The 144,179-nt window shown below is 46.0% G+C and overlaps 1 long non-coding RNA gene and 12 pseudogenes across 1 annotated transcript; all 13 read right to left on the bottom strand.

Moving 5' to 3' along the window:
- Positions 1 to 25,008: 25,008 nt before the first annotated feature.
- LOC130316321 (5S ribosomal RNA) lies at positions 25,009 to 25,128 on the bottom strand (annotated as a pseudogene).
- An 82-nt stretch (positions 25,129 to 25,210) lies between these two features.
- On the bottom strand, positions 25,211 to 25,330 carry LOC130317734 (5S ribosomal RNA; annotated as a pseudogene).
- A 22,256-nt stretch (positions 25,331 to 47,586) lies between these two features.
- Positions 47,587 to 47,706, bottom strand: LOC130318204 (5S ribosomal RNA; annotated as a pseudogene).
- A 379-nt stretch (positions 47,707 to 48,085) lies between these two features.
- Positions 48,086 to 48,205, bottom strand: LOC130328391 (5S ribosomal RNA; annotated as a pseudogene).
- A 6,681-nt stretch (positions 48,206 to 54,886) lies between these two features.
- On the bottom strand, positions 54,887 to 55,006 carry LOC130324748 (5S ribosomal RNA; annotated as a pseudogene).
- Positions 55,007 to 58,555: 3,549 nt separating this feature from the next.
- LOC130322873 (5S ribosomal RNA) lies at positions 58,556 to 58,675 on the bottom strand (annotated as a pseudogene).
- A 1,939-nt stretch (positions 58,676 to 60,614) lies between these two features.
- LOC130324737 (5S ribosomal RNA) lies at positions 60,615 to 60,734 on the bottom strand (annotated as a pseudogene).
- Positions 60,735 to 64,307: 3,573 nt separating this feature from the next.
- Positions 64,308 to 64,427, bottom strand: LOC130322862 (5S ribosomal RNA; annotated as a pseudogene).
- A 10,849-nt stretch (positions 64,428 to 75,276) lies between these two features.
- Positions 75,277 to 75,396, bottom strand: LOC130325936 (5S ribosomal RNA; annotated as a pseudogene).
- Positions 75,397 to 80,947: 5,551 nt separating this feature from the next.
- LOC130327286 (5S ribosomal RNA) lies at positions 80,948 to 81,067 on the bottom strand (annotated as a pseudogene).
- A 1,974-nt stretch (positions 81,068 to 83,041) lies between these two features.
- LOC130327276 (5S ribosomal RNA) lies at positions 83,042 to 83,161 on the bottom strand (annotated as a pseudogene).
- A 1,154-nt stretch (positions 83,162 to 84,315) lies between these two features.
- On the bottom strand, positions 84,316 to 84,435 carry LOC130352482 (5S ribosomal RNA; annotated as a pseudogene).
- A 16,101-nt stretch (positions 84,436 to 100,536) lies between these two features.
- On the bottom strand, positions 100,537 to 107,600 carry LOC130368804 (uncharacterized). Its single transcript, XR_008892573.1, has 4 exons — positions 107,406 to 107,600; positions 105,804 to 105,936; positions 105,390 to 105,516; positions 100,537 to 100,688 (listed from the first exon to the last, which is right to left on the bottom strand). It is a non-coding gene; the product is annotated as an uncharacterized LOC130368804 (long non-coding RNA).
- Between the last annotated feature and the right edge of the window lie 36,579 nt (positions 107,601 to 144,179).

Here is a 144,179-nt window from a genome sequence, read left to right as displayed (position 1 = left end):
TTTTTATATATATCAACCGGCTATGGAAAGTTAAACAGATTTGTAAATTACTTCTATTAAAAAATCTTAATCCTTCCAAAAGTTATTAGCTTCTGAAGTTGAGTTGTTGTTTTCTGTCTAACTGCTCTCTGATGACTCACGTCCCGGGAGCTGTGCAGTTCCTATGGGGATATTCTCCCATCATGCACAGCTCCTGGGACGTGACATCATCATTGAGCAGTTAGACAGAAAACTTCAGAAGCTAATAACTATTGGAAGGATTAAGATTTTTTAATAGAAGAAATTTACAAATCTGTTTAACTTTCTGGAGCCAGTTGATATATATAAAAAAAAAGGTTTTGCCTGGAATACCCCTTTAAGGACCCAGCCCATTTTCACCTTAAGGACCCGAGCATTTTTTGCATATGTGACCACTGTCACTTTAAGCATTAATAACTCTGGGATGCTTTTGCTTATGAATTTTATTCCAAGATTTTTTTGTCCACAAATCTCTTTTTATTGAAAGTCATAAGAAATCGAGTAAAACAATAACAATGCGGTGTAAGAATTCAGCAGTCATGTCTCCATACACAGCAGAATCTACACAGTATGGTCATCAGATAGAGGCATGCCAATACACATGTAGGTAGAAGCAGCATCGCCAACAAATTAAACATAACGTAGCTATCACATAACTAACGAACAATGAAGCCCAAACCTGTCTACATCAGCGAAAGTTTAGGTGTATAAGTGGCTACTAAGACAGGTGTGGAGATGCAAAAGGGTTTAACCATAGGGAGAGGAACTTGGTTAATAGGTACGGAGGAAGGGGTTGTGGAATAGGGTAATGTATCACCCAACCGGGCCCGAGATTTTTTTTTTGTGATTCTACTTTAATAGAGAGGTACATTTTTGTCGATACTTTGTCGCTTCACATCATTTCTTGGTGAAAAATTCCCAAAATGTCAATTTTACATTTTTCTAACTTTGAAGCTCTCTGCTTGTAAGGAAAATAGACATACAAAATAAATTATATATTGATTCACATATACAATACGTCTACTTTATGTTGGCATCATAAAGTTGACATGTTTTTACTTTTGGAAGACATCAGAGGGCTTCAAAATTCAGCAGCAATTTTCCAATTTTTCACAAAATTTTCAAAATCGGAATTTTTCAGGGACCAGTTCAGTTCTGAAGTGGATTTGAGGGGGCTTCATATTAGAAATACCCATAAATGACCCAATTATAAAAATGGCAACCCACAAAGTATACAAAATAACATTTAGAAAGTTTGTTAACCCTTTAGGTGTTTCACAGGAATAGCAGCAAAGTGAAGGGGAAAATTCTAAATCTCCATTTTTTACACTAACATGTTCTTGTAGACCGAGTGGGAAAAGAAGAAAAATCCCCCCAAAATGTGTAACCCAATTTCTCTCGAGTAAGGAAATACCTCATATGTGAATGTAAAGTGCTCTGTGGGTGCACTAGAGGGCTCAGAAGGGAAGGAGCGACAATGGGATTTTGGAGAGTGAATTTTGCTGAAATGGTTTTTGGGGGGCATGTCACATTTAGGAAGCCCCCATTTTGCCAGAAGAGAAAAAAAAAAAACACATGGCATACTATTTTGGAAACTACACCCCTCATGGCATGTAACAAGGGGTCCAGTGAGCCTTAACACCCACAGGTGTTTGACGACTTTTCGTTAAAGTTGGATTTGTAAACAAAAATTTTTTTTTCACTAAAATGAAGTTTTTTCCCCAAATTTACAATTTTTGCAAGAGGTAATATTAGAAAATGCCCCCCAAAAGTATGAAAATACCCCATGTGTGGACATCAAGTGCTCTGCGGGCACACTACAATGCTTAGAAGAGAGGGAGCCACATTTGGCTTTTTGAAAGCAAATTTTGCTGAAATGTTTTTTTGGGGGGCATGTCGTATTTAGGAAGACCCTGTTGTGCCATAACTGCAAAAAATGCCCCCCAAAAACCATTTCAGCAAAATTTTCTTTCAAAAAACCAAATGTGGCTCCTTCTCTTCTGAGCATTTTAGTGCACCCGCAGAGCACTTGATGTCCACACATGGGGTATTTCCATACTCAGAAGAAATGGGGTTACAACTTTTGGAGGGCATTTTCTCCTATTACCTCTTGTAAAAATTGTAAATTTTGGGAAAAAAATGCATTTTAGTGAAGAAAAAAAATATTAATTTACACATCCAATTTACCGAAAAGTTGCCAAACACCTGTGGGGTGTTAAGGCTCACTGTACCCCTTATTACATGCCATGAGGGGTTTAGTTTCCAAAATAGCATACCATGTGGGTTTTCTTTTCTGTTCTGGCACAATGGGGACTTTCCTAAATGCAACATGCCCCCCAAAACCAATTTCAGCAAAATTCACTCTCCAAAATCCCATTGTTGCTCCTTCCCTTCTGAGCCCTCTAGTGCACCTACAGAGCACTTTACGTTTAACCTAATTTCTTCCTTTTGGAAATACCCCATATGTGGCTGTAAAGTGCTCTGCGGGCGAACTACAATGCTAGAAAAAATGTGCCTCCAGCTGTTGCATAACTACAACTCCCAGCATGCCCTTTGGCTGTGCATGCTGGGAGTTATAATAATGAAACAGCAGGAGGCACACAGGCTCACCTCCTGCCGCTGCCTTTTCTGGGATGGCCACCTCCTGACCCGCCACTGCCTCCTCTGGACCCGCTGCTGCCACTGCCTCCTCTGGGACCCACCTCTGCCACCTCCAGACCCCGCCGACGGAAATGTGACCTTCACTGCTGCCGATCACCCGCCCAGCAGGACCCGTGATTAGTCGGCCGGTCTCGGACGATCAATCACAGAAATCATGAGGTGGCACCAGTGCCACCTCACTACTTCCAGGCAACGATGATTTGTGCTGTCTTAGATCACTCTTATTTTCTGGGTCACCGGGTTACCAGTGACCCCATTGGCTCAAAAAAGCCATGATTCGCCAGTCAGAATTGACCGGTGAATCACAGCGATCACCGAAAAGGGGGGTCTCAGGACCCCCCTGGGCAATATGCCAGGGTGACTGCTGTTAGATAACAGCAGCCATCCCGGCCCAATCACCGTGTCCCAGACGCGGTGATCCAGGAACGGAGTGATGTAAATGTACGGGTAAATGTACCTAAAAAGAAATATGGCTCTTAAAAGGCGAAGAGGAAAAAATGGAAATGCAAAAATAAAATGGTCTGTGTCCTTAAATGGGTTATCCACCATAGGTGATTGTAGTACGTACCTGGCAGGCAGTAATGGACATGCCTTAGGAAGGATCTGTGCTTGTCTTGGGGCTAAATGGCTATGTTGTGAGATTACCATAATACTGTGGCTAGCTTTTTGTGAACTGGTATTTCCTGTTTGACTTTTCTTTTTTTTACTACAAATCCCACAATTCCATTTTCCTCCCTCCCACACATCAGCCATCCCACCCTTTGAAACATAAATGAGCTGCATCCATCAAAAGACCTGTGGTTTTCAACCAGGGTGCCTACAGCTGTTGCATTAGTTGCAGTTGATCTCTCACCCACCAAGCGATCCCTCCACCCATTGAAGCAGACAGGCTCCCTGTCATCAGCTGACTAGTGAGTCAGGTCTCGGCCTCATTGCAACCTGGGAAAAATCTGAGACAGCAGTCATTTTGTATGCAGCTATAAATAAATATTGGCGTTAAAATCACATAAGAATTGTGAGAAAACTGTCACACACAGGTACAGTCACAATATTATGAACAACACTAACTTTACAGCCCCTGTAGCGTAGTCAAATAAAAAAAAAAAAATCCTGGAATACCCCTTTAACCCCTTAAGGACCACGGACGTATGAGTACGTCCCTTCGCCCTGGGTCTTAAGGACCAGGAACGTACTCATACGTCCCAGCGAATTTCGCCAGAGTCCACTTACCGATCTGCGGAGGCTGCGGGCAACGATCGGCGTTGGAGATCGGCGGGCGGCGATGACGTGCAGCAAGCTCCCTGGATCCGACGGAAGCCGGTAAGTTGCCTAGCAACATCTGGAGGGCTGCAATCCGAGACCACTATATAGTGGTCTCTATGCTGTAGCACTCCAGATGTTGCAAAACTACAACTCCCAGCATGCCCAGACAGCTGTTTGGGCATGCTGGGAGTTGTAGTTTTGCAACAGCTGGAGGGCTACAGTTTGAGTATGGTAGTCTCTGAACTATAGCCCTCCAGATCTTGCAAAACTACAACTCCTAGCATGCCCACACAACTGTTTGCTGTCTGGACATGCTGAGATTTGTAGTTTTGCAGCATCTGGAGGGCCAGTTTGAAGAGGTCTCTATACTGTAGCTCTCCAGATGTTGCAAAACTGAAAATCCCAGCATGCTGGGAGTTGTAGTTGCGATCCCTCCAGCTGTTGCGTAACTACATCTCCCAGCATGCCCTTCGGTGATCAGTACATGCTGGGAGTTGTAGTTTTGCAACAGATGGAGGCACACTGGTTGGAAATATTGAGTTAGATAACAGAACCAGTGTGCCTCCAGCTGTTGCAAAAGTACAACTCCCAGCATGCACAGTCTGTCAGTGCATGCTGGGAGTTGTAGTTTCGAAACAGCTGTAGATTTGCCCCCCCATGTGAACGTACAGGGTACATTCACACGGGCAGGCTTTACAGTAAGTTTTCTGCTTCAAGTATGAGCTGCGGCAAATTTTTCGCCGCAGCGCAAACTCCTAGCAGGGAACTCACTGTAAACCTCCGCCAGTGTGAATGTACTCTAAAAACACTACACTAAACTAACACATAATAAAGGGTAAAACACTACATATACACCCCCTTACATTTTCCCCCCAATAAAAAGTAAAAACTTATTTTACAGCAGTGTTTCCAAAACGGAGCCTCCAGCTGTTGCAAAACAACAACTCCCAGCATTTCTGGACAGCCACTGACTGTCCAGGCATGCTGGAAATTTAGCAACAGCTGGAGGCACCCTGTTTGGGAATCAATGGCGTAGAAAACCCTTATGTCCACCCCTATGCAATCCCTAATTTAGTCCTCAAATGTGCATGGCGCTCTCTCACTTCAGAGCCCTGTCGTATTTCAAGGAAACAGTTTAGGGCCACATATGGGGTATCTCCGTACTCGGGAGAAATTACACTACAAATTTTGGGGGGCTTTTTCTCCTTTTACCCCTTATGAAAAGGAAAAGTTGGGGTCTACACCAGCCTGTTAATGTAAAAAAGAAATTTTTTTACACTAACATGCTGGTGTTGCCCTTTACTTTTTATTTTCACAAGAGATAAAAGGAAAAAAAGACCCCCAAAATTTGTAACACAATTTCTCCTGAGTACAGAAATACCCCATATGTGGGCGTAAAAGCACAACAAGGCTTAGGAGTGAGAGCACACTATGTACATTTGAGGCCTAAATTGGTGATTTGCACAGGGGTGGCTAATTTTACAGCGGTTCTGACATAAACACAAAAAAATAAATACCAACATGTGACCCCATTTTGGAAACTACACCCCTCACGGAATGTAACAAGGGGTATAGTGAGCATTAACACCCCACAGGTGTTTGACAAATTTTCGTTAAAGTTGGATGGGAAAATGAAAAAAAATATTTTTTTTCACTAAAATGCTGGTGTTACTAAAATAGGAAAAAAGCCCTCCAAAATTTGTAACCCCATTTCTTCTGAGTAAGAAAATACCCCAAATGTGGATGTAAAGTGCTCGGCGGGCGAACTACAATGCTCAGAACAGAAGGAGCGCCATTGGGATTTTGAAGAGAAAATGTGTCCGGAATTGAAGGCCACGTGTGTTTACAAAGCCCCCATAGTGCCAGAACAATGGACCCCCCAACTTGTGACCCCATTTTGGAAACTACACCCCTCACGTAATGTAATAAGGGGTGCAGTGAGCATTTACACCCTATCGGTGTCTGACAGATTTTTGGAACAGTGGTCCGTGAAAATGAAAAATTTAATTTTTCATTTGCTCAGCCCACTGTTCCAAAGATCTGTCAAATGCCAGTGGGGTGAAAATACTCACTGCACCCCTTATTAAATTCTGTGAGGGGTATAGTTTCCAAAATGGGGTCACATGTGGGGGGGGGTCCACTGTTCTGGCACCACGGGGGGCTTTGTAAACGCACATGGCCCCTGACTACCATTCCAAACAAATTCCCTCTTCAAAAGCTCAATGGCGCTCCTCCTCTTCTGAGCATTTTAGTTCGACCGCGGGGCACTTGACATCCACATATGGGGTATTTCCATACTCAGAAGAAATGGGGTTACAAATTTTGGGGGGTACTTTCTGCTATTAACCCTTGCAAAAATGTGAAATTTGGGGGGAAACGCACATTTTTGTGAAAATGTTTTTTTTTTTTTTTTACATATGCAAAAGTTGTGAAACACCTGTGGGGTATTAAGGCTCACTTTATTGCTTGTTACATTCCTCAAGGGGTCTAGTTTCCAAAATGGTATGCCATGTGTTTTTTTTTTGCTGTTCTGGCACCATAGGGGCTTCCTAAATGCGACATGCCCCCCGACCAAAATTAGCTCTCAAAAAGCCAAATATGACTCCTTCTCTTCTGAGCATTGTAGTTCGCCCGTAGTGCACTTCAGGTCAATTTATGGGGTACCTCCATACTCAGAAGAGATGGGGTTACAAATTTTGGGGGGTATTTTCTGCTATTAACCCTTGCAAAAATGTGAAATTTGGGGGGAAACACACATTTTTGTGATTTTTTTTTTTTTTACATATGCAAAAGTCTCGAAACACCTGTGGGGTATTAAGGCTCACTTAATTCCTTGTTACGTTCCTCAAGGGGTCTAGTTTCCAAAATGGTATGCCATGTGTTTTTTTTTTGCTGTTCTGGCACCATAGGGGCTTCCTAAATGCAACATGCCCCCCAAAAAACATTTCAGAAAAACATACTCTACAAAATCCCCTTGTCACTCCTTCCCTTCTGAGCCCTCTACTGCGCCCGCCAAACACTTTACATTGACATATGAGGTATATGCTTACTCGAGAGAAATTGGGCTACAAATACAAGTATATTCTCCTTTTACCTCTTGAAAAATTTTCTCCTTTTACCCCTTGTGAAAAATTCAAAAATTGCGTCTACAAGAATATGCAAGTGTAAAAAATGAAGATTGTGAATTTTCTCCTTCACTTTGCTGCTATTCCTGTGAAACACCTAAAGGGTTAAAACACTTACTGAATGTCATTTTGAATACTTTGGGGGGGGGGGCAGTTTTTATAATGGGGGTCATTTGTGGGGTATTTCTAAAATGAAGACCCTTCAAATCCACTTCAAACCTGAACTGGTCCCTGAAAAATAGTGAGTTTGAAAATTTTGTGAAAAATTGGAAAATTGCTGCTGAACTTTGAAGCCCTCTGATGTCTTCCAAAAGTAAAAACTTGTCAATTTTATGATGCAAACATAAAGTAGACATATTGTATATGTGAATAAAAAAAAATGTATTTGGAATATCCATTTGCCTTACAAGCAGAGAGCTTCAAAGTTAGAAAAATGCAAAATTTTCAAATTTTTCATCAAATTTGGGGATTTTTAACCAAGAAAGGATGCAAGTTACCATAAAAATTTTCCACCATGTTAAAGTAGAATATGTCACGAAAAAACTATCTCGGAATCAGAATGATAACTAAAAGCATTCCAGAGTTATTAATGTTTAAAGTGACAGTGGTCAGATGTTCAAAAAACGCTCTGGTCCTAAGGTGTAAAATGGCCTGGTCCTTAAGGAGTTAAGGCTATGTTTCCACTAGTTTATTTTATTTTTTTGGGGAGTTTTGCCCCCAAACAAACGCCAAAACAGCCCCATGGCATTTTTTTTTCAGTGAAAGAACGCTGCAGCCAGATGTTAGCTGTAAATCAATGAGAAATTGCAAAATGCCTTTTCCACTTGGTGTTTTTCAGTTTGGTGTTTTTTAATCCTTTTGGCGTTTTTTCACTACTTCTTGGCGTTTTTCTGCTCCTTGGCAGTTTTTCCAATTCGCAGCATGTTGAGAGTATGGCATTTTTTCCCTGAAATTGTGCGTTTTTCTCCCATAGCAGTTTATGGGAGTGAAAAAATGCCAAGAAAAACGCCATGTGGGTTTTAACTTTGGCATTTTTGCAGGAGGTTTTTATTATTTTTTTTGGACTTTAGTGAACCAAAAAAGGGATGGAGATACCTTTTTTTTTATTAAAATTTCGTAGAGTACCATAAAAAAAAAAATTAAGATACAGTAGGGATGTAAAAAATTGTATTTAATGAAATGTATATTTTTTATATTGAAATTTTTTAAACAGAGACCAATTTATGTGGGCGGGCAGGGACCTAAAAATGTAGCCAACAATAATAAATATGTAGAAAGGGGCCATTTAAATGTAAAAAGAAAATATTTTTTATAATTCATTTTGTTAAACATTTTATTACTAATGTATTTTACCATTGTGTTTAATAAAGTGTGTGTTTTTAACTTTTTACAATTTTTTCTTTATTTTTTTTTTTTTTAGGTAGTACTACTACTCCGAGCATGGAACAGACTGTTCCATGATGGGAGTAGTAGTACCTGTTCTAATAAACAGATCACCCCGGGTGTCACTTCTGACACCCGTTGCGATCCTCCTATATAATATATAGAAGCAGGCGGCATGGCCACTCTTCTCCGCTCTCCTGCACTGTATTCTGCGATGTAAAGTTCTCTTCACATCAAAGATTCATATTTCCCACAGAGAGAGCTGTGATTGGCCAGATGGTTCCAGCCAATCACAACTCTCTGTGGGAAATATGAATAGGTATATATACGGCATATACTACAGTGCAAGGGAGCAGAGAAGAGCGGCAGTGCTGCTCGCATCTATACATTATGCAGGACGATCGCAGCGGGTGTCAGAAGTGACACCCGCTGTGATCTTTCCTTAAAGGGGTTGTTTAGTTAAGTAAAATATCATTTATTTACGTCCCTTATGTAATAATAAATATAAGTAATGCTCCATTGCAGAGCTATATGAAGCACAAAATGTGCGAAATGCAGGAAAATGATGCATCCTGCGTCCACTCTGTCTCGGCTTTCTTCCCATAACTGCCTCTGGCCCTCACCCTTGGAGACAGTCATGTGATTTTTATGCTGTCTCTGATTCCATGTAAGCCACGCCCCCAGAAGCAACTGCACAGAAGAAAGATCTGATGACTCTGAGGAAGTGAGGGGTTTACAGATGGACTTTAACTTTTTGGGAATGCTGGGAGTTTTAGTTTTGCAATATATGGAGGCACCCATTTTGTAAAGCATTGCTGTATAGTACAGAAGATGGAAGCAGGATGGGAATGGTTGCTTAGTAACACTCTGAGGGATGGGGCCAAGGGACTGGGGAAAAAATGGCAGTCAGGAGGAAGTGAGCACAGAGCTACAGCAAAGGATGCTGGGACCTGTAGTTCAAAGACAGCATGTGGGGAAGGGATCAAATAGGGGGCAGAAAGGTATATTAGAGCCACATACAGGAGATTTAATAGGCCACAGTAGAATAATAGATACAAGGTAAATGTCCTCAGCTGATCTGAGTTGTTATTTTTTAAATTCTGTTCATTGAATAACCCCTTTAACGGCAGGTACTACTGCTCCCAACATGGAGCACACTTTGCTCCATGCTAGGTGCTGTAGTACCTGCATTTATAGACCAATTGCAACAGGTGTCACTTCTGACACCTGTTGCAATCTGTATTATTTTAACCTAATGCAGTCTGTGATGCTATTATTAGAGATGAGCGAATCGAACTTGACGAACCCGAATTTGTTACGAATTTCATGAAAAATTCGATTCGCAACAAATATTGCGATATCGCCGCAATTCTATCGCACAAATCGCTTAATTAAACTCCATTTTACAGCGTTCCAGGCTATTGTAGAGCTAAGATGGCGGATCCACATGTGAGTACATGGGGCAGGGGATTATGGGAGGGCGGGAAACAGCGGCGGGAATGAAGGTAGGTGGGCTGACCCAGAACCACATGTGAGATGCAGCCTATCAGTGTTCACTGACCCCTGTGATGTCACAGCCCCTATATAATCGGCGGCCATCTTGCCTCACTTCATTTCATCTATGCACTCAGATGGAGAGGACGGGACTGTGTGTGTGTGAATAGCTCATACCACATAGTTACACTGCAACTGCTAGTCACATCAGCATTAGGGAAAGGCAGGAGTACAGAGTGCTGTGCTGTTACACTGAGAAGGATCATTGATAGCTAAACCTCCTATTCACGTTATTGAGCATTGCAGCAGAGAGGGGCAGATAGCTGTCAGCTGCCTCATACAGATCTCCAAGCTGCCTGGACTTTCTGAAGCATCTTATCTCCAAATTTTTCAGCTCTGTTGAGTTTTTTTTTTTCCACAAATCTTCTGCTGCTCAGAATTGTGTGACAGAGTGCAATTTAGGGTTTAATCCCTGGATTTTTTTTTGGGTGGTGCTGCACTGTTGGGTCCTGCTGCTGTTCAGAAATAAGTCATATTAGTGTGGACTTTAGTGCCTTTTTACCATTTTTCACCTGTTACTCTGTCTCTGTGCTAAATTCAGTGTTATACCACACGTTATACACCTGCCGGTGTATTAAAGAATTTTTTTTCCCTGGGTACAAATACGCTTAACAGTGGCCTTATCATTGCAAAGGGCTTAAATACAAGCAAATAGAGTACCATATACTACCTTTTTTTCTGTCTCTGTGCTAAATTAAGTGTTATACCACACGTTATAAACCTGCCGGTGTATTAAAGAAAAAAAAGTTTTTCCTGAGTACAAATACGCTTTTTCAGTGGCATTATCATTGCAAAGGGCCTACATACAAGCAAATAGCGTACCATGTACCACCTTTTTTTCTGTCTCTGTGCTAAATTCAGTGTTATACCACACGTTATAAACCTGCCGGTGTATTAAAGAAAAAAAAGTTTTTCCTGAGTACAAAAACGCTTTACAGTGGCCTTATCATTGCAACGGGCCTACATACAAGCAAATAGAGTGCCATATACTGCCTTTTTTCTGTCTCTGTGCTAAATTCAGTATTATACCACATGTTATACACCTGCCGGTGTATTAAAGAAAATAATTTTTTTCCTGAGTAAAAATACGCTTAACAGTGGCCTTCTCATTGCAAAGGGCCTAAATACAAGCAAATAGCATACCATATACTACCTTTTTTTTCTGTCTCTGTGCTAAATTAAGTGTTATACCACACGTTATATACCTGCCGGTGTATTAAAGAAAAAGAAGGTTTTCCTGCGTAAAAATACGCTTAACAGTGGCCTTATCATTGCAAAGGGCCTACATACAAGCAAATAGTGTACCATATACTACCTTTTTTTCTGTCTCTGTGCTAAATTCAGTGTTATACCACATGTTATACACCTGCCGGTGTATTAAAGAAAAAAACGTTTTTCCTGAGTACAAATACGCTTTTTCAGTGGCATTATCATTGCAAAGGGCTTACATACAAGCAAATAGCGTACCATATACTACCTTTTTTTCTGTCTCTGTGCTAAATTCAGTGTTATACCACACGTTATATACCTGCCAGTGTATTAAAGAAAAAAAAGTTTTTCCTGAGTACAAATACGCTTTTTCAGTGGCATTATCATTGCAAAGGGCCTACATACAAGCAAATAGCGTACCATATACCACCTTTTTTTCTGTCTCTGTGCTAAATTCAGTGTTATACCACACGTTATACACCTGCCGGTGTATTAAAGAAAAAAAAGTTTTTCCTGTGTACAAATATGCTTTTTCAGTGGCATTATCATTGCAAAGGGCCTACATACAAGCAAATAGCGTACCATATACCACCTTTTTTCTGTCTCTGTGCTAAATTCAGTGTTATACCACACGTTATACACCTGCTGGTGTATTAAAGAAAATAAATTTTTCCTGAGTAAAAATACGTTAAACAGTGGCCTTATCATTGCAAAGGGCCTAAATACAAGCAAATAGCGTACCATATACTACCTTTTTTTCTGTCTCTGTGCTAAGTTAAGTGTTATACCACACGTTATATACTTGCCGGTGTATTAAAGAAAAAAAAGGTTTTCCTGCGTAAAAAAACGCTTTTTCAGTTGCCTTATCATTGCAAAGGGCCTAAATTCAAGCAAATAGTGTACCATATACCACCTTTTTTTCTGTCTCTGTGCTAAATTAAGTGTTATACCACAAGTTATACACCTGCTGGTGTATTAAAAAGAAAAAAAGTTTTTCCTGCGTACAAATACGCTTAACAGTGCGCTCATCATTGCAAAGGGCATACATACAACCAAGTAGTGTGCTAGTTAGTATCTGTATTTCTGTCTCGGTGCTATATTCAGTGCTATTTCACACATTAGTATACACTGGCTGGTGTATACAACAAAAAAAGATTTTTTTTTCTGCGTATAAATACGCTTAGCAGTGCGCTCATCATTGCAAAGGGCATACATACAACAAAGGAGTGTACTATTTTATAACTGTTATTCTGTCTAGGGCATATATACTTTGAAAGGACAGCCGTAAGTAATCGCCTGCTGCTGTTCTATACCCTCATAAACGCACTAAGTATGTCAGGCAGGGAAGTGCCAGGACGTGCACAGAGAAGGGGCAGAGGCCTACATACGTCAGGCAGAGTTGGCAGCAGACTTGGGGCGAGTGGCAGCAGGAGTCACAGCAATAGGCCTGAGCTCCCGTTAACACCCAGCTGTCGTGTCGTTGACCCATCTCTCCTCGTCAATTGGTTTGCACACTCATCCCCATCATCACAAGCGACATCTGACAACCCCAGTCAAGAGTCGGTGGGTTCCTCAGACACAACCCTCAGTCGGCATGGCCCAGGAGCAGTCCCTGTAATCCCATTGCCTTTGTCCTATGCTTTTCCCTCTCCCAAAGAAGTATCTCATGCTTTGGGTTCAGCTCCACTATTTAGCGAGGACGATGTAATAGAGGACAGTCAGCATCTAATGGGCAGCCAAGAATGTGAGGAGACATGCGTCCCTTGCTCCGCAAGGCGGCCAAGTAGTGATGCGGAGAGTGACGTGGGAGGCGTCCTGAGGCAGACACTGTTGTGGAACACGAGGAGGACATCAGTGATTTGCACACATCTTTTGTTGATGATGAAGCCGATCGCAATTGGGAGCCGGGTGCAGAAGCCGGGGCTTCATCATCATCAGGAGAAGAGATTTGCTCTTTGTCTATGAGGCAGCAAGGCGGTAGCACGGTTGGCAATCAGCGTGGTGGTGGCAGTAGTGGAAATTCAGGAGCCAAACGTGCCAGGGGTAGACCACCTGCTTCGCGGCAAGCTACCATTCAGGGAGGTAGTGGAACAGGGGTTCCTGCAGACGGCGCCAATAGCAGTGAAATAGTGCGAACTACAGGTGGAAAAATCAGCTACTCTGCGGGGTGGTTGTTCTTAGTAAAGAAGAAGACCTTAGCGTAGTCACATGCAAAATCTGTGGGCAGAAAGTGAAGCGTGGCCAGGGTCCCAATCTCGGCACCACGGCCCTGCGTCAACACATGATTCGCCACCATAAAGCGGCCTGGGATAACCGTGGCTCCGAGGTAGTGGTCCAGCCTGCTGCATCACCCAGTGGCCATCCGCTCCCTCCGTCATCCAGCCAAGGCTCCACCACCTCAGCCGAAGGGAGCATTGTGTCAAACCATCCTTCTTGCGCTCCTGCTTCCTCCGCTCATAGTCAGCCATTCCGCCAACAATCGATCGGCGAAGCCATGTCCAAGAGACAACAGTATGCGCGCACTCATCCAACAGCGCAGAAGTTGAATGTGCTCCTGTCCAAGTTGCTGGTGTTGCAGTCCCTCCCTTTCCAACTGGTGGACTCTGCAGCTTTCAGGGAATTGATGGCTTGTGCCGAGCCGAGGTGGAGAGTCCCAAGCCGTCATTTCTTTGCGAAGAAGGCAGTACCAGCCCTGCATAAGTTTGTACAAGAGAAGGTGAGCCAGTCCTTGAGCCTGTCGGTGTGTTCAAAAGTGCACGGCAGCGCCGATGTGTGGAGCTGTAACTACGGGCAGGGACAATACATGTCTTTTACGGCCCACTGGGTAAATGTTGTTCCTGCACAGCCACAGCAGCAACTTGGACAGGTCACACCGCTTCCTCCTCCACGCTCTCGCTCCCAGGCAGTTGGTCCTTTTACAGTGTGTGCCGCCTCCTCCTCCTCCCCCGTGTCCTCGGCCTCCACTGCACATCCAAATCTCGGTGGCCCTTCATCGTACCACGTGTGTAGGGCACAGCGGTGTCAAGCCGTCCTTCACATAGTTTGCCTTGGCGAACGGAGTCACGCAGGGGAGGAACTGCTGAAGTTCATTAGGGAAGAAATCCGAGTATGGCTTACTCCATGAAATCTGGAAATGGGAACCATGGTGACCGACAATGGGAAGAACATTGTAGCCGCACTGCGACAAGGAAGTGTGAACCATTCGCCCTGCATGGCACACGTGTTGAATCTGGTTGTCAAGAAGTTCATCAAGTCTTCACCCCATTTGCAAGACGTCCTGACAATGTCAAGGAAACTGTGCATGCACTTCAGCCACTCGTACACCGCCAAGCACACTTTGCTTGAGCTGCAGCGTCAGAACGGTATCCCACAACATAGTCTCATTTGTGACGTTGCCACACGTTGGAATTCCACTCTCCATATGTTGGACAGACTATACGAACAAAGAAAAGCCATCACAGATTTTTTGATTATACAAGCAGATAGGAGTACTCCCCTGTGTAACTTCAATGTGAACGAGTGGCAGCTCATACGTGACACCTGCCGTTTGCTGAGGCCCTTTGAGGAAGCCACATTTTTTGTTAGTCGCTCAAATTACGCCATGAACGACGTAATTCCACTCCTACATTTACTCCAAAAAATGATTGAAAACATGGCTGGTCACGGCAATGGAGATGTTGCGCCTACATCAGAAGGCTACATGAGTCCTGTGGGGGATGAACTGGAGGAGGACGATGAGGGGCAGAGCGGAGCACAGTTTACGGTGGATGAGATGGCCGGTGTTTCTGGTCATTGGACAGGAGGGGAGGAGCAGGAGCAGGAGCAGCCAGAGGGTTATTACGAGGGAGGCGAGACAGAGGACCCAGACACACCGTGGCAGTATGCAGTGGAGATGGAGGCAGGTAGTCCCAGTGAGTCACTGTCACAAATGGCACGCTGCATGCTGAGTTGCTTGCGTAGTGACCCCCGAATTGTCAAAATTCGTCAGTGCGATGACTTCTGGATCTCCACCTTATTAGACCCTCGCTACCGGCCCAGAATGGGGGCCTTTTTTACACCCACTGAGAGGGAGGACAAACTGATCTACTTCAGGGAGCTTCTACGTAGTCGTTTGGCCTATCGGCCACATGGTCCATCCACTCGCAGGTCTGACTCTGGGGGCCCTCTGCGCTCACCTTCCACTGCCATGGCTGCTGGGGAGGGGAGGGGTGGCAGGAGCAGTACCGGCTCAATCAGCAGCAGCCTGAGTCTACAGTCGCTGATGAGTAGCTTCCTTCAGCCGCATAGTGAAGCTACTCATCAGCAGCAGGTGGACATGGAGCAGGACCTGAACCAGCAGGTGATGGCTTACCTCGACATGACCCTGTCAACAACCGTTGAAGATCCGCTGGACTTCTGGGCAGCCAAACTCGATTTATGGCCGCAACTAGTGGAGTTTGCCCTGGAAAAGCTGTCCTGCCCGGCCAGTAGTGTGCCATCAGAGCGGGTGTTTAGTGACCCCAAGGTGAACTCGTCTGTCCACTAAAAATGTGGAGAGACTGACATTTGTCAAGATTAATCAGGGATGGATCAGCCAGGATTTCCAGCCACCAATGACAGGCCGTTGACAGTTTCACACCCTGTATACTGTGGATTTAAGCATCAATAAATCCTTTTAGGAATCGGAGTGGAAAGCGGCAGCAGAGCAAAATGTCAACTGCACTCAGGATTACCAGAAGGTCTCCCATGCCGGTACTTGCCAGGCCCTAAGCTGGGTAGCAGTCTGCGATCTGACGAGAGCCTGCACTTTCAGCTTTGGATGGCTGTTGACTGCTTCACGCCCTTTATAGTGTGGATTTAAGCATCAAAAAATCCTTTTAGGAATTGGAGCAGAAGGCGGCAGCAGAGCAAAATGTCAACGGCACCCGGGATTCCCAGCCAGTCTCCCATGCCGGTACTTGCCAGGCCCTAAGATGGGTAGCAGTCTGTGATGTGACGAGAGCAGGCATGTTTAGCTTAGGATGGCCATTGCCAGGTTTTCATTCTCTATGCTGTGGATTTAAGCATCAAAAAAGTGGAAAGCGGCAACAGAACAAAATGTCAACAGCACTTGGGATTCCCAGACAGTCTCCCACACCGGTACTTGCTGGGCCTTAAGCTGGGCAGCAGACTGCGATCTGACAAGAGCAGGTGCATTCAGCTTAGGATGGCCGTTGACAGTTTCTCACATTGTATACTGTGGATTTAAGCATTAATAAATCTTTGAGGATTCGGAGCGAAAGGCGGCAACAGAGCAAAATGTCAATGGCACCTGGGATTCCCAGCCAGTCTCCCATGCCGGTACTTGCCGGGCTCTAAACTGGGTAGCAGTCTGCGATCTGATAAGAGCAGGCGCATTCAGCTTTGGATGGCTGTTGATAGCTGTTGATAGCTTCACACCCTTTATACTGTGGATTTAAGCATCAATAAATCCTTTTAGGAATCGGAGCAGAAGATGGCAACAGAGCTAAACGTCAACAGCAACTGGGATTCCCAGCCAGTCTCCCATGCCGGTACTTGTCGGGCCCTAAGCAGGTTAGCAGTCTGCAACCTTACGAGAGCAGGGGCATTCAGCTTAGAATGGCCGTTGAGAGCTTCACACCCTGTATACTGTGGATTTAAGCATCAATAAATCCTTTTAGTAATCAGAGCGGAAGGCGGCAACAGAGCAAAATGTCAACTGCACTCGGGATTCCCAGACAGTCTCCCATGCCGGTACTTGCTGGGCAGCAGTATGCGATCTGAAGAGAGCAGGTGAGTTCAGCTTTGGATGGCCGTTGACAGCTTCTCACTCTGTAAACTGTGGATTTAAGCATCAATAAATCCTTTTAGTAATTGGAGCGGAAGGCGGCAACAGAGCAAAATGTCAACGGCACCCGGGATTCCCAGCCAGTGTCCTATGCCGGTACTTGCCAGGCCCTAAGCTAGGTAGCAGACTGCAATCTGATGAGAGCAGGCATGTTCAGCTTAGGCTGGTCGTTGACAGTTTCTTACCCTGTATACTGTGGATTTAAGCATCAATAAATCCTTTTAGGAATCGGAGCGGAAAGCTGCAACAGAGCAAACCGTCAACGGCACCCAGGATTCCCAGCCAGTCTCCCATGCTGGTACTTACTGGTAGTTTCTGTGGAGTATACAGTAAGCTGGGTAGCAGTCTGCGATCAGACAAGAGCAGGCACGTTCAGCTTAAGATGGCCACTGACATCTTCACACATTGTATACTGTGGATTTAAGCATTAATAAATCCTTTTAGGATTTGGAGCGGAAGGCGGCAACAGAGCAAAATGTCAACAGCACCCAGTATTCTAAGCTGGGTAGCAGTCTGCGATCGGACGAGAGCAGGCACGTTCAGCCTAGGGTGGCCGTTGACAGCTACTCACCATGTATACTGTATACTGTGGGTTTAAGCATCAATAAATCCTTTTAGGAATTGGAGCAGAAGGCGGCAACAGAGCAAAAAGTCAACGGCACATGAGATTCCCAGCCAGTCTCCCATGCCGCTACTTGCTGCGTAGCTGTCTGCGATCTGACGAGCGCAGGCGAGTTGAGCTTTGGATGGCCGTTGACAGCTTCTCACTCTGTATTTAAACAGCAATAAACCCTTTTAGAAATCGGAGCGGAAGGCGGCAACAGAGCAAGATGTCAATGGCACCCGGGATTCCCAGCCAGTCTCTTATGCCGTTACTTGCCAGGCCCTAAGCTGGGTAGCAGTCTGCGATCTGACGAGAGCATGCACTTTCAGCTTTGGATGGCTGTTGACTGCTTCACACCCTTTATACTGTGGATTTAAGCATCAATAATTCCTTTTCGGAATCGGAGCGGAAGGCGGCAACAGAGCATAATGTCAACGGCACCTGGGATTCCTAGCCAGTCTCCCATGCCGGTACTTGCCAGGCCCTAAGATGGGTAGCAGTCTGATGAGAGCAGGAGCATTCAGGATGGCTGTTGATAGCTTCTCAAGTTGTATACTATGGCTTTAAGCATCAATACATTCTTTAAGGAATCGGAGCGGAAGGCGGCAACAGAGCAAAATGTCAACAGCACCCGGGATTCCCATCCAGTCTCCCATGCCGGTACTTGCCGGGCCCTAAGCATTGTAGCAGTCTGCAATCTGACGAGAGCAGGCAAGTTCAGCTTTGGATGGCCGTTGTCAGCTTCTCCCTCTGTATTCTGTGGATTTAAGCATCAATAAATCCTTTTAGGAATAGGAGCGGAAGGCGGCAACAGAGCAAAATGTCAACGGCACCCGGGATTCCCAGCCAGTCTCCCATGCCGGTACTTACCGGGCCCTAAGCTGGGTAGCAGTCTGCGATCTGACGAGAGCAGGCACGTTCAGCTGAAGATGGCCACTGACAGCTTCACACCTTGTATACTGTCGATTTAAGCATTAATAAATCCTTTTAGGATTTGGAGCGGAAGGCGGCAACAGAGCAAAATGTCAACAGCACCCGGGATTCCCAGCCAGTCTCCCATGCCGGTACCTAAGTTGGGTAGCAGTCTGCAATCTGACGAGAGCAGGCACGTTCAGCTTACGATAGCCGTTGACAGCTTCTCTCCCTGTATACTGTGGATTTAAGCATCAATAAATCCTTTAAGGAATCGGAGCAGAAAGCGGCAACAGAGCAAAATGTCAACGGCACCCGGGACTCCCAGCCAGTCTACCATGCCGCTACTTGCCGGGCCCTAAGCTGGGTAGCAGTCTGCGATCTGACGAGAGCAGGCATGTCCAGCTTAGGATGGCTGTTGCTGGGTTCTTATCCTCTATGCTGTGGATTTATGCATTAAAGCGGCAACAGAGCAAGTACCGGAGTGGAAAGCAGCAACAGAGCAAAATGTCAACGGCACTTGGGATTCCCAGACAGTCTCCCACGCCTTTACTTGCTTGGCCCTAAGCTGGGTAGCAGACTGCGATCTGACAAGAGCAGGTGCATTCAGCTTAGAATGGCCGTTGACAGTTTCTCACATTGTATACTGTGGATTTAAGCTTCAATAAATTATTTTAGGAACCGGAGCGGAAGGCGGCAACAGAGCAAATTGTCAACGGCACTCGGAATTCCCAGCCAGTCTCCAATGCCGGGCCCTAAGCCTGGTAGCAGTCTGCGATCTGACGAAAGCAGGTGCATTCAGCTTAGGATGGCCGTTGACAGTTTCTCACATTGTATACTGTGGATTTAAGCATCAATAAATCCTTTTAGGAATCGGAGCAGAAGGCGGCAACAGAGCAAAAGGTCAACGGCACCTGGGATTCCAAGCCAGTCTCCCAAGCTGGTACTTGCCGGGCCCTAAGCTGGGTTGCAGCCTGCGATCTGACAAGAGCAGGTGCGTTCAGCTTAGGATGGCCATTGACAGTTTCTCACATTGTATACTGTGGATTTAAGCATCAATAAATCCTTTTCGGAAAAGGAGCGGAAGGCAGCAACAGAGCAAAATGTCAACTGCACCCGGGATTCCCAGCCAGTCTCCCATGCCAGTACTTAGGGGGCTCTAAGCTGGGTAGCAGTCTGCGATCTGACGAGAGCAGGCGAGTTCAGCTTTGGATGGCCGTTGACAACTTCTTGCTCTGTATACTGTGGATTTAAGCATCAATAAATCCTTTTAGGAATAGGAGCAGAAGGCGGCAACAGAGCAAAATGTCAACGGCACCTGGGATTCCCAGCCAGTCTCCCATGCTGGGACTTGCCGGGCAGCAGTCTGCAATCTGACGAGAGCAAGCACATTCAGCTTAGGATGGTCGTTGACAGGTTCTTACCCTGTATACTGTGGATTTAAGCATCAATAAATCCTTTTCGGAATCGGAGCGGAAGGCGGCAACAGAGCAAAACATCAACGGCACCCAGGATTCCCAGCCAGACTCCCATGCCATTACTTACCAGACCCTAAGCTGGGTAGCAGTCTGCGATCTGACGAGAGCAGGCGCGTTCAGCTTAGGATGGCCGTTGACAGCTTTACACCCTGTATACTGTGGATTTAAACATCAATAAATCCTTTTAGGAATCAGAGTGGAAGGCAGCAACAGAACAAAATGTCGACGGCACTCGGGATTCCCAGCCAGTCTTCCATGCCGGTAACTTGCCGGGCAGCAGTCTGCGATCTGACGAGAGCAAGCACCTTCAGCTTAGGATAGTCATTGACAGGTTCTAACCCTGTATACTGTGGATTTAAGCATCCATAAATCCTTTTCAGAATCGGAGCGGAAGGCGGCAACAGAGCAAAATGTCAACTGCACCCGGGATTCCCAGCCAGTCTCCCATGCTGGTACTTACAGGGCCCTAAGCTGGGTAGCAGTCTGCGATCTGACAAGAGCAGGCACGTTCAGCTTAGGATGGCCGTTGACTGCTTCTCACGCTGTATACTGTGGATTTAAGCATCAATAAATCCTTTTAGGAATCGGAGCGGAAAGCGGCAACAGAGCAAAATGTCAACAGCACCTGTGATTCCCAGCCCGTCTCCCATGCCGGTGCTTGCCGGGCCCTAGGCTGGGTAACTTTCTGCTATCTGACGAGAGGAGGCACCTTCAGCTTAGGATGGCCGTTGACAGCTTCACACCCTGTATACTGTGGATTTAAGCATCAATAAATCCTTTTCGAAATCGGAGCGGAAGGCGGCAACAGAGCAAAATGTCGACGGCACCTGGGATTCCCAGCCAGTCTCCCATGCCAGTACTTACCAGGGCCTAAGCTGGTTAGCAGTCTGCGATCTGACGAAAGGAGGCGCGTTCAGCTTAGGATGGCCGTTGACAGCTTCACACCCTTTATACTGTGGATTTAAGCATCAATAAATACTTTTCGGAATCGGAGCGGAAGGCGGCAACAGAGCAAAATGTCAACGGCACCCGGGATTCCCAGTAAGTCTCCCATGCCTGTATTTGCCATGCCCTAAGCTGGGTAGCTGTCTGTGATCTGACGAGAGCATGCACGTTCATCTTAGAATGGCCGTTGACAGCTTCTCATCCTTTATACTGTGGATTTAAGCATCAATAAATCCTTTTCGGAATCGGAACGGAAGGCGGCAACAGAGCAAAATGTCAACTGCACCCGAGATTCCCAGCCAGAGTCTCCCGTGCCAGTACATACCGAGCCCGAAGCTGGGTATCAGTCTGCGATCTGACGAGAGCAGGCGCGTTCAATTTAGGATTGCCGTTCACAGCTTCACACCCTTTATACCCTTTATACCCTTTATACCCTTTATACCCCTTTATACCCTTTATACTGTCGATTTAAGAATCAATAAATCCTTTTCGGAATTGGAGCGGAAGGCGGCAACAGAGCAAAACGTCAACGACAACCGGAATTCCCAGCCAGTCTCCCATGCCGGTACTTACCAGGCCCTAAGCTGGGTAGCAGTCTACAATCTGACAAGAGCAGGTGCGTTCAGCTTAGGATGGCCATTGACAGCTTCACATACTGTATACTGTATACTGTGGATTTAAGCATCAATAAATCCTTTTAGGAATCGGAGCGGAAGGCGGCAACAGAGCAAAATGTCAATGGCACCTTGGATTGCCAGCCAGTCTCCCATGCCGGTACTTGCCGGGCAGCAGTCTGCGATCTGACGAAAGCAGGCGCGTTCAGCTTAGGATGGCCGTTGACAGCTTCACACCCTTTATACTGTGGATTTAAGCAACAATAAATTATTTTCGGAATCGGAGCGGAGGGCGGCAACAGAGCAAAACGTCAACGACACTCGGGATTCACAGCCAGTCTCCCATGCTGGTACTTACCGGAACTTAAGCTTTGTAGCAGTCTGTGATCTGACGAGAGCAGGCACATTCAGCTTAGGATGGCCGTTAACAGCATCACACCCTGTATACTGTGGATATAAGAATCAATAAATCCTTTTTGGAATCGGAGCGGAAGGCGGCAACAGAGCAAAATGTCAACAGCACCCGGGATTCCCAGCCAGTCTCCCATGCCGTTACTTATCGGGCCCAAGGCTGGGTAGCAGTCTGAGACCTGACGAGAGCAGGCGCGTTCAGCTTAGGATGGCCGTTGACTGCTTCACACCCTTTATACTGTGGATTTAAGCATCAATAAATCCTTTTCGGAATTGGAACGGAACGGAAGGCGGCAACAGAGCAAAATGTCAACAGCACCCGGGATTCCCAGCCAGTCTCCCATGTCAGTATTTGCCGGACAGCAGTCTGCGATCTGACGAGAGCAGGCGGGTTCAGCTTAGGATGGCTGTTGATAGCTTCAAGCCTTGTATACTGTGGATTTAAGCATCAATAAATCTTTTTCGGAATCGGAGCGGAAGGCGGCATCAGAGCAAAATGTCAACTGCACCCGGGATAACCAGCCAGTCTCCCATGCCGGTACTTACCGGGCCCTAAGCTGGGTAGCAGTCTCCGATCTGACGAGAGCAGGGGCGTTCAGCTTAGGATGGCCGTTGACAGCTTCACACCCTGTATACTGTCGATTTAAGAATCAATAAATCCTTTTCGGAATCGGAGCGGAAGGCGGCAACAGAGCAAAACGTCAACGACACCCGGGATTCCCATCCAGTCTCCCATGCTGGTACTTACTGGGCCCTAAGCTGGGGAGCAGTCTGCGATCTGAGGGGAGCAGGCGCGTTCAGCTTAGGATGGCCGTTGACAGCTTCACACCCTTTATACCCTTCACACCCTTTATACTGTGGATTTAAGCATCAATAAATCCTTTTAGGAATCGAAGTGGAAGGCAGCAACAGAGCAAAACATCAACGGCACCCGGGATTCCCAGCCAATCTCCCATGCTGGTACTTAACGGGCCCCAAAGCTGGGTAGCAGTCTGCAATCTGACGAGAGCAGGCACGTTCAGCTTAGGATGGCCGTTGACAGCTTCACACCCTTTATACCCTTTATACTGTGGATTTAAGCATCAATAAATCTTTTTCAAAATCGGAACGGAAGGCGGCAACAGAGAAAAATGTCGACTGCACCCGGGATTGCCAGCAAGTCTCCCATGCTGGTACTTACCAGGCCCTAAGCTGGGTAGCAGTCTGAAATCGGACGACAGCAGGCGCATTCAGCTTAGGATGGCCATTGACAGCTTCACACCTTTTATACTGTGGATTTAAGCCTCAATTAATCCTTTTCGGAATCAGAACGGAAGGCGGCAACAGAGCAAAATGTCAACTGCACCCGGGATTCCCAGCCAGTCTCCCTTGCCGGTACTTACCGGGCAGCAGTCTACAATCTGACGAGAGCAGGTGCGTTCAGCTTAGGATGGCCATTGACAGCTTCACATACTGTATACTGTATACTGTATACTGTGGATTTAAGCATCAATAAATCCTTTTAGGAATCGGAGCGGAAGGCGGCAACAGAGCAAAATGTCAATGGCATCTTGGATTGCCAGCCAGTCTCCCATGCCGGTACTTGCCGGGCAGCAGTCTGCGATCTGACGAGAGCAGGCGCGTTCAGCTTAGGATGGCCGTTCACAGATTCACACTCTTTATACTGTGGATTTAAGCATCAATAAATCCTTTTAGGTATCAGAGCGGAAGGCGGCAACAGAGCAAAACGTCAACGGCACCCGGGATTCCCAGCCAGTCTCCCATGCCAGTATTTGCCGGGCAGCAGTCTGCGAACTGACGAAAGCAGGCGCGTTCAGCTTAGGATGGCCATTGACAGCTTTACACCTTGTATACTGTGGATACTGTGGATTTAAACATCAACAAATTATTTTCGGAATCGGAGAGGAAGGCGGCAACAGAGCAAATCGTCAACGGCATCCGGGATTCCAAGCCAGTCTCCCATGCTGGTACTTCCCAGGGCCTAAGCTGGGTAGCAGTCTGCAAGCTGACAAGAGCAGGCACATTCAGCTTAGGATGGTCTTTGACAGCTTCTCAACCTGTATATTGTGGATTTAAGCATCAATTAATCCTTTTCGGAATCGAAGCGGAAGGCGGCAAAAGAGCAAAAAGTCATCTGCACCCGGGATTCCCTGCCAGTGTCCCATGCCGGTACTTACCGGTAGTGTTGCTCGCAAATATTCGCAATTCGAATATTATTCGCGAATATCGCATATTCGCGAATTCGCGAATTTCGCGAATATAGCGCTATAGATTCGTAATTACGAATTTTCATTTTTTTTTTATTTTTTTATTTTTTTCTTCACAGTACACATCACAGTGATCACCCCTCTCTGCTTCCAGCTTGTGTGGTGTAAAGAAGGCTGTAATACCACTGTGTGAGACTGGCGTGCGAAAATTCGCATATGCGAAAATTAGTGTATGCTAATTTTCGCGTATGCGAATTTTCGAGTATGCGAATTTCCTATATGCTAATTTTCACATATGTTAATTTTCGCATACGCGAAATTTCGCGTATGCGAAAATAAAACGAGAATATATCGAATATGCGAATATATGACGAATATTCGTCCATATATTCGCGAATATTCGCGAATTCGAATATGGCCTATGCCGCTCAACACTACTTACCGGGCCCAAAGCTGGGTAGCAGTCTGCGATCTGACGAGAGCAGCCACCTTCAGCTTAGGAAGACCGTTGACAGCTTCACGCCTTGTATACTGTGGATTTAAGCATCAATAAATCCTTTTCGGAATCGGAGAGGAAAGCGGCAACAGAGCAAAATGTCAACTGCACCCGGGATTTCCAGCCAGTCTCATATGCTGGTACTTAACAGGCCCTAAGCTGGTTAGCAGTCTGCGATCTGACGAGAGCTGGCGCGTTCAGCTTAGGATGGCCGTTCACAGCTTCTCACCCTTTATACTGTGGATTTAAGCATCAAAAAATCCTTTTAGGAATAGGAGCGGAAGGCGGCAACAGAGCAAAACATCAACGGCACCCGGGATTCCCAGCCAGTCTCCCATGCCGGTACTTACCGGGCCCAAAGCTGGGTAGCAGTCTGCGATCTGACGAGAGCAGGCGCGTTCAGCTTAGGATGGCCGTTGATAGCTTCATGCCTTGTATACTGTGGATTTAAGCATCAATAAATCATATTCTTAAACGGAGCGGAAGGCGGCAACAGAGCAAAATGTCAACTGCACCCGGGATTCCCAGACAGTCTCCCATGCCGGTACTAACCGGGCCCTAAGCTGGGTAGCAGTCTGCGATCTGACGAGAGCAGGCGCGTTCAGCTTAGAATGGCCGTTGACAGCTTCACGCCCTTCATACTGTGCATTTAAGCATCAATAAATCCTTTTCGGAATCGGAACGGAAGGCGGCAACAGAGCAAAATGTCAACTTCACCCGGGATTCCCAGCCAGTGTCCCATGCTGGTACTTACCGGGCCCCAAAGCTGGGTAGCAGTCTGCAATCTGACGAGAGCAGGCACGTTCAGCTTAGGATGGCCGTTGACAGCTTCACCCCCTTTATACCCTTTATACTGTGGATTTAAGCATCAATAAATCTTTTTCGGAATCGGAACGGAAGGCGGCAGCAGAGCAAAATGTTAACTTCAACCGTGATTTCCAGCCAGTCTCCCATGCCGGTACTTACCGGGCACTAAGCTGGGTAGCAGTCTCCGATCTGACAAGAGCAGGCGCGGTCAGCTTAGGATGGCCGTTGACAGTTTCACACCTTGTATACTGTGGATTTAAGCATCAATAAATCATTTTCGGAATCATAGCGGAAGGCGTCAACAGCACCCAGGATTCCCAGCCAGTCTCCCATGCTGGTACTTAACGGGCCCTAAGCTGGGTGGAAGTTTGCGATCTGACGAGAGCAGGTGCGTTCAGCTTAGGATGGCCGTTTACAGCTTCACCTCCTTTATACCCTTTATACCCTTTATACTGTGGATTTAAGCATCAAAAAATCCTTTTCGGAATCGGAGCGGAAGGCAGCTAAAGAGCAAAATGTTAACGGCACCCGATATTCCCAGCCAGTCTCCCATGCTGGCACTTACCGGGCCCTAAACTGGGTAGCAGTCTGCAAACTGACGAGAGCAAGCACGTTCAGCTTAGGATTGCCGTTGACAGCTTCATGCCTTGTATACTGTGAATTTAAGCATCATTAAATCCTTTTCGGAATAGGAGCAGATAGCGGCAACAGAGCCAAAGTCAACTGCACCCGGGATTCCCAGCCAGTCTCCCATGCTCGTACTTACCAGGCCCTAAGCTGGGTAGCAGTCTGCGATCTGACGAGAGCAGGCTCATTCAGCTTAGGATGGCCATTGACAGCTGCACACCCTGTATACTGTGGATTTAAGCATCAATAAATCATTTTCGGAATCGGAGCTAAAGGCAGCAACAGAGCAAAATGTCAACGACACCTGGGATTCCCAGCCAGTCTCCCATGCCGGTACTTACCGGGCCCAAAGCTGGGTAGCCGTCTGCGATCTGATGAGAGCAGGCACCTTCAGCTTAGGATGGCTGTTGACAGCTTCACGTTTTGTATACTGTGGATTTAAGCATCAATAAATCCTTTTCGGAATCGGAGGGGAAAGCGGCAACAGAGCAAAATGTCAACTGCACCCGGGATTCCCAGCCAGTCTCCCATGCTGGTACTTACCGGGCCCAATGCTAGGTAGCAGTCTGCGATCTGACGAGAGCAGGCACATTCAGCTTAGGATGGCATTTGACAACTTCACAACTCGTATACTGTGGATTTAAGCACCAATAAATCCTTTTCGGAATCGGAGCGGAAAGCAGCAACAGAGCAAAATGTCAACTGCACCTGGGATTCTCAGCCAGTCTCCCATGCCGGGCAGTAGTCTGCAATCTGACGAGAGCAGGCTCATTCAGCTTAGGATGGCCATTGACAGCTGCACACCCTTTATACTGTGGATTTAAGCATCAATAAATCCTTTTCGGAATTGGAGCGGAAGGCAGCAACAGAGCAAAACGTCAACGGCACCCGGGATTCTCAGCCAGTCTCCCATGCTGGTACTTACCGGGCCCTAAGCTGGGTAGCAGTTTGCGAGCTGACGAGAGCAGGCACATTCAGCTTAGGATGGCCGTTGACAGCTTCAAGCTTTGTATACTGTGGATTTAAGCATCATTAAATCCTTTTCGGAATCGGAGCGGAAAGCGGCAACAGAGCAAAATGTCAACTGCACCCGGGATTCCCAGCCTGTCTCCCATGCTGGTACTTACCAGGCCGTAAACTGGGTAGCAATCTACGATCTGACGAGTGCAGGCGCATTCAGCTTAGGATGGCCGTTCACAGCTTCTCACCCTTTATACTGTGGATTTAAGCATCAAAAAATCCTTTTACGAATACGAACGGAAGGCGGCAACAGAGCAAAATGGCAACGGCACCTGGGATTCCCAGCCAGTCTCCCATGCTGGTACTTCCGGGCCCTAAGCAGGGTAGCAGTCTGCGATCTGACAAGAGCAGGCACGTTCAGCTTAGAATGGCCATTAACAGCATCACACCCTTTATACTGTGGATTTAAGCATCAATAAATACTTTACGTAATCGGAGAGGAAGGCGGCAACAGAGAAAATGCCAACGGCACTCAGGATTCCCAGCCAGTCTCCCATGCTGGTAGTTACCAAGCCCTAAGCTGGGTAGCAGTCTGCGATCTGACGAGAGCAGGCACGTTCAGCTTAGGATGCCCATTGACAAATTCACATCCTGAATATTGTGCATTTAAGCATCAATAAATCCTTTTCGGAATCGGAGCGGAAGGCGGCAACAGAGCAAAACGTTAACGGCACTCAGGATTCCCAGCCAGTCTCCCATGCCGGTACTTACCGGGCCCAAAGCTAGGTAGCAGTCTGCGATCTGACGAGAGCAGGCACGTTCAGCTTAGGATGGCATTTGACAACTTCACACCTTGTATACTGTGGATTTAAGCATCAATAAATCCTTTTCGGAATCGGAGCGGAAAGCAGCAACAGAGCAAAATGTCAACTGCACCCGGGATTCTCAGCCAGTCTCCCATGCTGGTACTTACCAGGCCCTAAGCTGGGTAGCAGTCTGCAATCTGACGAGAGCAGGCACATTCAGCTTAGGATGGCCGTTGACAGCTTCACACCCTGTATACTGTATACTGTGAATTTAAGCATCAATGAATCCTTTTCGGAATCGGAGCGGAAGGCGGCAACAGAGCAAAATGTCAACGACACCTGGGATTCCCAGCCAGTCTCCCATGCCGGTACTTACCGGGCCCAAAGCTGGGTAGCCGTCTGCGATCTGATGAGAGCAGGCACCTTCAGCTTAGGATGGCTGTTGACAGCTTCACGTTTTGTATACTGTGGATTTAAGCATCAATAAATCCTTTTCGGAATCGGAGGGGAAAGCGGCAACAGAGCAAAATGTCAACTGCACCCGGGATTCCCAGCCAGTCTCCCATGCTGGTACTTACCGGGCCCAATGCTAGGTAGCAGTCTGCGATCTGACGAGAGCAGGCACATTCAGCTTAGGATGGCATTTGACAACTTCGCAACTCGTATACTGTGGATTTAAGCACCAATAAATCCTTTTCGGAATCGGAGCGGAAAGCAGCAACAGAGCAAAATGTCAACTGCACCTGGGATTCTCAGCCAGTCTCCCATGCCGGGCAGTAGTCTGCAATCTGACGAGAGCAGGCTCATTCAGCTTAGGATGGCCATTGACAGCTGCACACCCTTTATACTGTGGATTTAAGCATCAATAAATCCTTTTCGGAATTGGAGCGGAAGGCAGCAACAGAGCAAAACGTCAACGGCACCCGGGATTCTCAGCCAGTCTCCCATGCTGGTACTTACCGGGCCCTAAGCTGGGTAGCAGTTTGCGAGCTGACGAGAGCAGGCACATTCAGCTTAGGATGGCCGTTGACAGCTTCAAGCTTTGTATACTGTGGATTTAAGCATCATTAAATCCTTTTCGGAATCGGAGCGGAAAGCGGCAACAGAGCAAAATGTCAACTGCACCCGGGATTCCCAGCCTGTCTCCCATGCTGGTACTTACCAGGCCGTAAACTGGGTAGCAATCTACGATCTGACGAGTGCAGGCGCATTCAGCTTAGGATGGCCGTTCACAGCTTCTCACCCTTTATACTGTGGATTTAAGCATCAAAAAATCCTTTTACGAATACGAACGGAAGGCGGCAACAGAGCAAAATGGCAACGGCACCTGGGATTCCCAGCCAGTCTCCCATGCTGGTACTTCCGGGCCCTAAGCAGGGTAGCAGTCTGCGATCTGACAAGAGCAGGCACGTTCAGCTTAGAATGGCCATTAACAGCATCACACCCTTTATACTGTGGATTTAAGCATCAATAAATACTTTACGTAATCGGAGAGGAAGGCGGCAACAGAGAAAATGCCAACGGCACTCAGGATTCCCAGCCAGTCTCCCATGCTGGTAGTTACCAAGCCCTAAGCTGGGTAGCAGTCTGCGATCTGACGAGAGCAGGCACGTTCAGCTTAGGATGCCCATTGACAAATTCACATCCTGAATATTGTGCATTTAAGCATCAATAAATCCTTTTCGGAATCGGAGCGGAAGGCGGCAACAGAGCAAAACGTTAACGGCACTCAGGATTCCCAGCCAGTCTCCCATGCCGGTACTTACCGGGCCCAAAGCTAGGTAGCAGTCTGCGATCTGACGAGAGCAGGCACGTTCAGCTTAGGATGGCATTTGACAACTTCACACCTTGTATACTGTGGATTTAAGCATCAATAAATCCTTTTCGGAATCGGAGCGGAAAGCAGCAACAGAGCAAAATGTCAACTGCACCCGGGATTCTCAGCCAGTCTCCCATGCTGGTACTTACCAGGCCCTAAGCTGGGTAGCAGTCTGCAATCTGACGAGAGCAGGCACATTCAGCTTAGGATGGCCGTTGACAGCTTCACACCCTGTATACTGTATACTGTGAATTTAAGCATCAATGAATCCTTTTCGGAATCGGAGCGGAAGGCGGCAACAGAGCAAAATGTCAAGTGCACCCGGGATTCCCAGCCAGTCTCCTATGCTGGTACTTACCAGGCCCTAAGCTGGGTAGCAGTCTGCGATCTGACGGGAGCAGGCGCGTTCAGCTTAGGATGGCCGTTGATAACTTCATGCCTTGTATACTGTGGATTTAAGCATCAATAAATCATTTTCTTAATCGGAGCGGAAGGCGGCAACAGAGCAAAATGTCAACTTCACCCGGGATTCCCAGCCAGTCTCCCATGCCGGTACTTACCGGGCCCTAAGCTGGGTAGCAGTCTGCAAACTGACTAGAGCAGGCTCATTCAGCTTAGGATGGCCCTTCAAAGCTTCAAAGCTTCAAAGCTTCAAAGCTTCAAAGCTTCAAAGCTTCAAAGCTTCAAAGCTTCAAAGCTTCAAAGCCTCACAGCCTCACAGCCTCACAGCCTCACAGCCTCACAGCCTCACAGCCTCACAGCCTTTATACTGTGGATTTAAGCATCAAGAAATCCTTTTAGGTATCGGAGCGGAAGGCAGCAACAGAGCAAAATGTCAATGGCACCTTGGATTGCCAGCCAGTCTCCCATGCCGGTACTTGCCGGGCAGCAGTCTGCAACCTGAGGAGAGCAGGTACGTTCAGCTTAGGATGGCTGTTGACAGCTTCACGCCTTGTATACTGTGGATTTAAGCATCAATAAATCCTTTTCGGAATCGGAACGGAAGACGGCAACAGAGCAAAATGTTAACTGCACCCGGGATTCCCAGCCAGTCTCCAATGCCGGCACTTACCAGCCCCTAAGCTGGGTAGCAGTTTGCGATCTGACGGGAGCAGTCGCGTTCAGCTTAGGATGGCCGTTGACAGCTTCACACCTTGTATACTGTGGATTTAAGCATCAATAAATCCTTTTCGGAATGGGAACGGAAGGCAGCAACAGAGCAAAATGTGAACGGCACCCGGGATTCCCAGCCAGTCTCCGCCGGACAGCAGTCTGCGATCTGACGAGAGCAGGCGCGTTCAGCTTAGGATGGCCGTTGACAGCTTCACACCCTGTATACTGTGAATTTAAGCATCAATAAATCCTTTTCGGAATCGGAGCAGAAGGCGGCAACAGAGCAAAATGTCAACGACACCTGGGATTCCCAGCCAGTCTCCCATGCTGGTACTTACCGGGCCCTAAGCTGAGCAGCAGTCTGCGATCTGACGAGAGCAGGCACGTTCAGCTTAGGATGGCCGTTAACAGCATCACACCCTTTATACTGTGGATTTAAGCATCAATAAATACTTTACGTAATCAGAGCGGAAGGCGGCAACAGAGCAAAACATCAACGGCACCCAGGACTCCCAGCAAGTCTCCCATGCTGGTACTTACCGGGCCCTAATCTGGGTAGCAGTCTGCAATCTGCCGAGAGCAGGCGTGTTCAGCTTAGGATGGCCGTACCCAGGTTCTCACCCTTTATACTGTGGATTTAAGCATCAATAAATCCTTTTCGGAATAGGAGCGGAAGGCGGCAACAGAGCAAAATGTCAACGACACCTGGGATTCCCAGCCAGTCTCCCATGCTGGTACTTATCAGCCCCTAAGCTGGGTAGCAGTCTGCACTCTGACGAGAGCAGGCACGTTCAGCTTTGGATGGTCGTTGACAGCTTCACACCCTTTATACTGTGGATTTAAGCATCAATAAATCCTTTTCGGAATCGGAGCAGAAACAGAGCAAAATGTCAACTGCACCCGGGTTTCCCAGCCAGTCACCCATGCTGGTACTTACCAGGCCCTAAGCTGGGTAGAAGTCTGCAATCTGACGAGAACAGGCACGTTCAGCTTAGGATGGCTTTTGACAGCTGCTCTACCTGTATATTGTGGATTTAAGTATCCTGTATTCTGTATCCTGTGAATTTAAGCATCAATAAGTAATTTTCGGAATCGGAGCGGAAGGCGACAACAGAGCAAAATGTCAACGACACCTAGGATTGCCAGCCAGTCTCCCATGCTGGTACTTACCGGGCCCTAAGCTGGGTAGCAGTCTGCGATCTGACGAGAGCAGGCAGGTTAAGCTTAGGATGGCCGTTGACAGCTTCACGCCCTTTATACTGTGCATGTAAGCATCAATAAATCCTTTTCGGAATCGGAACGGAAGGCGGCAACAGAGCAAAATGTCAACGTCACCCGGGAATCCCAGCCAGTGTCCCATGCTGGTACTTACCGGGCCCTAAGATCTGTACCAGTCTGCGATTTGACGAGAGCAGGCGCGTTCAGCTTAGGATGGCCGTCGACAGCTTCACACTTTGTATACTGTGGATTTAAGCATCAATAAACCCTTTTCGGAATCGGAGCGGAAGGCGGCAATAGAGCAAAATGCCAAGGGCACCCGGGATTCCCAGCCAGTCTCCCATGCTGGTACTTACCAGGCCCTAAGCTGGGGAGCAGTCTGATGGGAGCAGGCGCGTTCAGCTTAGGATGGCCGTTGCCAGCTTCACACCCTGTATATTGTGGATTTAAGCATCAATAAATCCTTTTCGGAATCGGAGAGGAAGGCGGCAACAGAGCAAAATGTCAACTGCATCCGGGATTCCCAGCCAGTCTCCCATGCTGGTAATTACCGGGCCCTAAGCTGAGTAGCAATTTGCGACCTGACGAGAGCAGGAGTGTTCAGCTTAGCATGGCCATTGACAGCTTATCACCCTTTATACCCTTTATACCCTTTATACTGTGGATTTAAGCATCAATAAATCTTTTCAGAATCGGAGCGGAAGGCAGCAACAGAGGAAAATGTCAACGGCACCCAGGATTCCCAGCCAATCTCCCATGCTGGTACTTACCGGGCCCTAAGCTTGGTAGCAGTTTGAGATCTGACAAGAGCAAGCACGTTGAGTTAAGGATGGCCGTTCACAGCTTCATGCCTTGTATACTGTGAATTTAAGCATCAATAAATCCTTTTCGGATCGGAGCGGAGCGGAAGGCGGCAACAGAGCAAAATGTCAACGACACCTGGGATTCCCAGCCAGTCTCCCATGCTGGTACTTACCAGGCCCTAAGCTGGGTAGCAGTCTGCGATCTGACAAGAGCAGACGCGTTCAGCTTAGGATGGCCGTTCACAGCTTCTAACTCTTTATACTGTGGATTTAAGCATCAAGAAATCCTTTTAGGAATAGGAGCAGGAGGCGGCAACAGAGCAAAACATCAACGGCACCTGGGATTCCCAGCCAGTCTCCCATGCTGGTACTTAACAGGCCCTAAGCTGGGTAACAGTCTGCAAACTGACGAGAGCAGGCACGTTCAGCTTAGAATGGCTGTTGACAGCTTTTCACCCTTTATACTGTGGATTTAAGCATCAAAAAATCCTTTTCGGAATCGGAGCGGAAGGCGGCAACAGAGCAAAATGTCATCTGCACCCTGGATTCCTAGCCAGTCTCCCATGCAGGTACTTACCAGGCCCTAAGCTGCGTAGAAGTCTGCGATCTGACAGGAGCCTGCGTGTTCAACTTAGGATGGCCGTTGATAGCTTCACACCCTTTATACTGTGGATTTAAGCATCAATAAATCCTTTTCGGAATCAGAACGGAAGGCGGCAACAGAGAAAAGTGTCAACTGCACCTGGGATTCCCAGCCAGTCTCCCATGCTGGTACTTACCCGGCAATAAGCTGGGTAACAGTCTGCGATCTGAACAATAGCAGGCGTGTTCAGCTTAGGATGGCCATTGACAGCTTCACACATTGCATACTGTGGATTTAAGCATCAATAAATTTTTTTCAGAATCGGAGCGGAAGGCAGCAACAGAGCAAAATGTCAACGGCACCTGTGATTCCCAGCCAGTCTCCCATGCTGGTACTTACCGGGCCCTAAGCTGGGTAGCATTTTGCGATCTGACGAGAGCAGGCACGTTCAGCTTAGGATGGCCGTTGACGGCTTCATGCCTTGTATACTGTGGATTTAAGCATCAATAAATCCTTTTCGGAATCGGAACGGAAACAGAGCAAAATGTCAACTGCACCCGGGATTCCCAGCCAGTCTCCCATGCTGGTACTTACCGGGCCCTAGGCTGGGTAGCAGTCTGCGATCTGACGAGAGCAGACGCATTCAGCTTAGGATGGCCGTTGACAGCTTCACTCCTTTTATACTATGCATTTAAGCATCAATAAATCCGTTTCGGAATCGTAGCGGAAGGCGGCAACAGAGCAAAACATCAACAGCACCCGGGATTCTCAGCCAGTCTCCCATGCTGGTACTTACCGGGCCCTAAACTGGGTAGCAGTCTGCGATCTGACGAGAGCACGCGCGTTCAGCTTAGGATGGACGTTGACAGCTTCACTCCTTTTATACTATGCATTTAAGCATCAATAAATCCTTTTCGGAATCGGAACGGAAGGCGGCAACAGAGCAAAATGTCAACGGCACCCGGGATTCCCAGCCATTGTCCCATGCCGGTACTTACCGGGCCCTAAGATATGTACCAGTCTGCGATCTGACGAGAGCAGGCGCGTTCAGCTTAGGATGACCGTCGACAGCTTCACACCTTGTATACTGTGGATTTAAGCATCACTAAATCCTTTTCGGAATCGGAGTGGAAGGCGGCAATAGAGCAAAATGTCAACGGCACCCGGGATTCCCAGCCGGTCTCCCATGCTTGTACTTACCGGCCCTAAGCTGAGTAGCAGTCTGCAATCTGACGAGAGCAAGCGCATTCAGCTTAGGATTGCCTTTCTCAGGTTTCCACCCTTTATACTGTGGATTTAAGCATCAAAAAATCTTTTAAGGAATAGGAGCGGAAGGCGGCATTAGAGCAAAACATCAACTGCACCCGGGATTCCCAGCCAGTCTCCCATGCTGCTACTTACCAGGCCCTAAGCTTAGTAGCAGTCTGCAATCTGACGAGAGCAGGCGCGTTCAGCTTAGGATGGCCGTTGACAGCTTCACACCCTTTTACTGTGCATTTAAGAATCAATAAATCCTTTTCGGAATCTGAACTGAAACCGGAACGGAAGGCGGCAACAGAGCAAAATGTCAATTGCACCTGGGATTCCCAACCAGTCTTCCATTCCGTTACTTACCAAGCCCTAAGCTGTGTAGCAGTCTGCGATCTGTCGAGAGCAGGCGAGTTCAGCTTTGGATGGCCGTTGACAGCTTCAACCCCTGTATACTGTGGATTTAAGCATCAATAAATTATTTTCGGAATCAGAATGGAAGGCGGCAACAGAGCAAAATGTCAACAGCACCCGGGATTCCAATCCAGTCTCCCAAGCCGGTACTTACCAGGCCCAAAGCTGGGTAGCAGTCTGCAATCTGACAAAAGCAAGAGCATTAAGCTCAGGATGGCTGGTGACAGCTTCAAAACCCTTTATACTGTGGATTTAAGCATCAATAAATCCTTTTAGGAATCGTCGCGGAAGGCGGCAACAGAGCAAAACGTAAACGGCACCCGGGATTCCCAGCCAGTCACCCATGCCGGTACTTACCGGGCCCTAAGCTGGGTAGCAGTCTGCGATCTGACGAGAGCAGGCATGATCAGCTTAGGATGGCCGTCGACAGCTTCACATCCTTTATACTGTGGATTTAAGCATCAATAAATCCTTTTTGGAATCGGAGCGGAAGGCGGCAAAAGAGAGAAATGGCGACTGCACCAGGATTCCCAGCCAGTCACCCATGCCAGTACTTACCGGGCCCTAAGCTGGGTAGCAGTCTGCGATCTGCCGAGAGCAGGCGCGTTCAGCTTAGGATGGCCGTTCACAGCTTCTCATCATTTATACTCTTGATTTAAGCATCAAAAAATCCTTTTCGGAATCGGAGCGGAAAGCTGCAACAGAGCAAAATGTCAACTGCACCCTGGATTCCCAGCCAGTCTCCCATGCTGGTACTTACCAGCCCCTAAGCTGGGTAGCAGTCTGCAATCTGACGAGAGCCAGCACGTTCAGCTTTGGATGGCCGTTGACAGCTTCACACCCTTTATACTGTGAATTTAAGCATCAATAAATCCTTTTCGGAATGGGAACAGAAGGCGGCAACAGAGCAAAATGTCAACTGCACCCAGGATTCCCAGCCAGTCTCCCATGGTGGTACTTACCAGGCCCCAAGCTGGGTAGCAGTCTGCGATGTGACGGGAGCAGGCGCGTTCAGATTAGGATGGCCGTTGACAGCTTCACACCTTGTATACTGTGGATTTAAGCATCAATAAATCGTTTTCGGAATCAGAGCGGAAGGTGTCAACAGAGCAAAATGTCAACGGCTCCCGGGATTCCCAGCCAGTCTCCATGCGGGTACTTACCGGGCCCTAAGCTGAGTAGCAATTTGCGAATCTGACGAGAGCAGGCGCGTTCAGCTTAGGATGGCCGTTGACAGCTTCACACCCTTTATACCCTTTATACCCTTTATACCCTTTATACCCTTTATACTGTGGATTTAACCCCTTAAGGACCAGGCCATTTTATACCTTAAGGACCGGAGCGTTTTTTGCAATTCTGACCACTGTCACTTTAAACATTAATAACTCTGGAATGCTTTTAGTTATCATTCTGATTCCGAGATTGTTTTTTCGTGACATATTCTACTTTAACTTAGTGGTAAAATTTTATGGTAACTTGCATCCTTTCTTGGTGAAAAATCCCAAAATTTGATGAAAAAAATGAAAATTTTGCATTTTTCTAACTTTGAAGCTCTCTGCTTGTAAGGAAAATGGATATTCAAAATTATTTTTTTTTGGGTTCACATATACAATATGTCTACTTTATGTATGCATCATAAAATTTATGAGTTTTTACTTTTGGAAGACACCATAGTGCTTCAAAGTTCAGCAGCAATTTTGAAATTTTTCACAAAATTTTCAAACTCACTATTTTTCAGGGACCAGTTCAGTTTTGAAGTGGATTTGAAGGGTCTTCATATTAGAAATACCCCATAAAAGACCCCATTATGAAAACTACACCCCGTAAAGTATTCAAAAAAACATTCAGTAAGTGTATTAACCCTTTAGGTGTTTCACAGGAATAGCAGCAAAGTGAAGGAGAAAATTCAAAATCTTCATTTTTTACACTCGCATGTTCTTGTAGACCCAATTTTTGAATTTTTGCAAGGGGTAAAAAGGAGAAAATTTTTATTTGTATTTGAAACCCAATTTATCTCGAGTAAGCACATACCTCATATGTCTATGTTAATTGTTCGGCGGGCGCAGTAGAGGGCTCAGAAGGGAAGGAGCGACAAATGGTTTTTGGGGGGCATGCCGCATTTAGGAAGCCCCTATGGTGCCAGGACAGCAAAAAAAAAACACATGGCATACCATTTTGGAAACTAGACCCCTCAGGGAACGTAACAAGGGGTAAAGTGAACCTTAATACCCTACAGGTGATTCACGACTTTTGCATATGTAAAAAAAATATATATTTTTTTTACCTAAAATGCTTGGTTTCCCAAAAATTTTACATATTTAAAAAGGGTAATAGCAGAAAATACCCCCCAAAATTTGAAGCCCAATTTCTCCCGATACAGAAAACACCTCACATGGGGGTGAAAAGTGCTCTGCTGGTGCACTACAGGTCTCAGAAGAGAAGGAGTCACATTTGGCTTTTTGAAAGCAAATTTTGCTCTGGGGGCATGCCGCATTTAGGAAGCCCCTATGGTGCCAGAACAGCAAAAAAAAAACACATGGCATACCATTTTGGAAACTAGACCCCTCAAGAAACGTAACAAGGGGTAATGTGAACCTTAATACCCTACAGGTGTTTCACGACTTTTGCATATGTAAAAAAATATATATTTTTTTTACCTAAAATGCTTGGTTTCCCAAAATTTTTACAATTTTAAAAAGGGTAATAGCAGAAAATACCCCTCAAAATTTGAAGCCCAATTTCTTCCGATTCAGAAAACACCCCATATGGGTGTGAAAAGTGCTCTGCTGGCGCACTACAGGTCTCAGAAGAGAAGGAGTCACATTTGGCTTTTTGAAAGCGAATTTTGCTCTGGGGGCATGCCGCATTTAGGAAGCCCCTATGGTGCCAGGACAGCAAAAAAAAAAAACACATGGCATACCATTTTGGAAACTAGACCCCTCGGGGAACGTAACAAGGGGTAATTTGAACCTTAATACCCAACAGGTGTTTCACGACTTTTGCATATGTAAAAAAATATATTTATTTTTTACCTAAAATGCTTGTTTTCCCAAAAATTTTACATTTTTTAAAAGGGTAATAGCAGAAAATACCCCCCAAAATTTGAAGCCCAATTTCTCCCGAGTACGGCGATACCCCATATGTGACCCTAAACTGTTGCCTTGAAATACGACAGGGCTCCAAAGTGAGAGCGCCATGCGCATTTGAGGCCTAAATTAGGGACTTGCATAGGGGTGGACATAGGGGTATTCTACGCCAGTGATTCCCAAACAGGGGGCCTCCAGCTGTTGTAAAACTCCCAGCATGCCTGGACAGTCAACGGCTATCTGGCAATACTGGGAGTAGTTGTTTTACAACAGCTGGAGGCTCCGTTTTGGAAACAGTGGCGTACCAGACGTTTTTCATTTTTATTGGGGAGGGGGGTTGTATAGGGGTATGTGTATATGTAGTGTTTTTTACTTTTTATTTTATTTTGTGTTAGTGTAGTGTAGTGTTTTTAGGGTACAGTCGCACGGGCGGGGGTTCACAGTAGTTTCTCGCTGGCAGTTTGAGCTACGGCAGAAAATTTGACGCAGCTCAATCTTGCAGCCGGATACTTACTGTAATCCTCCGCCCATGTGAGTGTACCCTGTACGTTCACATTGGGGGGGGGGGGGGGGAAATCCAGCTGTTGCAAAACTACAACTCCCAGCATGTACGGTCTATCAGTGCATGCTGGAAGTTGTAGTTTTGCAACCGCTGGAGGCTCCGTTTTGGAAACAGTGGCGTACCAGACGTTTTTCATTTTTATTGGGGAGGGGGCCTGTGTAGGGGTATGTGTATATGTAGTGTTTTTTACTTTTTATTTTATTGTGTGTTAGTGTAGTGTAGTGTTTTTAGGGTACAGTCACACGGGCGGGGGGTTCACAGTAGTTTCTCGCTGGCAGTTTGAGCTGCGGCAGAAATTTTGCTGCACCTCAAACTTGCAGCCGGATACTTACTGTAATCCTCCCCCCATGTGAGTGTACCCTGTACGTTCACATTGGGGGGGGGGGAACATCCAGCTGTTGCAAAACTACAACTCCCAGCATGAACGGTCTATCAGTGCATGCTGGGAGTTGTAGTTTTGCAACAGCTGGAGGCACACTGGTTGTGAAACACCGACTTTGGTAACAAACTCAGTGTTTTGCAACCAGTGTGCCTTCAGCTGTTGCAAAAGCTACAACCCCCAGCATGTACGGACAGCGGAAGGGCATGCTGGGTGTTGTAGTTATGCAACAGCTGGAGGCATACTACTTTGGCTGGGGATGCTGGGGATTGTAGTTATGCAACAGCTGGAGACACACTGGTTTGCTACTTAACTCAGTGTGCCTTCAGCTGTTGCAAAACTACAACTCTCAGCACTCACCGACAGCCAACGGGCATGCTGGGAGTTGTAGTTATGCAACCACCAGATGCACCACTACAACTCCCAGCATGCACTTTAGCTGATTGTGCAAGCTGGGAGTTGTAGTTACACAACAGCTGAAGGTACACTTTTCCATAGAAAGAATGTGCCTCCAGCTGTTGCAAAACTACAAGTCCCAGCATGCCCATAAGGGCATGCTGGGAGTTGTGGTGGTCTGCCTCCTGTTGTTGCATAACTACAGCTCCCAGCATGTCCTTTTTGCATGCTGGGAGCTGTTGCTAAGCAACAGCAGGAGGCTGTCACTCACCTCCAACGATCCTCGCTGCACCAGGTCAGTCCCTCGTCGTCTCCGCCGCCGCCGCTGCTCCTGGGGCTCGATCCCAACAGGGGCGCCGGGGATCGGGGTCCCCAGCACCCGGGGTGCACGTCCCGCACCCGCTCACGTCCTCCGGAAGAGGGGCGGAGCGGGTTGCGGGAGTGACACCCGCAGCAGGCGCCCTGATTGGTCGTCCGGTAATCCGGCCGACGAATCAGGGCGATCGTGAGGTGGCACCAGTGCCACCTCACCCCTGCAGGCTCTGGCTGTTCGGGGCCGTCTCTGGCCGTCACTGGAGACCCGATTGACCCGGAATCCGCCGCAGATCGCTGGACTGAATTGTCCAGCGATCTGCGGCCATCGCCGACATGGGGGGTCATAATGACCCCCCTGGGCGATATGCCCCGATGCCTGCTGAACGATTTCAGCAGGCATCGGGGACCGGCTCCGCTCCAGATGGTTGCGGGGGGCCGGTAAAACACATGACGTTCTCATACGTCATGTGTCCTTAAGGACTCGGAAATGGAGACGTATGAGAACGTCATGTGTCCTTAAGGGGTTAAGCATCAATAAATCTTTTCAGAATCGGAGCGGAAGGCAGCAACAGAGCAAAACTTCAACGGCACCCGGGATTCCCAGCCAGTCTCCCAAGCCGGTACTTACCAGGCCCTAAGCTGGGTAGCAGTCTGCAAACTGACGAGAGCAGGCACGTTCAGCTTAGGATGGCCGTTGCCAGATTCACGCCTTGTATACTGTGGATTTAAGCATCAATAAATCCTTTTTGGAATCAGAGCGGAAGGCATCAACAGAGCAAAATGTCAACTGCACCCGGGATTACCAGCCAGTCTCCCATGCTGGTACTTACCAGGCCTTAAGCTGGGTAGCATTTTGCGATCTCACGGGAGCAGGCACGTTCAGCTTAGTATGGCCGTTTACAGCTTCACACCTTGTATACTGTGGATTTAAGCATCAATAAATCATTTTCGGAATCGGAGCGGAAGGCGGCAACAGAGCAAAACGTCAACGGCACCTGGGAGTCCCAGCCAGTCTCCCATGCCGGTACTTACCGGGCACTGAGCTGGGTAGCAATCTGCGATCTGACAAGAGCAGGCGCGTTCAGCTTAGGATGGCCGTTGACAGCTTCTTGCCCTTTATATTGTGCATTTAAGCATCAATAAATCCTTTTGGAATCGGAACGGAAGGCGGCAACAGAGCAAAATGTCAACTACACCCGGGATTCCGAGCCAGTCTCCCCGGGCCCTAAGCTGAGTAGCAATTTGCGATCTAACGAGAGCAGGCGCATTCAGCTTAGGATGGCCGTCGACAGCTTCACACCTTGTATACTGTGGATTTAAGCATCAATAAATCCTTTTCGGAATCGGAGCGGAAGGCGGCAACAGAGCAAAACATCAACGGCACCCGGGATTCCCAGCCAGTCTCCCATGCTGGTACTTACCGGGCCCAAAGCTGGGTAGCAGTCTGCGATCTGACAAGAGCAGGCGCATTCAGCTTAGGATGGCCGTTCACAGCTTCTCACCCTTTATACTGTGGATTTAAGCATCAAAAAATCCTTTTCGAAATTGGAGCGGAAATAGAGCAAAACGTCAAATGCATCCTGGATTCCCAGCCAGTCTCCCATACCAGTACTTACCGGGCCCTAAGCTGGGTAGCAGTCTGCGATCTGACGAGAGCAGGCGCGCTCAGCTTAGGATGGCCGTTGACAGCTTCACGCCTTGTATACTGTGGATTTAAGCATCAATAAATATTTTTATTAATTGGAGAGGAAGGCGGCAACAGAGCAAAGTGTCAATGGCACCTTGGATTGCCAGCCAATCTCCCATGCCGGTACTTGCCGGGCAGCAGTCTGTGATCTGAGGAGAGCAGGCACGTTCAGCTTAGGATGGCCGTTGACAGCTTCACGCCTTGTATACTGTGGATTTAAGCATCAATAAATTCTTTTTGGAATCAGAGCGGAAGGCGGCAACAGAGCAAAATGTCAACTGCACCCGGGATTCCCAGCCAGTCTCCCATGCCAGTACTTACCAGGCCCTAACCTGGGTAGCAGTCTGCGATCTGACGAGAGCAGGCACGTTCAGCTTAGGATGGCCGTTGATAGCTTCACACCCTGTATACTGTGGATTTAAGCATCAATAAATCATTTTCGGAATCGGAGCAGAAACAGAGCAAAACGTCAACTGCACTCGGGATTCCCAGCCAGTCTCCCATGCTGGTACTGACCAGGCACTAAGCTAGGATGGCCGAAGCCATCTTCACACCCTGAATAATGTGGATTTAAGCATCAATAAATCCTTTTCGGAATGGGAGCGGAAGGCGGCAACAGAGCAAAATGTCAACGACATCTGGTATTCCCAGCCAGTCTCCCATGCTGGTACCTACCGGGCCCTAAGCTGGGTAGCAGTCTGCAATCTGACGAGAGCAGGCGCGTTCAGCTTAGGATGGCCGTTGACAGCTTCATGCCCTTTATACTGTGCATTTAAGCATCAATAAATCCTTTTCCGAATCGGAACGGAAGGCGACAACAGAGCAAAATGTCAATGACACCTGGGATTCCCAGCCAGTCTGCCATGCTGGTACTTACCGGGCCCAAGGCGGGGTAGCAGTCAGCGATCTGACGAGAGCAGGCGCGTTTAGCTTAGGATGGCCGTTGACAGCTTCAAACCCTGTATACTGTCGATTTAAGCATTATAAATCCTTTTAGGAATCGGAGCGGAAGGTGGAAACAGAGCAAAATGTCAATGGCACCTTGGATTGCCAGCCAGTCTCCCATGCCAGTACTTGCTGGGCAGCAGTCTGTGATCTGAGGAGAGCAGGTACATTCAGCTTAGGATGGCTGTTGACAGCTTCACGCCTTGTATACTGTGGATTTAAGCATCAATAAATCATTTTCGGAATCGGAACGGAAGGCGGCAACAGAGCAAAATGTCAACTGCACCCGGGATTCCCAGCCAGTCTCCCATGTCGGTACTTACCAGCCCCTAAGCTGGGTAGCAGTCTGCAATCTGACGAGAGCAGGCACGTTCAGCTTAGGATGGCCGATGACAGCTTCACACCCTTTCCACACTTTACACTGTGCATTTAAGCATCAATCAATCCTTTTCGGAATAGGAACAGAAGGCGGCAAAAGAGCAAAATGTCAACTGCACCCGGGATTCCCAGCAAGTCTCCCATGCTGGTACTTACCAGGCCCTAAGTTGGGTAGCAGTCTGTGATCTGACGAGAGCAGGCGTGTTCAGCTTAGGATGGCCGTTGACAGCTTCACGTCTTGTATACTGTGGATTTAAGCATCAATAAATATTTTTATTAATCGGAGAGTAAGGCGGCAACAAAGCAAAATGTCAATGGCACCTTGGATTGCCAGCCAGTCTCCCATGCCGGTACTTGCCGGGCAGCAGTCTGCGATCTGAGGAGAGCAGGCACGTTCAGCTTAGGATGGCCGTTGACAGCTTCACGCCTTGTATACTGTGGATGTAAGCATCAATAAATCCTTTTTGGAATCGGAGCGGAAGGCGGCAACAGAGCAAAACATTAACGGCACCCGGGATTCCCAGCCAGTCTCCCATGCTGGTACTTACCGGGCCCTAAGCTTGTTAGCAGTTTGCGATCAGACGAGAGCAGGCACGTTCAGCTTGGGATGGCCGTTGACAGCTTCATGCCTTGTATACTGTGGATTTAAGCATCAATAAATCCTTTTCGGAATCGGAGCAGAAACAGAGCAAAATGTCAACTGCACCCGGGTTTCCCAGCCAGTCTCCCATGCTGGTACTTACCAGGCCCTAAACTGGGTAGAAGTCTGCAATCTGACGAGAACAGGCACGTTCAGATTAGGATGGCCTTTGACAGCTGCTCTACCTGTATATTGTGGATTTAAGTATCCTGTATCCTGTATCCTGTGAATTTAAGCATCAATAAGTAATTTTCGGAATCGGAGCGGAAGGCGGCAACAGAGCAAAATGTCAACGACACCTAGGATTGCCAGCCAGTCTCCCATGCTGGTAATTACCGGGCCCTAAGCTGGGTAGCAGTCTGTGATCTGACAAGAGCAGGCAGGTTAAGCTTAGGATGGCCGTTGACAGCTTCACGCCCTTTATACTGTGCATGTAAGCATCAATAAATCCTTTTCGGTATCGGAACGGAAGGCGGCAACAAAGCAAAATGTCAACGTCACCCGTGAATCCCAGCCAGTGTCCCATGCCGGTACTTACCGGGCCCTAAGATCTGTACCAGTCTGCGATTTGACGAGACCAGGCGCGTTCAGCTTAGGATGGCCGTCGACAGCTTCACACTTTGTATACTGTGGATTTAAGCATCAATAAACCCTTTTCGGAAGGCGGCAACAGAGCAAAATGTCAACTGCACCCGGGATTCCCAGCCAGTCTCCCATGCCGGTACTTACCAGGCCCTAAGCTGGGTAGCAGTCTGCAAACTGACGAGAGCAGGCACGTTCAGCTTAGGATGGCCGTTGAAAGCTTCACACCCTGTATACTGTGGATTTAAGCATCAATAAATCCTTTTCGGAATAGGAGCAGAAACAGAGCAGAAAAAGAGCAAAATGTCAACTGCACCTGGGATTCCCAGCCAGTCTCCTAAGCTGGTAATTACCAGGTCCTCAGCTGGGTAGCAGTCTGCAATCTGACGGGAGCAGGCGCGTTCAGCTTAGGATGGCCGTTGACAGCTTCACACCCTGTATACTGTGGATTTAAGCATCAATAAATCCTTTTCGGAATCGGAGCGGAAGGCGGCAACAGAGCAAAATGTCAACGACACCTGGGATTCCCATCCAGTCTGCCATGCTGGTACTTACCGGGCTCAAGGCGGGGTAGCAGTCGGCGATCTAACGAGAGCAGGCGCGTTCAGCTTAGGATGGCCGTTGACAGCTTCACACCCTGTATACTGTCGATTTAAGCATTATAAATCCTTTTAGGAATCAGAGCGGAAGGTGGAAACAGAGCAAAATGTCAATGGCACCTTGGATTGCCAGCCAGTCTCCCATGCCGGTACTTGCCGGGCAGCAGTCTGCGATCTGAGGAGAGCAGGTACGTTCAGCTTAGGATGGCTGTTGACAGCTTCACGCCTTGTATACTGTAGATTTAAGCATCAATAAATCCTTTTCGGAATCGGAACGGAAGGCGGCAGCAGAGCAAAATGTGAACTGCACCCGGGATTCCCAGCCAGTCTACCTTGTCGGTACTTACCAGCCCCTAAGCTGGGTAGCAGTCTGGAACCTGACGAGAGCAGGCACGTTCAGCTTAGGATGGCCGATGACGGCTTCACACCCTTTCCACCCTTTACACTGTGCATTTAAGCATCAATCAATCCTTTTCGGAATAGGAACGGAAGGCGGCAAAAGAGCAAAATGTCAACTGCATCCGGGATTCCCAGCAAGTCTCCCATGCTGGTACTTACCAGGCCCTAAGTTGGGTAGCAGTCTGTGATCTGACGAGAGCAGGCGTGTTCAGCTTAGGATGGCCGTTGACAGCTTCATGTCTTGTATACTGATTATTTAAGCATCAATAAATATTTTTATTAATCGGAGAGTAAGGCGGCAACAAAGCAAAATGTCAATGGCACCTTGGATTGCCAGCCAGTCTCCCATGCCGGTACTTGCCGGGCAGCAGTCTGCGATCTGAGGAGAGCATGCACGTTCAGCTTAGGATGGCCGTTGACAGCTTCACGCCTTGTATACTGTGGATTTAAGCATCAATAAATCCTTTTTGGAATCGGAGCGGAAGGCGGCAACAGAGCAAAATGGCAACTGCACCCGGGATTCCCAGCCAGTCTCCCATGCTGGTACTTACCGGGCCCTAAGCTGAGTAGCAATTTGCAATCTGACGAGAGCAGGCGCGTTCAGCTTAGGATAGCCGTTGACAGCTTCACACCCTTTATACCCTTTATACCCTTTATACCCTTCTTTATACCCTTCTTTATACGCTTTATACCCTTTATACCCTTTATACCCTTTATACCCTTTATACCCTTTATACCCTTTATACCCTTTATACCCTTTATACCCTTTATACCCTTTATACTGTGGATTTAAGCATCAATAAATCCTTTTCGGAATCGGAACAGAAACAGAGCAAAATGTCAACTGCACCCGGGATTCCCAGACAGTCTCCTATGCTGGTACTTACCAGGCCCTAAGCTGGGGAGCAGTCTGCAATCTGACGGGAGCAGGCGCGTTCAGCTTAGGATGGCCGTTGACAGCTTCACGCCCTGTATACTGTGGATTTAAGTATCAATAAATCCTTTTCGGAATCGGAGCGGAAGGCGGCAACAGAGCAAAATGTCAACGACACCTGGGATTCCCAGCCAGTCTCCCATGCTGGTACTTACCGGGCCCTAAGCTGGGTAGCAGTCTGCGATATGACAAGAGCAGGCGCGTTCAGCTTAGGATGGCTGTTGACAGCTTAATGTCTTGTATACTGTGGATTTAAGCATCAATACATATTTTTATTAATCGGAGAGGAAGGAGGCAACAGAGCAAAATGTCCATGTCACCTTGGATTGCCAGCCAGTCTCCCATGCCGGTACTTGCCGGGCAGCAGTCTGCGATCTGAGGAAAGCAGGCACGTTCAGCTTAGGATGTCCGTTGACAGCTTCACGCCTTGTATACTGTGGATTTAAGCATCAATAAATCCTTTTTGGAATCGGAGCGGAAGGCGGCAACAGAGCAAAATGGCAACTGCACCCGGGATTCCCAGCCAGTCTCCCATGCTGGTACTTACCGGGCCCTAAGCTGAGTAGCAATTTGCAATCTGACGAGAGCAGGCGCGTTCAGCTTAGGATAGCCGTTGACAGCTTCACACCCTTTATACCCTTTATACCCTTTATACCCTTCTTTATACCCTTCTTTATACCCTTCTTTATACGCTTTATACCCTTTATACCCTTTATACCCTTTATACTGTGGATTTAAGCATCAATAAATCCTTTTCGGAATCGGAACAGAAACAGAGCAAAATGTCAACTGCACCCGGGATTCCCAGACAGTCTCCTATGCTGGTACTTACCAGGCCCTAAGCTGGGGAGCAGTCTGCAATCTGACGGGAGCAGGCGCGTTCAGCTTAGGATGGCCGTTGACAGCTTCACGCCCTGTATACTGTGGATTTAAGTATCAATAAATCCTTTTCGGAATCGGAGCGTAAGGCGGCAACAGAGCAAAATGTCAACGACACCTGGGATTCCCAGCCAGTCTCCCATGCTGGTACTTACCGGGCCCTAAGCTGGGTAGCAGTCTGCGATATGACAAGAGCAGGCGCGTTCAGCTTAGGATGGCTGTTGACAGCTTCATGTCTTGTATACTGTGGATTTAAGCATCAATACATATTTTTATTAATCGGAGAGGAAGGAGGCAACAGAGCAAAATGTCCATGTCACCTTGGATTGCCAGTCAGTCTCCCATGCCGGTACTTGCCGGGCAGCAGTCTGCGATCTGAGGAGAGCAGGCACGTTCAGCTTAGGATGGCCGTTGACAGCTTCACACCTTGTATACTGTGGATTTAAGCATCAATAAATCCTTTTTGGAATCAGAGCGGAAGGCGGCAACAGAGCAAAATGTCAAATGCACCTGGGATTCTTAGCCAGTCTCCCATGCCGGTACTTACCAGGCCATAAACTGGGTAGCAGTCTGCAAAGTGACGAGAGCAGGCACGTTAAGCTTAGGATGGCCATTGACAGCTTCACACCCTGTATATTGTGGATTTAAGCATCAATAAATCATTTTCGGAATCGGAGCGGAAGGCGTCAACATAGCAAAACGTCAACGGCACCCGGGATTCCCAGCCAGTATCCCATGCCGGTACTTACCGGGCCCTAAGCTGGGTAGCAGTCTGCGATCTAACGGGAGCAGGCGCGTTCAGCTTAGAATGGCCGTTGACAGCTTCACACCTTGTACACTGTGGATTTAAGCATCAATAAATTATTTTCGGAATCGGAGCGGAAGGCGTCAACAGAGCAAAACGTCAACGGCACCCGGGATTTCTAGCCAGTCTCCCATGCTGGTACTTACCGGGCCCTAAGCTGAGGAGCAATTTGCGATCTGACGAGAGCAGGCGCATTCAGCTTAGGATGGCCGTTGACAGCTTCACACCCTTTATACCCTTCTTTATACCCTTCTTTATACCCTTCTTTATACCCTTCTTTATACCCTTCTTTATACCCTTTATACCCTTTATACCCTTTATACCCTTTATACTGTGGATTTAAGCATCAATAAATCTTTTCAGAATCGGAGCGGAAGGCAGCAACAGAGCAAAACGTCAACGGCACCCGGTATTCCCAGCCAGTCTCCCATGCCGGTACTTATCGGGCCCTAAGCTGGGTAGCAGTCTGCGATCTGACGAGAGCAGGCACATTCAGCTTAGGATGGCCGTTGACAGCTTCACGCCTTGTATACTGTGCATTTAAGCATCAATAAATATTTTTAGGAATCGGAGAGGAAGGAGGCAACAGAGCAAAATGTCAATGGCACCTTGGATTGCCAGCCAGTCTCCCATGCCGGTACTTGCCGGGCAGCAGTCTGCGATCTGAGGATAGCAGGTACGTTCAGCATAGGATGGCCACTGACAGCTTCACACCCTTTATACTGTGGATTTAAGCATCAATAAATCCTTTTCGGAATTGGAGCGGAAGGCGGCAACAGAGCAAAACGTCAACGGCACCCGGGATTCCCAGCCAGTCTCCCATGCCGGTACTTACCGGGCCCTGAGCTGGGTAGCAGTCTGCGATCTGACAAGAGCAGGCGCGTCCAGCTTAGGATGGCTGTTGACAGCTTCTTGCCCTTTATACTTTGCATTTAAGCATCAATAAATCCTTTTGGAATCGGAACGGAAGGCAGCAACAGAGAAAAATGTCAACTACACCCGGGATTCCCAGCCAGTCTCCCATGCCGGTACTTGCCAGGCAGCAGTCTGCAATCTGAGGAGAGCAGGCACATTCAGCTTAGGAGGGCCGTTGACAGCTTCACGCTTTCTATACTGTGGATTTAAGCATCAATAAATCCTTTTTGGAATCAGAGGGGAAGGCGGCAACAGAGCAAAATGCCAACTGCACCCGGGATTCCCAGCCAGTCTCCCATGCCAATACTTACCAGGCCCTAAGCTGGGTAGCAGTCTGCAAACTGACGAGAGCAGGCACGTTCAGCTTAGGATGGCCATTGACGGCTTCACACCCTGTATATTGTGGATTTAAGCATCAATAAATCCTTTTCGGAATCGGAACGGAAGGCGGCAACAGAGCAAAATGTCAACTGCACCCGGGATTCCCAGCCAGTCTCCCATGCTGGTACTTACCAGGCCCTAAGTTGGGTAGCAGTCTGCGATCTGACGATCACAGGCGCATTTAGCTTAGGATGGCCATAGACAGCTTCACACCCTGTATACTGTGGATTTAAGCATCAATAAATCCTTTTCGAAATTGAAGCGGAAGGCGGCAACAGAGCAAAATGTTAACGACACCTGGGATTCCCAGCCAGTCTCCCATGCTGGTACTTGCCGGGCCCTAAGCTGGGTAGCAGTCTGCGATCTGACGAGAGCAGGCACGTTCATCTTAGGATGGCCATAGACAGCTTCACACCCTGTATACTGTGGATTTAAGCATCAATAAATCCTTTTCGGAATCGGAACGGAAGGCAGCAACAGAGCAAAATGTCAACGGCACCCGGGATTCCCAGCCAGTGTCCCATGCCGGTACTTACCGGTAGTGTTGCTCGCGAATATTCGCAATTCGAATATTATTCGCGAATATCGCATATTCGTGAATTTCGCGAATATATCGCTATATATTCGTAATTACGAATATTCGGGTTTTTTTTACATTTTTTTTTTCTTCACAGTGCACATCACAGTGATCACCCCTCTCTGCTTCCAGCTTGTGTGGTGTAAAGAAAGCTCTAATACTACTGTGTGAGACTGGTGTGCAAGAATTCGCATATGCGAAAATTAGCATATGCTAAGTTTCGCATATGCGAATTTTCTCGTATGTTAATTTTGTATATGCTAATTTTCACATATGTTAATTTTCGCATACGCGAATTTTCGCATATGCGAAAATAAAACGATAATATAACGAATATGCGAATATTCGCGAATATATGACGAATATTCGTCCATATATTCGCGAATATTCGCGAATTCGAATATGGCCTATGCCGCTCAACACTACTTACCGGGCACTAAGATCTGTACCAGTCTGCGATCTGACGAGAGCAGGCGCGTTCAGCTTAGGATGGCCGTCGACAGCTTCACACCTTGTATACTGTGGATTTAAGCATCAATAAATACTTTTCGGAATCTGAACGGAAGTCGGCAATAGAGCAAAATGTCAACGGCACCCGGGATTTCCAGCCAGTTTCCCATGCCGGTACTTACCGTGCCCTAAGCTAGGTAGCAGTCTGCGATCTGACAAGAGCAGGCACGTTCAGCTTAGGATGGCCGTTGCCAGCTTCTCACCCTTTATACTGTGCATTTAAGCATCAATAAATCCTTTTCGGAATTGGAACGGAAGGCGGCAACAGAGCAAAATGTCAACTGCACCCGGGATTCCCAGCCAGTCTCCCATGCCGGTACTTACCGGGCCCTAAGCTGGGTAGCAGTCTGCGATCTGACGAAAGCAGGCACGTTCAGCTTAGGATGGCCGTTGACAGCTTCCCACTTTGTATACTGTGGATTTAAGCATCAATAAATATTTTTATTAATCGGAGAGGAAGGTGGCAACAGTGCAAAATGTTGATGGCACCTTGGATTGCCAGCCAGTCTCCCATGCCGGTACTTGCCGGGCAGCAGTCTGCGATCTGAGGAGAGCAGGCATGTTCAGCTTAGGATGGCCGTTGACAGCTTTACACCTTGTATACTGTGGATTTAAGCATCAATAAATCCTTTTTGGAATCAGAGCGGAAGGCGGCAACAGAGCAAAATGTCAACTGCACCCGGGATTCCCAGCCAGTCTCCCATGCCGGTACTTACCAGGCCCTAAGCTGGGTAGCAGTTTGCATCTGACGAGAGCAGGCGCGTTCAGCTTAGGATGGCCGTTGACAGCTTCACACCCTTTATACCCTTTATACCCTTTATACCCTTTATACCGTGGATTTAAGCATCAATAAATCTTTTCAGAATCGGAGCGGAAGGCAGCAACAGAGCAAAATGTCAACTGCACCCGGGAATCCCAGCCAGTCTCCCATGCTGGTACTTACCAGGCCCTAAGCTGGGTAGCAGTCTGCGATCTGATGAGAACAGGCGCATTCAGCTTAGGATGGCCATAGACAGCTTCACACCCTGTATACTGTGGATTTAAGCATCAATAAATCCTTTTTGAAATTGGAGCGGAAGGCAGCAACAGAGCAAAATGTTAACGACACCTGGGATTCCCAGCCAGTCTCCCATGCTGCTACCTGCCAGGCCCTAAGCTGGGTAGCAGTCTGCGATCTGACGAGAGCAGGCACGTTCAGCTTAGGATGGCCGTAGACAGTTTCACACCTTGTATACTGTGGATTTAAGCATCAATAAATCCTTTTCGGAATCGGAAGGGAAGGCAGCAACAGAGCAAAATGTCAACTGCACCCGGGATTCCCAGCCAGTGTCCCATGCAGGTACTTACCGGGCCCTAAGATCTGTACCAGTCTGCGATCTGACGAGAGCAGGCGCGTTCAGCTTAGGATGGCCGTCAACAGCTTCACACCTTGTATACTGTGGATTTAAGCATCAATAAATCCTTTTCGGAATCGGAACGGAAGGCGGCAATAGAGCAAAATGTCAACGGCACCCGAGTTTCCCAGCCAGTCTCCCATGCCGGTACTTACCAGGCCCTGAGCTGGGTAGCAGTCTGCGATCTGTCAAGAGCAGGCGCATTCAGCTTAGGATGGCCGTTGACAGCTTCTCACCCTTTATACTGTGCATTTAAGCATCAATAAATCCTTTTCGGAATCGGAACGGAAGGCGGCAACAGAGAAAAATGTCAACTGCACCCGGGATTCCCAGCCAGTCTGCCATGCCGGTACTTAAAGGGCCCTAAGCTGGATAGCAGTCTGCGATCTGACGAGAGCAGGCGCGTTCAGTTTAGGATTGCCGTCGACAGCTTCCCACCTTGTATACTGTGGATTTAAGCATCAATAAATCCTTTTCGGATGTGGCGCGGAAGGCGGCAACAGAGCAAATCTTCAACGGCACCAGGGATTCCCAGCCAGTCTCCCATGCTGGTACTCATCGGGCCCTAAGCTGAGTAGCAAATTGCGATGTGACGAGAGCAGGCGCGTTCAGCTTAGGATAGCCGTTGACAGCTTCATGCCTTGTATACTGTGGATTTAAGCATCAATAAATCCTTTTCGGAATCGGAGCGGAAGGCGGCAACAGAGCAAAATGTCAACTGCACCCGGGATTCCCATCTAGTCTCCCATGCTGGTACTTACCAGACCCTAAGCTGGGTAGCAGTCTGAGATCTGACAAGAGCAGGCGCATTCAGCTTAGGATGGCCGTTGACAGCTTCAAACCATGTATACTGTGGATTTAAGCATCAATGAATCCTTTTCGGAATCAGAGCGGAAGGGGGCAACAGAGCAAAACGTCAACGGCACCCGGAATTCCCAGCCAGTCTCCCATGCCGGTACTTATCTGGCCCAAAGCGGGGTAGCAGTCGGCGATCTGACGAGAGCAGGCGTGTTCAGCTTAGGATGGCCGTTGACAGCTTCACATCCTGTATACTGTCGATTTAAGCATCATAAATCCTTTTAGGAATCGGAGCGGAAGGCGGCAACAGAGAAAAATGTCAGTACTTACCAGGCCCTACGCTGGGTAGCAGTCTGCGACCTGACGAGAGCAGGCCCGTTAAGCTTAGGATGGCCGTTGATAGCTGCACACCCTGAATACCCTGAATACTGTGGATTTACGCATCAATAAATCATTTTCGGAATTGGAGCAGAAGGCGGCAACAGAGCTAAATGCCAACGACACCTGGGATTCCCAGCCAGTCTCCCATGCTGGTACTTACCAGGCCCTAAGCTGAGTAGCAGTCTGTGATCTGACGAGAGCAGGCACGTTCAGCTTAGGATGGCCGTTGACAGCTTCACATCCTGTATACTGTATACTGTATACTGTCGATTTAAGCATCATAAATCCTTTTAGGAATCGGAGCGGAAGGCGGCAACAGAGAAAAATGTCAACTGCACCCGGGATTCCCAGCCAGTCACCCATGCCAGAACTTACCGGGCCCTAAGCTGGGTAGCAGTCTGCGATCTGACGAGAGCAGGCGCGTTAAGTTTAGGATGGCCGTTGATAGCTGCACAGCCTGAATACTGTCGATTTAAGCATCAATAAATCATTTTCTGAATCGGAGCAGAAGGCGGCAACAGAGCAAAATGCCAACGACACCTGGGATTCCCAGCCAGTCTCCCATGCTGGTACTTACCGGGCCCTAAGCTGAGTAGAAGTCTGTGATCTGACGAGAGCAAGCACGTTCAGCTTAGGATGGCCGTTATCAGCATCACACCCTTTATACTGTGGATTAAAGAATCAAAAAATCATTTTCGGAATCGGAGCGGAAAGCGGCAACAGAGCAAAATGTCAACTGCACCCTGGATTCCCAGCTAGTCTCCCATGCTGGTACTTACCAGCCCCTAAGCTGGGTAGCAGTGCAATCTGCCGAAAGCAGGCACGTTCAGTTTTGGATGGTGGTTGACAGCTTCACACCCTTTATACTGTGGATTTAAGCATCAATAAATCCTTTTCAGAATGGGAACGGAAGGCGGCAACAGAGCAAAATGTCAACTGCACCCGGGATTCCCAGCCAGTTTCCCATGCCGGTACTTATCGGGCACTAAGCTGGGTAGCAGTCTGCGATCTGACAAGAGCAGGCGCGTTCAGCTCAGGATGGCCATTGACAGCTTCACGCCTTGTATACTGTGCATTTAAGCATCAATAAATATTTTTAGGAATCGGAAAGGAAGGCGGCAACAGAGCAAAACGTCAATGGCACCTTGGATTGCCAGCCAGTCTCCCATGCCGGTACTTGCCGGGCAGCAGCCTGCGATCTGAGAAGAGCAGTTACGTTCAGCTTAGGATGGCTGTTGACAGCTTCACGCCTTGTATACTGTGGATTTAAGCATCAATAAATCCTTTTCGGAATCGGAACGGAAGGCGGCAACAGAGCAAAATGTCAACTGCACCCGGGATTCCAAGCCAGTCTCCCATGCCGGTACTTACCAGCCCCTAAGTTGGTGGATTTAAGCATCAATAAATCCTTTTCGGAATCGGAGCAAAATGTCAAATGCACCTTGGATTCCCAGCCAGTCTCCCATGCTGGTACTTAACAGCCCCATAAGCTGGGTAGCAGTCTGCAATCTGACGAGAGCAGGCACGTTCAGCTTTTGGATGGCCGTTGACAGCTTCACACCCTTTATACTGTGGATTTAAGCATCAATAAATCCTTTTTGGAATCAGAGCGGAAGGCGGCAACAGAGCAAAATGTCAACTGCACCCGGGATTCCCAGCCAGTCTCCCATGCCGGTACTTACCAGGCCCTAAGCTGGGTAGCAGTTTGCGATCTGACGAGAGCAGGCGCGTTCAGCTTAGGATGGCCGTTGACAGCTTCACACCTTGTATACTGTGGATTTAAACATCAATAAATCCTTTTCGAAATCGGAGCGGAAGGCGGCAACAGAGGAAAATGTCAACGTCACCTGGAATTCCCAGCCAGTCTCCCATGCTGGTACTTACCGGGCCCTAAGCTGGGTAGCAGTCTGTGATCTGACAAAAGCAGGCGCGTTCAGCTTAGGATGGCCGTTGACAGCTTCACGCCTTTTATACTGTGAATTTAATCATCAATAATTCCTTTTCGGAATCGGAACGGAAGGCGGCAACAGAGCAAAATGTCAACGGCACCCGGGATTCCAAGCCAGTGTCCCATGCCGGTACTTACCGGGCCCTAAGATCTGTACCAGTCTGCGATCTGACGAGAGCAGGCGCGTTCAGCTTAGGATGGCCGTCGACAGCTTCACACCTTGTATACTGTGGATTTAAGCATCAATAAATCCTTTTCGGAATCGGAGCAGAAGACGGCAATAGAGCAAAATGTTAACGGCACCCGGAATTCCCAGCCAGTCGCCCAAGCCGGTACTTACCGGGCCTTAAGCTGGGTAGCAGTCTGCGATCTGACGAGAGCAGGTGCGTTCAGCTTAGGATGGCCGTTGACAGCTTCTCCCCTTTTATACTGTGCATTTAAGCATCAATAAATCCTTTTCGGAATCGGAACGGAAGTCAGCAACAGAGAAAAATGTCAATGGCACCTTGGATTGCCAGTCAGTCTCCCATGCCGGTACTTGCCAGGCAGCAGTCTGCGATCTGAGGAGAGCAGGCACGTTCAGCTTAGCATTGCCGTTGACAGCTTAACGCCTTGTATACTGTGGATTTAAGCATCAATAAATTATTTTTGGAATCACAGCGGAAGGCGGCAACAGAGCAAAATGTCAACTGCACCAGGGATTCCCAGCCAGTCTCCCATGCTGGTACTTACCAGGCCCTAAGCTGGGTAGGAGTCTGCGATCTGACTAGAGCAGGCACGTTCAGCTAAGGATGGCCGTTGACAGCTTTTCGACCTTTATACTGTGCATTTAAGCATCAATCAATACTTTTCGGAATCGGAACGGAAGGCGGCAACAGAGCAAAATGTCAACTGCACCCGGGATTCCCAGCCAGTCTCCCATGCCGGTACTTATCGGGCCCTAAGCTGGGTAGCAGTCTGCGATCTGAAGAAAGCAGGCGCGTTCAGCTTAGGATGGCCGTTGACAGCTTCACGCCTTGTATACTGTGGATTTAAGCATCAATAAATATTTTTATTAATCGGAGAGGAAGGCGGCAACAGAGCAAAATGTCAATGGCACCTTGGATTGCGAGCCAGTCTCCCATGCCGGTATTTGCCGGGCAGCAGTCTGCGATCTGAGGAGAGCAGGCACATTCAGCTTAGGATGGCCGTTGACAGCTTCACGCCTTGCATACTGTCGATTTAAGGATCAATAAATCCTTTTTGGAATCAGAGCGGAAGGCGGCAACAGAGCAAAATGTCAACTGCACACAGGATTCCCAGCCAGTCTCCCATGCTGGTACTTACCAGGCCCTAAGCTGGGTAGCAGTCTGTAATCTGACGGGAGCAGGCGCGTTCAGCTTAGGATGGCCGTTGACAGCTTCACACCTTGTATTCTGTGGATTTAAGCATCAATAAATCATTTTCGGAATCGGAGCGGAAGGCGTCAACAGAGCAAAACGTCAACGGGACCCGGGATTCCCAGCCAGTCTCCCATGCTGGTACATACCGGGCCCTAAGCTGAGTAGCAATTTGCGATCTGACGAGAGCAGGCGCGTTCAGCTAAGGATGGCCGTTGACAGCTTCACACCCTTTCTACCCTTTCTACCCTTTCTACCCTTTCTACCCTTTCTACCCTTTCTACCCTTTCTACCCTTTCTACCCTTTCTACTGTGGATTTAAGCATCAATAAATCCTTTTCGGAATCAGAACGGAAGGCGGCAATAGAGCAAAATATCAACTTCACCCGGGATTCCCAGCCAGTCTCCCATGCCGATACTTACCAGCCCCTAAGCTGGGTAGCAGTCTACAATCTGACGAGAGCAGGCACGTTCAGCTTAGGATGGCTGTTGACAGCGTCACACCCTTTATACTGTGCATTTAAGCATCAATCAATCCTTTTCGGAATCGGAACAGAACGGAAGGCGGCAACAGAGCAAAATGTCAACTGCACCAGGGATTCCCAGCCAGTCTCCCATGCCGGTACTTACCGGGCCCTAAGCTGGGTAGCAGTTTGCGATCTGACGAGAGCAGGCACGTTCAGCTTAGGATGGCCGTTGACAGCTTCATGTCTTGTATACTGTGGATTTAAGCATCAATAAATCCTTTTCGGAATCAGAGCGGAAGGCGGCAACAGAGAAAAATTCTACCCTTTCTACCCTTTCTACCCTTTCTACCCTTTCTACCCTTTCTACCCTTTCTACCCTTTCTACCCTTTCTTTCTACTGTGGATTTAAGCATCAATAAATCCTTTTCGGAATCAGAACGGAAGGCGGCAATAGAGCAAAATATCAACTTCACCCGGGATTCCCAGCCAGTCTCCCATGCCGATATTTACCAGCCCCTAAGCTGGGTAGCAGTCTACAATCTGACGAGAGCAGGCACGTTCAGCTTAGGATGGCTGTTGACAGCGTCACACCCTTTATACTGTGCATTTAAGCATCAATCAATCCTTTTCGGAATCGGAACAGAACGGAAGGCGGCAACAGAGCAAAATGTCAACTGCACCCGGGATTCCCAGCCAGTCTCCCATGCCGGTACTTACCGGGCCCTAAGCTGGGTAGCAGTTTGCGATCTGACGAGAGCAGGCACGTTCAGCTTAGGATGGCCGTTGACAGCTTCATGGCTTGTATACTGTGGATTTAAGCATCAATAAATCCTTTTCGGAATCAGAGCGGAAGGCGGCAACAGAGAAAAATGTCAACGACACTTGGGATTCCCAGCCAGTCTCCCATGCTGGTACTTACCGGGCCGTAAGCTTGGTAGCAGTCTGCGATCTGACGAGAGCAGGTGTGTCCAGCTTAGGATGGCCGTCGACAGCTTCACACCTTGTATACTGTGGATTTAAGCATCAATAAATCCTTTTCGGAATCGGAGCGGAAGGCGGCAATAGAGCAAAATGTCAACGGCACCCGGGATTCCCAGCCAGTCTCCCATGCCGGTACTCACCGGACCCTAAGCTGGGTAGCAGTCTGCGATCTGACAAGAGCAGGCGCGTTCTGCTTAGGATGGCCATTGACAGCTTCTTGCCCTTTATACTGTGCATTTAAGCATCAATCAATCCTTTTCGGAATCGGAACGGAAGGCGGCAACAGAGCAAAATGTCAACTGCACCCGGGATTCCCAGCCAGTCTCCCATGCCAGTAGTTACCGGGCCCTAAGCTGGGTAGCAGCCTGCGATCTGACGAGAGCAGGCGCGTTCAGCTTAGGATGGCCGTTGATAGCTTCACGCCTTGTATACTGTGGATTTAAGCATCAATAAATATTTTTATTAATCGGAAAGGAAGGCGGCAACAGAGCAAAATGTCAATGGCACCTTGGATTGCCAGCCAGTCTCCCATGCCGGTACTTGCCGGGCAGCAGTCTGCAATCTGAGGAAAGCAGGCACGTTCAGCTTAGGATGGCCGTTGACAGCTTCACACCTTGTATACTGTGGATTTAAGCATCAATAAATCTTTTTCGAAATCGGAACGGAAGGCGGCAACAGAGCAAAATGTAAACTGCACCCGGGTTTCCCAGGCAGTCTCCCATGCTGGTACTTACCGGGACCTAAGCTGGGTAGCAGTCGGCAATCTGACGAGAGCAGGCGCGTTCAGCTTAGGACGGCCGTTCACAGCTTCACAGCTTCACAGCTTCACAGCTTCACAGCTTCACAGCTTCACAGCTTCACAGCTTCACACCCTTTATTATGTGGATTTAAGCATCAATAAATCCTTTTAGGTATCGGAGAAGAAGGCAGCAACAGAGCAAAATGTCAACGGCACCCTGGATTCCCAGCCAGTCTCCCATGCCAGTATTTGCCAGGCAGCAGTCTGCGATCTGAGGAGAGCAGGCACGTTCAGCTTAGGATGGCCGTTGACAGCTTCACGCCTTGTATACTGTGGATTTAAGCATCAATAAATCCTTTTTGGAATAAGAGCGGAAGGCCGCAACAGAGCAAAATGTCAACTGCACCCGGGATTCCCAGCCAGTCTCCCATGCTGGTACTTACCAGGCCCTAAGCTGGGTAGCAGTCTGCGATCTGACGAGAGCAGGTGCATTCAGCTTAGGATGGCCGTTGACAGCTTCAAACCATGTATACTGTGGATTTAAGCATCAATGAATCCTTTTCGGAATCAGAGCGGAAGGCGGCAACAGAGCAAAATGTCAACGACACCTGGAATTCCCAGCCAGTCTCCCACGCTGGTACTTACCGGGCCCTAAGCTGAGTAGCAGTCTGCGATCTGACAAGAGCAGGCACGTTCAGCTTAGGATGGCCGTTAACAGCATCACACCCTTTATACTGTGGATTAAAGCATCAAAAAATCCTTTTCAAAATCGGAGCGGAAAGCGGTAACAGAGCAAAATGTCAACTGCACCCTGGACTCCCAGCCAGTCACCCATGCCAGTACTTATCGGGCCCTAAGCTTGGTAGCAGTCTGCGATCTGACGAGAGCAGGTGTGTCCAGCTTAGGATGGCCGTCAACAGCTTCACACCTTGTATACTGTGGATTTAAGCATCAATAAATCCTTTTCGGAATCGGAGCGAAAGGCGGCAACAGAGCAAAATGTCAACGGCACCCGGGATTCCAAGCCAGTCTCCCTTGTCGGTACTTAACGGGCCCTAAGCTTGGCAGCGGTCAGCGATCTGCCGAGAGCAGGCGCATTCAGCTTAGGATGGCCGTTCACAGCTTCTCACCCTTTATACTGTGGATTTAAGCATCAAAAAATCCTTTTCGGAATCGAAGCGGAAACAGAGCAAAATGTCAAATGCACCCTGGATTCCCAGCCAGTCTCCCATGCTGATACTTACCAGCCCCTAAGCTGGGTAGCAGTCTGCAATCTGACGAGAGCAGGCGAGTTCAGCTTAGGATGGCCGTTGACAGCTTCAACCCCTGTATACTGTGGATTTATACATCAATAAATCCTTTTAGGAATCAGAGCGGAAGGCAGCAACAGAGCAAAATGTAAACGGCACCTGTGATTCCCAGCCAGTCTCCCATGCCGGGCAGCAGTCTGCGATCTGACGAGAGCAGGCGCGTTCAGCTTAGGATGGCCGTTGACAGCTTTACACCCTTTATACTGTGCATTTAAGCATCAATAAATCCTTTTCGGAATCGGAACGGAAGGCGGCAACAGAGTAAAATGTCAACGGCACCCGGGATTCCCAGCCAGTGTCCCATGCCGGTACTTACCGGCCCCTAAGATCTGTACCAGTCTGCGATCTGACGAGAGCAGGCGCGTACAGCTTAGGATGGCCGTCGACAGCTTTACGCCTTGTATACTGTGGATTTAAGCATCAATAAATATTTTTATTAATCGGAGAGGAAGGCGGCAACAGAGCAAAATGTCAATGGCACCTTGGATTGCCAGCCAGTCTCCCATGCCTGTACCTGCCAGGCAGCAGTCTGCGATCTGAGGAGAGCAGGCACGTTAAGCTCAGGATGGCCGTTGACAGCTTCACGCCTTTTAGACTGTGGATTTAGCCGCGGGTCCCGGACGTTAATTAGCGCCGGGACCGACGCGATATGATGCGGGATCGCGGCGCGATCCCGCTTCTTATCGCGGGAGCCGGCGCAGGACGTAAATATACGTCCTGCGTCGTTAAGGGGTTAAAATGTCAACTGCATCCGGGATTCCCAGCCAGTCTCCCATGCTGGTACTTAGCAGGCCCTAAGCTGGGTAGCTGACTGCGATCTGATGGGAGCAGGCACGTACAGCTTAGGATGGCCGTTGACGGCTTCACGCCTTTTATACTGTGAATTTAATCATCAATAATTCCTTTTCGGAATCGGAACGGAAGGCGGCAACAGAGCAAAATGTCAACGGCACCCGGGATTCCAAGCCAGTGTCCCATGCCGGTACTTACCGGGCCCTAAGATCTGTACCAGTCTGCGATCTGACGAGAGCAGGCGCGTTCAGCTTAGGATGGCCGTCGACAGCTTCACACCTTGTATACTGTGGATTTAAGCATCAATAAATCCTTTTCGGAATCGGAGCAGAAGACGGCAATAGAGCAAAATGTTAACGGCACCCGGAATTCCCAGCCAGTCGCCCAAGCCGGTACTTACCGGGCCTTAAGCTGGGTAGCAGTCTGCGATCTGACGAGAGCAGGTGCGTTCAGCTTAGGATGGCCGTTGACAGCTTCTCCCCTTTTATACTGTGCATTTAAGCATCAATAAATCCTTTTCGGAATCGGAACGGAAGTCAGCAACAGAGAAAAATGTCAATGGCACCTTGGATTGCCAGTCAGTCTCCCATGCCGGTACTTGCCAGGCAGCAGTCTGCGATCTGAGGAGAGCAGGCACGTTCAGCTTAGCATTGCCGTTGACAGCTTAACGCCTTGTATACTGTGGATTTAAGCATCAATAAATTATTTTTGGAATCACAGCGGAAGGCGGCAACAGAGCAAAATGTCAACTGCACCAGGGATTCCCAGCCAGTCTCCCATGCTGGTACTTACCAGGCCCTAAGCTGGGTAGGAGTCTGCGATCTGACTAGAGCAGGCACGTTCAGCTAAGGATGGCCGTTGACAGCTTTTCGACCTTTATACTGTGCATTTAAGCATCAATCAATACTTTTCGGAATCGGAACGGAAGGCGGCAACAGAGCAAAATGTCAACTGCACCCGGGATTCCCAGCCAGTCTCCCATGCCGGTACTTATCGGGCCCTAAGCTGGGTAGCAGTCTGCGATCTGAAGAAAGCAGGCGCGTTCAGCTTAGGATGGCCGTTGACAGCTTCACGCCTTGTATACTGTGGATTTAAGCATCAATAAATATTTTTATTAATCGGAGAGGAAGGCGGCAACAGAGCAAAATGTCAATGGCACCTTGGATTGCGAGCCAGTCTCCCATGCCGGTATTTGCCGGGCAGCAGTCTGCGATCTGAGGAGAGCAGGCACATTCAGCTTAGGATGGCCGTTGACAGCTTCACGCCTTGCATACTGTCGATTTAAGGATCAATAAATCCTTTTTGGAATCAGAGCGGAAGGCGGCAACAGAGCAAAATGTCAACTGCACACAGGATTCCCAGCCAGTCTCCCATGCTGGTACTTACCAGGCCCTAAGCTGGGTAGCAGTCTGTAATCTGACGGGAGCAGGCGCGTTCAGCTTAGGATGGCCGTTGACAGCTTCACACCTTGTATTCTGTGGATTTAAGCATCAATAAATCATTTTCGGAATCGGAGCGGAAGGCGTCAACAGAGCAAAACGTCAACGGGACCCGGGATTCCCAGCCAGTCTCCCATGCTGGTACATACCGGGCCCTAAGCTGAGTAGCAATTTGCGATCTGACGAGAGCAGGCGCGTTCAGCTTAGGATGGCCGTTGACAGCTTCACACCCTTTCTACCCTTTCTACCCTTTCTACCCTTTCTACCCTTTCTACCCTTTCTACTGTGGATTTAAGCATCAATAAATCCTTTTCGGAATCAGAACGGAAGGCGGCAATAGAGCAAAATATCAACTTCACCCGGGATTCCCAGCCAGTCTCCCATGCCGATACTTACCAGCCCCTAAGCTGGGTAGCAGTCTACAATCTGACGAGAGCAGGCACGTTCAGCTTAGGATGGCTGTTGACAGCGTCACACCCTTTATACTGTGCATTTAAGCATCAATCAATCCTTTTCGGAATCGGAACAGAACGGAAGGCGGCAACAGAGCAAAATGTCAACTGCACCAGGGATTCCCAGCCAGTCTCCCATGCCGGTACTTACCGGGCCCTAAGCTGGGTAGCAGTTTGCGATCTGACGAGAGCAGGCACGTTCAGCTTAGGATGGCCGTTGACAGCTTCATGTCTTGTATACTGTGGATTTAAGCATCAATAAATCCTTTTCGGAATCAGAGCGGAAGGCGGCAACAGAGAAAAATTCTACCCTTTCTACCCTTTCTACCCTTTCTACCCTTTCTACCCTTTCTACCCTTTCTACCCTTTCTACCCTTTCTACCCTTTCTACCCTTTCTACCCTTTCTACCCTTTCTACCCTTTCTACCCTTTCTACCCTTTCTACTGTGGATTTAAGCATCAATAAATCCTTTTCGGAATCAGAACGGAAGGCGGCAATAGAGCAAAATATCAACTTCACCCGGGATTCCCAGCCAGTCTCCCATGCCGATATTTACCAGCCCCTAAGCTGGGTAGCAGTCTACAATCTGACGAGAGCAGGCACGTTCAGCTTAGGATGGCTGTTGACAGCGTCACACCCTTTATACTGTGCATTTAAGCATCAATCAATCCTTTTCGGAATCGGAACAGAACGGAAGGCGGCAACAGAGCAAAATGTCAACTGCACCCGGGATTCCCAGCCAGTCTCCCATGCCGGTACTTACCGGGCCCTAAGCTGGGTAGCAGTTTGCGATCTGACGAGAGCAGGCACGTTCAGCTTAGGATGGCCGTTGACAGCTTCATGGCTTGTATACTGTGGATTTAAGCATCAATAAATCCTTTTCGGAATCAGAGCGGAAGGCGGCAACAGAGAAAAATGTCAACGACACTTGGGATTCCCAGCCAGTCTCCCATGCTGGTACTTACCGGGCCGTAAGCTTGGTAGCAGTCTGCGATCTGACGAGAGCAGGTGTGTCCAGCTTAGGATGGCCGTCGACAGCTTCACACCTTGTATACTGTGGATTTAAGCATCAATAAATCCTTTTCGGAATCGGAGCGGAAGGCGGCAATAGAGCAAAATGTCAACGGCACCCGGGATTCCCAGCCAGTCTCCCATGCCGGTACTCACCGGACCCTAAGCTGGGTAGCAGTCTGCGATCTGACAAGAGCAGGCGCGTTCTGCTTAGGATGGCCATTGACAGCTTCTTGCCCTTTATACTGTGCATTTAAGCATCAATCAATCCTTTTCGGAATCGGAACGGAAGGCGGCAACAGAGCAAAATGTCAACTGCACCCGGGATTCCCAGCCAGTCTCCCATGCCAGTAGTTACCGGGCCCTAAGCTGGGTAGCAGCCTGCGATCTGACGAGAGCAGGCGCGTTCAGCTTAGGATGGCCGTTGATAGCTTCACGCCTTGTATACTGTGGATTTAAGCATCAATAAATATTTTTATTAATCGGAAAGGAAGGCGGCAACAGAGCAAAATGTCAATGGCACCTTGGATTGCCAGCCAGTCTCCCATGCCGGTACTTGCCGGGCAGCAGTCTGCAATCTGAGGAAAGCAGGCACGTTCAGCTTAGGATGGCCGTTGACAGCTTCACACCTTGTATACTGTGGATTTAAGCATCAATAAATCTTTTTCGAAATCGGAACGGAAGGCGGCAACAGAGCAAAATGTAAACTGCACCCGGGTTTCCCAGGCAGTCTCCCATGCTGGTACTTACCGGGACCTAAGCTGGGTAGCAGTCGGCAATCTGACGAGAGCAGGCGCGTTCAGCTTAGGACGGCCGTTCACAGCTTCACAGCTTCACAGCTTCACAGCTTCACAGCTTCACAGCTTCACAGCTTCACACCCTTTATTATGTGGATTTAAGCATCAATAAATCCTTTTAGGTATCGGAGAAGAAGGCAGCAACAGAGCAAAATGTCAACGGCACCCTGGATTCCCAGCCAGTCTCCCATGCCAGTATTTGCCAGGCAGCAGTCTGCGATCTGAGGAGAGCAGGCACGTTAAGCTCAGGATGGCCGTTGACAGCTTCACGCCTTGTATACTGTGGATTTAAGCATCAATAAATCCTTTTTGGAATAAGAGCGGAAGGCCGCAACAGAGCAAAATGTCAACTGCACCCGGGATTCCCAGCCAGTCTCCCATGCTGGTACTTACCAGGCCCTAAGCTGGGTAGCAGTCTGCGATCTGACGAGAGCAGGTGCATTCAGCTTAGGATGGCCGTTGACAGCTTCAAACCATGTATACTGTGGATTTAAGCATCAATGAATCCTTTTCGGAATCAGAGCGGAAGGCGGCAACAGAGCAAAATGTCAACGACACCTGGAATTCCCAGCCAGTCTCCCACGCTGGTACTTACCGGGCCCTAAGCTGAGTAGCAGTCTGCGATCTGACAAGAGCAGGCACGTTCAGCTTAGGATGGCCGTTAACAGCATCACACCCTTTATACTGTGGATTAAAGCATCAAAAAATCCTTTTCAAAATCGGAGCGGAAAGCGGTAACAGAGCAAAATGTCAACTGCACCCTGGACTCCCAGCCAGTCACCCATGCCAGTACTTATCGGGCCCTAAGCTTGGTAGCAGTCTGCGATCTGACGAGAGCAGGTGTGTCCAGCTTAGGATGGCCGTCAACAGCTTCACACCTTGTATACTGTGGATTTAAGCATCAATAAATCCTTTTCGGAATCGGAGCGAAAGGCGGCAACAGAGCAAAATGTCAACGGCACCCGGGATTCCAAGCCAGTCTCCCTTGTCGGTACTTAACGGGCCCTAAGCTTGGCAGCGGTCAGCGATCTGCCGAGAGCAGGCGCATTCAGCTTAGGATGGCCGTTCACAGCTTCTCACCCTTTATACTGTGGATTTAAGCATCAAAAAATCCTTTTCGGAATCGAAGCGGAAACAGAGCAAAATGTCAAATGCACCCTGGATTCCCAGCCAGTCTCCCATGCTGATACTTACCAGCCCCTAAGCTGGGTAGCAGTCTGCAATCTGACGAGAGCAGGCGAGTTCAGCTTAGGATGGCCGTTGACAGCTTCAACCCCTGTATACTGTGGATTTATACATCAATAAATCCTTTTAGGAATCAGAGCGGAAGGCAGCAACAGAGCAAAATGTAAACGGCACCTGTGATTCCCAGCCAGTCTCCCATGCCGGGCAGCAGTCTGCGATCTGACGAGAGCAGGCGCGTTCAGCTTAGGATGGCCGTTGACAGCTTTACACCCTTTATACTGTGCATTTAAGCATCAATAAATCCTTTTCGGAATCGGAACGGAAGGCGGCAACAGAGTAAAATGTCAACGGCACCCGGGATTCCCAGCCAGTGTCCCATGCCGGTACTTACCGGCCCCTAAGATCTGTACCAGTCTGCGATCTGACGAGAGCAGGCGCGTACAGCTTAGGATGGCCGTCGACAGCTTTACGCCTTGTATACTGTGGATTTAAGCATCAATAAATATTTTTATTAATCGGAGAGGAAGGCGGCAACAGAGCAAAATGTCAATGGCACCTTGGATTGCCAGCCAGTCTCCCATGCCTGTACCTGCCAGGCAGCAGTCTGCGATCTGAGGAGAGCAGGCACGTTAAGCTCAGGATGGCCGTTGACAGCTTCACGCCTTTTAGACTGTGGATTTAGCCGCGGGTCCCGGACGTTAATTAGCGCCGGGACCGACGCGATATGATGCGGGATCGCGGCGCGATCCCGCTTCTTATCGCGGGAGCCGGCGCAGGACGTAAATATACGTCCTGCGTCGTTAAGGGGTTAAAATGTCAACTGCATCCGGGATTCCCAGCCAGTCTCCCATGCTGGTACTTAGCAGGCCCTAAGCTGGGTAGCTGACTGCGATCTGATGGGAGCAGGCACGTACAGCTTAGGATGGCCGTTGACGGCTTCACACCTTGTATACTGTGGATTTAAGCATCAATAAATCCTTTTCGGAATCGGAGCAGAAACAGAGCAAAATGTCAACTGCACCCGGGATTCCAAGCTAGTCTCCCATGCTGGTTTTACCGGGCCCTAAGCTGAGTAGCAATTTGCGATCTGACTAGTGCAGGCGCGTTCAGCTTAGGATGGCCGTTGACAGCTTCATGCCTTTATCGGAATCAAAATGGAAGGCGGCAACAGAGCAAAATGTAAACGGCACCTGGGATTCCCAGCCAGTCTCCAATTCCGGGCAGCACTCTGCGATCTGACGAGAGCAGGCGCGTTCAGCTTAGGATGGCCGTTGACAGCTTCACACCCTTTATACTGTGGATTTAAGCATAAATAAATTATTTTCGGAATTTGAGCGGAAGGCAGCAACAGAGCAAAATGTCAACGGCACCTGGGATTCCCAGCCAGTCTCCTATGCTGGTACTTACCGGGCACTAAGCTGGATAGCAGTTTGCAATCTGACGAGAGCAGGCACGTTCAGCTTAGGATGGCCGTTGACAACTTCACACCCTTTACACGCTTTTTACACCCTTTACACCCTTTACACCCTTTACACCGTGAATTTAAGCATCAATAAATCTTTTTCGAAATCGGAACGGCTGCAACAGAGAAAAATTTCAACTGCACCCGGGATTCCCAGCCAGTCTCCCATGCCGGTACTTACCAGGCCCTAAGATGGGTAGCAGTCTGCAAACTGACAAGAGCAGGCACGTTCAGCTTAGGATGGCCGTTGACAGCTTCAAACCCTGTATATTGTGGATTTAAGCATCAATAAATCCTTTTCGGAATCGGAGCGGAAGGCGGCAACAGAGCAAAATGTCAACTGCACCCGTGATTCCAAGCCAGTCTCCCATGCTGGTACTTACCAGGCCCTAAGCTGGGTAGCAGTCTGCGATCTGACGGGAGCAGGCGCGTTCAGCTTAGGATGGCTGTTGACAGCTTCACACCTTGTATACTGTGGATTTAAGCATCAATAAATCATTTTCGGAATCGGAGCTGAAGGCGTCAACAGAGCAAAATGTCAACAGCACCCAGGATTCGCAGCCAGTCTCCCATGCTGGTACTTACCGGGCCCTAAGTTGAGTAGCAATTTGCGATCTGAGGAGAGCAGGCACGTTCAGCTTAGGATGGCTGTTGACAGCTACACGCCTTGTATACTGTCGATTTAAGCATCATAAATCCTTTTAGGAATTGGAGTGGAAGGTGGAAACAGAGCAAAATGTCAATGGCACCTTGGATTCCCAGCCAGTCTTCCATGCCGGTACTTACCGGGTCCAAAGCGGGGTAGCAGTCAGCGATCTGACGAAAGCAGGCGCGTTCAGCTTAGGATGTCCGTTGACAGCTCCACACCCTGTATACTGTCGATTTAAGCATCATAAATCCTTTTAGGAATTGGAGCAGAAGGTGGAAACAGAGCAAAATGTCAATGGCACCTTGGATTGCCAGCCAGTCACCCATGCCGGGTAGCAGTCTGCGATCTGACGAGAGCAGGCGCGTTCAGCTTAGGATGGCCGTTGACAGCTTCACACCCTGTATACTGTCGATTTAAGCATCATAAATCCTTTTCGGAATCGGAACAGAAGGCGGCAACAGAGCAAAATGTCAACTGCACCTGTGATTCCCAGCCAGTCTCCCATGCCGGTATTTACCGGGCCCTAAGCTGGGTAGCAGTCTGCGATCTGACGAGAGCAGGCACGTTCAGCTTAGGATGGCCGTTGACAGCTTCATGCCTTGTATACTATGGATTTAAGCATCAATAAATATTTTTATTAATCGGAGAGGAAGGCGGCAACAGAGCAAAATGTCAATGGCACCTTGGATTCATAGCCAGTCTCCCATGCTGGTACTTGCCGGGCAGCAGTCTGCGATCTGAGGAGAGCAGGCACGTTCAGCTTAGGATGGCCGTTGACAGCTTCACGCCTTGTATATCGTGGATTTAAGCATCAATAAATCCTTTTCGGAATCGGAGCGGAAGGCGGCAACAGAGCAAAACATCAACGGCACCCGGGATTCCCAGCCAGTCTCCCATGCTGGTACTTACCGGGCCCAAAGCTGGTAGCAGTCTGCGATCTGACAAGATTAGGCGCATTCAGCTTAGGATGGCCGTTCACAGCTTCTCACCCTTTATACTGTGGATTTAAGCATCAAAAAATCCTTTTCGAAATTGGAGCGGAAATAGAGCAAAACGTCAAATGCATCCTGGATTCCCAGCCAGTCTCCCATACCAGTACTTACCGGGCCCTAAGCTGGGTAGCAGTCTGCGATCTGACGAGAGCAGGCGCGCTCAGCTTAGGATGGCCGTTGACAGATTCACGCCTTGTATACTGTGGATTTAAGCATCAATAAATATTTTTATTAATTGGAGAGGAAGGCGGCAACAGAGCAAAGTGTCAATGGCACCTTGGATTGCCAGCCAATCTCCCATGCCGGTTCTTGCCGGGCAGCAGTCTGTGATCTGAGGAGAGCAGGCACGTTCAGCTTAGGATGGCCGTTGACAGCTTCACGCCTTGTATACTGTGGATTTAAGCATCAATAAATTCTTTTTGGAATCAGAGCGGAAGGCGGCAACAGAGCAAAATGTCAACTGCACCCGGGATTCCCAGCCAGTCTCCCATGCCAGTACTTACCAGGCCCTAACCTGGGTAGCAGTCTGCGATCTGACGAGAGCAGGCACGTTCAGCTTAGGATGGCCGTTGATAGCTTCACACCCTGTATACTGTGGATTTAAGCATCAATAAATCATTTTCGGAATCGGAGCAGAAACAGAGCAAAATGTCAACTGCACCCGGGATTCGCAGCCAGTCTCCCATGCTGGTACTGACCAGGCACTAAGCTAGGATGGCCGAAGCCATCTTCACACCCTGAATAATGTGGATTTAAGCATCAATAAATCCTTTTCGGAATGGGAGCGGAAGGCGGCAACAGAGCAAAATGTCAACGACATCTGGTATTCCCAGTCAGTCTCCCATGCTGGTACCTATCGGGCCCTAAGCTGGGTAGCAGTCTGCAATCTGACGAGAGCAGGCACGTTCAGCTTAGGATGGCCGTTGACAGCTTCATGCCCTTTATACTGTGCATTTAAGCATCAATTAATCCTTTTCCGAATCGGAACGGAAGGCGACAACAGAGCAAAATGTCAATGACACCTGGGATTCCCAGCCAGTCTGCCATGCTGGTACCTATCGGGCCCTAAGCTGGGTAGCAGTCTGCAATCTGACGAGAGCAGGCACGTTCAGCTTAGGATGGCCGTTGACAGCTTCATGCCTTGTATACTGTGGATTTAAGCATCAATAAATCCTTTTCGGAATCGGAGCAGAAACAGAGCAAAATGTCAACTGCACCCGGGTTTCCCAGCCAGTCTCCCATGCTGGTACTTACCAGGCCCTAAACTGGGTAGAAGTCTGCAATCTGACGAGAACAGGCACGTTCAGATTAGGATGGCCTTTGACAGCTGCTCTACCTGTATATTGTGGATTTTAGTATCCTGTATCCTGTATCGTGTGAATTTAAGCATCAATAAGTAATTTTCGGAATCGGAGCGGAAGGCGGCAACAGAGCAAAATGTCAACGACACCTAGGATTGCCAGCCAGTCTCCCATGCTGGTAATTACCGGGCCCTAAGCTGGGTAGCAGTCTGTGATCTGACGAGAGCAGGCAGGTTAAGCTTAGGATGGCCGTTGACAGCTTCACGCCCTTTATACTGTGCATGTAAGCATCAATAAATCCTTTTCGGTATCGGAACGGAAGGCGGCAACAAAGCAAAATGTCAACGTCACCCGGGAATCCCAGCCAGTGTCCCATGCCGGTACTTACCGGGCCCTAAGATCTGTACCAGTCTGCGATTTGACGAGACCAGGCGCGTTCAGCTTAGGATGGCCGTCGACAGCTTCACACTTTGTATACTGTGGATTTAAGCATCAATAAACCCTTTTCGGAAGGCGGCAACAGAGCAAAATGTCAACTGCACCCGGGATTCCCAGCCAGTCTCCCATGCCGGTACTTACCAGGCCCTAAGCTGTGTAGCAGTCTGCAAACTGACGAGAGCAGGCACGTTCAGCTTAGGATGGCTGTTGACAACTTCACACCCTTTATACTGTGGATTTAAGCATCAATAAATCTTTTTCGAAATCGGAACGGAAGGCGGCAACAGAGCAAAATGTCAACTGCACCCGGGTTTCTCAGCCAGTCTCCCATGCTGGTACTTACTGGGCCCTAAGCTGGGTAGCAGTCGGCAATCTGACGAGCGCAGGCGCGTTCAGCTTAGGATGGCCGTTCACAGCTTCACAGCTTCACAGCTTCACAGCTTCACACTTTTTATACTGTGGATTTAAGCATCAATAAATCCTTTTTGGAATCAGAGCGGAAGGCGGCAACAGAGCAAAATGTCAACTGCACCCGAGATTCCCAGACAGTCTCCCATGCCAGTACTTATCAGGCACTAAGCTGGGTAGCAGTCGGCAATCTGACGAGCGCAGGCGCGTTCAGCTTAGGATGGCCGTTCACAGCTTCACAGCTTCACACTATTTATACTGTGGATTTAAGCATCAATAAATCCTTTTAGATATCGGAGCGGAAGGCAGCAACAGAGCAAAATGTCAACGGCACCCGGGATTCCCAGCAAGTCTCCCATGCCAGTATTTGCCGCGCAGCAGTCTTCGATCTGAGGAGAGCAGGCGCGTTCAGCTTAGAATGGCCGTTGACAGCTTCACGCCTTGTATACTGTGCATTTAAGCATCAATAAATATTTTTAGGAATCGGAGAGGAAGGCGGCAACAGAGCAAAATGTCAATGGCACCTTGGATTGCCAGCCAGTCTACCATGCCGGTACTTGCCGGGCAGCGGTCTGTGATCTGAGAAGAGCAGGTACGTTCAGCTTAGGATGGCTGTTGACAGCTTCACGCCTTGCATTCTGTGGATTTAAGCATCAATAAATCCTTTTCGGAATCGGAACGAAAGTCGGCAACAGAGCAAAATGTCAACTGCACCAGGGATTCCCAGCCAGTCACCCACGCCGGTACTTACCAGCCCCTAAGCTGAGTAGCAGACTGCAATCTGACGAGAGCAGGCGCGTTCAGCTTAGGATGGATGTTGACAGCTTCACGCCCTGTATACTGTGGATTTAAGCATCAATAAATCTTTTCAGAATCGGAGCGGAAGGCAGCAACAGAGTAAAATGTCAACTGCACCAGGGATTCCCAGCCAGTCTCCCATGATGGTACTTACCAGGCCCTAAGCTGGGTAGCAGTTTGCGATCTGACGAGAGCAGGAACGTTCAGCTTAGGATGGCCATTGACAGCTTCATGCCTTTTATACTGTGGATTTAAGCATCAATAAATCCTTTTCGGAATCGGAGCAGAAACAAAGCAAAATGTCAACTGCACCCTGGATTCCCAGCCAGTCTCCCATGCTGGTACTTACCAGGCCCTGAGCTGGGTAGCAGTCTGCGATCTGACGAGAACAGGCGCATGCAGCTTAGGATGGCCGTCAACAGCTTCACACCCTTTATACTGTGGATTTAAGCATCAAAAAATCCTTTTCGGAATCGAAGCAGAAACAGAGCAAAATGTCTAATGCACCCTGGATTCCCAGCCAGTCTCCCATGCTGGAACTTACCAGCCCTAAGCTGGGTAGCAGTCTGCAATCTAACGAGAGCAGGCTCGTTCAGCTTGGGATGGCCGTTGACAGCTTCACACCCTTTATACTGTGGATTTAAGCATCAATAAATCCTTTTCGGAATCGGAGCGGAAGGCGGCAACAGAGCAAAATGTCAACGGCACCCGGGATTCCAAGCCAGTCTCCCATGCCGGTACTAACCGGGCCCTAAGCTGGGTAGCAGTTTGCGATTTGACCAGAGCAAGCGCGTTCAGCTTAGGATGGCCGTTGAAGCTTCTTGCCCTTTATACTGTGCATTTAAGCATCAATAAATCCTTTTCGGAATCGGAACGGAAGGCGGCAACAGAGCAAAATGTCAACTGCACCCGGGATTCCCAGCCAGTCTCCCATGCCTGTACTTACCAGGCCCTAAGCTGGGTAGCAGTCTGCAAACTGCCGAGAGCAGGCACGATCAGCTTAGGATGGCCGTTGACAGCTTCACACCCTGTATACTGTGGATTTAAGTATCAATAAATCCTTTTTGGAATCAGAGCGGAAGGCGGCAACAGAGCAAAATGTCAACTGCACCCGGGATTCCCAGCCAGTCACCCATGCCGGTACTTACCAGGCCCTAAGGTGAGTAGCAATATGCGATCTGACGAGAGCAGGTACGTCCAGCTTAGGATGGCCGTTGACAGCTTCACACCCTTTATACCCTTTATACCCTTTATACCATGGATTTAAGCATCAATAAATCCTTTTCGGAATCAGAGCAGAATGTCAACTGCACCCGGGATTCCCAGCCAGTCTCCCATGCTGGTACTTACCAGGCCCTAAGCTGGGTAGCGGTCTGCAATCTGACGGGAGCAGGCGCCTTCAGCTTAGGATGGCCGTTGACAGCTTCACACCCTGTATACTGTGGATTTAAGCATCAATAAATCCTTTTCGGATTCGGAGCAGAAGGCGGCAACAGAGCAAAATGTCAACGACACCTGGGATTCCCAGCCAGTGTCCCATGCCGGTACTTACCGGACCCTAAGATCTGTACCAGTCTGCGATCTGACGAGAGCAGGCGCGTACAGCTTAGGATGGCCGTCGACAGCTTTACACCTTGTATACTGCGGATTTAAGCATCAATAAATATTTTTATTAATCGGAGAGGAAGGCGGCAACAGAGCAAAATGTCAATGGCACCTTGGATTGCCAGCCAGTCTCCCATGCCGGTACTTGCCAGGCAGCAGTCTGCGATCTGAGGAGAGCAGGTACGTTCAGCTTAGGATGGCTGTTGACAGCATCACACCCTGTATATTGTGGATTTAAGCATCAATAAATCATTTTCGGAATCGGAGCGGAAGGCGTTAACAGAGCAAAACGTCAACGGCACCCGGGATTCCCAGCCAGTATCCCATGCTGGTACTTACCGGGCCCTAAGCTGAGTAGTAATTTGCGATCTGACGAGAACAGGCGCGTTCAGCTTAGGATGGCCGTTGACAGCTTCACACCCTGTATATTGTGGATTTAAGCATCAATAAATTATTTTCGAAATCGGAGCGGAAGGCGTCAACGGCACCTGGGATTCCCAGCCAGTATCCCATGCTGGTACTTACCGGGCACTAAGCTGAGTAGTAATTTGCAATCTGACGAGAGCAGGCGCGTTAAGCTTAGGATGGCCGTTGACAGCTTCACACCCTGTATATTGTGGATTTAAGCATCAATAAATCTTTTCAGAATCGGAGCAGAAACAGAGCAAAATGTCAACTGCACCCGGGTTTCCCATTCAGTCTCCCATGCTGGTACTTACCAGGCCCTAAGCTGGGTAGCAATCTGCAATCTGACGAGAACAGGCGCATTCAGCTTAGGATGGCCGTAGACAGCTTCACACCCTGTATATTGTGGATTTAAGCATCAATAAATCCTTTTCGGAATCGAAGCGGAAGGCGGCAACAGAACAAAATGTCAACTGCACCCGGGATTCCCAGCCAGTCTCCCATGCTGGTACTTCCCGGGCCCTAAGCTGAGTAGCAAATTGCGATCTGACGAGAGCAAGCACGTTCAGCTTAGGATGGCCGTTGACATATTTTCACCCTATATACCCTTTATACCCTTTATACCGTGGATTTAAGCATCAATAAATCCTCTTCGAAATCGGAGCAGAAGGCTGCAACAGAGCAAAACATCAACGGCACCCGGGATTCCCAGCCAGTCTCCCATGCTGGCACTTACCGGGCCCTAAGCTGGGTAGCAGTCTGCCATCTGACAAGAGCAGGCACATTCAGCTTGGGATGGCCATTGACAACTTCACACCCTTTATACTGTGTATTTAAGCATCAATAAATCCTTTTCGGAATCGGCAACAGAGCAAAATGTCAACTGCACCCGGGATTCCCATTCAGTCTCCCATGCTGGTACTTACCAGACCCTAAGCTGGGTAGCAGTCTGCAATCTGACGAGAGCAGGCACGTTCAGCTTGGGATGGCCATTGACAGCTTCACACCCTTTATACTGTGGATTTAAGCATCAATAAATCCTTTTCGGAATCGGAGCGGAAGGCGGCAACAGAGCAAAATGTCAACTGCACCCGAGATTCCCAGCCAGTCTCTCATGCTGGTACTTACCGGGCCCTAAGATCTGTACCAGTCTGCGATCTGACGAGAACAGGCATATTCAGCTTAGGATGGCCGTAGACAGCTTCACACCCTGTATACTGTGGATTTAAGCATCAATAAATCCTTTTCGGAATTGGAGCGGAAGGCGGCAACAGAGAAAAACGTCACCGACACCTGGGATTCCCAGCCAGTCTCCCATGCTGGTACTTACCGGGCCCTAAGCTGGGTAGCAGTCTGCGATCTGACGAGAGCAGGCGCATTCAGCTTAGGATGGCCGTTGACAGCTTCACGCCCTTTATACTGTGGATTTAAGCATCAATAAATCCTTTTCGGAATCGTAACGGAAGGCGGCAACAGAGCAAAATGTCAACTGCACCCAGGATTCCCAGCCAGTCTCCCATGCTGGTACTTACCAGGCCCTAAGCTGGGTAGCAGTCTGCAATCTGCCGAGAGGAGGCACGTTCAGCTTGGTATGGCCATTGATAGCTTTACCCCCTTTATACTGTGGATTTAAGCATCAATAATTCTTTTCAGAATCGGAACGGAAGGCAGCAACAGAGCAAAATATTAACGGCACCCGGGATTCCCAGCCAGTCTCCCATGCTGGTACTTACCGGGCCCTAAGCTGGGTAGCAGTTTGCGATCTGACGAGAGCAGGCACGTTCAGCTTAGGATGGCCGTTGACAGCTTTATGCCTTGTATACAGTGGATTTAAGCATCAATAAATCCTTTTCGGAAACAGAGCAGAATGTCAACTGCACCCGGGATTCCCAGCCAGTCTCCCATGCTGGTACTTACCAGGCCTTAAGCTGGGTAGCAGTCTGCGATCTGACGAAAACAAGCATATTCAGCTTAGGATGGCCGTAGACAGCTTCACACCCTGTATACTGTGGATTTAAGCATCAATAAATCCTTTTCGGAATTGGAGCGGAGGGCGGCAACAGAGCAAAATGTCAACGACACCTGGGATTCCCTGCCAGTCTCCCATGCTGGTACTTACCGGGCCCTAAGCTGGGTAGCAGTCTGCGATCTGACGAGAGCAGGCGCGTTCAGCTTAGAATGGCCGTTGACAGCTTCACGCCCTTTATACTGTGCATTTAAGCATCAATAAATCCTTTTCGGAATCGGAACGGAAGGCGGCAACAGAGCAAAATGTCAACGGCACCCGGGATTCCCAGCCAGTGTCCCATGCCGGTACTTACCGGGCCCTAAGATCTGTACCAGTCTGCGATCTGACGAGAGCAGGCGCGTTCAGCTTAGGATGCCCGTTGACAGCTTCACGCCCTTTATACTGTGCATTTAAGCATCAATAAATCCTTTTCGGAATCGGAACGGAAGGCGGCAACAGAGCAAAATGTCAACTGCACCCGGGATTCCCAGCCAGTCTCCCATGCCGGTACTTACCAAGCCCTAAGCTGGGTATAAGTCTGCAAAGTGACGAAAGCAGGCACGTTCAGCTTAGGATGGCTGTTGACAGCTTTGCACCCTTTATACCCTTTATACCCTTTATACTGTGCATTTAAGCATCAATAAATCCTTTTCGGAATCGGAACGGAAGGCGGCAACAGAGCAAAATGTCAACGGCACCCGGGATTCCCAGCCAGTCTCCCATGCTGGTACTTACCGGGCCCTAAGCTGGGTAGCAGTCTGACGAGAGCAGGCGCATTCAGCTTAGGATGGCCATTGACAGCTTCACACCCTTTATACTGTGGATTTAAGCATCAATAAATCCTTTTCGGAATCGGAGCGGAAGGTGGCAACAGAGCAAAATGTCAACTGCACAAGGGATTCCCAGCCAGTCTGCCATGCTGGTACTTACCAGGCCCTTAGCTGGGTAGCAGTCTGCGATCTGACGGGAGCAGGCGCGTTCAGCTTAGGATGGCCATTGACAGCTTTACACCCTTTACACCCTTTACACCCTTTACACCCTTTACACCGTGGATTTAAGCATCAATAAATCTTTTCAGAATCGGAGCGGAAGGCAGCAACAGAGCAAAATGTTAACGGCACCCGGGATTCCCAGCACGGCACCCGGGATTCCCAGCCAGTCTCCCATGCTGGTACTTACCGGGCCCTAAGCTGGGTAACAGTTTGCAATCTGACAAGAGCAGGCACGTTCAGCTTAGGATGGCCGTTGACAGCTTCAAACCCTGTGTACTGTGGATTTAAGCATCAATAAATCCTTTTCGGAATCGGAGCAGAAACAAAGCAAAATGGCATCTGCACCCGGGATTCCCAATCAGTCTCCCATGCTGATACTTACCAGGCCCTAAGCTGGGTAGCAGTCTGCGATCTGACGAGAGCAGGCGCGTACAGCTTAGGATGGCCGTCGACAGCTTTACACCTTGTATACTGTGGATTTAAGCATCAATAAATATTTTTATTAATCGGAGAGGAAGGCGGCAACAGAGCAAAATGTCAATGGCACCTTGGATTGCCAGCCAGTCTCCCATGCCGGTACTTGCCAGGCAGCAGTCTGCGATCTGAGGAGAGCAGGCACGTTCAGCTTAGGATGGCCGTTGACAGCTTCACACCTTGTATACTGTGGATTTAAGCATCAATAAATCCTTTTAGGTATCGGAGCGGAAGGCAGCAACAGAGCAAAATGTCAACGGCACCCGGGATTCCCAGCCAGTCTCCCATGCCAGTATTTGCCGGGCAGCAGTCTGCGATCTGAGGAGAGCAGGCACGTTCATCATAGGATTGCCGTTGACAGCTTCACGCCTTGTATACTGTGGATTTAAGCATCAATAAATCCTTTTTGGAATCAGAGCGGAAGGCGGCAACAGAGCAAAATGTCAACTGCACCCGGGATTCCCAGCCGGTCTCCCATGCTGGTACTTACCAGACCCTAAGCTGGGTAGCAGTCTGCTATCTGACGAGAGCAGGCGCGTTAAGCTTAGGATGGCCGTTGACAGCTTCTCGCCTTGTATACTGTGGATTTAAGCATCAATAAATATTTTTATTAATCGGAGAGGAAGGCGGCAACAGAGCAAAATGTCAATGACACATTGGATTGCCAGCCAGTCTCCCATGCTGGTACTTGCCGGGCAGCAGTCTGCGATCTGAGGAGAGCAGGCACGTTAAGCTTAGGATGGCCGTTGACAGCTTCACGCCTTGTATACTGTGGATATAAGCATCAATAAATCCATTTTGGAATCAGAGCGGAAGGCGGTACCGGAGCAAAATGTCAACTGCACCCGGGATTCCCGGCCAGTCTCCCATGCCGGTTCTTACCAGGCCCTAAGCTGGGTAGCAGTCTGCAAACTGACGAGAGCAGGCATGTTCAGCTTAGGATGGCCGTTGACGGTTTCACACCCTGTATATTGTGGATTTAAGCATCAATAAATCGTTTTCAGAATCAGAGCGGAAAGCGTCAACAGAGTAAATGTCAACTGCACCCGAGATACCCAGCCAGTCTCCCATGCCGGTACTTACCAGGCCCTAAGCTGGTTAGCAGTCTGCAAACTGACGAGAGTAGGCACGTTCAGCTTAGGATGGCCGTTGACGGTTTCACACTCTGTATACTCTGGATTTAAGCAAGAATAAATCTTTTCAGAATCGGAGCGGAAGGCAGCAACAGAGCAAAACGTCAATGGCACCTTGGATTGCCAGCCAGTCTCCCATGACGGTACTTGCCAGGCAGCAGTCTGCAATCTGAGGAGAGCAGGCACGTTCAGCTTAGGATGACCGTCGACAGCTTCACACCTTGTATACTGTGGATATAAGCATCAATAAATCCTTTTCGGAATCGGAGGGGAAGGCAGCAACAGAGCAAAATGTCAATGGCACCTTGGATTGCCAGCCAGTCTCCCATGCCGGTACTTGCCAGGCAGCAGTCTGCAATCTGAGGAGAGCAGGCACGTTCAGCTTAGGATGACCGTCGACAGCTTCACACCTTGTATACTGTGGATTTAAGCATCAATAAATCCTTTTCGGAATCGGAGCAGAAGGCGGCAACAGAGCAAAATGTCAACGACACCTGGGATTCCCAGCCAGTGTCCCATGCCGGTACTTACCGGACCCTAAGATCTGTACCAGTCTGCAATCTGACGAGAGCAGGCGTGTACAGCTTAGGATGGCCGTCGACAGCTTTACACCTTGTATACTGTGGATTTAAGCATCAATAAAAAATTTTATTAATCGGAGAGGAAGGCGGCAACAGAGCAAAATGTCAATGGCACCTTGGATTGCCAGCCAGTCTCCCATGCCGGTACTTGCCAGGCAGCAGTCTGCGATCTGAGGAGAGCAGGTACGTTTAGCTTAGGATGGCTGTTGACAGCTTCACACCCTGTATATTGTGGATTTAAGCATCAATAAATCATTTTCGGAATCGGAGCGGAAGGCGTTAACAGAGCAAAACGTCAACGGCACCCGGGATTCCCAGCCAGTATCCCATGCTGGTACTTACCGGGCCCTAAGCTGAGTAGTAATTTGCGATCTGACGAGAGCAGGCGTGTTCAGCTTAGGATGGCCGTTGACAGCTTCACAACCTGTATATTGTGGATTTAAGCATCAATAAATTATTTTCAGAATCGGAGCGGAAGGCGTCAACAGAGCAAAACGTCAATGGCACCTGGGATTCCCAGCCAGTATCCCATGCTGGTACTTACCGGGCGCTAAGCTGAGTAGTAATTTGCAATTTGACGAGAGCAGGCGCGTTCAGCTTAGGATGGCCGTTGACAGCTTCACACCCTGTATATTGTGGATTTAAGCATCAATAAATCTTTTCAGAATCGGAGCAGAAACAGAGCAAAATGTCAACTGCACCCGGGTTTCCCATTCAGTCTCCCATGCTGGTACTTCCCGGGCCCTAAGCTGAGTAGCAAATTGCGATCTGACGAGAGCAAGCGCGTTCAGCTTAGGATGGCCGTTGACATTTTTTCACCCTTTATACCCTTTATACCCTTTATACCCTTTATACCCTTTATACCCTTTATACCCTTTATACCCTTTATACCCTTTATACCGTGGATTTAAGCATCAATAAATCCTCTTCGAAATCGGAGCGGAAGGCGGCAACAGAGCAAAACATCAACGGCACCCGGGATTCCCAGCCAGTCTCCCATGCTGGTACTTACCGGGCCCTAAGCTGGGTAGCAGTCTGCGATCTGACAAGAGCAGGCACATTCATCTTAGGATGGCCATTCACAGCTTCTCACCCTTTATACTGTGGATTTAAGCATCAATAAATCCTTTTCGGAATCGGAGCGGTAGGCGGCAACAGAGCAAAATGTCAACTGCACCCGGGATTCCCAGCCAGTCTCCCATGCTGGTACTTACCAGACCCAAAGCTGGGTAGCAGTCTGCCATCTTACAAGAGCAGGCACATTCAGCTTGGGATGGCCATTGACAACTTCACAGCCTTTATACTGTGTATTTAAGCATCAATAAATCCTTTTCGGAATCGGAGTGGAAGGCGGCAACAGAGCAAAATGTCAACTGCACCCGGGATTCCCATTCAGTCTCCCATGCTGGTACTTACCAGACCCTAAGCTGGGTAGCAGTCTGACGAGAGCAGGCACGTTCAGCTTGGGATGGCCATTGACAGCTTCACACCCTTTATACTGTGGATTTAAGCATCAATAAATCCTTTTCGGAATCGGAGCGGAAGGCGGCAACAGAGCAAAATGTCAAGTGCACCCGGGATTCCCAGCCAGTCTCCCATGCTGGTACTTACTGGGCCCTAAGATCTGTACCAGTCTGCGATCTGACGAGAACAGGCATATTCAGCTTAGGATGGCCGTAGACAGCTTCACACCCTGTATACTGTGGATTTAAGCATCAATAAATCCTTTTCGGAATTGGAGAGGAAGGCGGCAACAGAGCAAAATGTCAACGACACCTGGGATTCCCAGCCAGTCTCCCATGCTGGTACTTACCGGACTCTAAGCTGGGTAGCAGTCTGCGATCTGACGAGAGCAGGCGCGTTCAGCTTAGGATGGCCGTTGACAGCTTCACGCACTTTATACTGTGCATTTAAGCATCAATAAATCCTTTTTGGAATCGGAACGGAAGGCGGCAACAGAGCAAAATGTCAACTGCACCCGGGATTCCCAGCCAGTCTCCCATGCTGGTACTTACCAGGCCCTAAGCTGGGTAGCAGTCTGCAATCTGCCGAGAGCAGGCACGTTCAGCTTGGGATGGCCATTGATAGCTTTACCCCCTTTATACTGTGGATTTAAGCATCAATAAATCTTTTCAGAATCGGAATGGAAGTGAGCAACAGAGCAAAACGTTAACGGCACCCGGGATTCCCAGCCAGTCTCCCATGCTGGTACTTACCGGGCCCTAAGCTGGGTAGCAGTTTGCAATCTGACGAGAGCAGGCACGTTCAGCTTAGGATGGCTGTTGACAGCTTCATGCCTTGTATACTGTGGATTTAAGCATCAATAAATCCTTTTCGGAAACAGAGCAGAATGTCAACTTCACCCGGGATTCCCAGCCAGTCTCCCATGCTGGTACTTACCAGGCCGTAAGCTGGGTAGCAGTCTGCGATCTGACGAAAACAGGCATATTCAGCTTAGGATGGCCGAAGACAGCTTCACACCCTGTATACTGTGGATTTAAGCATCAATAAATCCTTTTCGGAATTGGAGCGGAGGGCGGCAACAGAGCAAAATGTCAACGACACCTGGGATTCCCAGCCAGTCTCCCATGCTGGTACTTACCGGGCCCTAAGCTGGGTAGCAGTCTGCGATCTGACGAGAACAGGCGCGTTCAGCTTAGGATGGCCGTTGACAGCTTCACACCCTGTATATTGTGGATTTAAGCATCAATAAATCTTTTCAGAATCGGAGCAGAAACAGAGCAAAATGTCAACTGCACCCGGGTTTCCCATTCAGTCTCCCATGCTGGTACTTCCCGGGCCCTAAGCTGAGTAGCAAATTGCGATCTGACGAGAGCAAGCGCGTTCAGCTTAGAATGGCCGTTGACATTTTTTCACCCTTTATACCCTTTATACCCTTTATACCCTTTATACCCTTTATACCCTTTATACCCTTTATACCCTTTATACCCTTTATACCCTTTATACCCTTTATACCCTTTATACCCTTTATACCGTGGATTTAAGCATCAATAAATCCTCTTCGAAATCGGAGCGGAAGGCGGCAACAGAGCAAAACATCAACGGCACCCGGGATTCCCAGCCAGTCTCCCATGCTGGTACTTACCGGGCCCTAAGCTGGGTAGCAGTCTGCGATCTGACAAGAGCAGGCACATTCATCTTAGGATGGCCATTCACAGCTTCTCACCCTTTATACTGTGGATTTAAGCATCAATAAATCCTTTTCGGAATCGGAGCGGTAGGCGGCAACAGAGCAAAATGTCAACTGCACCCGGGATTCCCAGCCAGTCTCCCATGCTGGTACTTACCAGACCCAAAGCTGGGTAGCAGTCTGCCATCTTACAAGAGCAGGCACATTCAGCTTGGGATGGCCATTGACAACTTCACAGCCTTTATACTGTGTATTTAAGCATCAATAAATCCTTTTCGGAATCGGAGTGGAAGGCGGCAACAGAGCAAAATGTCAACTGCACCCGGGATTCCCATTCAGTCTCCCATGCTGGTACTTACCAGACCCTAAGCTGGGTAGCAGTCTGACGAGAGCAGGCACGTTCAGCTTGGGATGGCCATTGACAGCTTCACACCCTTTATACTGTGGATTTAAGCATCAATAAATCCTTTTCGGAATCGGAGCGGAAGGCGGCAACAGAGCAAAATGTCAAGTGCACCCGGGATTCCCAGCCAGTCTCCCATGCTGGTACTTACTGGGCCCTAAGATCTGTACCAGTCTGCGATCTGACGAGAACAGGCATATTCAGCTTAGGATGGCCGTAGACAGCTTCACACCCTGTATACTGTGGATTTAAGCATCAATAAATCCTTTTCGGAATTGGAGAGGAAGGCGGCAACAGAGCAAAATGTCAACGACACCTGGGATTCCCAGCCAGTCTCCCATGCTGGTACTTACCGGACTCTAAGCTGGGTAGCAGTCTGCGATCTGACGAGAGCAGGCGCGTTCAGCTTAGGATGGCCGTTGACAGCTTCACGCACTTTATACTGTGCATTTAAGCATCAATAAATCCTTTTTGGAATCGGAACGGAAGGCGGCAACAGAGCAAAATGTCAACTGCACCCGGGATTCCCAGCCAGTCTCCCATGCTGGTACTTACCAGGCCCTAAGCTGGGTAGCAGTCTGCAATCTGCCGAGAGCAGGCACGTTCAGCTTGGGATGGCCATTGATAGCTTTACCCCCTTTATACTGTGGATTTAAGCATCAATAAATCTTTTCAGAATCGGAATGGAAGTGAGCAACAGAGCAAAACGTTAACGGCACCCGGGATTCCCAGCCAGTCTCCCATGCTGGTACTTACCGGGCCCTAAGCTGGGTAGCAGTTTGCAATCTGACGAGAGCAGGCACGTTCAGCTTAGGATGGCTGTTGACAGCTTCATGCCTTGTATACTGTGGATTTAAGCATCAATAAATCCTTTTCGGAAACAGAGCAGAATGTCAACTGCACCCGGGATTCCCAGCCAGTCTCCCATGCTGGTACTTACCAGGCCTTAAGCTGGGTAGCAGTCTGCGATCTGACGAAAACAGGCATATTCAGCTTAGGATGGCCGAAGACAGCTTCACACCCTGTATACTGTGGATTTAAGCATCAATAAATCCTTTTCGGAATTGGAGCGGAGGGCGGCAACAGAGCAAAATGTCAACGACACCTGGGATTCCCAGCCAGTCTCCCATGCTGGTACTTACCGGGCCCTAAGCTGGGTAGCAGTCTGCGATCTGACGAGAACAGGCGCGTTCAGCTTAGGATGGCCGTTGACAGCTTCACGCCCTTTATACTGTGCATTTAAGCATCAATAAATCCTTTTCGGAATCGGAACGGAAGGCGGCAACAGAGCAAAATGTCAATGGCACCCGGGATTCCCAGCCAGTCTCCCATGCCGGTACTTACCAAGCCCTAAGCTGGGTATAAGTCTGCAAAGTGACGAGAGCAGGCACGTTCAGCTTAGGATGGCCGTTGACAGCTTTGCACCCTTTATACCCTTTATACTGTGCATTTAAGCATCAATAAATCCTTTTCGGAATCGGAACGGAACGGAAGGCGGCAACAGAGCAAAATGTCAACGGCAGCCGGGATTCCCAGCCAGTCTCCCATGCCAGTATTTGCCGGGCAGCAGTCTGCGATCTGACGAGAGCAGGCGCGTTCAGCTTAGGATGGCCGTTGACAGCTTCTTGCCCTTTATACTGTGCATTTAAGCATCAATAAATCCTTTTTGAAATCGGAACGGAAGGCGGCAACAGAGCAAAATGTCAACTACACCCGGGATTCCCAGCCAGTCTCCCATGCTGGTACTTACCAGGCCCTAAGCTGGGTAGCAGTCTGTGATCTGACGAGAGCAAGCGCATTCAGCTTAGGATGGCGCTTCACAGCTTCACAGCTTCACAGCTTCACAGCTTCACAGCTTCACAGCTTCACAGCTTCACAGCTTCACAGCTTCACAGCTTCACACCCTTTATACAGTGGATTTAAGCATCAATAAATCCTTTTAGGTATCAGAGCGGAAGGCAGCAACAGAGCAAAATGTCAACGGCACCCGGGATTCCCAGCCAGTCTCCCATGCCAGTATTTGCCGGGCAGCAGTCTGCGATCTGACGAGAGCAGGCGCGTTCAGCTTAGGATGGCCGTTGACAGCTTCTCGCCCTTTATACTGTGCATTTAAGCATCAATAAATCCTTTTTGGAATCGGAACGGAAGGCGGCAACAGAGCAAAATGTCAACTACACCCGGGATTCCCAGCTAGTCTCCCATGCTGGTACTTACCAGGCCCTAAGCTGGGTAGCAGCCTGCGATCTGACGAGAGGAAGTGCATTCAGCTTAGGATGGCCGTTGACAGCTTCAAACCATGTATACTGTGGATTTAAGCATCAATGAATCCTTTTCGGAATCAGAGCGGAAGGCGGCAACAGAGCAAAACGTCAACGGCACCCGTGATTCCCAGACAGTCTCCTATGCCGGTACTTACCGGGCCCAAAGCGGGGTAGCAGTCTGCGATCTGACGAGAGCAGGCGCGTTCAGCTTAGGATGGCCGTTGACAGCTTCACACCCTGTATACTGTCGATTTAAGCATCATAAATACTTTTAGGAATCGGAGCGGAAAGTGGAAACAGAGCAAAATGTCAATGGCACCTTGGATTGCCAGCCAGTCTCACAGGCCGGTACTTGCCGGGCAGCAGTCTGCGATCTGACGGGAGTTGGCGCGTTCAGCTTAGGATGGCCATTGACAGCTTCACACCTTGTATACTGTGGATTTAAGCATCAATAAATCATTTTTGAAATCGGAGCGGAAGGCAGCAACAGAGCAAAGCGTCAACGGCACCCAGGATTCCCAGCCAGTCTCCCATGCTGGTACTAACCGGGCCCTAAGCTCTGTAGCAGTTTGCGATCTGACGAGAGCAGGCACGTTCAGCTTAGGATGGTCGTTGACAGCTTCTTGCCTTGTATACTGTGGATTTAAGCATCAAAAAATCCTTTTCGGAATCGGAGCAGAAACAGTGCAAAATGTCAACTGCACCCGCGATTGCCAGCCAGTCTCCCATGCTGGTACTTACCAGGCCCTAAGCTGGGTAGCAGTCTGCGATCTGACGAGAACAGACGCATTCAGCTTAGGATGGCCGTTGACAGCTTCTTGCCCTTTATACTGTGCATTTAAGCATCAATAAATCCTTTTCGGAATCGGAACGGAAGGCGGCAACAGAGCAAAATGTCAACGGCAGCCGGGATTCCCAGCCAGTGTCCCATGCTGGTACTTACCGGGCCCTAAGATCTGTACCAGTCTGCGATCTGATGAGAGCAGGCGCGTTAAGCTTAGTATGGCCATCGACAGCTTCACACCTTTTATACCCTTTATACTGTGGATTTAAGCATCAATAAATCCTTTTCGGAATCGGAACAGAAGGCGGCAACAGAGCAAATTGTCAACTGCACCCGGGATTACCAGCCATTCTCCCATGCCGGTACTTACCAGCCCCTAAGCTGGGTAGCAGTCTGCAATCTGACGAGAGCAGGCATGTTCAGCTTAGGATGGCCGTTGACAGCTTCACACCCTTTATACTGTGGATTTAAGCATCAATAAATCCTTTTCGGAATCTGAGCGGAAGACGGCAACAGAGCAAAACGTCAACGGCACTCGGGATTCCCAGCCAGTCTCCCATGCCGGTACTTACCGGGCCCTGAGCTGGGTAGCAGTCTGCGATCTGACGAGAGCAGGCGCGTTCAGCTTAGGATGGCCGTTGACAGCTTCTCGCCTTTTATACTGGGAATTTAAGCATCAATAAATCCTTTTGGAATCGGAACAGAAGGCGGCAACAGAGCAGAATGTAAACTACACTCGGGATTCCCAGCCAGTCTCCCATGCTGATACTTACCGGGCCCTAAGCTGAGTAGCAATTTGCGATTTGACGAGAGCAGGCGCGTTCAGCTTAGGATGGCCGTCGACAGCTTCACACCGTGTATACTGTGGATTTAAGCAGCAATAAATCCTTTTCGGAATCAGAGCTTAAGGCGGCAACAGAGCAAAATGTAAACTGCACCCGGGATTCCAAGCCAGTCTCCCATGCCGGTACTTACCAGGCCCTAAGCTGGGTAGCAGTCTGCGATCTGACGAGAGCAGGCACGTTCAGCTTAGGATGGCCGTCGACAGCTTCACACCGTGTATACTGTGGATTTAAGCATCAATAAATCCTTTTCGGAATCGTAGCGGAAGACGGCAACAGAGCAAAACGTCAACGGCACCCGGGATTCCCAGCCAGTCTCCCATGCCGGTACTTACCGGGCCCTGAGCTGGGTAGCAGTCTGCGATCTGACGAAAGCAGGCGCGTTCAGCTTAGGATGGCCGTTGATAGCTTCTTGCCCTTTATATTGTGCATTTAAGCATCAATAAATCCTTTTGGAATCGGAGCGGAAGGCGGCAACAGAGAAAATGTCAATGGCACCCAGGATTCCCAGCCAGTCTCCCATGCCGGTTTTTACCAGGCCCTAAGCAGGGTAGCAGTCTGCGATCTGACGAGAGCAGGCGAGTTCAGCTTAGGATGGCCGTTGACAGCTTCAACCCCTGTATACTGTGGATTTAAGCATCAATAAATCCTTTTCGGAATTAGAATGGAAGGCGGCAATAGAGCAAAATGTCAACGGCACCCGGGAGTCCCAGCCAGTCTCCCAAGCCGGTACTTACCGGGCCCTAAGCTGGGTAGCAGTCTGCGATCTGACGAGAGCAGGTGCGTTCAGTTTAGGATGGCCGTTGACAGCTTCCCGCCTTTTATACTGTGCATTTAAGCATTAATAAATCCTTTTCGGAATCGGAACGGAAGGCGGCAACAGAGCAAAATGTCAACTGCACCCGGGATTCCCAGCCAGTCTCCCATGCTGGTACTTACCAGGCCCTAAGCTGGGTAGCAGTCTGCGATCTGACAGGAGCAGGCGCGTTCAGCTTAGGATGGCCGTTGACAGCTTCACACCTTGTATACTGTGGATTTAAGCATCAATAAATCGTTTTCGGAATCAGAGCGGAAGGCGTCAACAGAGCAAAACGTCAACGGCACCCGGGATTCCCAGCCAGTCTCCCATGCTGGTACTTACCGGGCCCTAAGCTGAGTAGCAATTTGCAATCTGACGAGAGCAGGCGCGTTCAGCTTAGGATGGCCGTTGACAGCTTTACACCCTTTACACCCTTTACACCCTTTACATACTTACCGGGCCCTAAGTGGGGTAGCAGTTTGCGATCTGACGAGAGCAGGCACGTTCAGCTTAGGATGGCCGTTGACAGCTTCACACCCTTTATACTGTGGATTTAAGCATCAATAAATCCTTTTCGGAATCGGAGCGGAAGGCGGCAACAGAGCAAAATGTCAACTGCACCCGGGATTCCCAGTCAGTCTCCCATGCTGGTACTTACCGGGCCCTAAGCCGGGTAGCAGTCTGCGATCTGACGAGAGCAGGCGCTTTCAGCTAAGGATGGCCGTTGACAGTTTCTCGCCCTTTATACTGTGCATTTAAGCATCAATAAATCCTTTTCAGAATCGGAACGGAAGGCGGCAACAGAGCAAAATGTCAACTGCACCCGGGATTCCCAGCCAGTCTCCCATGCCGGTATTTACTGGGCCTTAAGCTGGGTAGCAGTCTGCGATCTGACGAGAGCAGGCGCGTTCAGCTTAGGATGGCTATGGGAGCTATAACATTGCAAAAAAAAAAAAAAGAAGATCAGTTAACCCCTTCCCTAATAAGTTTGAATCCCCCCCTTTCCCTTTAAAAAAATAAATAAATAAATAAATAGAAATAACCACATGTGATATGGCCACGTGAGGAAATAGTTTATTAAACAGTCAATGGCGTACGTGCAAAAAAATTCCAAAGTCCAAAATAGTGTATTTCTGCTCACTTTTTATAATTATGAAAAATTGAATAAAAAGCTATCAAAAAGTCCGATCATTACAAAAAAAAAAAAACTTCAGATCAGGGCGCAAAAATTAGCCCTCATACCGCCCCGTACGTGGAAAAATAAAAAAGTTATAGAGGTCAGAACATGACAATTTTAAACGTATAAATTTTCCTTAATGTAGTTATGATTATTTCCATAAGTACAACAAAATGAAACCTATGTAAGTAGGGAATCATTTTAATCATATGGACCTACAGAATAAAGATAAAGTGTCATTTTTTTACCGAAAAATTTACTGCATAGAAACTGAAGCCCCCAAAAGTTAAAAAATTGTGTTTTTTCTTCAATTTTGTCGCACAATGATTTTTTTTCCGTTTCACAGTAGATTTTTGGGTAAAATGACTGATTAGAGTAGAATTGGTGGTGCAAAAAATAAGCCATCAAATGGATTTTTAGGTGCAAAATTTAAAACGTTACGGTTTTTTAAAGGTAAGGAGGAAAAAACTGCAAAAACTGAAAAACCCCAGGTCATAAAGGCGTTAAACATTTACATGATACACAAACAAAAGTGCAGTGTGAACCCACCCATTACAGCTGCATCCATTTACAGATTTTATTTCCATTTAATAATTTATTAAACATTATTATATTACGTTTCCTGTTTATATTATATTTAACCCCTTAACGACCACGGACGTAAATGTACGTCCTGGTTTGGCGGGACTTCCCGCACCAGGATGTACATTTACGTCCTGTGTATGAGCGCGAGCATCGGAACGGTACTCGCGTCATACACGGCAGGTCCCGGCTGCTAGCAGCAGCCGGGGACCCGCCCGTAATTGCAGATATCCGAGATTGCGCGGATGTCCGCCATTAACCCCTCAGATGCCGTGATCAATACAGATCACGGCATCTGCGGTAGTGCGGAACTTTGAATGGATGATCGGATTGCCTGCAGCGCTGCCGCGGCGATCCGATCATCCAGCATGGTGGCCAGAGGTCCCCTCATCTGGCTCCGGCCGTCTCCCGGGGTCTTCTGCTCAGTCTGAGATCGAGCAGACCAGAGCAGAAGATCACCGATAATACTGAGCAGTGCTGTGTCCTATACATAGCATTGCACAGTATTAGCAATCACAGGATTGCTATAGATAGTCCCCTATGGGGACATAAAAAGTGTAAAAAAAAAAGTTGAAAAATTTATAAATAAAATTTAAAAAAGTGAAAAATCCCCTCCCCCAATAAAATTTAAAATTGTCAGTTTTTCCCCATTTTACCCCCAAGAGGCGTAAATTATTTTTTTTATATATTTGGTATTGCCATGTGCTTAAATGTCCGAACTATCAAAATATTATGTTAATGATCCCGTACGGTGAATGGCATAAACGTAAATAAAAAAAGTTCAAAAATGCTGCTTTTTTGTCACATTTTATTTAAAAAAATAAAATAAAAAAAATGATCTGATAGTTTTATATATGCAAATGTGGTATCTAAAAAAATGTGGTATCTAAAAAAATACCGCCCTATATACGTAAAAATGAAAAAGTTATAGGTGGTCAAAATAGGGCGATTATAGATTACTGATTTTGTACAAAAAGTTTTTTTTATTTTTGTACCGCTTAAAAAAAATCTAAAAGTATCTAGCCATGGGTATTATTTTAATCATATTGACCCACAGAATAAAGAACACAATTTTTACCGTAAATTGTACACTGAAAACTAACCCCTCCAAAATGTGCAAAATTTTGGTTTTCACTTAAATTTCCTCCCTAAAAAAAATATTTTTTTTGATTCGCCGTACATTTTATGGTAAAATGAGAGGTTTCATTACAAAGTACAATTGGTCACGCAAAGAACAAGCCCTTATATGGGTCTGTGGATGGAAATATAAAAGAGTTATGGATTTTAGAAGGAGAGAAGGAAAAAACGAAAATGCAAAAATAAAATTGGCCTGGTGCTTAACCCCTTAAAGACCAAGGACGTACCGGTACATCCCGAGTCCTTTCCCTTTCTATAACGCGGGGCCACGTCATAGCGGGTCGGGCCCGGGGTTGTTAGAGGCCGGGACCCGTGGCTAATAGCACACGGCAGTGATTGCGGCGCTGCACGCTATTAACCCTTTAGACGTGGCGTTCAAAGTTGAACGCTGCGTCTAAAGTGAAAGTGAAACCATGCCGGTTAGCTCAAGGAGCTGTTCGGGATCGCCGCGGCGAAATCTCGGCATCGCAAACAGATGCCGAGATCCAGGCATGAGCAGACAAGCGGCAGAATCATCGATCACTGGTTTCCTATGAGAAACCAGTGATCTGTAATAGATCAGTGTGTGCAGTGTTATAGGTCCCTATGGGAGCTATAACATTGCAAAAAAAAAAAGTGAATAAAGATCATTTAACACCTCCCCTAATAAAAGTTTGAATCACCCCCCTTTTCCCATTTGAAAAAAAAAAACATTGTAAATAAAAATAAACATATGTGATATCGCTGCTTGCGGAAATGTCCGAATTATAAAAATATATTGTTAATTAAACGGTTAACAAACCGTTAAACTGCACGGTCAATGGCGTACGCGCAAAAAAATTCCAAAGTCCAAAATAGTGCATTTTTGGTCACTCTTTATATCATGAAAAAATGAATAAAAAGTGATCAACAAGTCCGATCAATACAAAAAGGGTACCGCTAAAAACTTCAGATCACGGCCCAAAGAATGAGACCTCATACCGCCCCATACGCGGTAAGATAAAAAAGTTATAGGGGTCAGAAAATGACAATTTTAAACGTAGTTATTTTTTTCAGAAGTACGACAAAATCAAACCGATATAAGTAGGGTATCATTTTAATCATATAGACCTACAGAATAAAGAGAAGGTGTCATTTTTACCGAAAAATTTACTACATAGAAACAGAAGCACCCAAAATTTACAAAATTGAGTTTTTTTTCCAATTTTGTCTCAATGATTTTTCTTTCCATTTCACCGTAGATTTTTGGGTAAAATGACTGATGTCACTGCAAAGTAGAATTGGTGGTGCAAAAAATAAGCCATCATACGGATTTTTAGGTGCAAAATTGAAAGGGTTATGATTTTTTAAAGGTAAGGAGGAAAAACGAAAGTGCAAAAACTGAAAACCCCCTGGTCCTTAACCCCTTAAGGACCAAGGACGTACCGGTACGTCCTTGGTCCTGCTCTTCTGATATAACGCGGGGTTACACAGTAACCCCGCGTCATATCACGGCGGGCCCGGCGTCATAGTGAAGCCGGGACCCGCCTCTAATAGCGCGCAGCGCCGATCGCGGCGCCGCGCGCTATTAACCCTTTAGCCGCGCGCTCAGAGCTGAGCCGCGCGGCTAAAAGTGAAAGTTCCCGACTAGCTCAGTCGGGCTGTTCGGGTTAGCCGCGGCTAATCGCGGCATCCTGAACAGCTGACAGGACAGCGGGAGGGCCCCTTCCTGCCTCCTCGTTGTCCGATCGCCGAATGACTGCTCAGTGCCTGAGATCCAGGCATGAGCAGTCATGCGGCAGAATCGTTGATCACTGGTTTCTTACGAGAAACCAGTGATCAACATAGAAGATCAGTGTCTGCAGTGTTATAGGTCCCTATGGGACCTATAACACTGCAAAAAAAAAGTGAAAAAAAAAAGTGAATAAAGATCATTTAACTCCTCCCCTATTAAAAGTTTGAATCACCCCCCTTTTCCAATAAAAAAAAAAAAACACAGTGTAAATAAAAATAAAAATAAACATATATGGTATCACTGCGTGCGTAAATGTCCGAATTATAAAAATATATCATTAATTAAACCGCTCGGTCAATGGCGTGCGCGCAAAAAAATTCCAAAGTCCAAAATAGTGCATTTTTGGTCACTTTTTATATCATTTAAAAATGAATAATGAAAAATGAAAATAATGAAAAATGGTACCGTTAAAAACTTCAGATCACGGCGCAAAAAATGAGCCCTCATACCGCGCCATACACGGAAAAATAAAAAAGTTATAGGGGTCAGAAGATGACAATTTTAAACGTATTAATTTTCCGGCATGTAGTTATGATTTTTTCCAGAAGTCCGACAAAATCAAACCTATATAAGTAGAGTATCATATTAATTGTATGGACCTACAGAATACATATCAGGTGTCATTTTTACCAAAAAATGTACTACGTAGAAACGGAAGCCCCCAAAAGTTACAAAACAGCGTTTTTTTTTTCTATTTTGTCGCACAATGATTTTTTTTCCCGCTTCACCATAGATTTTTGGGCAAAATGGCTGATGTCATTACAAAGTAGAATTGGTGGCGCAAAAAATAAGCCATCATATGGATTTTTAGGTGCAAATTTTAAAGAGTTATGATTTTTTAAAGGCAAGGAGCAAAAAACGAAAATGCAAAAACGGAAAAACCCCCGGTCCTTAAGGGGTTAAGGTGAAAATGGGCTTGGTCCTTAACCCCTTAAGGACCAGGCCAATTTTCAGTGTAGGACCAGAGCGTTTTTTGCACATCTGACCACTGTCACTTTAAGCATTAACCCCTTAAGGACCGGGGGTTTATCCATTTTTGCACTTTCGTTTTTTGCTCCTTGCCTTTAAAAAATCATAACTCTTTCAATTTTGGGGGCTTCAGTTTCTACGTAGTATATTTTTCGGTTAAAATGACACCTTTTCTTTATTCTGTAGGTTCATACAATTAAAATTATACCCTACTTATATAGGTTTGATTTTGTCGTACTTCTGGAAAAAAATCATAACTTCATGCAGGAAAATTAATACGTTTAAAAGGGTCATCTTCTGACACCTATAACCTTTTTTATTTTTCCGCGTATGGGGCGGTATGAGGGCTCATTTTTTGCGCCGTGATCTGAAGTTTTTAATGGTACCATTTTTTTTTTATTTTTTATAAAGGGTAATGGAGAAAATGCCCCACAAAATATGTAACCCCATCTCTTCTGAGTATGGAAACACCCCATGTTATGATGTAAAATGCTATGCGGGCAAACTACAATGCTCAGAAGAGAAGGAGTCACATTTGGCTTTTTGAAAGCAAATTTTGCAGAAATGGTTTTTGGGGGGCGTGTCGCATTTGGGAAGCCCCTATGGTGCCAGAACAGCAAAAAAAAAAAAAAACACATGGCATACTATTTTGGAAACTACACCCCTCAAGAAACGTAACAAGGGGTACAGTGAGCCTTAACACCTCACAGATATTTCATGACTTTGTTAAAGTTTTGGAAACTACACCCCTCACAGAATTTAATAAGGGGTGCAGTGAGTATTTCAACCCCACTGGAGTTTGACAGATCTTTGGAACAGTGGGCTGAGCAAATGCAAAATTACATTTTTTATTTTCACGGACCACTGTTCCAGAAAACTGTCAGACACCTGTGGGGCGCAAATGCTCACTGTACCCCTTATTACATTACGTGAGGGGTGTAGTTTCCAAAATGGGGGTCACATGTGGGAGGGGTCCATTGTTCTGGCACATTGTAAACACACGTGGCCTTCAATTCCGGACAAATTTTCTCTTCAAAATCCCAATGGCGCTCCTCTTCTGATCATTGTAGTTCGCCCGCAGAGCACTTTACATCCACATATGGGGTATTTATATACTCAGAAGAAATGGGGTTACAAATTGTGGTGGGCTTTTTTCCTATTTTCCCTTGTGAAAATGAAAAATTTAGGGTAACACCAGCATTTTAGTGAAATTTTATTTTATTTTTTTAATTTTCCCATCCAACTTTAATGAAAATTCGTGAAAGACTTGTGGGGTGTTAGGGCTCACTATACCCCTTGTTACATTCCGTGAGGGGTGTAGTTTCCAAAATGGGGTCACATGTGGGTATTTATTTTATTGCGTTTATGGCAGAACCGCTGTAAAATCAGCCACCCCTGTGCAAATCACCCATTTAGGCCTCAAATGTACATAGTGCGCTCTCACTCCTGAGCCTTGTTGTGCGCCAGCAGAGAATTTTACGCCCACATATGGGGTATTTCCGTAATCAGGAGAAATTGCGTTACACATTTTGACAGACCGTGCATGCTGGAAGTTGTACTTTTGCAACAGCTGGAGGCACACTGGTTGGAAAACCTTCAGTTAGGTTCCGTCACCTAACTCAGTATTTTCCAACCAGTGTGCCTCCAGCTGTTGCAAAACTACAAATCCTAGCATGTACTGATCGTCGAAGTGCATGCTGGGAGATGTAGTTTCGCAACTGCTAGAGGTACGCAACTACAACTCCCAGCATGCTGAGACAGCTGTTTGCTGCTTGGGCATGCTGGGATTCGCAGTTTTGCAACATCTGGAGGTCTACAGTTTAGAAATCACTGTGCAGTCGTCTCTAAACTGTGGACCTCCAGATGTTGCAAAACTACAAATGCCAGCATGCCCAGACAGCAAACTGCTATGTGGGCATGCTGGGAGTTGTAGTTTTGCAAGATCTAGAGGGCCACAGTTCACAGCACAGTGATCTCCAAACTGTGACCCCTCCAGCTGTTGCAAAACTACAAATCCCAGCATGACAAGAGTTGTAGTTTTGCAACATCTGGACGGCAACAGTGTAGAGACTACTGTATAATGGTCTCAAACTGTAGTCCCCTAGATGTTGCTAAGCAACTTACCGGCTTCCGTCAGATCCAGGGAGCCGTCCTCTTCTGCCGCACGACATGCCCCCCCCCGCCGATCTCCGACACCGATCGTCGCCCGCAGCCTCGCCCGCAGGGTAAGTGGATCTTCAGCGCCGGTCCCCTTCGTTTCCCAGTCCTGCCCCGCCTATTGTGGGCGGGCAGAACGGGGAAAACGAAAGTTAACCCCCCCCGCCCCCGATCTATTGGTGGTCGCGTCTAGACCACCAATATCAGGGATAGGAGGGGTGGCACGCCAGCCACCTCACTCCTGTCCCTTCAGGGGGATCATGGGTGTCTTGGACAAGCGCGATCCCCCTTATTTTCCAGGTCACCATAGACCAATAATGACTCGGAATCGCGCAAATCGCAAGTGTGAATTCACTTGCGATTTGCGCAGATCGTCGACATATGGGGGGGGGGGCTGATGACCCCCCCCCCCCCTGAACATTTATGCTGGGTGCCTGCTGATCGATATCAGCAGTCACTCCGGTCTGGTGGACCGAAATTCCCACGGGCATACAGGTCCTTAAGTACCAGGCTTGCCGCCCCCCCCCCCCCCCCCCCGGAATTGAAGGCCACGTGTGTTTACAAAGCCCCCATAGTGCCAGAACAATGGAGTGTAGTGCGCCTGCAGATCACTTGTAGTGCGCCAGCAGAGCACTTTTAGTCCACACATGGGGTATTTCCATATTCAGAAGAAATGGGGTTACAAATTTTGGGGGGCATTTTCTCCTATTACCCTTTGTAAAAATGTAAATTTGGGGGGAAAAAGCATTTTAGGGAAAAAAAAAATTTTTTTTTTCATTTACACATCCGACTAACAAAAAGTCGTCAAACACCTGTGAGGTGTTAAGGCTCCCTGTACCCTTTGTTACGTTCCTTGAGGTGTAGTGTCCAAAATAGTATGCCATATGTTTTTTTTTTTTTTCTGTTCTGGCCCCATAAGGGCTTCCTAAATGAGACATGCCCCCTAAAAACCTTTTCAGCTAAATTTGCTTTCCAAAAGCCAAATGTGACTCCTCTTTTGAGCATTGTAATTTGCACGCAGAGCATTTTACATCCTAACATGGGGTATTTCCATACTCAGAAGATACGGGGTTACAAATTTTGGGGGGCATTTTCTCCCATTACCCTTTGTAAAATTTTCAAGTTTGGGGGGGAAAAAAACTGCACTTTAGTGAAAAAACTTTTTTTTTTCATTTACACATCCGACTAACGAAAAGTTGTCAAACACCTGTGTTGAGTTAAGGCTCACTGGACCCCTGATTTAGAATTTTCTCCTTCACTTTGCTGCTATTCCTGTGAAACACCTAAAGGGTTAAACTTTCTGAATGTCATTTTGAATACTTTGAGGTGTGCAGTTTTTATAATGGGGTCATTTGTGGGGTATTTCTCATATGAAGGCCCTTCAAATCCAGATTTTGAAAATTGTGTGAAAAATTTGAAAATTGGTGCTGAAGTTTGAAGCCCTCTGATGTCTTCCAAAAGTAAAAAAAAAAAGTCAACTTAATAAAGCAAACAAAGTGGACATATATGTGAATCAATATATAATTTATTTGCTATGTCTATTTTCCTTACAAGTCGAGAGCTTCAAGGTTAGAAAAATGCTAAATTTCCAATTTTCTCATCAAATTTTGGAATTTTTCACCAACAAATGATGCAAGTATCAACGAAAATTTACCACTAAAAGTAGAATATGTCATGAAAAAACATCTCGGAATCAAATTTATAAAGTAAAAACTTATTAATGCTTAAAGTGAGAGGTCAGATTTGAAAAAAAAAAAATGCTCCCGTCCTTAGGGTCATAATGGGCTCCGTCCAAGGGCTTAACCGTTACATGACCTTGAAGTGCAGGAGCTGTGCCCATTTCATAAGCTGTGAGAGACGGCTATTATCAGAAGCAATCCCGCAGCTCATTAAAGGGGTATTCCAGGCCAAAACTTTTCTTTATATATCAACTGGCTCAGGAAAGTTAAACAGATTTGTAAATTACTTCTATTAAAAAATCTTAATTCTTCCAATAGTTATTAGCTTCTGAAGTTGAGTTGTTGTCTTCTGTCTAACTGCTCTCTAATGACTCACGTCCTGGGAGCTGTGCAGTATTCTCCCATCATGCACAGCTCCCGGGACGTGACATCATCATTTAGCAGTTAGACAGAAAACTTCAGAAGCTAATAACTATTGGAAGGATTAAGATTTTTTAATAGAAGCAATTTACAAATCTGTTTCACTTTCCGGAGCCAGTTGATATATATATATATATATATATATATATATATATATATATATATATATATATATATATATATATATATATATATATATATATATATATATATATATATATATATATATATATATATATATATATATATATAGGGTTTTACCTGGAATACCCCTTTAACCCTTTAGACGCCGTGATCAATGCTGATCATGCGTTTTAAGGTAGAAAATGCTGATGCCTTATACGTTACGCAAATAAAACATATGTTATATGGAATAGCGCAGAGTGAGCTCAGCCAGACAGCAGTGTACGTTTTTCAAATCTTGTGCAGAGGAACAGCTGACCATGATAACCAGATTCCAGCTTTCCAGCTTTCATTTTTTTTTTTTTAAAGCCTTTCTAAAAATAAAAGCTGAAATCCAGTTGGTTGCTATGGGCAACTGCTCCTGCACAAGGTTTGACAAATCTCCCCCTATGGCCATGTTCACACAGGAATTTCTGCACGGAAAATGTCCATACAGACATTCCACACAGTGGAGCACTGGCAGAACATGCTAGAACTGCTCACAAATGCTCCGCCTCAGACAGCAATGCATTTCTGAGCGGAATCCACGAGAACAGAACAGGTTCAATGTTGTTACTGGCGTCAGAATAAGGATTTCCGCAGTAGATGTTGCTGCAGGGGCGATTGTTGTGCGATGCAGAATATTTATGCGGAATTCCGCACAGACCTTCCGCTGTGTGAACGTAGGCTACGGCTATGTTCACATTGCAGAATTTTCTCTACTTCTCCATGCAAAAACCATGGCACCCAAGTCATTTTAACCCCTTAAGAACACAGGGTTTTTCAGTTTTTGCATTTTCGTTTTTTTGATCATCACCTTCTAAAAATAATAACACTTTCAATTTTGCACCTACAGATCCATATGCGGGCTTATTTTTTGCGCCACCAATTGAACTTTTTAATGACAAAACTTTTTAATGGCGAAACCAGAATAAATATTTGTGGGGCAAAATTGAAAAAAAAAAAAAAGCAACCCATTTTGTAACTTTTGGGGCTTCCGGTTCTATACAGTACGCTTTCCTGTAAAAATGACACCATATCTTTATTCTGTAGGTCCGTACGGTTACAAGGATACCTAGTTTAGTATTTTACAGTTATAACTACATGCACCAAAATTCGTATGTGTAAAATTGTCATCTTCTGACTCCTATAGCTTTCATTTTTTCCATATACAGGGATATATGAGGGCTCAGTTTTTTGCGCCGTGATCTGAAATTTTTTTTATCGGTACCTTTTTTTATGGGACATTTTGATCGCTTTTTACACATTTATTTAGGATACCCAAAGTGACTAGAGCTGAGCGAACTTACAGTAAATTCGATTTGTCACGAACTTCTCGGCTCTGCAGTTGATGACTTATCCTGCATAAATTAGTTCAGCTTTCAGGTGCTCCCGTGGGCTGGAAAAGGTGGATACAGTCCTAGGAGACTCTTTCCTAGGACTGTATCTAAAAGTGACCAAAAATACGCAATTTTGGACTTTGGAATTTTAGATTATAACATATTTTTATAGTTCGGACATTTACGCACACGACGACTATTTTTATTTACATTTTTTTTAAATGTGAAAAGGGGAGATTTAAACTTTTATTAGGTAAGGGGTTGTTAAATCACATTTAGTAACTTTTTATACACTTTTTTATGGCACAAGGGCATTAAGATGGGGGGGGATAATGGCACAAGGGGATTAATATGGAGGGGGTGGGGGGTGACGACTATCCTCCCTCCCTCTGATCCCCTTGTGCCATTATCCCTCCCCCCTCTATCCTAATGCCCGTGTGCTATAAAAAAAAAAAAAAAAAAGTGTAAAAAAAAAAAAAAAAAAAAGTCACTAAATGTGATTTAACCCCCTCGGATTCCCTTTTGCCATATCTGATAATAAAAGCACAAGGGGATTAATATGGGGGGTGATTAATTGTGCCATCATTCCCCCCTCCCATTCCCTTTTGACATATCAGATAATAATGGCATAAGGCGATTAAGATGGAGGGGGGATAATGGCAAAAGGGCATCAGAGGGAGGGGGGGAATAATGGAACAAGGGGTTAAGTATCGCATTAGTATAAAGGAAAGCACACGCCTTTTGTCCACGGGTACCCCTCGCGCGCAAGTTCCGCATGAGGAGTACCCGCAGACATGCTTTCAGCCTTTGTGGGTACAGTCGCTAAAAAGGTTGAGAACCACTGTTCTAGAGGACACCTTATCACTGGATCATGGGGGGGGGAGGTTTGGTGGGTGGGTGGGTAAAACAGTACATTTACACACACCGTTATACAGTTACCTCCCCATAAAAAAATATAAATAGCCCGTAGGGTGGTGTTTCCCAAAGAGGGAGATTCCAGCTTTTGCTAAACTACAACTCCCAGCATGCCTGGACCGTCAAAGGCTGTGAGCTATAGTTTTGCAACAGCTGGAGGCTCCCTGTTTGGATAACAGTGCCCTACGGGCTAAATTTTTATGTGGGGAGAGAGTAACCGTATAAAAGGTGTGTGTAAATGTAGTGTTATAGGGGAGATTTATCAAAATCTGTCCAGAGGAAACGTTGCCCATAGCAACCAATCAGATGACTCATTTTTCAGACGCCTATTAAAAATGAAAGATTTGATTGGTTGCTATGGGAAACTCAGCGACTTTACCTTCAGAGAGTTTTTGATAAATCTCCCCCTTAGGCTTCTTTCACACTATGTAAGTGGTTCCGTTACAAACGGACATTAAGGTTTTTTTTGCCCCCACTTTAACTGCCCTTAATGTCCGTTATTGTAACGGAGCCTAACGGGAGTCATAACGGGCAAAGAGGATCCCATTCACTTGAGTGGGATTCCACTAGCGTCCGTTAGAACTCCTGTTATTGTGGCCGAATATAGCGGGAGGAAAATACGTTGCTCGCACTAACGGCAATGTGAAAGGAGCGTTACTCTATTTCATTTATTATTTCATGTATTGCTGATCAGTAACAATTATTGATCAGCAGGTATAGGGGCAGGTGGCAGACTAATAAAACTGAGCATGCCCTTTGGCTGTCCAAAGGGCATGCTGGGAGTTGTAGTCATGCAACAGCTAGAGGGTATATTTTTCCCCTAACACTCTCTCCAAGGGGAATCAAACCATTTAGACTTGAATCCCATTTCTGGCCCTGACCGTATTCCTCACCTGCATGTTTATTTATTATTGTAGTTGAGGTTCTATTCTGATTGCTTTGCTTTCCTGCCTGGATTGGGGGGGGGGGGGGTTTGATGGGAACTTTGGGGAGGGGAGGGGTGGGAGGTGTACTCAGATACCTGGGCCTAACCTTGCGTTTTTGTTCTCAGACATGCTTATTTGGGCCCTTAGTTGTCGTTTATTATGCAGGGTATGCCCCATTGCATTTCTGTACAAAATGTTAACTTAATAAAGAAATGTGGGAAAAAAAAAAGTTATTTTTAACATGACACTTTCTGTTCAATTTTCCACCATAAATAATATTTAGTTGCAGTGTACATTTTATGGTAAAATTGCAAACATGCCCTCTTTGGAGGAGGAAGAGAATCAAAAATAAAAATATCCTATAGCCTCAAGACCAAAATGAAAGGTGTCATTAAAAAGGGGTTAAAGAGGACCTGTGATAGTTAATGTAGATAGCGTAACCTCAATAAACTCTTTTCTATAGCATGTCAAACAGTCACCCCCCACCCCCCTTAGGTAGTGAAACGGGGGGGGGGGAACAACGTGATAATATGGGCTGTATTTGGTAGTGGTGGGTGGATTCAGCACTGACTGCACCTAATGAACATGATCTCATAAGAACCCAACAAAGGCACTTTAAAAAGTATAATACAATTTTATTTACAGAATAGCAAGAAATAAGTTAAAAAAAAAAAAACATTTAGTAGAAGACATGTATATTTTATGTAAGAAAAAAAATAAAAATGTTTAAACTTTTGTAACTGGGACAATGGAGCCCGGGTAGGTTTTCATGTTGCCAGAGATTTTCATAGTGGAAACTGTTGATTACTTCACAGAACAAAGTGCAGAAGTGAGGATCTGGAGACGACAAAAAATAAATAAAATAAAAAGTTATATATTCATCTGATTTTAGAGTTTAACCGTTACTCCAGCCAACCTAACAAACTAATACGAGTTTCCCAATAGCAGTTCCACCTGACCCTCATTTACTTTTCAAACCCAAAACAGCAAAAACAGTAAGTTGGTGAAATAAATTTCATTAAACTGGAGATATGCCAATCTTTGGAACCACTGACTCATTTAATTTATTTAAAGTAATCAAAAAGGAGGTAAGATGCTGCTCATCTCAAATATCCATCTTGAAAAACTAAGCTCCTCCTAACAAAGCAATTAGTAGTCTACCACTCATCTACCAGCAGAAAGGCTTGGATCCCCAATGAGGGATTATTAAAGAGTACCTGCCACCAAACTAAAAACTTTTAAATATATTGTTCCTTATGCAATTATAAGACACTTGCCGTAAAGGAAATCTGTCAGCTTGCTCCCCCACACTAACCAGCGGTACTGGCTGGTAGTGTGGGGGACACTAATCAGTTTGATGCATACCGTCCCCGGATCCGCCACGCCATTCGCCCGCTATCTTCTTTATATGCAAATTAGCTGCTAACTGGCATGGGCAGGGTTACTGCCTTCATCTGGCACTGTGGTACAACTGCTGCCTGGCCCACAGCACCACCCGGGGCTTATGAATATTCATGTTCTCCCTCATCATCTCCCTCTCCTCCCCGCTGATTTCAGGACTCGACTGCGCTGAAGAGGCTTCCGGGTGTAGATAGGAAGCCAGCACATGCGCAGTGGAGTCCTGAAATCAGCGGGAAGAAGAGGTAGATGGAGAACATTAATATTCATAAGCCGGGCGGTGGTTACATCACAGTGCCAGATGAAGGCAGTAAAGCCGCCCTTGCCAGTTAGCAGTGAATTTGCATGTCAAGAAGAAAGATCAGCTTCCCCCGCACTAAGAGCGACAGTTTTTCTTTTAGGATGGACCCATTTTTTACCTTAATGACCAGGTTTTTTTAATTTGACATGTTTCTCTTAAAAGGGTAATAACTTTAGAACGCTTTTTCTGAGCGGAGCAATTCTGAAATAGTTTTTTGTGACATATTTTACTTAAGTGGTGCATTTTTGTTACCACATGCAGCATTTTTTGTGGAAAAACTCCAAAATATTGTGAAAAATTAAAATTCCTGGCGTTTAAAAAAAATATTTTTATGGTGTTCACTGTGTGTAAAAGTGATGTTATATTTATTCTGGGGGTCGGTACGATTGTGGCGATACCAATTTTATATAGCTTTTTATGTTTTCCTTTTCTGAGCAAAATTCTTTTCCGCCATTGTGTGAGGGCTTATTTTTTGTGGGACAATCTGTACTTTTTATTGGTATCATTTTTGCGACACATGCTACCTGCTGCCATAGCAACCAATGCCGACCAGCGATAGTATTGCGGCACCACTGTTTGTGAACAGGGGGAGCACCCTCCCCCTGTCAACACCGTAGTTGCCGTGATCAGGATTGTATCTGATGCCGGGACCTGGGGCTAACAGCATGCGGCAGCGGTCGCGGTGCCGCACGCTATTAACCCTTTAGACACAGCATTCAAAGTTGAACGCCGCGTCTAAAATGAAAGTGAAAGCTGCCCGGCTGCTCAGGACCACCGCAGTGAAAATGCAGTGTCCCGATCAGCTAGGACACGAGCGGAGGTCCTCTTACCTGCCTCCGGCGTGTCCCCTCATCAATTTATCGCTCCAGGCCCGAGATGTAAGCTTGAGCAATCGACCCCTGATAACGCTGATCATTGCAAAGCTATGGCTTTGCAGTGAACAGTGCTGGCAATCAGTGTGTGCCGTGTTATAGGTCCCTATGGGAGCTATAACACTGCAAAAAAAAAAAGTGTAAAAAAAAAAAGTTAATAAATGTGATTTAACCCCTTCCTTAACCCCTTAAGGACCAAGGGTGTAATGTTACGCCTTGCGCCCTGGTACTTAAGGACCAAGGGCATAAACTTACGCCCTGGCGTTTTCCGGTCCTTGCCACGCAGAGATTGGAAGCGGATGCCTGCTGAAATGCTTCAGAAAGCATCCAGGGCAAACGCCGAGGTGGGCCATGTCTGCCGCAGGGGGGCCGCAAATAGCGAGGGAAATCGCCCCTGCGATACCGGGCTGATCGGATTTTTTTCTCCTTTCATCCCTTATGAAAAGGTGAAGTTGAGGTCTACACCAGCATGTTAGTGTAAAAAAATAAAAAAAGATTTACACTAACATGCTGGTGTTGCCCTATACTTTTCATTTTGACAAGAGGTAAAAGGGGAAAAAAAAAAGCCCCCCAAAATTTGTAATGCAATTTCTCCCGACTACGGAAATACCCCATATGTGGGCGCACAACAAGGCCCAGAAGGGAGAGTGCACCAGGCACATTTGAGGTGATTTGCACAGGGGTGGCTGATTGTTACAGCGGTTTTGACAAATGGAAAAAAAAAAAAAAAAAAAAACTACATGTGACCCCATTTTGGAAACTACACCCCTCACAGAATGTAATGAGGGTGCAGTGAGAAAGAATTTACACCCCACTTGTGTCTGACAGATCTTTGGAACAGTGGGCTGTACAAATAAAAAAATTTGTACAGCCCACTGTTTCAAAGATCTGACAGACACCAGTGGGGGGGGGGGGGGGGGGGGGGTAAATGCTCACTGTACCCCTTGTTACGTTCCTCAAGGGGCCTAGATTCCAAAATGGTATGCAATGTGGTTTTTTTTGCTGTCCTGGCACCATAGGGGCTTCCTAAATGAGACATGCCCCCCGAGCAAAATTTGCTCTTAAAAAGCCAAATATGACTCCTCTTCTGAGCATTGTAGTTCGCCCGTAGTGCACTTCAGGTCAACTTATGGGGTACCGCCATACTCAAAAGAGATGGGGTTACAAATTTTTGGGGTATTTTCTGCTATTAACCCTTGCAAAAATGTGAAATTTGAGGGGGAAACATTTTTTGTGAAATTTTTTATTTTTTTTTACATATGCAAAAGTCGTGAAACACATGTGGGGTATTAAGGCTCACTTAATTCCTTGTTATGTTCCTCAAGGGGTCTAGTTTCCAAAATGGTATGCCAGGTGTTTTTTTGCTGTTCTGGCACCATAGGGGCTTCCTAAATGCAACATGCCCCCCAAAAACCATTTCAGAAAAAGGTACTTTCCAAAATCCCCTTGTCGCTCCTTCGCTTCTGAGCCCGCCGAACACTTTAAATAGACATGTGAGGTATGTGCTTACTCGAGAGAAATTGGGCAACAAATACAAGTATAAATTTTCTCCTTTCACCCCTTGTAAAAATTCAAAAATTGTGTCTACAAGAACATGAGTGTAAAAAATGAAGATTGTGAATTTTCTCCTTCACTTTGCTGCTATTCCTGTGAAACACCTAAAGGGTGAAAACACTTACTGAATGTTATTTTGAATACTTTGTGGGGTGTAGTTTTTATAATGGGGTCATTTATGGGGTATTTCTAATATGAAGACCCTTCAAATCCACTTCAAACCTGAACTGGTCCCTGAAAAATTGGAAAATTGCTGCTGAACTTTGAAGCCCTCTGGTGTCTTCCAAAAGTAAAAACACGTCAATTTTATGATACAAACATAAAGTAGACATATTGGAAATGTGAATAATTTTTTTTATTTGGAATATCCATTTTCCTTACAAGCAGAGAGCTGCAAAGTTAGAAAAATGCCAAATTTTCATTTTCTTCATAAAATTTTGGGATTTTTCACCAAGAAAGGATGCAAGTTACCACAAAAATTTACCACTATGTTAAAGTAGAATAGGTCCCGAAAAAACAGTCTCTGAATCAGAGTTATTAATGTTTAAAGTGACAGTGGTCAGATGTTCAAAAAACGCTCTGGTCCTAAGGTGTAAAATGGCCTGGTCCTTAAGGGGTTAATAAAAGTTCAAATGACCCCCCTTTTCCCATAAAAAAAAAACAAAAAAAAAAAAAAACACAAATAAAAATAAATCTAAACATATGTGGTATCGCCGCATGCATAAATGTCCGAATTATAAAAATATGTCATTAATTAAACCGCACGGTCAATGGCGTACTTGCAAAAAAATTCCAAAGTCCAAAAGAACGTATTTTTGGTCGCTTTTTATCTCATGAAACAGTCCGATCAATACAAAAATGGTACCGCTAAAAACTTCAGATCACAGTGCAAAAAATGAGCCCTCATACTGCCCCATATGCGGAAAAATAAAAGTTATAGGGGTCAGAAGATGACAATTTTAAACGTATACATTTTTCACGATTTTTTACAGAAGTACAACAAAATCAAACCTATATAAGTAGGGTATCATTTTAACCATATGGACCTACAGAATAATGATAAAGTGTCATTTTACCGAAAAATGTACTGCATAGAAACGGAAGCCCCCTAAAGTTACAAAATGGCTTTTTTCTTCAATTTCGTCGCACAATGATTTTTTTTCCGTTTTGCCGTAGATTTTTGGGTAAAATGACTGATGTCACTGCAAAAAAATAAGCCATCATATGGATTTTTAGGTCCAAAATTGAAAGGGTTATGATTTTTAAAAAAGCTGAGGAGGAAAAAACGAAAGTGCAAAAACTGAAAAACCTGTGATCCTTAAGGGGTTAACAGTTAACTTCATGTGACAAGCTAAAAGCTTTATACTACAGTACTGGGGTATAAGAAGTCAAAATGAAAACCTAAGGACTTACCATATGATTTTGGCAAGATGTCAAGACTTCTGCTAATAGCATGTCTGGAGCTGAGTATGGTAAGGTAGGAAGTTGTTGAATGTTCATTACATGGTCTTCTATACCGGGTAGTAGAATAAACTCATACCTACAAGAAGCACAAAAATTTACAAGATGTACTGTGAAATATCAATCAATCAATTAACATCTTCCTGCTAAAATAGTTACCCTGATAACATACTGCACCTCTTAAATCTATCTTAGAACTAAACTCCTACCAAAGAAAAACTAGCCTAAATAGCAGTCTTCCACTGATCCACCAGCACAAAAAGGTTTGGATCCACAATGGGGGGCTTATGGACAGTTATGCCTTCAAGTGACAAGCAGATCGCTTTGTACTGCCATTCTGTGTGAGAAGCTGAAAACCTGACCTACCATACTATTTTTGCTAGATGTCATGTCATGTCTTGTCTTGTCTTATGTAGATTCAATGACTGGTAAGGTAGTAAGTTTAAGGTTCTTGCCATGGTCTACTACTACACCATGTAGTAGAATGAACTTGCCAAATCTACAAAAAGGAAAAAAATATTTAGTTATTGTAGTGACCATCAATATACTGCAAGTTTCCAATCCTAAGAACCAATAGCTTAACAAGTAACCAAAATTACGCAAAAGGTAAGACATGGTTTGCCTAGACTAAATCTTAACTACCACTGAACTACCAACACAAAAAATTGGATCCATAATGTGGGGGTGGGTGATATGAACAATTATGCCTTCAAGTGACAAGCTAATAGCTTTGCATTGCTATGGATTTTCTCATTTTAAAGTAACCACCCCATTTTTATTTATTTTTTTGACCACTGCCAAGAACTGATGGGATTTGTGGTTATTAGACTATGTTGCAGCTGCTTAAGGTATAACCGTGAACTGCACAGCCTTTATTTGCAAACAGAAGAGGTTCTTAGCATACCATTTGGCCAAATAGTGCCATCCCACCATGGAAAGGTGACCTCATGGGGACAGACCCTATACAATTGAAATCCCTCTTTTTTTCTCAGCAGTCAAGGGCTGACGGCAGCTGTGGTCAGACTATGTGCCAGCTGCTCATGGTAAAATAGCGGCTACAGCCATCTGTTATTCCCCCCAAATAGAAAGAAATACAGCAGTATACCCTTTACTCTAAAATATATGTATTCAACACTGCTAGAGAGGTTCTTAGCATAATATTTGGCCAAATAGTGTGTACCGTCCCACCACGGTAAGGTGACCTCATTGGGACGGACCCTACACTAAAGATATGCCTCTCTTGGGCTTTTTTTATTAGACTATTTGTTAATTAGACTATGTTGCAGCTGCTTTTTTTTATTATTTTTGGCAATGAGGAACAGGAAATGCGGTGACTGGCAACAAAAGCCAGGGAAGGCGGGGCAGACTGGCAACAAAGGCCAGGGAATGCGGGGCAGACTGGCAACAAAGGCCAGGGAATGCGGCGACTGGCAACGAAGGCCAGAGAAGGCGGCGACTGGCAACGAAGGCCAGAGAAGGCGGCGACTGGCAACGAAGGCCAGAGAAGGCGGCGACTGGCAACGAAGGCCAGAGAAGGCGGCGACTGGCAACGAAGGCCAGAGAAGGCGGCGACTGGCAAAGACGGCCAGAGAAGGCGGCGACTGGCAAAGACGGCCAGAGAAGGCAGCGACTGGCAAAGACGGCCAGAGAAGGCAGCGACTGGCAAAGACGGCCAGAGAAGGCAGCGACTGGCAAAGACGGCCAGAGAAGGCAGCGACTGGCAAAGACGGCCAGAGAAGGCAGCGACTGGCAAAGACGGCCAGAGAAGGCAGTGACTGGCAAAGACGGCCAGAGAAGGCAGCGACTGGCAAAGACGGCCAGAGAAGGCAGCGACTGGCAGAGACGGCCAGAGAAGGCAGCGAATGGAAAAAGGCAAGAGACAAAAAGTCATTTAATTATGTAATTAAACAAATTACCCCCTAAATATAACACATTTAGACAAGAACAGACATGATTTCATTTACTTACGTGTAGGTCCATAATTCCAGCCAGGGAAGATAAGTAACACCTGGAGAAAGCAAACTGATAGATACTTCTAGAACAAGAATATGACATAGGTCAAAGTTAGTAACTGATTGGTCTGACAGCAGCACCTCCCAGGTGTTTGTTGTCTTACACAATAGAACAGCTTCTGGAGGAAGCACAAAGACACAGGCTATTAGAACAAGTCAATGGCATAGGTCTTACCGTCTCATCGTAGCTCCTTCCAGTCTGGTAAGATGCTCATCTCACTCTTTCTTGGGTATCAGTGTCCAGGGCTAGCAGGCAGCATCAAATATTCTTGCTCTACAGGAAAAGAATTCTAAAAAAAACCTACCTAGATACTTGTGAGAAAGACAAAAGCTGTTAGAAAATGAAGCAATAATGAAGAGCAGAACAAACACAAAAGATAAAAAAGCTGCATGTTAAAAACAACAATGATAGTGGCTGCAAATCCTCAGTCGAGGTATCAGCCATACTTACAGCTAGGACTTTCCTAATACATTCTTACCTTCATTTAGTAGGCACTGACTATTTGTTCTACTGATGCTGAATAGTATATGACGATAACAGAAATAACTGTTTCTTTAAGTTTAACTAGTTACTAAGGCTATCGACACATGGTGCCACATTGATAACTCCCCCAAGTTAGCAATGCAACAAGTCATGCATAGGTAGCTACTACCTAACCAGCTGGTACTAGGAATGGGGCTGACATTCACCATAGAATTATATGGTAAATTGCCAAATTTGATAAAGACTGCCACGGTAGGCAGCAACTGGCAAAGGCAAGAGACAGAAAGTCATTTAATTATGCAATTAAACAAGTTACCCCCTAAATAGAACACATTTTGAAAAAACAGACATGATTTCAATTACTTACGTGTAGGTCCACAATTCCAGCCAGGGAAGATAAGCAACACCTGGAGAAAGCAAACTGATAGGTCAAAGTTAGTAACTTATTGGTCTGACAGCAGCTCCTCCCAGGTGTGGGTTGTCTTACACAATAGAACAGAAATATGAAGACACAGGCTATTAGAACAAGTCAATGGCATAGGTCTTACCGTCTCATCGTAGCTCCTTCCAGTCTGGTAAGATGCTCATCTCACTCTTTCTTGGGTATCAGTGTCCAGGGCTAGCAGGCAGCATCAAATATTCTTGCTCTACAGGAAAAGAATTCTAAAAAAAACCTACCTAGATACTTGTGGGAAAGACACAAAATCTGTTAGAAAATGAAGCAACTTGAAAAACAACAACAAAGACGAACAAAAGATAAAAAAGCTGCATGTAAAAAAACAAACAATGATAGTGGCTGCAAATCCTCAGTCAAGGTATCAGCCATACTTACAGCTAGGATTTTCCTAATTAATTCCTACCTTCATTTAGTAGGCACTGACTATTGTTCTACTGATGCTGAATAGTATATTACAATAACAGAAATAACTGGATTATTTAGGGTTAACTAGTTATTATGGCTATCCACACATGGTGCCACATTGATAACTCCCCCAAGTTAGCAATGCAACAAGTCATGCATAGGTAGCTACTATCTAACCTGCTAGTACTAGAGATGGGGCTGACATTCACCATAGAATTATATGGTAAATTGCCATTTTGAAAAGATTTATTACAATAGGTGACTAATCTACAGTTTCACTAACTGATTCTTTAGGTTTAACTAGTTATTATGGCTATCTACACATGGTGCCACATTGATAACTCCCCCAAGTTAGCAATGGAACAAGTCATGCATAGATAGCCACTATCTAACCTGCCGGTACTAGAGATGGGGCTGACCATAACGGTTATCACAAAAACAGACAAGGTATATAATGAACACCTTCTGGATGAAGTATAAAGATAGAGTGTTATACAACAATGACATGGCAGAAGTGATAAATCTAGATACTTAACTTTCCAATAGCAGCTCCTCCCGGTTGGGGCAGACATCTGGTAACTGGCAAAAAAAAAAAAAAGCAGTGGTGTCAGAGCATACTGAGACTTCTCGTTCTTAGGCTAGGTTCACATGCAGTATTTTGGTTAGTTTTTGAGCCCCATTTGGTTAGTATTTTATGCCAAGTGAACCACCACAATAAACTATAATGGAACAATTCCCACTTTTTTGGTGGAACTCGTGTTACTGACCAAAACCATATGCTTGAAGTAATCAAAAACTGTCTAATGGTAAAACTGTCTTTTTCAAATAAGAACCGAGCTTTCATTCTATGAGAGCCCCATATGCCCGGATTGCTGCCAGAAAATCTTAATCCTTCCAGTACTTAGCAGCTGTATGCTCCACAGGAAGTGCTTTTCTTTTTGAATTTATTTTCTGTCTGGCCATAGTGCTCTCTGACGACACCTCTGTCCATGTCAGGAATTGTCCAGAGCAGGAGAGGTTTACTATGGGGACATTTCTTCTGCTCTGAACAGTTCCTAACATGGTCAGAGGTGTCAGCACTGTGGTCAGACAGAAAATAAATTAAAAAAGAAAAAACTTTCCGCAGAGCATACAGCCGTTGATAAGTACTGGAAGGATTAAGATTTTTAAATAGAAGTCATTTACAAATCTGTAAGACTTTCTGGTACCAGCTAATAAAAATAAAAAAAAATAAGAAAAAATAAATTGGTTTCCACTGGAGTACCCCTTTAACTTGCCTTTTGCAGCTGTCCAGATGCTGCCAATATAGCTCTCCTGTCCTCCAGCCCCTGTCTTTCTGCTTCTGGGGTCTGACAAGTTACACTGTGATCAGCCAATTGGTGACCAAAATGATGTCCCTCAGCTGGTGATTGGCTGAGCAGCAGTGTGATGTATTAGGCCCCTTGTATTGGGTAATGTGTATGCAGTAGAGCTGAGCGAGTGGTCATGTGTATGACGCAGAGTTGTGTGCATGGTCATGCTTACACAATAACACATTCAGCTCTGCTCCATACACATGCCGCACACTAATTTCTGCTACATGTAACATGATCACACACTCAGCTCTGGTACATGAACACAGTGTTTACCAACCAGGGTGTCTCCAGCTTTTGCAAAACTTTTGTTTGGCGCACACACTGCTGCTCCAGCACTTCTAGCTATGTGAGCAGTGCAACGCGGAAAAATATCACAGCTCTGTAAAGTGTGAGGTGGAGAAGGAGTGCATGGTCGAGGCGGGGGGGGGGGGGGGTGGACGTTTCGATATTTGCGCAAATTGAGTGTAAATTAGACAAAGAGGTAGATCTGTTTCTACAATAGACACCTAATGATAAATGTGTCCCCCAGTATACACATCGCACATTACATATACACACATACATTATATAAAACACACACGGACACCTCCCACATAATACATACACACCTCGCACATTATATATACACACTCACTATATACATGGACACCTCGCACATTATATATACACACTCACTATATACATGGACACCTCGCACATTATATATACACACTCACTATATACATGGACACCTCGCACATTATATATACACACTCACTATATACATGGACACCTCGCACATTATATATACACACTCACTATATACATGGACACCTCGCACATTATATATACAGGGTGGGCCATTTATATGGATACACCTTAATAAAATGGGAATAGTTGGTGATAACTTCCTGTTTGTGGCACATTAGTATATGTGATTGGGGGGGAGACTTTTCAAGATGGGTGGTGACCATGTCGGCCATTTTGAATCCAACTTTTGTTTTATACATGGACACCTCGCACTAATAATTATATATATATATATATATATATATATATATATCACACAGAAAAGAAAACGTCCGGCACTCGGGAGGATGCAGGTAAAACTTGTCAATGGCTTTATTCACATGCTTAGGCAGGACACAATAGATTGTGTCCTGCCTAAGCGTGTGAATAAAGCCATTGACAAGTTTTACCTGCATCCTCCCGAGTGCCGGACGTTTTCTTTTCTGTGTGATTTCTACTAAGCCGGGAGCGGTACCGGTGTCCGTAGCACGAGATAGTGCAGCAAACGCGAGAGTGGTGAGCAGCCTGACCTTATCTGCACATATATATATATATATATATATATATATATATATATATATATATATATATATATATATATATATATATATATATATATATATATATATATATATATATATATACACACATACACATTACACACACTCACCATACACATGGACACCTCGCACATTACATACCCACACACTCACCATACACATGGACACCGCGCACATTACATACCCACACACTCACCATACACATGGACACCGCGCACATTACACACCCACACACTCACCATACACATGGACACCTCGCACATTACACACCCACACACTCACCATACACATGGACACCTCGCACATTACACACCCACACACTCACCATACACATGGACACCTCGCACATTACACACCCACACACTCACCATACACATGGACACCTCGCACATTACACACCCACACACTCACCATACACATGGACACCTCGCACATTACACACCCACACACTCACCATACACATGGACACCTCGCACATTACACACCCACACACTCACCATACACATGGACACCTCGCACATTACACACCCACACACTCACCATACACATGGACACCTCGCACATTACACACCCACACACTCACCATACACATGGACACCTCGCACATTACACACCCACACACTCACCATACACATGGACACCTCGCACATTACACACCCACACACTCACCATACACATGGACTCCTCGCACATTACACACCCACACACTCACCATACACATGGACACCTCGCACATTACATACCCACACACTCACCATACACATGGACACCTCGCACATTACATACCCACACACTCACCATACACATGGACACCTCGCACATTACATACCCACACACTCACCATACACATGGACACCTCGCACATTACATACCCACACACTCACCATACACATGGACACCTCGCACATTACATACCCACACACTCACCATACACATGGACACCTCGCACATTACATACCCACACACTCACCATACACATGGACACCTCGCACATTACATACCCACACACTCACCATACACATGGACACCTCGCACATTACATACCCACACACTCACCATACACATGGACACCTCGCACATTACATACCCACACACTCACCATACACATGGACACCTCGCACATTACATACCCACACACTCACCATACACATGGACACCTCGCACATTACATACCCACACACTCACCATACACATGGACACCTCGCACATTACATACCCACACACTCACCATACACATGGACACCTCGCACATTACATACCCACACACTCACCATACACATGGACTCCTCGCACATTACATACCCACACACTCACCATACACATGGACTCCTCGCACATTACATACCCACACACTCACCATACACATGGACTCCTCGCACATTACATACCCACACACTCACCATACACATGGACTCCTCGCACATTACATACCCACACACTCACCATACACATGGACTCCTCGCACATTACATACCCACACACTCACCATACACATGGACTCCTCGCACATTACATATATATATATATATATATATATATATATATATATATATATATATATATATATACATACATACACACACTCTCACTATACATAACACATATACACTGGGTTCAGTATATACACACACACACATCATACACACTCACTATATACATGTACATTTTCACCATATTGAAGGCAGGTAGGTCTATGGTCTCCCAGTGGCTGCAGATTCCTCCCCATACTCTACACCCGCTTGTTAAGGGAGCACAGGCTGGATCTCCTCTTAAGGTGGCGGGGGGGTCCTCCTTAGTGACACCATTGTTTATGGGGGATCATTTTTTGCACCCCAATCTGTAGTTTGACAGTACATTTTTTTTTATTGTTTTGATGCAACTTTAACTTTGGGAGTTGCAATTAGTTACTAACTACAACTCCCAGCATGCCCTGATACAGCCTATAGCTCGGCAGCTGCCCCATATAAAAACTACAACTCCCAGCATGTTGCACTTTAGTATAGGTCAGTGTTTCCCAGCCAGGGGTGCCTCCAGCTGTTGCAAAGCTACAACAGCTGGAGGCGCTCTGGTTGGATGAATACCGGCCTTTGCATTGCTGGTATTTCTAATAGATCCAACTTGCACAGTAACACCTGGAGATCACAGATCCCACATGGAGGATCAGTAAAGCATAGGAAACATGTTCTTAAAGAGCCCTCCACACAATTCTACCACAAGCTTCCTTACTTACTATGGTCACAGTTTCCCTCCAAAAGTCTGCTGCACAGCTGTCCTCACTCATGCATGGAGCTTGAACTGCACTGAAGCAGCTGTATTTAAGGATCCTTAATTAGCTGGCCACGCCTCCTCCAGAGCTGGAATCACAAACACCCTTTCAGTGCTGAACAGAAATAAATGGTGAATAAACATATAGGGGGAGATTTATCAAAACCTATGCAGGGAAAGAATGAAGCAGTTGCCCCTAGCAACCAATCAGATTTCTTTCATTTTTCACAGGCCTCTTTGTTTCTTTCATTTTTAAAGAGGCCTGTGAAAAATGAAAAATCTGAATGGTTGCTACGGGCAACTGAATCACTCTTTCTCTACACAAGTTTTGATAAATCTGCCTCATAGGGAATCTCCTTGTAATAAGGATGGGCCGCCGGCCCATCGTGAAACTGATGATCCCTGCTGCTGGTTCGGTTCTGCCCTGGAGTGGTGAGTGAATAAAAGTAGGCCTCACCCAAGCAGGGCTAATGGTGACAAAACTACAACACCCAGCATGTCCTCATTGTAAGGGCATGCTGGGAGATGTAGTCTTGCAACAATGGGCGGGTTGCATTTTTACATCTGGTGCCTCCAACTGTTGCAAACCTACAACTCCCAGCTTGTCCTCACTGTAAGGGCATGCTGGGAGTTGTAGTCTTTCAACAGCGGGTGGGTGGCATTTTTACATCTGGTGCCTTCAGATGGTGTAAAACTACAACTCCCCGCATGTCCTGTAAGGGTATGCTGGGAGTTGTAATCTTTCAATATCAACGGGTGGCATTTTTACACCTCGGTGCCTCCAGCTGTTGCAAAACTACAACTCCCTGCATGCCCTCACTGTAAGGACATGCTGGGAGCTGTTGTCTTACAACAGCGGCGGGTGGCATTTTTACACCTGGGTGCCTCCAGCTTTTGCAAAACTACAACTCCCAGAATGCCCTTACAATGGGCCATGCTGGGAGTTGTAGTCTTGCAACAGCAGGCAGGTGGCATTTTTACACCTGTGCATGCAGTTGTTGCAAAACCACAACTCCCAGCGAGTCCTCACTTTAAGGGCATGCTGGGAGTTGTAGTTTTGCTCCCATCATGCAAGTTGAAGTTTAGGATCAGGGTGCCTCCAGCTGTTGCTAAACTACAACTCCTGGGCCCCTTATTTGAGTATTGGCTGTACCCCCTGATGGTGACCCTGTGTACAAGGTAGGGCCAGCGATTAAGCCTGGTTGTCCCCTATTGGGACTGTTTTGTCTCCTATTGGGTGTGTCCGCATCCACTATTGGCAGTGTCCCCTATTCGGAGGCTGCAAATACATGACTAAATTTAGTAAGTTAATTTGTTTTCCCTTAGTCTCCTCAGCAGCACAATGGGGAGTTTTGCAACAGCTGGAGGCACAGTGTTTGGGGAAAACTGACGTACAGTATTTTTGGTGGCGGAGGCAAGTGTAAGGCTAGGTTCAGACTACGGAATTTCTGACAGAAATTCAGACGTAAAATTTCCGTCAGAAATTCCGCTTGCTAAAATGTCTAGTGTAGTGAATGGTTTTCCGTTCACAAATTCACACTTCGGAATATGTGAAGCGGAAAATCCGCTTAGAAATTTCCACCTAAAGAAAGGGGTTGCTCTTTCTTCAGGCGGAAATCCGAGCGGAACACATAGCAGTCTATAGGAGACTGCAGTGTCCGCGCAATCCTAGCGCCGACTAATTCAGTCGGCGCAGGCGGAACTCGGAATTCCGTAGTCTGAACCTAGCCTAACACTTGCATCCGGGTCCACCCCTATGAAAATCTCTAATTTAGTCCTCAAATGCGCATGGCGCTCTCTCACTTCAGAGCCCTGTCGTATTTCAAGGCAACAGTTTAGGGCCACATATGGGGTATCTCCGTACTCGGAAGAAATTGTGCTACAAATCTTTGGTGGCCTTTTCTCCTTTTACCCCTTATGAAAATGTAAAAGTTGGGGTCTACACCTGAATGTTAGTGTAAATTATTTTTTTTTTTTATACCAACATGCTGGTGTTGCCCCATACTTTTCATTTTTATAAGAGGTAAAAGGAAAAAAGACCCCCAAAATTTGTAGCACAAATTTCTCCCAAGTACGGAAATCCCCCATATGTGGGCGTAAAATGCTCAGCGGGCCCACAACATGGCTCAGGAGTGAGAGCGCACTATGTACATTTGAGGCCTAAATTGGTGATTTGCACAGGGGTGGCTGCTGGTTACAGCGGTTCTGACATAAACGCAAAAAAAACCACATGTGACCCCATATCGGAAACTACCCCCCTCACGGAACATAACAAGGGGTACAGTGAACATTTACACCCCACAGGTGTCTGACAGATTTTTGGAACAGTGGTCCGTGAAAATAAAGAATGTAATTTTTAATTTGGACAGCCCACTGTTACAAAGATCTGTCAAATGCCAGTGGGGTGTAAATGTTCACTGTACCCCTTGTTACGTTCCTTGAGGGGTGTAGTTTTCCAAATAGTATGCCATGTGGGGTGTTTTTTGCTGTTCTGGCACCATGGGGGCTTCCTAAATGCGACAGGCCCCCCAAAAACCATTTCAGCAAAATTTGCTCTTTAAAATCCCACTGTCTCTCCTTCTCTTCTGAGCCCTCTAGTGCACCCACAAAACACTTTACATCCACATATGAGGTATTTCTTTACTCAAAAGAAATTGGGTTACAAATATTGTGGGGCTTTTTCTCCTTTTACCCCTTGTAAAAATAAACAATATGGGTCTACAAGAACATGTTAGTGTAAAAAAAAAATATGCAGATTTAGATTTTTCTCCTCCACTTTGCACCAAAAAAAGATGCAAATAACGACAAAAATTTACGACTGTGTTAAAGTAGAATATGTCACGGAAAAACAATCTCTGAATCAGAATGAAAGGTAAAAGCATTCCACAGTTATTAATGCTTAAACTGACAGTGATCAGATGTGCAAAAAATGCTCTGATCCTTAGGGTCAAAATGGTCTCGGTCCCTAAAGGGTTAAAAGGGTACTCCGGCGGAAATCTTAATCCTTCCAGTACCTATTAGCTAAAGATGAGCGAACTTACAGTAAATTCGATTCGTCACGGACTTCTCGGCTCGGCAGTTGATGACTTTTCCTGCATAAATTAGTTCAGCTTTCCGGTGCTCCGGTGGGCTGGAAAAGGTGGATACAGTCCTAGGAGACTCTTTCCTAGGAATGTATCCACCTTTTCCAGCCCACCGGAGCACCGGAAAGCTGAACAAATTTATGCAGGAAAAGTCAGCAACCGCCAAGCCGAGAAGTTCGTGACGAATCAAATTTACTGTAAGTTCGCTCATCTCTAGTATTAGCTGCTGAATACTACAGAGTAAATTCTTTTCTTTATGGAACACAGAGCTCTCTGCTGACATCATGACCACAGTGCTCTCTGCTGACATCTGTCCATTTTAGGAACTGTCCAGAGCAGCATATGTTTTCTATGGGGATTTTCTCCTACTCTGGACAGTTCTTAAAATGGACAGAGATGTCAGCAGAGAGCACTGTGGTCATGATGTCAGCAGAGAGCTCTGTGTTCCATAAAGAAAATAATTTCTTCTGCAGTATTCAGCAGCTAATAAGTACTGGAAGGATTAAGATTTTTTAATAGAAGTAATTTACAAATCTGTTTAACCTGGCACCAGTTGATTAAAAAAAATACAAATAAAAAAAAAAAAGTTTTTCCCCCGAAGTACCCCTTTAAACCCTTAAGGACCGGTGTTTTTTCCGTTTTTGCATTTTCGTTTTTTGCTCCTCGCCTTTAAAAAATCATAACTCTTTCAATTTTGCACCTAAAAATCCATATGATGGCTTATTTTTTGCGCCACCAATTCTACTTTGTAATGACGTCAGTCATTTTGCCCAAAAATCTACGGTGAAACGGAAAAAAAAAATCATTGTGCAACAAAATTTTTTTTTTTTAAATGCTGTTTTGTAACTTTTGGGGGCTTCCGTTTCTACGTAGTACATTTTTCGGTAAAATGACACCTTATCTTTATTCTGTAGGTCCATACGATTAAAATGATACCCTACTTATTTAGGTTTGATTTTGTCGTACTTCTGGAAAAAATCATAACTACATGCAGGAAAATTAATACGTTTCAAATTGCCATCTTCTGACCCCTATAACTTTTTTATTTTTCCGTGTATGGGGTGGTATGAGGGCTCATTTTTTGCGCCGTGATCTGAAGTTTTTAACGGTACCATTTTTGCATTGATAGGACTTATTGATTTTTAAATGATATAAAAAGTGACCAAAAATGCACTATTTTGGATTTGGAATTTTTTTGCGCGTACGCCATTGACCGAGCGGTTTATATAACGATATATTTTTATAAATCGGACATTTCCGCACGTGGTGATACCATATATGTTTATTTTTATTTACACTTTTTTGTTTATGGGAAAAGGGGGGTGATTCAAACTTTTAATAGGGGAGGGGTTAGATGATATTCATTCACTTTTTTTTTTTCACTTTTTTTTTGCAGTGTTATAGCTCCCATAGGGACCTATAACACTGCACACACTGATCTTTCACATTGATCACTGGTTTCTCATAGGAAACCAGTGATCGAGGTTTCTGCCGCTTGACTGCTCATGCCTGGATCTCAGGCACTGAGCAGTCATTCGGCGATCGGACACCAGGAGGAGGCAGGTAGCGGCCAACCCGCTGTCCTGTAAGCTGTTCGGGATGCCGCGATTTCGCCGCGGCTATCCCGAACAGCCCACTGAGTTAACCGGCAGCTTTTACTTTCACTTTTAGCCGCGCGGCTCAGCTCTGAGCGCCGCGATCGGTGCTGCACGCTATTAGCGGCGGGTCCCGGCTTCACTATGATGCCGGGCCCGCCGTGATATGATGCGGGGTTACCGTGTAACCCCGCGTTATATCACGAGAGCAGGACCAAGACGTACCTGTACGTCCTTGGTCCTTAAGGGGTTAACCCGTACAGGACCAAGGGCGTATGGATACGCCTTCTGTACCTGGGTCTTAAGGACCCAGGGCGTACCTGTCGATCAGCAGGCACCCCATGCAAGTGCCCAGGGGGGTCAGACCCCCCATGTCGGCGATCGGCGCAAATCCCAAGTGAATTCACACTTGCGATTTGCGCCGATTCCGGGTCATACGGGTCTATGGTGACCCAGTGACGTGGAATATAAGGGGTATCACGGTTGTCTAAGACACCCACGATCCCCCTGTAGCGATAGGAGTGAGGTGGCAGAGGTGCCACCCCTCCTATCTCTGCTATTGGTGGTCTAGACGCGACCACCAATAGGAGATCGGGGGCGGAGGGTTTACTTTCGTTTTCCCCGTTCTTCCCACCCACAATAGGCGGGGAAACGACGGGGACCGAACGCCGAAGATCCACTTACCCATCGGTGGAAGCTGCAGGACTGGATTGGCGGCGGTGATCGGCGCGGGCTGCAGAAGAGGACGGCTCCCTGGATCCGACGGAAGCCGGTAAGTTGCCTAGCAACATCTAGAGGGCTACAGTCTGAGACTGTAGCCCTCCAGATGATGCAAAACTACAACTCCCAGCATGCCCAGACAGCTGCTGGGCATGCTGGGATTTGCAGTTTTGCAACAGCTGGAGGTCTACAGTTTAGAGACCACTGCACAGTGATCTCTATACTGTAGCACTCTAGATCTTGCAAAACTACAACTCCTAGCATGCCCACACAGCAGTTTGCTGTCTGCACATGCTGGGATTTTTAGTTTTGCAACATCTGGAGGTCCACAGTTTGGAGATCACAGTGCAGTGGTCTCTATCTGTAGCCCTCCAGATGTTGCAAAACTACAAATCCCAGCATGCCGAAACAGCTGTCTCGGCATGCTGGGAAAAGTAGTTGCGCACCTCTAGCTGTTGCATAACTAGATCACCCAGCATGCCCTTCGGCGATCAGTACATGCTGGGAGTTGTAGTTTTGCAACAGCTGGAGGCACACTAGATGGAAAATACTGAGTTAGGTAAAAGAACCTAACTGAAGGTTTTCCAACCAGTGTGCCTCCAGCTGTTGCAAAAGTACAACTCCCAGCATGCACGGTCTGTCAGTACATGCTGGGAGTTGTAGTTTTGAAACAGCTGGAGGTTGTCCCCCCCCCCCCCCGTGAACGTACAGGGTACATTGACATGGGCGGGTTTACAGTAAGTTTCCTGCTTCAAGTATGAGCTGCGGCAAATTTTTCACCGCAGCGCAAATTTCTAGCGGGAAGCTCACTGTAAACCTGCGCCGTGTGAATGTACCCTAAAAACACTGCACTACACTAACACATAATAAAGGGTAAAACACTACATAAACACCCCCTTACACTGCCCCCCCCCCCCAATAAAAATGAAAAACGTATTGTACAGCAGTGTTTCCAAAACGGAGCCTCCAGCTGTTGCAAACAGCAACTCCCAGCATTTCTGGACAGCCACTGAATGTCCAGGCATGCTGGGAGTTTAGCAACAGCTGGAGACACCCTGTTTGGGAATCACTGGCGTAGAATACCCCTATGTCCACCCCTATGCAATCCCTAATTTAGTCCTCAAATGCGCATGGCACTCTCTCACTTCAGAGCCCTGTCATATTTCAAGGAAACAGTTTAGGGCCACATATGGGGTATCTCTGTACTCGGGAGAAATTGCGTTACAAATTTTGGGGGGCTTTTTCTCCTTTTACCCCTTATGAAAAGGAAAAGTTGGGGGCTACACCAGCCTGTCAGTGTAAAAAAATTAAAAATTTTACACTAACATGCTGGAGTTGTCGTTTACTTTTTATTTTCACAAGTGTTAAAAAGGAAAAAAAGACCCCCAAAATTTATAACACAATTTCTCCTTAGTACGGAAATACCCCATATGTGGGCATAAAATGCTCTGCGGGCGTACAACAAGGCTCAGGAGTGAGAGCGCACCATGTACATTTGAAGCCTAAATTGGTGATTTGCACAGGGGTGGCTGATTTTACAGCAGTTCTGCCATAAACGCAAAAAAAGAAATATCCACACGTGACCCTATTTTGGAAACTACACCCCTCACGTAATGTAATAAGGGGTACAGTGAGCATTTACGCCCCACAGGTGTCTGACAGATTTTTGGAACAGTGGTCCGTGAAAATGAAAAATGTAATTTTTCATTTGCACAGCCCACTGTTCCAAAGATCTGTCAAACACCAGTGGGGTGTAAATACTCACTGCACCCCTTATTAAATTCTGTGAGGGGTCTAGTTTCCAAAATGGGGTCACATGGGGGGGGGTCCACTGTTCTGGCACCACGGGGGGCTTTGTAAACACACATGGCCCCCGACTTCTATTCCAACCAAATTCTGTCTTCAAAAGCTCAATGGTGCTCCTTCTCTTCTGAGCATTGTAGTGCGCCAGCAGATCACTTGATGTCCACACACTGGGTATTTCCATACTCCAAGAAATGGGGTTACAAATTTTGGGGGTCATTTTCTCCTATTACCCCTTGTAAAAATATACAATGTGGGGGAAAACCAGCATTTTAGTGAAACATTTTTTTTTCCATTTACACATCCGACTTTAGCAAAAAGTCGTCAAACACTTGTGAGGTTTTAAGGCTCACTGTACCCCTTGTTGTGTTCCTTGAGGGGTGCAGTTTCTAAAATAGTATGACATGTGTTTTTTTTTTTTTTTTTTGCTGTTCTGGCACCATAGGGGCTTCCTAAATGCGACATGCCCTCCAAAAAATCTTTTCAGCAAAATTCGCTTTTCAAAAGCCAAATGTGACTCCTTCTCTTCTGAGCATTGTAGTGCGCCAGCAGAGCACTTGACGTTCACACTTGGGGTATTTCCATACTCAGAAGAGATGGGGTTACAAATTTTGGGGGACATTTTGTCCTATTATCCCTTGTAAAAATTTAAAATTTTAGGGAAAACTAGCATCTTAGTGGAAAAAAAAAATCATTTACACATCCAACTTTAACAAAAAGTCGTGAAGCACCTGTGGGGTGTTAAGGCTCACTGGACCCCTTTTTACGTGCCTTGAGGGGTCTCGTTTCCAAAATAGTATGCCATGTGTTTTTTTTTTTTTTGCTGTTCTGGCACCATAGGGGCATCCTAAATGCGACATGCCCCACAAAAACCATTTCAGAAAAACTCACTCTCCAAAATCCCATTGTCGCTCCTTCCCTTCTGAGCCCTCTACTGCGCCCGCCGTACACTTGACATACACATATGAGGTATTTCCTTACTCGAGAGAAATTGGGTTACACATTTTAGGAAGATTTCTCTCCTTTTACCCCTTGTAAAAATTCAAAAACTGGGTCTACCTGAACATGCCAGTGTAAAAAATAAAGATTTAGAATTTTCTCCTTCAATTTGCTGCTATTCCTGTGAAACACCTAAAGGGTTAACAAACCTTTTGAATGTCATTTTGAATACTTTGAGGGGTGCAGATTTTATAATGGGGTCATTTGTGGGGCATTTCTAATATGAAGGTCCTTCAAATCCACTTGAAAACAGAACTGGTCCCTGAAAAATTTTGATTTTGAAAATGTTGTGAAAAATTGGAAAATTGCTGCTGAACTTTGAAGCCCTCTGATCTCTTCCAAAAGTAAAAACATGTCAACTTTATGATGCAATCATAAAGTAGACATGTTGTATATGTGAATCAATATATAATTTATTTGGAATATTCATTTTCCTTATAAGCAGAGAGCTTCAAAGTTAAAAAAATGCTAAATTTTAAATTTTTTCATTAAATTTTGGAATTTGGAAACGATGCAAGTATCGACAAAATTTTACCACTAACATAAAGTAGAATATGTCACGAAAAAACAAACAAACAATCTCGGAATCAGAATGAAAGGTAAAAGCATCCCAGAGTTATTAATGCTTAAAGTGACAGTGGTCAGATGTGCAAAAAATGGCCGGGTCCTACAGTGAAAATTGGCTGGGTCCTTAAGGGGTTAGCCTGTTGGGGACGAAGGGTGTAGCCATACGCCCGTGGGAATTTCGGGGATCGGACCGGAGTGACTGCTGATATCGATCAGCAGGCACCGCGCGCAAATGCCCAGGGGGGTTCATCAGACCACCCCCCCCCCCCCATGTCGGCGATCGGCACAAATCGCAAGTGAATTCACACTGGCGATTTGCGCTGATTTGGGACATACGGGTCTATGGTGACCCGATGTATAAGGGGGATCGCGGTTGTCTAAGACACCTAAAATCCCCCTGAAGGATAGGAGTGAGGTGTCAGGGGTGCAACCCCTCCTATCCCTGCTATTGGTCATCAGAAGCGACAACCAATAGCAGATCGGGGGCGGGGGGGTTAACTTTAGTTTTCCCCATCCTGCCCCCCCACAATAGGCGGGGCAGAACGGGGAACCGGGCGCCGAAGATCCACTAACCCATCCGACGGCAGCGGGCGACGGTGATTGGCGGGCAGCGATGTCGTGCCGCAGAAGAGGACAGCTCCCTGGAACCTACGGAAGTCGATAAGTTGCCTAGCAACATCTGGAGGGCTACAGTCTAAGACCACTTTATAGTGGTCTCTAACCTGTAGCCCTCCAGATGTTGCAAAACTACAATCCCAGCATGCCCAGACAGCTGTTTGGGCATGCTGCAATATGTAGTTTTGCAACAACTGGAGGGCTACAGTTTGAGACCACTATACAGTGGTCTCTAAACCGTATCACTCCAGATCTTGCAAAACTACAACTCCTTGAATGCCCAAACAAGCTGTGTGCTGTCTTGGCATGCTGGGATTTGGAGTTTTGCAACATCTGGAGGGCCACAATCGGAGATCGCTGTGCAGTGGTCTATAAACTGTAGCCCTCCAGATGTTGCCAAACTGCAAATCCCACCATGCCCAAACAGCAAACAGCTGTCTCGGCATGCTGGGAGTTGTAGTTGCGTACCTCCAGCTGTTGCATAACTAGATCTCCCTAGAGTTTTGCAACAGCTGGAGGCACACTGGTTGGAAAATACTGAGTTAGGTAACAGAACCTAACTGAAGGTTTTCCAACCAGTGTGCCTCCAGCTGTTGCAAAAGTACAACTCCCAGCATGCACGGTCTGTCAGTACATGCTGGGAGCTGTAGTTTTGAAACAGTTGGAGGTTTGCCCCCCCCCCCCTCATGTGAATGTACAGGGTACATTTACACGGGCAGGTTTACAGTAAGTTTCCTGCTTCAAGTTTGGGCTGCGGCAGATTTTTCGCCGCAGCGCAAACTCCTAGCGGGAAACTCACCGTAACCTGCCAGTGCGCATGTACCCTAAAAACACTACACTGCACTAACACGTAATAAAGGGTAAAACACTACATATACACCCCCCTTATACTTCCCCCCCCCCCCCAATAAAAATGAAAAACATATTATACGGCAGTGTTTCAAAAATGGAGCCTCCAGCTGTTGCAAAACAACAACTCCCAGAATTTCTGGACAGCCACTGACTGTCCAGGCATGCTGGGAGTTTAGCAACAGCTGGAGGCACCCTGTTTTGGAATCACTGGCATAGAATACCCCTGTGTCCACCCCTATACAATTCCTAATTTAGTCCTCAAATGCGCATGGAGCTCTCTCACTTCGGAGCCCTGTTGTATTTCAAGGAAACAGTTTAGGGCCACATATGGGGTATTTCCATTCTCGGGAGAAATTGCACTACAAATTTTGGGGGGCTTTTTCTCCTTTTACCCCTTATGAAAAGGAAAAGTTGGGGGCTTCACCAGCCTGTTAGTGTAAAAAAAAAAACTTTTTACACTAACATGCTGGTGTTGCCCCATACTTTTTATTTTCACAAGCAGTAAAAGGAAAAAAAAAAAAAAAAAAAAAAAAAAAACAACCCCAAAATTTGTAACGCAATTTCTCCCGAGTACGGAAATACCACATATGTGGGCGTAAAATGCTCTTCGGGCATACAACAAGGCTCAGGAGTGAGAACGCACCATGCACATTTGAGGCCTAAATTGGCGATTTGCACAGGGGTGGCTGATTTTACAGCGGTGCTGATATAAACGCAAAAACATAAATACCAACATGTGACCCCATTTTGGAAACTACACCCCTCATGGAACGTGACAAGGGGTATAGTGAGCCTTAACACCCCACAGGTGTTTGAAGAATTTTCATTAAATTTGGATGGGAAAATGAGAAAAAAAAAAATTTCACTAACTGCTGGTGTTACCCTAAATTTTTCATTTTCACAAGGGAAAATAGGAAAAAAGCCCCCCAAAATTTGTAACCCCATTTCTTCTGAGTAAGAAAATACCCCATATGTGGATGTAAAGTGCTCTGCAGGCGAACTACAATGCTCAGAAGAGAAGGAGCGCCATTGGGATTTTGAAGAGAAAATTTGTCCGAAATTGAAGGCCACGTGTATTTACAAAGCCCCCATAGTGCCAGAACAATGGACCCCCCTACATGTGGCCCCATTTTGGAAACTGCACCCCTCACGTAATGTAATAAAGGATGCAGTGAGCATTTATGCCACACAGGTATCTGACAGGTTTTTTTAACAGTGATCCGTGAAAATGAAAAATAAAATTTTTAATTTGCACATCCCACTGTTCCAAAGATCTGTCAAACGCCAGTGGGGTGTAAATACTCACTGCACCCCTTATTAAATTCTGTGAGGGGTGTAGTTTCCAAAATGGGGTCACATGTGGGAGGGTCCACTGTTCTGGCACCACGGGGGGCTTTGTAAACGCACATGGCCTCTGACTACCATTGCAAACTGATTCTCTTTCCAAAAGCTCAATGGCGCTCCTCCTCTTCTGAGCATTGTAGTTCAGCAGCAGAGCACTTGACGTCCACACATGGGGTATTTCTATACTCAGAAGAAATTGGGTTACAAATTTTGGGGGTAATTTTCTCCTATTACCCTTTGTAAAAATGTAAAGTTTAGGCAAAATCTGCATTTTTGTAAAAAAAAAAAATTTCTCATTTACACATCCAACTTTAACAAAAAGTTGTCAAACACCTGTGGGGTGATAAGGCTTACTGTACCCCTTGTTACATTCCTTAAGGGGTGTAGTTTCCAAAATAGTATGCCATGTGGGTATTTTTTGCTGTTCTGGCACCACAGGCGCTTCCTAAATGCGACATGCCTCCCAAAAACCATTTCAGCAAAATTCACTCTCCAAAATCCCATTGTTGCTCCTTTCCTTCTGAGCCCTCTACTGAGCCCGCTGAACACTTGACATACACATGAGGTATTTCCTTACTCGAGAGAAATTGGGTTACAAATTTTGGGGGATTTTTCCCCTATTACCACTTGTAAAAATGCAAAAACTGGGTCTACAAGAACATGAGAGTGTAAAAAATGAAGATTTTGAATTTTCTCCTTCACTTTGCTGCTATTCCTGTGAAACACCTAAAGGGTTAACACACTTACTAAATGTCATTTTAGATACTTTGAGGGGGTGCAGTTTTTTTTTTATTTATAATGGTCATTTGTGGGGTATGTCTAATATCAAGGCCCTTCAAATCCACTTCAAAACTGAACTGGTCCCTGAAAAATTCCGATTTTGAAAAAAATTGGAAAATTGCTGCTGAACTTTGAAGCCTTCTGATGTCTTCCAAAAGTAAAAACATGTCAACTTTATGATGCAAATATAAAGTAGACATTTTGTATATGGAAATCAATATATAATTTATTTGGAATGTCTACTTTCCTTACAAGCAGAGAACTTCAAAGTTAGAAAAATACTACATTTTTAAATTTTTCATCAAATTTTTGAATTTTTGACCAAGAAATAATGCAAATGTCGCCGAAAATTTACCAATACCATAAAGTAGAACATGTCATGAAAAAACAATCTCGGAATCAAATTTATAAGTTAAAGCATCCCAGAGTTATTAATGCTTAAAGTGACAGTGGTCAGATTTGCAAAAAATGCTCCCGTCCTTTGGGTCATAATGGGCTCCGTCCCCAAGGGGTTAAGGACTAAGGGCGTATGGGTATTCCCATGGGAAATCCGGTCCCCGCCGCTCGCCGGGCGGGGACCGGACCGGGGTGACTGCTGAGTCAATTCAGACAGGCGATTTGCGGCTATTCCGGGTCAATCAAGTCACGGGTGATCAAGGAGACTAGGAGAAAAAGGGTGAATGGGGCTGTCCAAGACAGCCCCATTCACCCTTACCCAGCAGGAGTGAGGTGGCACAGGTGCTGCCTCACGATCACGTGATTGATCGGTCAGAATAACCGACCAATCACTACCCTGCTGGGCGGCGATCGGGACGCCGACGATGGCGGCGATCGGGGCCAGTGGGGGTCTCCTACCTTGCCCTGGTCCGGCGGAGGTCCCCTCAGGATCGGTGGCAGCGACAAGAGCAGCAGAATCGGTGGCAGCAGCGGTGGCGGTCCCGGCGGCAGGATACAGCAGCAGGTGAGGCCTGTTCACCTCCTGCTGTTGCTTAGCAACAACTTGCAGCATGACCTTTAGTAGTCTGTGCATGCTGGGGGTTGTAGTTATGCAACAGCTGGAGGCACATTTTTTCTATGAAAAAGTGTGCATCCAGCTGTTGCATAACTACAACTCCCAACATGCACAGACTACAAAAGAGCATGCTGGGAGTTGTAGCAGTGTGCCTCAAGCTGTTGCAAAACTACAACTTTCAGCATGCCCTTCGACTGTCAATGCATGCTGAGTGTTGCAGTTTTGCAAAAGCTGGAGACACATAGGTGACAAACTTGGTTTCACAACCAAATTCAGTGTTTTGCAACCAGTGTGCCTCCAGCTGTTGCAAAAATACAACTCCCAGCATGCACTGAGAGACTGTACATGCTGGGAGTTCTAGTTTTGCTACAGCTGGAGGCACACTGGTTGCTAAACACTGATTTAACCCCTTAGGGACTCAGCCTATTTTCACCTTAAGGACTCAGCCCTTTTTTGCAATTCTGACCACTGTCACTTTATGCATTAATAACTCTGAGATGCTTTTACGGATTATTCTGATTCCGAGACTGTTTTTTCGTGACATATTCTACTTTAACAAAGTGATAAATTTTCGTTGTTACTTGCATTCTTTCTTGGTGAAAAATCCCAAAAGGTCATGAAATTTTTGAAAATTTTGCATTTTTCTAACTTTGAAACTCTCTGCTTGGATATTCCAAATAAATTATATATTGATTCACAAATACAATAGGTCTACTTTATGTTGACATCATAAAGTTGGCATGTTTTTGAAGACATTAGAGGGCTTCAAAAGTATAGCAGCAATTTTCAAAATTTTCACGAAAATTTCAAAATCTGAATTTTTCAGGGACCAGTTAAGTTTGAAGTGGATTTGAGAGGTGTTTCTGTGAGAAATACCCCATAAATGTCCCCATTATAAAAACTACACCCCTCAAAGTATTCAAAAGGACTTTCAAAAAGTTTGTTAACCCTTTAGGTGTTTCACAAGAATAGTAGCCATAGTACCCATATACTCAACTATACCTAATATAGACATTAGAGAACAACAACTTACCTCAGGTTCTATCGGTAAAATAACGGTCCATAAGATGTCCTAAAAAACAAAAACATAAATAAAAATTACAATGAGAATAAGCAATAACGTACTGTTGGTAACATATTAACAGAAAAACCCAAAAAATCTATAGTATATTTTAGTAACCTAAAGATAAATGCGAGAACAGCTAGCATGAAAGAGACTAATTTTACTAAAACATTTACTGCACAATTATCCCAGTGAACATCTAAAGGGACATATTGAATATATAGATAGGTATATGGTAACCAACCATACTAGCATATGATCGAATAGCCCCCCCCCCCCAAGTTTAGTGATACAGACCCTATAACTGTATTGTGCTGCACTGCTAAATAAGAATGCAAACAGGACTAAGTGTCTAAATATACCCATACATCAATATAGGCTGCAAAGGGAATTAATTCCCTAAGCGCAAGGATATGCACGATATGCACATATGTGCTGGTGCAAGACCGGAATTATTTCTAAGTGCAGTGACATGCGCCAAATAAACATACCCGGATCGGACCCTGGTTATGCGCAAGTCGGAGAAGCTGAAGAAATCTAAGTCCTGTGACACGCGCGAGATCACCAGCGAATGAGATCACGCGAGACATGCGATCAGATACGTCACCTGGTCACATGATAACAACAAAGAGTAAAAGGAGAACCGGATTGGACCATAAATCACGCGATAAGGGAGATTATGATGTGGCGCTACTCTATTGGAGGGGGACGGAAGTGAGGAGGATCCGAGGTTATATAAACTAGTGATGGGCGTCCGGAGCTCAGTAGCCTCGCAACCCTTGACAAAGCGGAGTCATCCGCGAAACGTCGGGGAGGTTCTGATTGAGTTTTAACCAGCGGCAGTTTTGAATTATAACAGGACTGGTAGTCTATGGTTAGGTGATGCAGATACTGTAGCACACCAATCATATACACTATTTAGGTACCATAGCTCCAGTGATACCGTACACAGTAGGGGGTCAATAGAATACCCCCACTGAAGCACAGTACTGCATCGCTGATAATTTTAAAACGTGTGAAGGGGTTATAAGATTTTATATAAATTCAATAAAAGTTGTTTTTTAGGGGAGGGTATCTAGTAAGGGCTTATCCCCGAGAGGGGGCAACCCCTTAAAGGTTGTTCAATATACAATTACCCTGAGACCCTCAGGGACATTTTTTGGTTTGTTTTTCACATGCACATATGAGGGCAGACAAATGCACTACAGTCCGCTGAAAAAGAACGTATTTGTGAACAGCAGCAGGACCCAACAGTGCAGCACCACAATAAAAAAAAATCCAGGGATTAAACCCTAAATTGCACTCTGTCACACAATTCTGAGCAGCAGATGATTTGTGGAGCAAAAAAATACTGAATTGTGCTGAAAAATTAGGTGGTAAGATGGTTGATAAAGTTCAGGCAGCTTGTTGATCTGTATCAGGCAGCTGACAGCTATCTGCCCCTCTCTGCTGCAATGCTCAATAACGTGAATAGGAGGTTAAGCTATCAATGATCCTTCTCAGTGTGAACAGCAAAGCACTCTGCACTCCTGTCTTTCCCCAATGATGATGTGACTAGCAGTTGCAGTGTAATGCTGTGGTATAAGCTAGTCAGACACACGCAGTCCCGTTCTCTCTATCTCTGAGCGCATAGACGAAATGAAGAGAGGAAAGATGGCTGCCGATTATATAGGGCTTTGACATCACAGGGCTCAATGAATGCTGATAGGCTGCATCTCACATGTGATTCAGGGTCATCCCGCCTACCTTCATTCCCGCCGCCGTTTCCCACCCTCTCATAATCCCCTGCCCCATGTACTCACACGTGGATCCGCCATTTTAGGTCTCCAGTAGCCTGGAACGCTGTAAAATGAAGTTTAATTAAGCTATTCGCGTGATTGAATCGCGGCGATATTCGCATTTGTTGCGAACCTAATTTTTCATAAAATTCGTAACGAATTCAGGTTCGTCAACTCCGATTCGCTCATCTCTATTCATAAGTTCCGACACTGTATCGTGCACAGAAAAAACTCTAGGACCTTTAGATGTAGAAGGAACCTTCCCTTGATCTGCTGGTGCACCTATTGACTGCACAGCCTTGATGAACCTAGGGAATTTTATAGCAGGAAAGTAGGTCTTTCCCTGCACTTCCTCATCTGCAGAACTGGATGATTCAGTCTCATCCACTATTCTGAATTGCTCATCAGAATGCATGATGATAGGAGTATCGCTTCTTCTAGGTCTCTTGCTTGCAGGAGGGGCAACCACTAGGGAGTCCATTAATTCCTTAATGGAACTAAAGACAAATTCTTTGACCCAAACAAACATATCCTGCATGGATGGTTCCTGGTTTGGTGGTAGTCTGGGACGTCAGGAAGGGCAGATGGGGTAATCATATCCATCAGGTAGAGGCACTTTACAAGAACTGCATTCCAGGTGTCTGCGCTTATGGGAAGATTTCCCATGAGGCTCTCTACGCCTTCTAAACCCTCCAGATTCCATAGAGGACATCTAAGAAAAAAAAATCAATATCAAGCATAAAACTATGGGAAAAAAGCGCCCTGGAAGGAAAAACCTACAGTTTTAGAAAAGTAGTCAAATCCGAGCCAGAACATAGGTCCCGCCCACTTCCGGTACAGACCTAACTTTAAAGAAACTAAAATAACTAGAATATATGAAAATATATAAGTAAGGCTCCTGAATGCAAGCTGAAATAATCTATACCCTGCAGAAATAGCCTCCCAATTCACACCGCCACAGCCAGAGAGAAAGAAAAATCTTCCGGCACCGCCGGAAGTGACGTGACGCATCTAACACTGCCTTTGGTCTTCGGCCTTCGGTCTTTCCGCCTTGCCGGAAATGAATCAGAGGCTCTAGAGCTCCGGCCTGCGACTTCCGGTCTTCAGAATAATGGCGGCGCGCAACGAAACTGAGACAGAGATGGCGCCGTCACAGAATTGTACCTTAAAAGAAAAAATAAATATAAGTTGAGAAAGGGGAGCTTAGGAGCGTACATGCTCACATAAGGACAAAAAAAAAAAAACTAACTGTCCTAATGTGAGCAGGGCATTTATATAGCCTTTAAGGGAGGTCCTTATACTTTTTATTTAAATTTATAAAAAAATCCAAGGTCCCATTGGCTCACATTGTGCTGCTAAGGGACACTAGGGAATAAGTGTTATGGGACTCTGCCGGGGAATTAAAAAAACTGTCCACAATTGGGAGGTGTCTACTAAGGGAGTTTTTAATAATTTATATATATATATATATATATATATATATATATATATATATATATATACACACACATACATACATACATACACACACACACACACACACACACACATTAGAAGAAAGAAAAGAACAGCACACAAGTGCACATCAATTCAATTAATAGGTACTCGCCATCATCTGGACCTTGGTTAAAGATCCAAAGTTGTAATATCCAAAGGAAAAGATCGCAGCACACAGGTAGTAGCAAATCCAAGTGAAATTTATTCCATCCTCAGCACAGTACAAAAAGGTACAACGTTTCAACAATAGCACATTGGATGCTTAAGACAATGTGAGATTGTTGAAAAGTCGTGTACTGTGCTGAGGATGGAATAAATTTCACATGGATTTGCTACTAGCTGTGTGCTGCGATCTTTTCCTTTAGATTATATATTATATCTCTATATCTATATATCTATCATATCTATCATATCTATCTATCAATCTATCTATATGTATATCTATATCTATATCTGTATATCTATATCTATATATCTCCATCTCTATCTCTATATATATTACACACATACACACACACAGTGGGGGGGAAAAGTATTTAGTCAGCCACCAATTGTGCAAGAAGTCCTCCCACTTAAAAAGACGAGAGAGGCCTGTAATTTTCATCATAGGTGTACCTCAACTATGAGAGACATAATGAGAAAAACATCCATACAATAACATTATTTCATTTTTAAAGAATTTATTTGCAAATTATGGTGAAAAATAAGTATTTGGTCAATAAAAAGTTAATCTCAATACTTTGTTATATACCCTTTGTTGGCAATGACAAGTCAAATGTTTTCTGTAAGTCTTAACAAGGTTTTCACACACTGTTGCTGGTATTTTGTCCCACTCCTCCATGTAGATCTCCTCTAAAGCAGTGATGTTTTGGGGCTGTCGCTGGGCAACACTGTCAACTCCCTCCAAAGGTTTCTATGGGGTTGAGATCTGGAGACTGGCTAGGCCATTCCAGGACCTTGAAATGCTTCTTACAAAGCCACTCCTTCGTTGCCCGGGTAGTGTGTTTGGGATCATTGTTTCATCTTCAATGCCCTTGCTGATGGAAGGAGGTTTTCACTCAAAATTTCACAATACATGGCCCCATTGATTCATTCCTTACCACGGATCAGTTGTCCTGGTCCCTTTGCTGAAAAACAGCCCCAAAGTCCCACCCCCATGCTTCACAGTAGGTATGGTGTTCTTTGAATGCAACTCAGCATTCTTTCTCCTCCAAACACGACAAGTTGAGTTTTTACCAAAAAGTTCTACTTTGGTTTCATCTGACCATATGACCTTCTCCCATTCCTCTTCTGGATCATCCAAATGCTCTCTAGCAAACTTTAGAAAGGCTTGAACATGTACTGGCTTAAGCAAGGGGACACGTCTGGCACTGCATGATTTGAGTCCCTGGCGGCATATTGTGTTACTGATGGTAGCCTTTGTTACTTTTGTCCCATCTCTCTGCAGGTCATTCACTAAGTCCCCCCGTGGGGTTCTGGGATTTTTGCTCACTGTTCTAGTGATCATTTTGACACCACAGGGAGATCTTGCGAGGAGCCCCATATCAAGGGAGGTTATCAGTGGTCTAGTATGTCTTCCTTTTTCTAAGAATTGCTCCAAAGGGGATTTCTTCACACCAAACTGCTTGATTATTGCATATTCAGTCTTCCCAGCTTGGTGCAGGTCTACAATTTTGTTTCTTTGACAGCTCTTTGGTCTTGGCCATAGTGAAATTTGGATTGGGACTGTTTGAGGTTGTTATACTCATAACAAATTCAAACAGGTGCCATTAATACAGGTAATGAGTGGAGGACAGAGGAGACTCTTGAAGTTTCAGGTCTCCGAGACAGAAATCTTGCTTGTTTGTAGGTGACCAAATACTTTTACCAAGGAAAATACCAATTAATTAGAAATCATACAATGTGATTTCCTGTATCCCCCCCTCCATTCTTTCTCTCATAGTTGAGGTATACCTATGACGACAATTACAAGCCTCTCATCTTTTTAAGTGGGAGAACTTGCACAATTGGTGGCTGACTAAATACTTTTTTCCCCCACTGGATGTGTCATATAAATTTTTTTTTCTTCCCCCATATAAATACATTTATATAACGCTTCAAAATGTCTGGAGATATTTCTTATGCAAGTCTATGGGACATTTCCTGATCATACTGCTCTTGAGCTGCAGAGATTGACAACTGTCCGGCAGACAGGTACAGAGAAAGATACATTTGTGCTGGGGAAGGGACATGGGGACGGGACATAAGAACAGGTGATCTGGTGATCTGAGGAGGCCTCAAGCTAATAAGAAATCTAAACCTGCACCCACGCATATCCTAAGGAAGATCCCCTATGGGAGTAACCCTTTAAGCACCAAACTCTGGGGAAGAGGAAGCAATAGTCTCCAGTCAGTCTACAGTACCAAAGTCAGCATGGATTGCTATTCATCCCAAGTCAGTCTCCATACAGCACATCACAAGCAATGGCACAAGTCCCAGCAAGGCAATAGGCTTTAAAGGTTTACTCTGCACTCCTCTTTGCACCAATCTATCCTGCCTCAGTAAATACAGTTATATGTAACCTTGTATCAAATATTTATTGCCCCGTTCCTGGCCCAGGAGAAGCTGTCTCAAACCTCGGACCATGTATTGGCTAACGGCGTCCTGGCATCACGAAGTGTTAATTTCACATTATCCACCTCATAGATACCGCATATGCAAACATTTGCAACTTTTTAACAATCTAACGAGGTGGCCTTGACGTGGCGAGTGGGCTTGTACGTTTTGATCAAAATGTATACTAACGACCTGTTAGTTTTTGAAATTATACTCAGAAACAAGTAGACCAAATTACAAACGGTGGATGTGCGGCTGTGTTTCTCTTTTTGTGTTGCACATTCCACTCCTCTCATTTGGCCCAGGCATTTTTAATTAGCAGGATACTGCATAAGGGTTTCCTCCCACCTTTCTCCCATCCCTCTGACAGTGAGCACATGGTAGGTTTCATACTGGTGTGGTTCTCAGTGGCGGCCATTGTTTCTGTGATGCTTTGTCTGTGGGGTGGAGTGGCCCAGAGCCAGGGGCTTGGTCGGGCAGTAGTGGGACTGCCTGGCCACTGGGTCGCTCCCCCCCATTGGGCATGGGGTCTCGGGGGCAGTGGTCGCCACCGGGGGCTATGCCAGTGTCAGGTTAGGGACCCATTCTAACGAGGTGGCCTTGACGTGGCGTGTGGGCTTGTACTTTTTGATCAAAATGTATACTAACAACCTTTTAGTTTTTGAAATTATGCTCAGAAGCAAGTAGATCAAATTACAAACTGTGGATGTGCGGCTGTGTTTCTCTTTTTGTGTTGCACATTTTTAACAATCTCTACCATGGTTCGAGTGGGTGGGGCTTATTCCACGCAGAAGGGGCATGTTTCTCTTGATAAATACAGTGCAATCCTACAATGGCAGGTGTTAAAAGGGGTACTCCAGCACTAATACATCTTATCCCCTATCCAAAGGATAGGGGATAAGATGTCTGACCACGGGGGTGTCACGATCACACCCTATTGGTCCAGCCAAGATGCTAGAGAGAGTGTGATGGTGCAAGGGTTAAAGCCGCCAGACCTCTGGGTATCCACTACTAGTCCCAGCAAGTCACCAAATTAACCCTTAGATAAATGTGTTTCCACCAGAGCTGCCTTCAGAAAGGTGAACTCATATTTAGAGATCAGAGACCAGAGCTGATTAATTAAACATTTAATCTGATAAAAAGGTATCACAGTGCTGACTATATAAAAATACAGAAACAAATGACATATAGGTATAAAAATATAGAAAAGTTTAGCAAGACAAGTTCAGAAAACAAAAATGAAGTTCTTACACCATGATGGTATAGCAGTCCATGAGAGTGAGTTCCAGCTGTCCTTAGGATGGTCTTGTCAGCTTGTTGCACAGCATTGAACACCCTGAGTCTAGCATTGTTATATATTATATATCTGCCTTTTTGGAGGGAGACTCCATTCCCCCCTCCCCTCTGATCCCACCAGGGGGGCATCTCTGTTGCTTCAAAGGGCCTCTGACTTCAAAGGAGATACAAACAAACAGCCAGACCCCCAATAAAATGCAATACATATAGGATTCACCGTCTGAATGACCTCTCACCCATGTCTTGGATAATCCGTCACACACAGTTATAATTTATAATACACATATAGGATTTTAATAATCAGGCCTTGGGCTTGACAGGGGGTCCCGCCGCTGGGGACCCCTGCAATCTTGCATAGGGCACCCACCTCTTTGAGCTGCACACAGTGCTGCCAGCTCACAAACGGGGCCATCACACCCCCTCCCATAGACTTGAATAGTGGGGGCGGGGAGTAACGTCACACGGGGCGGAGTCGTGATGTCATGATACTCCGGCCCCATGGTCAGCACCCGGCAGTTTGTGAGCTGGCAGCGCGGCGTGCAGCTCAAAGAGGTGGGTGCTGTATGCAAGATTGCGGGGGTCCCTAGCGGCGGGACCCCGTGGTCAGACATCTTATCGCCTAGCCTTTGGATAGGGGATAAGATGTCTTAGGGCCGGACTACCCCTTTAACCCCTTGGGAACAGAGCCCATTATAACCCTAAGGACGGGAGCATTTTTTGCAAATCTGACCACTGTCACTTTAAGCATTAATAACTCTGGGATGCTTTTACCTATAAATTTGATTCCGAGACTGTGTTTTTCGTGTCATATTCTACTTTATGGTAGTGGTAAATGTTTGTCGATACTTGCATAATTTCTTGGTGAAAAATTCCAAAATTTGATGACAAATTTGAAAATTTTGCATTTTTCTAACTTTGAAGCTCTCTGCTTGTAAGGAAAATAGACATTCCAAATAAATTATATATTGATTCACAAACACAATATGTCTACTTTATATTTGCATCATAAAGTTGACATGTGTTTTTTACTTTTGGAAGATATCAGAGGGCTTCAAAGTTCAGCAGCAATTTTCAAATTTTTCACAAAATTTTCAAAATCGAAATTTTTCAGGGACCAGTTCAGGTTTGAAGTGGATTTGAAGGGCCTTCCTATTAGAAATACCCGACAAATGACCCAATTATAAAAACTGCACCCCTCAAAGTATCCAAAATGACATTCAGTAAGTTTGTTAACCCTTTAGGTGTTTCACAGGAATAGCAGCAAAGTGAAGGAGAAAATTCAAAATCTTCATTTTTTACACTCGCATGTTCTTGTAGACCCAGTTTTTGAATTTTTACAAGTGGTAATAGGAGAAAAATCCCGCAAAATTTGTAACCCAATTTCTCTCGAGTAAGGAAATACCTCATATGTGTATGTCAAGTGTTCGGAGGGCGCAGTAGAGGGCTCAGAAGGGAAGGAGCAACAATGGGATTTTGAAGAGTGAATTTTGCTGAAATGGTTTTTGGGGGCATGTCACATTTAGGAAGCCCCTATGGTGCCAGAACAGCAGAAAACCCCACATGGCATACCATTTTGGAAACTACACCCCTCAAGGCACGTAACAAGGGGACCAGTGAGCCTTAACACCACGCAGGTGTTTGACGACTTTTCGTTAAAATCGGATGTGTAAATGAAAAAAAAATCTTTTCACTAAAGTGCAGTTTCTTCCCCAAATTTACCATTTTTATAAAGGGTTATGGGAGAGAATGCCCCCCCAAAACTTGTAACCCCATCTCTTCTGTGTATGGAAATACCCCATGTCAGGAAGTAAAATGCTCTGCGGGCAAAATACAATGCTCAGAAGAGGAAGAGCGCCATTGAGCTTTTGGAAAGAGAATTCGTTTGGAATGGTAGTCAGGGGCCATGTGCGTTTACAAAGCCCCCTGTGGTGCCAGAACAGTGGAACCCCCCCCCCACATGTGACCCCATTTTGGAAACTACACCCCTCACATAATTTAATAAGGGGTGCAGTGAGTATTTACACCCCACTGTGCAAATGAAAAATAACATTTTTCATTTTCACGGACCACTGTTCCAAAAATCTGTCAGACACATGTGGGAAGTAAATGCTCACTGTACCCCTTATTACATTACATGAGGGGTGTAGTTTCCAAAATGGGGTCATATGTTGGGGGGGTCCATTGTTCTGACACTATGGGGGCTTTGTAAACTCATGTGGCCTTCAGTTCTGGACACGTTTTCTCTTCAAAATCCCAATGGCGCTCCTTCTCTTCTGAGCATTGTAGTGCACCCGCCGAGCACTTTACATCCACTTATGGGGTATTTTCTTACTCAGAGGAAATGGGGTTACAAATTTTGAGGGGCTTTTTTTTCTTATTTTCCCTTGTGAAAATGAAAAATTTAGGGTAACACCAGCATTTTAGTGAAAATTTTTTTTTTTCATTTTCCCATCCAACTTTAATGAAATTTCGTCAAACACCTGTGGGGTGTAAATGCTCACTATACCCCTTGTTACGTTCCATGGGGAGTGTAGTTTCCAAAATGGGGTCACGTGTGGGTATTTATGTTTTTGCGTTTATGTCAGAACCACTGTAAAATCAGCCACCCCTGTGCAAATCCTGAATTTAGGCCACAAATGTACATGGTGCGCCCTCACTCCTGAGCCTTGTTGTGCGCCTGCAGAGTGTTTTACGCCCACATATGGGGTAATTTCGTACTCAGGAGAAATTGCGTTACTAATTTTGGGGGAGCTTTTTTTCCCTTTACTGCTTGTGAAAATAAAAAGTATGGGGCAACACCAGCATGTTAGTGTAAAAAAAATAAAAATGTTTACACTAACAGGCTGGTGTAACCCCCAACTTTTCCTTTTCATAAGGGGTAAAAGGAGAAAAAGCCCCCCAAAATTGTAGTGCAATTTCTACTGATTACGGAAATACCCCATATGTGGCCCTAAACTGTTTCCTTGAAATAAGACAGGGCTCTGAAGTGAGAGAGTGCCATGCGCATTTGAGGACTAAATTAGGAATTGCATAGGGGTGGACATAGGGGTATTCTACGCGTATTCTTCCCAAACAGGGTGCCTCCAGCTGTTGCTTAACTCCTAGAATGCCTGGACAGTCAGTGGCTGTCCAGAAATGCTGGGAGTTGTTGTTTTGCAACAGCTGGAGGCTCCGTTTTGGAAACCCTGCCGTACAATATGTTTTTCATTTTTATTGTAGGGGGGGGGGGGGGGGGGGGGGGGGGGGGGGGGGGGGGCACAGTGTAAGGTGGTGTATATGTAGTGTTTTACTCTTTATTATGTGTTAGTGTAGTGTTTTTAGGGTACATTCACACTGGCGTGTTACGGTGAGATTCCCGCCAGGAGTTTGCGCTGCGGCGAAATATCTGCCGCAGACCAAACTTGAAGCAGGAAACTTGCTGTAAACCTGCCCATGTGAATGTACCCTGTACGTTCTAATGGGGTCTAATGACCCCCCTGGGCATTTGCATGGGGTGCCTGCTGATAGATATCAGCAGTCACCCCGATCCGGTCACCCTTCATCCTTAAGTACCAGGACGCAAGGGCGTATGCATACGCCCTTCATCCCCAACAGGTTAACTTCAGGCCAGCATATCAAATGCAAGTCTTGGTAAATTAATTAGTTTAACCATGGGGCTATGCTTTCAGCATCAATAACATAGGCTACGAAAAGACTGGAAATTGAGGTCATGGCTTAAAATATTTGTGTAATATCTTAGAAGCCAACACTACACCAAAATGTTTTTTAAGACATAAATGAGCACAAACAAATGGAAATATGTCTTTACATTTTGATTACATGAGTGCAAAGTGGGTACAATTTGATAATATAAAATGTGCATGCTCTAATATAACAGCAGCACAAGGAATGGTGTGTGGTAAACCGAAGAACATACATTTTCAAGAGGAATAAAAGTGTCACAACACTGAGTTCTAAGTACAGATTAGAGATGAGCGAACTTACAGTAAATTCGATTCGTCACGAACTTCTTGGCTCTGCAGTTGATGACTTTTCCTGCTTAAATTAGTTCAGCCTTCAGGTGCTCCGGTGGGCTGGAAAAGGTGGATACAGTCCTAGGAGAGAGTCTCCGGGGCACCTGAAGGCTGAACTAATTTATTCAGGAAAAGTCATCAACTGCCGAGCGGAGAAGTTCGTGACGAATCGTATTTACTGTAAGTTCGCTCATCTCTAGTACAGATGTTAGTATTGTTATCTCCTGGATACCATATGGATATACTGTAACATACTTGTCAGGTGGGGTGGTAAATTGTCTCTGCCAATGTCTTCAGCTCTTTGCTACCCCACATTCTACACTTAGAGGAATCCTCATAGCATCATATATAGTGCCCTTTAAACAGGATCACACACCATGACTATTGAATATAATAATATCATCATACACTGCCTCCCGTGAATATATTAGTGTCACGTGCTGCATCCTGTGGATATACCAGTGTCACACACTGCCTCCTGTGAATAGAATAGCACTACAAGCTACGCACTGTAAATATAATAGCGTCACACACTGCCTCCTGTGGATATAACAGCGTCACACACTGCATCTTGTGAATATAATAGCATTAGAGGCTATGTACTGTAAATATAATAGCGTCACACTCCATCCAGTGGATATAACAGCGTCACACACTTCATCTTGTGGATATAATAGCATTACAGGCTATGTACTGTGGATATAATGGCGATATAATAGCATTATACGCTGCATCCTGTAACTATAATAGCAATATACACTGCATCCTGTAAATATAATAGTGTCACACACTGCCTCCTGTGGATATAACAGCGTCACACACTGCCTCCTGTGAATAGAATAGCACTACAAGCTACGCACTGTAAATATAATAGCGTCACACACTGCCTCCTTTGGATATAACAGCGTCACACACTGCATCTTGTGAATATAATAGCATTAGAGGCTACGTACTGTAAATATAATAGTGTCACACTGCCTCCTGTGGATATAACAGCGTCACACACTGCATCCTGTGGATATAATAGCATTACAGGCTACGTACTGTGGATATAATGGCGATATAATAGCATTATACGCTGCATCCTGTAACTATAATAGCATTATACACTGCATCCTGTAAATATAATAGCGTCACACACTGCCTCGTGTGGATATAACAGCGTCACACACTTCATCTTGTGGATATAATAGCATTACAGGCTACGTACTGTGGATATAATGGCGATATAATAGCATTATACGCTGCATCCTGTAACTATAATAGCATTATACACTGCATCCTGTAAATATAATAGCGTCACACACTGCCTCCTGTGGATATAACAGCATCACACACTGCATCTTGTGAATATAATAGCATTGGAGGCTATGTACTGTAAATATAATAGCGTCACACTGCCTCCTGTGGATATAACAGCGTCACACACTGCATCTTGTGGATATAATATCATTACAGGCTACGTACTGTGGATATAATGGCGATATAATAGCATTATACACTGCATCCTGGCGATATAATAGCATTATACACTGCATCCTGTAAATATAATAGCATTATACACTGCATCCTGTAACTATAAAAGCATTATACACTGCATCCTGTAACTATAATAGCATTATACACTGCATCCTGTAACTATAATAGCATTATACACTGCATCCTGTAATTATAAAAGCATTATACACTGCATCCTGTAACTATAATAGCATTATACACTGCATCCTGTAACTATAATAGCATTATACACTGCATCCTGTAACTATAATAGCATCATACACTGCATCCTGTAACTATAATAGCATCATACACTGCATCCTGTAACTATAATAGCATCATACACTGCATCCTGTAACTATAATAGCATCATACACTGCATCCTGTAACTATAATAGCATCATACACTGCATCCTGTAACTATAATAGCATCATACACTGCATCCTGTAACTATAATAGCATCATACACTGCATCCTGTAAATATAATAGCATTATACACTGCATCCTGTAAATATAATAGCATTATATACTGCATCCTGTGACTATAATAGCATTATACACTGCATCCTGTGACTATAATAGCATTATACACTGCATCCTGTAACTATAATAGCATTATACACTGCATCCTGTAAATATAATAGCATTATACACTGCATCCTGTAAATATAATAGCATCATACACTGCACCCTGTAACTATAATAGCATCATACACTGCATCCTGTAACTATAATAGCATCATACACTGCATCCTGTAACTATAATAGCATTATACACTGCATCCTGTAAATATAATAGCATTATACACTGCATCCTGTAACTATAATAGCATTATACACTGCATCCTGTAACTATAATAGCATTATACACTGCATCCTGTAACTATAATAGCATTATACACTGCATCCTGTAAATATAATAGCATTATACACTGCACCCTGTAACTATAATAGCATTATACACTGCATCCTGTAACTATAATAGCATTATACACTGCATCCTGTAACTATAATAGCATCATACACTGCATCCTGTAACTATAATAGCATTATACACTGCATCCTGTGAATATAATAGCATCACACGCTGCTTACTGTAAATGTAACTGTGCCATACACTGTTTCCTGTGGATCTAACAGCGTCACACACTGCCTCTGGTGGATATAATAGCATTACAGGCTACATACTGTAAACATAATAGCTTCACACACTGCCTCCTGTGGATATAACGGCGTCACACACTGCATCCTGCGGATATAATAGAATTACAGGCTACATACTGTAAACATAATAGCGTCACACACTGCCTCCTGTGGATATAACAGCGTCACACACTGCATCCTGCGGATATAATAGCATTACAGGCTACATACTGTGGATATAATGGCAATATAATAGCATCATACGCTGCATCCTGTAAATATAGCATTATACACTGCATCCTGTAACTATAGCATTATACACTGCATCCTGTAGATATAATAGCATTATACACTGCACCCTGTAACTATAATAGCATTATACACTGCATCCTGTAACTGTAATAGCATTATACACTGCATCCTGTAACTGTAATAGCATTATACACTGCATCCTGTAACTATAATAGCATTATACACTGCATCCTGTAACTATAATAGCATTATACACTGTATCCTGTGACTATAATAGCATCATACACTGCATCCTGTAAATATAGCATTATACACTGCATCCTGTGAATATAATAGCATTATACACTGTATCCTGTAACTATAATAGCATCATACACTGCATCCTGTAAATATAGCATTATACACTGCATCCTGTGAATATAATAGCATCACACGCTGCGTACTGTAAATGTAACTGTGTCATACACTGCCTCCAGTGGATTTAACAGCGTCACACACTGCCTCCTGTGGATATAATAGCATTACAGGCTACATACTGTAAACATAATAACGTCACACACTGCCTCCTGTGGATATAACAGCGTCACACACTGCCTCTGGTGGATATAATAGCATTACAGGCTACATACTGCAAACATAATAGCGTCACACACTGCATCCTGTGAATATAATAGCATAACACGCTGAATACTGTGAATATAATAGCCTTATACGCTGCGTACTGTGGATATAATGGCAATATAATAGCATTATACACTGCATCCTGTGAATATAATAGCATCATACACTACATCCTGTAACTATAATAGCATCATACACTGCATCCTGTAACTATAATAGCATTATACACTGCATCCTGTAACTATAATAGAATCATACACTGCATCCTGTAACTATAATAGCATCATACACTGCATCCTGTAACTATAATCGCATCATACACTGCATCCTGTAACTATAATAGAATCATACACTGCATCCTGTAACTATAATAGAATCATACACTGCATCCTGTATCTATAATATCATCATACACTGCATCCTGTAACTATAATATCATTATACACTGCATCCTGTAACTATAATAGAATCATACACTGCATCCTGTAACTATAATAGCATCATACACTGCATCCTGTAACTATAATAGCATCATACACTGCATCCTGTAACTATAATAGCATCATACACTGCATCCTGTAACTATAATATCATTATACACTGCATCCTGTAACTATAATAGCATCATACACTGCATCCTGTAACTATAATAGCATCATACACTGTATCCTGTAACTATAATAGCATTAGACACTGCATCCTGTAACTATAATAATAGCATCATACACTGCATCCTGTGAATATAATAGCATTATACACTGCATCCTGTAAATATAATAGCATTATACACTGCATCCTGTAACTATAATAGCATTATACATAGCATCCTGTAACTATAATAGCATTATACATAGCATCCTGTAAATACAATAGCATCACACACTGCATCCTGTAACTATAATAGCATTATACATAGCATCCTGTAACTATAATAGCATTATACATAGCATCCTGTAACTAAAATAGCATTATACACTGCATCCTGTAACTGTAATAGCATTATACACTGCATCCTGTAACTATAATAGCATTATACACTGCATCCTGTTTCTATAATAGCATTCTACACTGCATCCTGTAACTATAATAGCATTATACACTGCATTCTGTAACTATAATAGCATCATACACTGCATCCTGTAACTATAATAGCATCATACACTGCATCCTGTAACTATAATAGCATTATACACTGCATCCTGTAACTATAATAGCATCATACACTGCATCCTGTAACTATAATAGCATCATACACTGCATCCTGTAACTATAATAGCATTATACACTGCATCCTGTAACTATAATAGCA

Source organism: Hyla sarda, chromosome 1 (assembly GCF_029499605.1).
Source record: "Hyla sarda isolate aHylSar1 chromosome 1, aHylSar1.hap1, whole genome shotgun sequence".
In the NCBI taxonomy this organism is placed as follows: Eukaryota; Metazoa; Chordata; class Amphibia; order Anura; family Hylidae; genus Hyla; species Hyla sarda.
Note: the sequence above shows the minus strand (reverse complement) of the source record. Positions and strands in the feature narration are given on the sequence as shown.